The sequence below is a fragment of the Astatotilapia calliptera genome, chromosome 4 (genome assembly GCF_900246225.1).
Source record: "Astatotilapia calliptera chromosome 4, fAstCal1.2, whole genome shotgun sequence".
Taxonomy (NCBI): Eukaryota; Metazoa; Chordata; class Actinopteri; order Cichliformes; family Cichlidae; genus Astatotilapia; species Astatotilapia calliptera.
Window position 1 is genome coordinate 22,286,671 of NC_039305.1, and position 128,382 is coordinate 22,415,052.

General features: G+C 41.5%; 6 protein-coding genes across 14 annotated transcripts in view; 4 read left to right on the top strand and 2 right to left on the bottom strand.

Moving 5' to 3' along the window:
• Window positions 1–18,221: 18,221 nt before the first annotated feature.
• On the top strand, window positions 18,222–39,608 carry LOC113021065 (E3 ubiquitin-protein ligase RBBP6). 2 transcript variants are annotated; one of them, XM_026165487.1, is made up of 19 exons: window positions 18,222–18,845; window positions 20,040–20,127; window positions 22,353–22,401; window positions 25,291–25,335; window positions 25,452–25,540; window positions 25,688–25,784; window positions 26,315–26,457; window positions 28,807–28,976; window positions 29,303–29,406; window positions 29,574–29,741; window positions 31,220–31,371; window positions 31,745–31,847; window positions 31,946–32,018; window positions 32,155–32,197; window positions 32,294–32,623; window positions 32,731–32,862; window positions 33,658–35,730; window positions 36,617–36,707; window positions 37,280–39,608. In XM_026165487.1, the coding sequence occupies exons 1-19, from the start codon at window positions 18,680–18,682 to the stop codon at window positions 38,507–38,509; spliced, it is 5,346 nt and encodes a 1,781-aa protein (XP_026021272.1). In that variant the 5' UTR covers window positions 18,222–18,679; the 3' UTR covers window positions 38,510–39,608. The 2 variants fall into 2 exon arrangements, with proteins under 2 accessions (XP_026021272.1, XP_026021273.1); XM_026165488.1 differs by having other exon boundaries at window positions 26,318–26,457.
• Window positions 39,609–64,553: 24,945 nt separating this feature from the next.
• Window positions 64,554–99,578, top strand: LOC113021066 (trinucleotide repeat containing adaptor 6A). 4 transcript variants are annotated; one of them, XM_026165489.1, is made up of 28 exons: window positions 64,554–64,817; window positions 66,209–66,258; window positions 74,597–74,692; window positions 84,005–84,308; window positions 84,986–85,033; window positions 86,150–88,087; window positions 88,198–88,396; window positions 88,499–88,971; window positions 89,082–89,213; window positions 89,417–89,440; window positions 90,157–90,300; window positions 92,233–92,418; window positions 92,562–92,722; window positions 92,856–92,933; window positions 93,935–94,102; window positions 94,735–94,884; window positions 95,683–95,802; window positions 95,915–96,043; window positions 96,188–96,262; window positions 96,355–96,529; window positions 96,763–96,903; window positions 97,105–97,275; window positions 97,360–97,500; window positions 97,585–97,692; window positions 97,813–98,040; window positions 98,279–98,349; window positions 98,469–98,608; window positions 98,876–99,578. In XM_026165489.1, exons 5-28 carry the CDS (start codon window positions 84,988–84,990, stop codon window positions 99,222–99,224), a joined length of 5,547 nt encoding a protein of 1,848 aa, XP_026021274.1. In that variant the 5' UTR covers window positions 64,554–64,817; window positions 66,209–66,258; window positions 74,597–74,692; window positions 84,005–84,308; window positions 84,986–84,987; the 3' UTR covers window positions 99,225–99,578. The 4 variants fall into 4 exon arrangements, with proteins under 4 accessions (XP_026021274.1, XP_026021275.1, XP_026021277.1 ...); XM_026165490.1 differs by having other exon boundaries at window positions 64,554–64,674; XM_026165492.1 differs by lacking the exon at window positions 94,735–94,884.
• Window positions 99,579–106,131: 6,553 nt separating this feature from the next.
• On the bottom strand, window positions 106,132–108,894 carry LOC113021069 (acyl carrier protein, mitochondrial). Of its 2 annotated transcripts, none has more exons than XM_026165494.1 (5): window positions 108,659–108,894; window positions 107,764–107,883; window positions 107,336–107,423; window positions 106,407–106,520; window positions 106,132–106,323 (listed from the first exon to the last, which is right to left on the bottom strand). In XM_026165494.1, the coding sequence occupies exons 1-4, from the start codon at window positions 108,827–108,829 to the stop codon at window positions 106,429–106,431; spliced, it is 471 nt and encodes a 156-aa protein (XP_026021279.1). In that variant the 5' UTR covers window positions 108,830–108,894; the 3' UTR covers window positions 106,132–106,323; window positions 106,407–106,428. The 2 variants fall into 2 exon arrangements, with proteins under 2 accessions (XP_026021279.1, XP_026021278.1); XM_026165493.1 differs by having other exon boundaries at window positions 106,132–106,327; window positions 108,659–108,893.
• Window positions 108,895–110,169: 1,275 nt separating this feature from the next.
• dctn5 (dynactin 5) lies at window positions 110,170–112,482 on the top strand. Its single transcript, XM_026163716.1, has 6 exons — window positions 110,170–110,336; window positions 110,516–110,584; window positions 110,668–110,786; window positions 110,974–111,085; window positions 111,483–111,585; window positions 111,694–112,482. Exons 1-6 carry the CDS (start codon window positions 110,289–110,291, stop codon window positions 111,789–111,791), a joined length of 549 nt encoding a protein of 182 aa, XP_026019501.1. The 5' UTR covers window positions 110,170–110,288; the 3' UTR covers window positions 111,792–112,482.
• A 1,171-nt stretch (window positions 112,483–113,653) lies between these two features.
• On the bottom strand, window positions 113,654–121,561 carry hapstr1a (HUWE1 associated protein modifying stress responses a). The gene is made up of 5 exons (XM_026165495.1): window positions 120,929–121,561; window positions 119,820–119,900; window positions 119,345–119,412; window positions 118,408–118,618; window positions 113,654–117,213 (listed from the first exon to the last, which is right to left on the bottom strand). Exons 1-5 carry the CDS (start codon window positions 121,122–121,124, stop codon window positions 116,894–116,896), a joined length of 876 nt encoding a protein of 291 aa, XP_026021280.1. The 5' UTR covers window positions 121,125–121,561; the 3' UTR covers window positions 113,654–116,893.
• Window positions 121,562–124,283: 2,722 nt separating this feature from the next.
• The window catches only part of usp7 (ubiquitin specific peptidase 7 (herpes virus-associated)), a 24,718-nt gene continuing 20,619 nt past the window's right edge, over window positions 124,284–128,382 (top strand). For 2 of the 4 annotated variants that reach the window (XM_026165496.1, XM_026165498.1), the window contains exon 1: window positions 124,615–124,775. In XM_026165496.1, coding sequence (XP_026021281.1) covers window positions 124,688–124,775 — 88 coding nt within the window. In that variant the 5' untranslated portion in view covers window positions 124,615–124,687. Of the gene's footprint in view, window positions 124,776–124,999; window positions 125,321–128,382 lie in introns of those variants that run through there. The other 2 variants (XM_026165500.1, XM_026165499.1) reach the window with 2 other exon arrangements.

The following is a 128,382-nucleotide window of genomic DNA, read 5'->3' on the forward strand; positions in this document are numbered from 1 at the left end:
ATGCGTATTTTTTGAGGACGTTTTTTGCAAAAATGCGGAATATACCTAACACGACAAATTCGCATCTGAAAGATCTAGAATTTCATTTTGGGGTTTTTGCCACATGCTCGGTGTGTAATGGCCTTACTTTTCTGCAGGAAAAGCAGCACAAAAAACTACTGTGATAAAGCCCCTGATCTACTACTATATGCCTAATATTTACACAGTCAGTCCACTGGGTTTCCCAACAATCTAATGCTGCATCTGTGCATTTGTAAGCAGTGGCAACTAGTGTAATTCTGAAGTATTCCAGCCTTTTAGTAAAAGGAGGCATATTCTAAAACATTAAGAAAACAAGCTGAATTATTCACTTTACTCAGTAATCTTCTATCTCACGACACGAGGCGACAGAATTTGACACTGTGAGGAAAAAAGGCAACACAGCCATAAAATCTACAGAGAGGAGACAGGGAGGGTTGTGAAACCTGAGCATGAGTATCTAGTCACACCATTTTTCTCAACCTGTTTCTGGGACTGTGAGTAACAAGTAAGTGTGAAACTCAAAAGAGGAAAAAAAATGCTTTTTTTATTTTTTCAGTTATTGTTCTTTTACCTTCCCATAAACAGCCATTGCACTGTTTTGTATAAAGTCGACATGAAACAACACCAACCCGACACTGTCAAGCTACTACTCTGACAGTCATTACTCTGATAATAAAATATGTTTTAAACCTCGCACACACTGTTTAATTTATGATGCTGCTGTTTTATCTCCTGTCTCCGACGCCATAAAGGGAGCTTAAAGGGACAAACGTGCATTGCTACTGTCCTCTACATGTAAATATTAATTTTGCAACTGCAACTAGGGGCATCAGCTTTTGTCATGGGCTGTGAAAGGGGAAAAAAAAACCCTACTTTTCTCCAAGCAAGGGCTTTTAATTTTTAAAGGACAGGAGCACACAAGGGCTTTTTATGCTCAGCACTGCAGCAATTTCATTTTAAGGGTGTAACGTGGGAGGGAGGGGGAGAAAAAGCAAAGTACATTTGCACAGAAACAATCGTTGTTGAACAAGCTAACCGCTAATACAGCACGCTTTGTGTAAAAGAGTAGCTGAAGTAGAGGAAAATCAGACTACGCTTTTCTACTCTGCTACTTTTTTTTGACTTAACTTTAGGTTAGATGAGTAATTTTGTGACGTAATTAGAGATGAAGACTATTGCCTTAAGCAAAGGTAGCATATTTAAGAGTTATTTCAGTTGCTTAAGATTCAAACATAAATTAGCAAAATATGCCTGGTGCCAAATATTACTCCAGATGTTTTCTATGTATCACGACCTCCAGGTTAGCTTTAGGTTTGCAGTTGTAAGTACTCTAATCCGCGTAGGATTTACTGACTCAACAGTAGCGGTAGCTTCGTAGCTCTCATCGGCTCAGACCTCGAGGGGTCTGCTTAGGGTCGAAGTTCAGAACTGCCATCCATGAGCCATGTCAGCGTTGACCATTCAAACCATGCATGCCATATCCATTTGCTTCCAGTGCTTACATTTGCTTTAGTCTCAAATGGCACCCTAATCTCTATACTCTGTAGGGATACTCGACTGCTACACAAAAGACGCCTTACAAGGGCACGCGGGCCCATTAGCCCGCGCTGTAATGATGTTTACTTCAGTAGAGCACAGGGTGCTTTTTGAGACTAGGCCACTGTCTATCTCTTCTTCATAAAGCTTTGATACTCTGATATATTATTAGTAAAAAAAAATTATTCTATTCTATTCTAAAGGTGCCACTGTGCAGAGGATGATAAACTCTGTCACATATTATAGTAATCTATTCATTGGGGCGGGGGCTGGGGAGGGTTGATCGCAGGGGGGCGGAGTTGGGAAGCAGGGGTTGTAGTCTTTCTAATATTCTATTATTCTAGTTTCATTTTCTACTTTGATGTGATTGTGAGGTTGTGTTGTTTTAATCACATCTGAAGTTTCTGACAGGAGGGACATTAGGAGTGGAGCACTCGGACGATCGCTCATGGACATAAACCTCACCTCACCGGTGCCAGAGGTCACTTTACAATTTGCCAGCAGGACACTCAGCACTGCAGCGCACACACACGCACACACACCACACGGACACATGCATTCCAAGTAGCTATACATACAAATTCCTCTACTTTTGAGGACTTTTACCCAAAGCTTCAATGCTAGTTTTTGTTGTTTGCACTTGCACAGGAGAAGACTGCCTCAGATAGCAGGCTACAAGCATCAGTAAACCCTCCAGTTTCACGAGTTTGGAAGACGTAATGACTGTTAATTAAAGAATAAAAACAGGGTTAAGAACTGTCCGATGCATTATTTAAAACCTGAAACAATGATGCATCGACTTCCAGGAAAAATATGGTCGGAAAACCCCCCAGAATGATTGTTATCCAATCGTAGAACTCACGGCTATGTTAATAGCAAAAGTAAGGGTATTTAAACACGCACAAGAGAACTAAACAGCTGTGAAAAGCATGTATTAGTGAGGCTAGTTAGTGAATAAAAGGTTTCAGTTTGCTCAGAAGCATATAGATCAGACTCTGGAGGAATGGAAAAAGGTCATGTGGTCTGATGAGTCCAGATTTACCGTGTTACAGAGTGATTTATGCATCAGGGTAAGATAGATCCAGCCTTTACTTTACATCTGGGGTTTCTTCAGTTGGTCTGATCTAGGTTCAGCAACCTTATGTGCCCCTCCAAGAAATGGGGGTCAGTTGATGACGTGATTAAAATGAATGACCAACAATGATTCCTTTCTTTTCTCACAGCACAAGCATGATGATCCAAGATAATTGACAATCTTTAGGATGTGCTGCAGAATCAAAAACAAAACTGGACAGAAATAAACATCCGCATCATGTAAGCTCATCAAAATAATGCCGCCATCATCATCAAAGGTAATCAGCTGATATCAGTTGTGACCGAACAGCGTAATCAAACTTTTGCACACTTAAACTTTAACTTGAAATAGAATTCGAAGCTTTGGGATTATTGGTCCTCATGAGTATAGGAGCACAAGAACACAGCACACAACGATGTAGTCTCGTTAATGATCACACACACACACACATACATGCTCACAGCTTCAGCTTTGCCCGGTGTGGCGCAGAGAGAAATGTTCTGTTCTGGGTTAAAAAAAACAAAAACAACTATCACTGTGTCATGTTTGGTGTTTCTTTGGAAGAAAATGACAAACTGTTACCACTGCGTCGCTGCTGTGTCGCTCCTTGATGGGACTTCAGTACACTGAGCCAGCTAATCAACCACGGAGGACCAGAAAAAAACTGTTTTGAAGGAATAGTTCAGAGACAAACACTTGCTATAAGCACTCTACACTTTGCACTCGCAACACACACACCAAGACACACTAACGCATTTAAGGTCACTGTGTGAGGAGGGCTTACAGGTGGAGTTATGTGCCTGCATGTTTGTGTGTGTTAATATTTACATTGTGCGTGTTTGTGTGCGTGTGTGCAGTTAGCCTCTCCTCACCCATGCACCCAGTGCCTGCCTGTCCTGCCTTCAGACAGCTCCAAGATCAGCCATGGGGCGTCCAGTATAACCTCCTCTGCATCCTCGCGACCTTTAATGGTTGGACCGGGATCAGTTTTAGAGCTAACTGCCCCGATCATTCCTCAGCAGACGCAGCCATACAAGCTAATAGGACTGTTCTGGATTCAGTCGGCTCTGGCGGAAACATTTTTTATTATACTTTTTAATTTGGATCTTGTTTTTCTTACATTGCCGTCTCTGTCTGTGCAGCTGGTTTAGGATCAGCAGAGGGGGCTTGGGGATAGACTATGATCTATTGAGTCCCTAGTGACACCTGGTCCTGAATCAGCACAAGCTGATTTTGCCTGCTGTTCCTCGTGTTCCCAAATGTCCCATAAATTTGGGAAAACAAACTGTGCTTGCTCTGAAAGACTTACTTGTAAAATTGTTAGGCTTTTTAAAATGTGTCCTTTAGGAAGTTTCACTCACCAGATTCCCTCCCCCAAATGATTTCACTTTAACTTCAAGCATTGTTGACGGCGGTGGCAGTTTATGGATGGTAGTTGTTGTTTTAAGTTTTCTAAACATAATCTATTGATAGATAAAGAATAGCAACCATTATTACAAGAATTATTCCAGTCTTGGTGGCTATTGGGCCTGTTTCCCTGTTTTATTTTTTTTTGGGGGGGGGGGGTTGTGCCAACCTTTAGCCTTTTAGGAAGAGAGATTTTGTACCTGTCCTATATTTCACATGAATTATTTTGACAGGGAATACAGAGCGATTAAAATGTGCTTTTAACGGTTTTGCCTCAAGCCCTGCATTCAGACAGTGCTGTTTACGTAGTTTACAGAATATATTTGTGGCTGGCACGGTTGACTGACCAAGGATGAAAGGCCCAAAACGGTATCGTGTTTTACCAAGCTTGGAGAGTTTCGCTCTGCATCAGGAATATTCAGGCTCCTTCTTGCTTAAATTTCTTTTGAAAGTAGCAACAAAACATGTTTTTTCTCTTCCTGAACAAGTGAAATCAGACTGTGCCCTTAAACGAAAAGATCGTGACTGTTTTTACTGAGATTTACAGAAGACTCGCAGGGAAATATCTACAACACTTAATGTGACATACTTGTATTGGATTACTACACAGGTTTCTCTATGAGAAAGCCACGCACCATAGAGTCTAAATTGCCCTTGAGTTTTTACTGAGCCATGTTGTAATGGGTAGAGTCAGGCTACTCAGTGTATGAAACCAGTGTGACAGTGCACTGGCTGTGGGCTTTTTGCCACGTTTGCTGCATAACTCTGTGATTGGCAAAGCTAGTTAGCACTACTTTATTTCAGACTGTAAAAAACATTAAATCAACAGTTGCTATGATATTTGCTTCATCTTTCAAGATTAAGTAAGTTATTTGTTACACAAGTAAAATACCCAGCAAACCATATACAGGACGTAAAATAGAGGTGAAGTAAAAATAGTATTTCAATGCACATGTCTTCTCCTTGTCCACAGACTAGTATAACCGTAACCTTTTAAAAAGCCATTTGTACATCTAAAATCTGCCTCCTTTGCTGCACCCTGGACTTAATGCGTCAGGTTGTTACAGCCATCACCTCTCTGTCCCTCTCTGTCCCTGTCATTACCCAGAGATCAGACCACTTCAGTGTCACATGAAAGTCTTACAAGAATGTAAAGAAATACTCAAGCAGACATAGTTAGCATCTCCAAGATGTCAACAAAAACCCCGCAGAAAGTGGCTAGCATAGCCGTAAACTGTTGCGCTGTGCCTCAAATTACATATTTCTGTACACCTACAGTTTAAATTAAGCAAAACATTTTTGTGGAAACGTGTCCAGTAGCGGTCGTGATGCTGGTTAGCCTGCTTCACACAAAGACCCATAATTCTTTTAAGCTAATGTGAGAAAGCTATGTCCTGTGTACTTAGCACACACACCAGTATTAATTAACAGATATTGCACTTGTTGTGGCATGTTTTAGTGTTTTGTTAACTTCTTGAATTCTGTAGAAGAATCTGAAGAATTTATTATTACAGAAAGACAGAGACTAAAAAAGCAGCAGCTAGCGATCCAGTATTTTTGATACAACTCTAAAAAGAAGAAGTTACTTTCAGCTGCTCTTTTATTCACAGGGGTCGCCCACAGTGGGTAGATTTTTATTTTTATGCCAGCTCCCTTTCCTAATCAAACCCCATAAGGGACATGTGTCTCCTCCCGGAATCAAACCAGGGATTAAACCACTAGCAACACTAGCATCCTCACATTACGCTGGTAAGCAGATGGAAGTGTCTGAACTGAGATACACCGACAGTTTTTGGTGGTAAATAAATGTAACCTGACTTTATCCATTTCAAACTGACCCGAGGACTGTTAGAAAAAAATGCCAGAGCACAAACTCAGGATTAGAGTCTGATATTTTATTTTATTTCTTATGGATTTGTCAGTTAGTTTATTAATTTCTGAACAGAGCAACAAAATTTGCCACAAAGACAGAGCAAACAATCCAGAAATATTGTCTGTTCATATGTATATTGTGAGTACAGCGGTGGCCAGCATAAAGTTGTTTTCAGGGAGTGTATCTTAGAGGCATTGTAGCATTTTGCTTCAAGATGAAGCAGTTGATAACTATAAGGAGGACTAGTAACAATCAGCTGTTACTCTGTGTGTCTTTAGGGTTAACACTGGAGATTTTGGGTGTTTTCTTGCAGCAGTCATGAAAGTATAAAGTCAAATGTACAGCTGAAACTTCAAGTAGCATAAAAAGTAACACTAAAAGCATGATGGTAATAGGTTTAAGTGTTAAAGATTGTGTAAATCAGTGTCAGCGGGCAGCTTTTTATCTTGCTCCATACCTCTGAGCCCTATCATGAGATAATTAGTCCTCTACAAACAAATATACACACACACATGCATGCAGAAACATGCTGGCACTCACATTTGTCTTTCTATACACAGGAACACTGACTGCATCATTCTCACACACACACACACACACACACACACACACACACACACACACACACACACACACACACATGCCAACAAACACACACACATACACACAGATGCCAGCCATTTTCACTGTATACTTTATAATGTAAACCTCCAACTAACAGCAGTCTGACACGGACACATGCTGTGATTAAAAGCACACTTTTACTTACGTGGTATAAATATGATTACCTATATGAAGGATATTATATACATCATAATATTAGAAAATAAAGAGTCACCTTTTCAAAGTGCCTGTGGTGAGTTCATTTTGTTTTCGACTGTGTACCATGTGACTGTGATTTGCTGCTACATCCTGTTCTTTCTCCCCCACACGGACACTAATGTGGTTTTTACAGAAAGGAAGCCGATAATGTTTAAAACACCAACAAAACAAATTGGATCAGCTTCAAAAACACTGTTTCATGCTGCTTGTCTTTTATTGTGTTATATATGCTGACAGCGTCCTGCATCGTGCAGTCAGCATAGACGTCTTTACGTCTCTCCACTACACCCTGGATAAGGAATTGTGAAACGTTATTACTTTTAGAAACTTGCAGATGTTTAAGGATATACTCTGTTTAATCCACAGTGATTTTAAAAGTCAGATGTTTATAGGCTGGCTATCCTGTGTCATAAACCTTCTACACCCCCACCCAAACAAATAGCTTTTCTATGAGCTCAGAACAACCCAGCTACACCATTTGGTTAGCTAGTTTCTGATACACGCTAATGTGGAGATACTGGTAGAGTCTGCAAACCGCCCATTTTATCAAACACAGAATCATAGGAGTTATGTCCTCAGTCCATCACCTGAATCTCTTTTTAGTCAAATTAGTCAAGTTTTTATGAATAATAAGCTCTGACTCGTCTTGGCTAACACGTGTTGCCCAAAGCACGTGATATCAAACTAGTCTCATGTCCAAGGCAACAGGCTTATCCACAATGCTTGAACCGAGCCACTCAGCTTGGCAAGATCCAACCTGTGTCCATGGGTCACACCCACTAAAATGACAGAAGCTCCAAGTTAAGCTAGCTTCTACTGACAGAAGCTAATTGCAGTCACAAGATGGCAGTAATTTACTGAATGGATGTAAACCGGCAATTCAATTTTCTCATGTGCTACAGTCACTGGTTGCTTGAGAAACAAGTACTGCCCAGGTGGCTGGCAGTAGTTTGTGTAGGTTGCTGGCTCTCACTGGATGAAGAAAGAGCTGTAATTGCTTTGATTGCTAGCACACTGCCATGGTTGCCAGTCATTTTTCATGTTAGTCTGCAAATATCCTCTACATACTAGCCGTAGTACAACTTGATAAAGTGTTACACAAACTGAAACTGGAGGAGATTCACCTACAAAGGTTTTGAAGGAAAACAGTCTCACACTTTACACTGTTTCACTAAAGCTCAGAGAGTAACTGGACGCTGTTGTAGACAAGTCTGTCAGTTCCATTCAAACTAGGACCGCAGCAGTATGCTAGTAATCATAAGAAGGTTTTTGCCTATCAGTTGGGGAATACAGATTTTTCCCTAACAACAGGTATTTGACTGGGGGCCTTATTCACTTATTCTACACTGTCCCCGTGTTTGTCACATGTCCAAAATGACTGACTAGTTAATGCCATGTGGTTAGTGGTCACATGTCTACAAAGGCTCAATAAGAAAACGTTTACTGGGCTGGTATTTTTTAATTGTTGTCTCTTTTTATATTTCAAACTGCCTTAATTGTTAATGTAAGCCAGTTTGATCAGTTCTGTAACACACTCCCCTCTGAACGCGCACACATACACACACAGGACACATGAGATGTGTATCAGATGTGCTGTGTCAACCATTCTGAATTGGCTTTCTGACAGATAAAGTCTCTGCTTATCTCTACAGCCACCCCCACAGATGCCTGAATGATGGTGAGAAAGAGGAAGGGTGGGAGGAAGATGAGAGTTGAGAGGGGAAATGGGAGAGAGAAAGTTAATTAGGTGACTGGAGGATTTTTAGAGTTTGGGGTGACTGAAGGTGAAAAAGAGAGAAATTCCTCTAGGACTGCATGAATACATGTGTGTGTATATCTATGGGAGGATAATAGCCAAGCAAGACCTGAAGGTCCTTGCTGACAGTCCAGTGAGGAAACTGGCTGAGATCCTGGAACCTGAACATCTTGGCAAATCATTTTCTACCTCCAAGTTGAGGAGTGCTCAGTGTGAGGAGATCATCTCCTCACACTGAGCACTGGAAATGCAGTCAGTGTCTTTAGTTAACTGATTGTAGTTTTCTAATTTCACTTATTTTTTAAATGGCTAAAGTTTCAAGAGAAAAGTTTGTCCGTTAGTCCTGTGTGATACTGCAAATTTTAGTATAAATCCAACACCTAGTAAATATGCACTGCACTTGAATGGTTTAGATCTTATTTAACTGACAGAAGTGTTTCTGCCAGGTTTGGTGGCTCTTCATCCACATCCACCCCGCTTGCATGTCCCTCAAGGATCTATCCTTGGCCCAGTACTTTTTTTCCCTTTACATGCTCCCATTAGGTTCTGTTTTCAGAAAATATGGAATCTCATTTCACTGTTATGTCGATGATTCTCAAATCTACTTTCCTCTTAAAAATAATTCTATAGGCTCTTTAAAAGTTTTGCTAGACCGCCTCTATGACATTATTAAATCATGGTTAGCATTAAATTTCTTGTACCTTAATGCTAAACAGAGATTGTACTATATAGACCTTCTGACCCTCGTTTTTCTCTTAAGGGTGATCTGGAATCTGGAAAAGTCCAGAACTCCCTTTGCCAAAAATGATGGCACTTTTTCATTTGAGAATTAAGAACATTTAATCATCCGTTGACTTCGAGGAAGTGATTCATCCATTTATTTCATCCAGGCTTGATTACTGTAATAGTCTTTATTTTGGTATCAGCCAGGCTCCGCTCCTTGTTCAGAATGCTGCAGCCCAACTCTTGACAGGTGACCATCACCCTATTTCCCCATTCTTGGCTCGTTTACACTGGCTTCCAGTACGCTCTAGAATTGATTTTAAGATTTTATTGCTTGTTTTTAAGTCTCTGAATGGATTAGCTCCTTCGTACCTCTCTGATCTTTTAACAAAAAGTACTCCAAGTAGAACTCTTCAGTCAGCTGATAAGTTGCTTCTGATTGTTCCTAGAGGCAGACGAAAACACAGAGGAGACCAGATCTTAAACTAAACTTTAATACAGTCTGCCTCTTCAAACTAGGATCTCTCCAACACTCGACATTTTTAAATCTCGTCTGAAAACACATCTTTACTCCCTAGCTTTTAATTGTGACTGAGTGTTTGTTTTGTTCTCTTTGTCATGGCTGTGTACCGGCAGGCAAGGAGGAAGGACCCAAAATGCAGGATTCAGTGAGGCGAAGTTGAACTCAAAGTAAACAGCTTTATTTGCAGGTTGCAGATGAACAGCAGAGGAGAAATCACTGGGAGAAATCACAGCTGACGATACGGGAAACGTAACCGGAACACACTGACACCAGACACGAACCTCCAAAGTAAAACAGGAAACAAGAAACAATTTACAAGGAGGCAGACAGACACTGAACTTAATCTAGAATAATAATCAATACTGTAGAAATATACCAAAATATAAAAAACTGAAAGAACTGGGTCAAAATGATCCAGAACCGTGACAGTGTTTGTTTTATTTTTTACTTTGTACAGCACTTTGGTCAACCTGTGTTGTTTTTAAATGTGCTTATAAATGACCTATAAAAACCTATGTAGGGTAATTTGCCAAACCCTCAACACATTTTAAAAAATACTGATTTCTACTCTATGGTAAAAACTCATCTTTGGGCTTTTCATGTATTTTGAAACTGGGTTTTATGAGTACTCGGGACATGAATGTGCCCGTGTTTAAAGCACTTTGGGTTATCTTATGTTGTTTAACTGTGCTATAGGCTATAAAAAACAGACGTGACAGTCAACACAAAAAGGTTAAGACATTTGTTTATTGTGCATGTTAAAAGTATGCTTTTTCATTACCCAAAAATGATTATTATTATTATTTATTTAACACTATTCAATGAGCTACATCAGGGGTAGGAAACTCCAGGCCTCAAGGGCCGGGTGTCCTGCAGGTTTTAGATGCGTCCTTGATCCAACACAGTTGATTCAAATGGCTAAATGTCCTCTCTATAGTCCATACTTTTCCTAACCATGTACCTTGTGGGGTCACTGGAGGCCAGGAGCCTCAGCACAAGCAAGACATTAAGAATTAACATTAAGAAGTTCTTATTTACATTGATCGGCTGGTATTTGCGAGTTATTTTGAAGTCAAGTTATACAAAGTGTATTTCTTATAAAATTAAGTAGAGCTCGCTTTTATAGCACTGCACGTTGAAGGGGGCCAGGTTTTTGGTAATTTGTCTGTCATATTTTCTGGTCAAACTCTCAGATTAATAAGTTCAGTGTTTGTGCAAGTAAAAGTGAAAATGCTACTCTGTTTATACCCTCTCCTCCTCTGTGGCACTAGCTAGATTGCGAACAACCACAACTTTACCTCTGCACCATGAACGTATTACACGGAAGAGAAGGAAAGAGGGGAATGCTGAAAGTGGGATCTCATTATCGTCTTATTTTTACTAAGCAAGTGCTTCCTTTTTGTACCACACAAAAAAATAACCTCATTTAGTAATGAAATTCATTACCCTCCCTATCAGATTAATAACTCATTAACTGAGCACACACAAGAGCACAGTTCCAGATATTTCCATCCCTCTTTAACCCTGAATATACCTAAAATAGTTGTCTCAGGCACATTTGCTGAGAACACAGAAGTCCCACCCATCTTCTGTTTAGACCTTCTGTTTGTGAAGAGCAGTCAATCAGAAGATAGCTAGCTTAAACAAAGAAGAGCTAAAACAAAGATTACATAAAGATCATATATGAATTCTGGAAAATGGATTCTACTGTAAAAGAATTCAATTATGGAGCTGGAAATTAACATAAAAGCTCCCTTTTAAGTTTATGTGGCTTATGCTTGTTTCTTCCTTGTGTCTTCAATGTGACTGACAACTGTGAAACGATATAGTGCTTTACTTACAGCGCATGCTGTGTATTTACCCTAGTTTCTGATAGATGTCATATTATATAGCATCTAAATATAACTTGAAAGGAGGGCAGTAAGTATGTATATAATACGTGGAGGAAGGCTTTAGCACAGAGTTTGGATTCACCACATAAATATTCATGACTCTGACGTCAAGAGATGGCGCTGCACGTCTTGGTTTTATCGATTCAAATGGATGACGGGATTACGAGAGTCTCCGTGCCACACTACGATTGAATGCCACTCTGCTTTTGTTCCTCCAAACTGCCTCCATATGAGCCTTTTTGTCAGCCTGTCACGCTGCTCATCTCCTCTGTTTCAAAGAGATTTTATGACCGTCACCTATGTTTCATTATTGCATTTTCTTTTTTCCTGTTTTCATCTTGGCACAGTGTTTTTTTCCTCCTTCGTGATCCTCTCAGCTATTTTACCCCACTGCCACATTGTTCCGTTTTAAAACCCCACCCTCCCACTGAGCACAATGCTACTATCGTAATTGCTTTCTTCAGCTCCAGTAGCCCAATAACAGAAAATGCCCCCGTTATGCTAATAGCCCATAAAGACACTGAGCATTTGCCAGCAGGAGCCCCACATCAGATTATTTCATAGCGCAGTGGCAGTCAGTAGTGTCTTTCCTCCTAAAAATAAAACAGAAATTTGTGACAAATATATATTTTTGTCTGAACACTGAAGGTTTCTGTACCAAGTTTTTGTTTTGTAATGTTCCAGGCAAGTGCCGAACATCACACACAAGTACGAGTGTTTGTGAGTGAATGTTTGTGTCCCACTTGGGCACCCCTATAACAGCTGTTTGTGACTGAATGAGGCTCTGAGGGAGAATAGCTGCCAGCTTTGATGTCCTAATTATTTATCTCTCTGTCTGTTTGGTTGCCTGTTTGTCTGTCTCGATACATGTATCCAGTGACAGAGTGAGTGTTAATTCACTCATGGACGAGTATTTAACTAACCTAACCCACACTGTTAAACTTGTTATTTGAGCTCATATTTTCTATCCTGTGTTTTATACGGCACACCGGGAGCAACACCGGGCCACTTGAGTACAGTGAACTCATTGTCATGTTCAAGAAACCAATTTGAGATGATTTGAGTTTTGTGACATGGTATGTTATCCTATTGACAACCAACATCATAAATTGGGTACACTGGTTATAAAGGGATGGACATGCTCAGTTGGTACTAAGGGCCCAAACTGTGAAGAAGAAACAAAGACACAACCATGTCACATTCAAAGTCACTTAAATCACCTTTCTTCCACATTCTGATGGTTGCTTTGAACGTCAGCAGGTCGCCCTGGCTGACATGCCTGGATACACTGAGTTCCTGCCATGTAATTGGCTGATTAGATATTTGTGCTAACAAGCAGTTGGACAGGTGTAGGTATAGTAATGTGTTCCATGTTCCAAATGTTACTCTGGAACTCAAAAATATCAATTATATGCCCATAATAAGAGTCGGCAAGCAGCTTTGTAGAGGATTTACCTATGACATTATCTTTGTATTTAAAGATTAGCTTTGCAAACACTTGATTTGAAATCAAAAATATTGATTAAATTGACATTTTGACAGTGATTAAGTCAAAAGATTATCTTGAAAGGTTGTTTTACAGTATTTCCCAAATGAAATTACAAGTTTCAGCCTGGTGGCTCGAGGAAATATGTCAGGGGATCATCACAAAGATGCATGCCTGCAACAAAGGTTGTTGTAACTCCTCCAGTAAATGCTGAGATAGTTCAGTTTGGTGTAAAGCATCAGAGTCCTGACACTAGCATCCCAAGAGCCATGTGGCTATAATGGCTACCAATCCACTGAAATGCTTTTCTCAGTCATGTAATGTCAGTCCAGTGTTCGTAGACTGGCATCCAGCTTTAACTCGCGCTCAGCTGCAGACTGAGTGGGTAAATGTTGAGTTCGAGAGAGAGACGATTCAGCTTTCAGAGAAGGTCAAGCTGTGAGTGAGGAGCACTCAGAGTCATTGTCACTGACAAAGAGTGCAGCCTCATATGTTCACGTGTGTGTGTGTGTGTGTGTGTGTGTGTGTGTGTGTGTGTGTGTGTGTGTGTGTGTGTGTGTGTGTGTGTGTGTGTGTGTGTGTGTGTGTGTGTGTGTGTGTGTGTGCTGCTTGAGTGTAGTAACACTATGGCCATCTGAAGCGTGAAAAAAGGCTCAGAGCTGTGAGTTCTGCTCAAGCAGAAAGACAAGAGGGCGAGAGGAGGAGAGGAGGAGGGGAGGAACGCATCAACGGTTGAAGATATCGGTGGAGGGACGATTAGGAGAATCAATGATACCAAGGAACGAAAGAGGATGGCAAAAAAAGAAGAAACTGGTGCTTTTTTTGCACTTTGGTCCAAAGAGTATGCTTTCTCTCCATTTGCAATAAGGCACAAAGCATGGGCCTCTTTTATAGTGAGGATACAGAAAACAGATGAGTAACAAGGGATTCACTCCATGGAAACAATCAGAAATTCACCAATGCAAATAATTGCTGCTTTTTTCCTGATTTAGTAAAGAGAATTAGAAATCTTTAGGTTCTGGACTGTTCACCAGCTAAAGCTGAACAATTTAGAGACTCCTCATTGGGCTTATCCCCCGAAATAAAAAATTACAGATAGCTTAGAAAGACTCATACCTTCCTATGTAAACAAGTAATTTGCAGTTTTTCATCACATCCATTAATTTTAACAATGCAGTGTTTTTGTCATGAAACCCGAGCTTAGTTTAGACTTGTGCGTTGCGTTTATTAGCCCAGGTGAGTGGCCAACTCCATGCAACAGTCGTTGTTGGGTTGAGGTAAAGGCATTTCCAGTTTCAAGACAACTTATACTATCAAAAAAGGATTCTTCATCCTCAGACCCTTTTATTTTATTAAACTCATCAAACCCTCTACACCAATAAACATGGAGCATTAGTTTGAATACAATCCAACTGCAATATATAAGATAAAAGGTTTATTTATTCAAATAATTAACCAATGAGGAAAATACGCTTGGTATAAACTGAATGTGTACTATAAATATACGAATTTCATTTGACCACATTTTATTAAATGTAACATTTTACATTGTACTTTTGCAGCAAAATGACATGGACAGTTTACATGTAATTACATTTATTTGGACTGTAGACAAAAGAGGCAAGTTGGGCATCACAAAAACCAGTGTTATTCATTTTAATACATTTGAACCAAAGAAAATCTAGCCTTCGCTTGGCTTTGATTAGTATCAACAAGGCATTTGATACCCCTACCTGAGGTATCTCCTGTATTTATTGTTTAAGGGGTTTCAGCCAGATATCTCTTTTGGAAATCTACCACAGTTTTCCATAAAGGAAAAGCTGGAAGCAACAACAAACAGCTTTCCTGGCTCAAACCAGTGGGATCTTCTAAGGCAGGGATGTCAAACTCATTTTACATCAGGGGCCACACAGAGCTCACATTGATCTTACGTTGGATGGACCAGTGAAACTTCATTACTTTAGTGTAGTATGGGGGGAAATCATTATTGATAGGAAAAGCTGTAAAGCTTATGAAAGGTTAAAATCTATATGCGCTCATTCACATTTTCCAAAGCTGTCTGGTGGGTCTTTGCAGGGCCGATTCTGACCTTGTGTTTGACACCACTGCTCTAAGGCTTTAACTTAAACAACCAGGCCAGAAAGGAATAATCTGAAATAATACAATGAGATGACGGTACTTTTCAAATTCGCAGAAGTGGTGTTTAAACTGTCAACAAGGGCTGGTGGCACACTCAGTCTCATTAGTGCTCACTTATCCACCAATCAGCTTTTCATCTCAGCCTATAAACAGACCGGCCATATGGTTACTATAGACCAGACGCATAATTATACATGTGACAAGAACCTATATAATGTATGTCAGACAGAAAAATTAGAACCTGCTGGCGTTCCAGCAACAATAAAAGTACTGATTGTGATACTTTGATGATTCACTGTATCTAACTATAATTTTGTGTCGTGGCGCAGATGATTGCATCTAATGCTTCCTTTTCTTCTAGTTGAAATAGATTTCCGTACACAGACACTATAAACAAATTCATATTTAAATAAAACATATGCCTACAATTTAAATATGCATAATCACACACGCACATAAAGCAGAGGATATAATTGTTTCCAAGCAGCTCTTTGATGGCTGAGTCACTGAACATATCCTGTATTATATCACGATAAGAAGAACATCAGTTTAAAGGCAGCAGCTGTTTCCCTTTCATCCTCTCCCCCTCTTTTTTCTTTCTGCATCTCTCCATCCTCCCACTGCTTTCACAATGGTATGCTAAGCCAGGGAAGATAGGGCAAATCCCTCCTCTGAGCAGAGCAGGCTGGAGAGAAAGGAACAGAGCGAGAGGCTGAAGGAAGAAAGAGGACCGAGTGCAGAAGCACTCCTCTCTCATCTCTCCTTTCTCTGCCTTCATTTATCTGAGTCCAACCAATCAGCTTGCATGCAGTCCAGCACTGTGTGTCGGTGCACGGCTGTCCCCTGCCACCAACCTGTGGCGATGATGTCACAGGCCCTGCTTCCTAAGCCATACTTGTTTCCTCAGTTCTTGGTTCCTCACCTCCTTCCTATTTACATCATTGCTGTTAGTGCTGCAGAACTAGTTTCGATTTTTCTTTAAAGATTAGCTGAACCCTAAACATGAAACTGCAGTCACCAGCCAGTGAGCCTGTACATCCACACATTTTCTTAACAGCTTTTCCAATTCAGGAAAAGCTGTCACAGGCCCAGAGGCAGGAAACACCCTGCTCACCGGTATATCACAGAGCTAATACAGGGAATCCTGGCGAACCGAGGACAATGCAAACACAGGGAAAGGAGGGGAAGGACAGGGCAATGGACTTTTTCACCAGAATGGAATTTCTAAGACAATCCTGGGCATTTAGAGGATGTCTGAGGAATGAAGGTGTACTGGTACTCATATTCAAAAAGAAGGGTGACGTGCAGAGTTGTACAGAGGGCTAAAGCTAATGAGCTTCATGGGAAAGAGTTTTTGAAACTAGATTTAGATGATGGGTCACGATCAATGAACAGAAATGTGGCTTCAGGCTGAAAAAGAGCACTACAGATGTGATGCTTTCTGTAACAGTGTTGATAGAGAAGAAGGAGCTGCACTATGGGAGACAGAGGGACATCGCAGGGTGAGCGGTTTGGAGTTAAAGAGTGCAAAGAGGATAGTGGATGCACTGAAGAAGGGATATTGAATATGGAGCTGTCAGGCCAAAAACACCTTAAAATTTACATCTACTAACCATCTACTAAGAACAGCCGGAAACTCAAAAGTCACTAATTACAGAAATTAGACTAACTGAAATAGGAGACTTATACAAATAAAACGGGGCAAAAAAAGAAGCATGTTTTACTTTGACTGTTGCTCCAAATGAGTCAAAATCTGAACCTTTTAGACTGACTTCATACTGCACCATACTAAAATTCAGCCAACAGGAAAGCATCATAAATGGTGCTTTGAGTCCCTCTAGTGGATTATTACTGTACACTAACCCAATGGTGCCTGATGTGTAGTCTTACTTGATATAAATAATGTGATTTTATTCCATCCTCTGTGTTACTTCCTTGTTGTTGTTTTTTGCTGTTTGTTTATTTCTTTGTTTTTCTTTAATGGAGATATTGGTTATGTTGAAAGGGGACCTAGTTTACAGAAAAGAAGAAGAAGACGGAAGAAAGGAAAAAGAACTAAAAAGAAGGAAGGAAAAAAAAGAATTGGACAAGTGATCGTGCAATTTTCAAAGGAATTCGAGTCTGCCTTTGACACTCCCTTAGGCCAAAAACAGGTGAACTACTGTAAGGAAGCAAATGCTGCCTTCAAGTGACAAGGCAAAAACAGCCCTTCAACGCTAAGAAACAACAAGAACACGGACTCACCCTTTAATGTATGGACGCTTGTTCCTGCCACAATTTTATCTCAAATTTCAGAAAAAATAACTAGAAATTAAGAAAATAACTCGAGATTTTAAGTTATCAAATCAAATATTTTGGATGGCAAAACTAGTTGAGAAAGACACGACAGACCCAAATGAATGACAAGTGCTCATAGGAGCGTTTTTTTTTTTAGTTTTTTTTTTTTAAAAGACAAATCTTAAATTCTAACCTCAAGACACTGTCTCACTTAGCCTACTATTATTTTATTAAATTACAACGTTATGGTATAACCAATCTTCATCAGCTACAAAACATAGTTATGATTAGACATGATGTAGCAGGCTTAAATTCTCGCTGTCCTCACTAAGAATTGTGCCAGGATATCTCACGGCAAAGATTTTACAGATAATATTATAATTAAAGAAATGTTTAATTATTTAACAACAAAACATGGCATTGGTGAAATTACATATGCACTGGTTAGAATAACTACATTCGGCAAAGAGTGATTTGATGTTTTTTTTTTCGTTTTTTTAAAAAAAAAATGCCTTTCTTAACGATTTAACGGACGAAACGAAGAGTTTGCTGCACTATTCCTCCCCTCGTTGCTATCTGCGCAATACTCACTTTGGTATTGCGCAATTAGAAGCGTTTTATTTGGATGCGTTGAAAGCGTTAGGAAAATGTGCGATTTGTTAGCTCTATAATCACCACGCACGGCTGAGTGAGCTGGCGTAAAGTTGGAGGCTCGGAAGTTGCGGGGTGTCACGTGAACGCGCCATCAGCTGGAGCGTGCCCTGTGCTGACGAGCCGTTGCTGGTGGAAACAGCTGGTGGTTTCTGTCAGCGAACTCCTCGAGATCGAGAGCAACGTTATTGCGAATAAAAGTTCAAAATAGACTCGAAACCGACTGAAGGCGCTTTTATTTAAATTTCTGTGGCTGTCGGAGCAGACGTCGGGTCATGTCATCCCGTAAAAGCCACTTTTCGTGAGGCACTTGTTAATTGACGCTTCAGCCTGTTAGCACTGAACCGCTATCGCTCGGTGCACCGGCTGCTAACGTCAGCTAGCTAACTTTGTAGTCCCATAGCAACTGGCACAGTGCAGGTTTCCTGGCATCGCAGAAAAGCTGTCAGCTGTCGGATTTTAGTCAACTTTGGACTGAGGGAGGTTTTTTTTCTCATCATGGCTCACATTCATTATAAATTCTCCTCCAGACTCAGCTACGACACGGTGGTTTTTGATGGCGTGCACATCACGCTGAATGAGCTGAAGAGGCAGATCATGGGCAGGGAGAAGCTCCGAGCCGGGGACTGCGACCTGCAGATCACAAACGCGCAGACCAAAGAAGGTAATAAAACATGTGTGCACTGATAACGAGCTTGTTTAAACTGAAGTCAACGTCTTCAACTTTGTCGGAAAGCGCGTGGTCCTGCTATCACAGCTGTTTGGAGACAGAGGTAAGCGTTGCGTCACCTCTTTCAGGTTAAACAGTGCAGGGAGGGGGGGTCCAGAAAAGTCAAGCTAGGACAAAAGGGCCTAATGAATGGGCTACATTCCTGCCGCTTTTACGCCTCGTGCTTTTAATCGTGAGGCCTGACGGTGGTGGTGGGTGAGCCCTGTCAGTGCATGTGCAAGTCTCAGGGGAAGCCTGAGTTAAAAATAGCAAAGGTGGAACAGGAGCACCTCTTTATTCATTACCATATGCTTAAGAGCTCCCAGATGCACATGCACATGAATGAGCTATTAGAGTATTTGCTGTCATATACTGTGGCATGAACAAAAAAGTAAACATGGCCAAAAAATAGATTAAATATGTAATGAACTTTGTAAGAGGATGGGGGTGGATCAAATAAGTGTAATGGAGCAGGTTTGTTGTGAATATTGCACATGAGGGTGATACAAGTTCATTGGGATGTTTGGCTATTGTGGGGCGGCTGTGGCTCAGGTAACAGAGCATGTCATCAAGCAATCAGAAGCTTTTCATGAAGTTATGAGGGCTCAATGCTGGAAAAGAACAGAAAATTAAAATGTGTTTAATAAATTATTTTTAATTTATATCAACGTCTTGGGTGGACTTTGTCTTTGTCACAACACCTCAAGCCAGTTTGTATGGGATACTGACCCAGGACCGTATTCTCCAGTTCACCTGCTCCTGGTGGGTGGAGGCGTTTGGAATTATGGGTAGTTTGTTTAGTTTTGTTTGTCTTTGTTTTTTTTTTTTAAAGGGTATCTTTTGTGGTAGTGTGGTGGTAGTATGATAAATGAAAATCTTTGGATTATGGTGTTTTGGTCAGACAAAATGTCACCTGGGGAAGCTGACTGCTGTGACAGACATTTTTCACAAATGGATAAGTCTATCTTTGTTGCAATCCCAGCACTTTACATTAGACTTTACATTATTACCTATTGGGCTTGTCAGTCAAGTTGAGACCTAATCTTATGCTCTTTATCTTCTTTCATTTTGTAAGATTCCAGTTAAGATTCTTTCTGGTGAGCTAATCATTACCCTTAAAGCCTCGCTATCTTCATCTCTCCCTCTCAGAGTACACTGACAGTGACAGTCTGATCCCCAAAGGTTCATCTGTCATCGTCAGACGGATCCCCAGCTCGAGCAGCAAGACCCACAACAAGTGAGTCTATATTTTTGGAGTTGCCATCTGATTTCCTGCACTGTTATTAGTCCCTGCCATAGCAAAGGCTCCACCCTGCCTCAGCAAGCTACAACCTGGAATCCAAAGCTTTACCTACAGTTTTGAGATTTCACTGCAAGAGGACTTATCAAGAGCCAGGGGTAGCAGTGGATACTAGCTACAGATTCAGTTAAGCTAATAAGAGTCTACCTTGACCCCAAAAAACATAATTTTAATAAGAAAAATTATCTTAATTTGCTGTATTTTGTCATTGACTGTAAAGCTTTTGCTGTGGTTCATGAAAAGCACTGGTTTGCTGGTAGAGGCCATTTCAGTTTTGAGGATTTTGCATGACATGACCATGAGAAAATACTCTGAGGAAACTACATGGTGACAAACTCAGTGGTTACCCAAATCACTGGTCAGGCTTACGCAGTAGAACCAGCAGTGTTGTGGGTTTTATGCTTGGAAAGCAGGACCTCGCTGGAACAGACTGGCGGTCATGTGACTAGCCGTGTCAGCACCCTACAGACTGGTGAGAGGAATTAGGGCTAATTGGTGGCGTAACACTGCCAACAAGATTAAAAGCAGAAAATGAGCTCTCCACCTGCATGAGGGGACTTGTTTATCCTCAAAGCAATAACACACGAACAAAAAACAACAATAAATCACAATCATTCTTAATTATGTTTCTAAAAAGAGCTTGGACACTTTTTAAAATGTAAATAAAAACAGACTGCAGTGATCATTCATACCTTGTTTTTATTCAACATTGTCCAAACAAATATCAAGTGTATCTAATTTAGAAAATATTCTGTAATGAAAGGCGTGCTATGCTTTGGCCAATAGTGTTCTCAACAGTATTTCTCAACATAAGATGTACAAAAAAATTTAGGATTTTGTCACCTTCTGTAATTAATGTAATTAAAAGATTTTTGTAATCTAGCAAAATCTCTAGACGAGGGAGTGGAACTGACTGCATGTGCTCAAGAAAACTATTGTTGAGCATGTGGTTCATTGCTGCGTGTACAAATGCAGGTTAATAGTTCCCAGAGACTTAAAAAATGTCCCAGTTCTAACTTTGTGTAAACATTTTGTTGTTAATTCAATATGAGGATATTTTCAAATGAAATAATTGTCAATGTTGACATCTTTCAATTAAATTTCAATTTGATTTTATTTATATAGCGCCATATCACAACAGTTGCCTCAAGACGCTTATTCATTTCATATAACACTTTCCCAAATCTTGTCATTTCTGTATATTTTACTTCCCAGGAGCCAGACTTTTATTTATTTATTTAATTTAAAGTGGTGTTCAGCAATAATTCAAGGCTTTCTGAAAGTCTTTCACTGCTTTTCCTTGGACATTGGCTGCTTTTTTTTACTCATTTTCAGTCCAGTCCTCATCCTTGATCATTCTTAGAGGCGTGGTTTTGCTTTGGTAAGCCCCTTAATGCTGACCTATGAATCATTCAAGCTCTGACTTGATTCACTGTTTTCTGTTCCATCAGATCTAAACAACACCAGAACTGAACTTCAGCCTCTATGTACCTTTGTATTAGCTCTTCTGATGCACTCTTCTGAGTGTGTTAATGCTCCCAATGTGTCTCTCAGAGACAGAAAATATTCAGCCTTTTCAGTTTTGCTAGTTGTTCACAGGTGCCCATGTGCTTTGCTGGCATTTCAGAAATTGCCCTTTGCGTTGAGTGGACATCAAGAACTGCCTTCCTGGGGTATTTCCAATGTAATCACAGGGGACAAACTCTGCATTCCTGTTCTGTTTGTTTTTAGGCCAATGTGGAGCTTCAGCAGTGTGAGTAGGCAAATCAAGTAGGCAGCTTTCAGGATTGTTGTTCTTGATATATAAAATTATGTCTGTGTGCTACTGTCCCTGCTGTGCACCTCGGCAGGTAATGCTCTGTATGGAAAAACACAGAAATCTTATTTTAAGGTCACTGCAGGAAGATATCTTCTTGATTTGTTTAATGCACACTGCTGTAACCTGATTTGCCTGCTTTGTCTGCACTTTTCTGAACAAAAGAAAGCACTCCGTTGTAGATTTCATTATCCATCACTTTCACTGAAGCAGCTTTTAAAAGTGCTCTTTAATTCACATCAAAGACTGTTTGGATATGGACAACTGACTTCTGTCAGGGGGAAAAAAATCTGTGCCTCACACCGTCGTAGAGGAGGTTTAAAAATGTTTTTTTGTTGTTTTTCAGTGAGCGATCAGAGGTCCAGCTTCACCACGCCTTTGGAGCCAGCAGAGCAGTATGTAGCCAAACCACATCCCACAGCACTTTGCCTTCAGCTCCACAAAACACGCACTTTTTTTTTTTAAGGCTGTGTCTTTTAAAAATGGCATGCTGCATTTTATAACAAAGAATAATAATACATAGAATACATGTGACATGCATCGTTTTCTTTAATTAAGCAGACTAAATGGATCAAAGCTGATGGGAATCATGTATTTTACAATCGCAGTATAACAATTTAAGTGCTTGAAGATAACTGACTAAAAAAAGTTTTTTAAAAAAAACATTTAAAAAGAAAAAAGTTTACAATTAAACAGGTCGTATGTGCTCACTTTTATTAAATAAATATTCTCAACTGTTATGTTATCAAGCTGCTGTGTCACCAGTCAGCGTCTATTGTTGAAGATTGTTCAGTATCTGTCTGTGGGAGGTGGAGCTGCGCGGGTGGGTCAAACATTATCATGCAGGCCAGCTATTCACAGCTGATAAACCCAACTGTTTAATGATGCTGGCACTGCCCAGTTGTGCCTCATCCAGAAGCCACTTTTGCACTTTTTATGGTCTAAATTCTATCAATTCTGGGCAAATACTGCATAACTTTAATTTATCAGGCTGCTGTAAAGTTTCAAATTCTTACTGAGTATTTATAATGTGATTCATTTAGAACCACCATAATTGAAATCACTCCCTTGGTGTAATGGACAGCGTTATTAGAAGACACCCTTTAAGTGAAGAAATATGCAGATTTAGAGTTGTACAGCCATGTCATGTTACACGCCTTTAAGTAATAAATGCCATCGACTGCTAAAGCAACAGCTAAAAAGGCTTAGTCTCTGATCTATAACAAGAACAAAAGAAGCTCATTCCTCAGGGACCAAGCTGTGCATTGTAAGTATTTCATTCTAAAACACTATAGTGCGGTCTTGTGTGTAATTCAGTTAAAGATGGTAAAGTCAAGCTTTCACTTGCTGCAGTCTTAACTGGTGTGCACTGACCTGATTTCTCTCTTTGGTTTCTCAGTAGGAGAAGTGTCTGCCACTCTTCTTAGTCTTTTGAGTCTGTTGGACTGACTTGGACAGACTTTTTAATTTTGTGTTGTTGTTTTTTTTTTTTGTTTGTTTTTTTTCTACCAATAAAGTTATTTATATCAAGCTGTGTTATGTACTGAGTATGTGTTTCTTCACTGTGAAGAGTGACGCTAATACACACTTCTACACAGAGAAAAGACAATGGAATCACTGGCCGTTTAACAAGCTTATAGGGCCACTCCACCCATTTTATACTGGATTCCTCGTGCTGGGCGGCTTGCACAATACTGGTATTGGGAATCAAAGCTGTAGAGACAGAGAGCTGCAGACCAAAAAGACATCACCTGAAATTCACATTAACAATATCATGTAGTTCAGTCAGGAGGTGTTTCTTTTTAACTTGCATGCTGCATTTTAAATGTGTCATTAACTTTAAGGTTTAAGTGGCGGCTTTAGCTATAAATTACATTGTAAGTGGTGTAAGTGTGAATTTGGACTTTTTAGATGTTTACAAAAATGTGTTACATTAACAAAGAATTGTAGCCACAACACTTCTTAATGTGTATGTGTTAGTCCCCATAGGGAAATAGTTCCTCTGCATTTAACCCATTCACCCAGTGAAGCAGTGGGCAGCCAACAATGCAGCGCCCAGGGAGCAGTGTGTAGGGACGGTACCTTGCTCAGGGGTACCTCAGGGTAGCCGTTCAGTTGAGTCGAACCCCCGACCTTCCGATCATGGGGCCACCACTCTACCTACTGAGCTACCCCCCCCCTTCACATCAGCAGCTCCTGTATAACATAACTTGGGTATAAATTATTACAGCTGACGTGCTTAAATGATGATATCAGAGCGAAACGGATGTTTCAGAGTACCATCTTTTGACCTTCATAATGTTGAACATTGAGTCATATGTGTACTGTATGTGCCTTTTTTGGGGGGGGGGAATGTTGCATATCTTTTTGAAGTAATGAGTATACTCCCATGCTGGTGTATTTAATTTCTCTTTATAGTAGGAGCTTCAGCTAAAGGCTCACTTCAGGGATGTTTTATCTTTATCTTAGTTTAATATACCTATTTGGCATGCTTTCTGGCCTATCAGCCAAATATTTGTACAAATCAAACTACTGATCTACATGAGGCTAAAGATTCATTAAAGCAGTTACAGCTCTGAAAGCTGCAAAAAAAACTTTCACAACAGTCCAACAGAGACATTCTGGTCTTAGCAAAAAGTCTCCGTTTCAAGCTGGTAAAGCTCACAGGATTAATCCTCTTGGGGCCATGCGCGTTTCTGCATGCGCGTTTCTACAGTGTTTCCATTTAAAGGCTACTAAACCAGAACCTGTTAAACAGGTTTTTCCTGTCCAACAATTCACGGCCTCTATCACACACACAGTTTGGATTTCTTTCTTTGCTCCTCTGTTCCAGCACAGTAGAGGAGGATAACATAAATAGATGCTTAGACAGAAAAACGCTGGCTGGACAAGTGTACATTCCCAGGATGCTTTGTAAAGTTTTCTTTACATTTTAAATTCAAGAGTTTGGAGAAATGCAGTGTGAGCTGTGTGGACAGTGATCAGTCACACTGAAAATCACAGATGGATGCTGATGCAAATTTTATGTTCATTTAAATGACACTTGTGATTTCGTAAAACAAACTGAAAGTAACAACTAAAACTTTGAATTGTGGTTTAGCCCAGTTTGGGGTAAAGGTTTGTAGCTCAAATGTCTTGTTTTGTGTATGCTTGTATGTCAAACCTCAAACTTTATTTTCAGACATTTTTGGATAAACAATTTTAATGTTTTTCCACAAGCTGGGTAACCGGGGGCGGCCGTCATGATTACTTTTATGAAACTTTTTTGTGTTTAATTCTAACAGATGGATGATCACAGTTCGACAAGAGCCCTGTCCTTTTTCTCCAAGGTAATGCTATTTTCTATTTCTGTTATGCACGTTTATCTTGGTTTACATGCTTCAGTCCAAGCTGAACACTGATCCTCAAACGACGTCTTTGTGTATGCTGCACATCATGCATTTAGATGCAGATGGCTAACCTGGTTGATGTGGATGCATCAGAGGAGGATAAGATCAAAGTTATGATAAATCAGTCCATCTATGACCCCATGAAGTGAGTCATGTATCCTCACACTGTCGAGTTTCCATCTCTTAAACTCCTCTCATGTTCTCATATCTCTCTTTACGTCTTCCTTCTTTATTGGTTGATGTCCTTTTTTACATTACACATTCTCACTCGGCTCTTCCTATTATTCTCCAGTTTAAACACAAAACCCAGCAATGTCCTTTCTGCGAATTACACCTGTTATCGCTGTGGAAATCCAGGACACCACATCAGGAACTGTCCTTCCAGCGGGGTAAGGCCATAATGTATCTGTTAAGTGACTTAGCTACTTGTACAAATCGTGAATTGAAAAATAAACCTGGGTGAGTAAACAATGTAGAAATGTATAATTTCTTTGAGTGCTGATAGTGTTTGTGTATTCACGTGTACTTCAGATATCTGTAATGCTTTTCCTGGATTTCTGTTATATTTATTATTTAGCCAACATATTAAAAACGGCCAAGGTTCCAGATAATGAGATAAGCACATGTGCAGTTTCTTTTTCTATTGGCTCCATATTACGTCAGCGAGTTATCCTAATATGGTCATCTCACTGAGATACCTCTGGCTGTGAGCACAAAAGCTTCACCCATCTGCTTTTCAAACCTTCAGTTTGCAAGGATGAGGCAATCAGAGTATCTTGTTTCAGCTAGAGGATTCATGGCTGAGGATTTATTTAACATATCAATCATGCAAAGATGGTCTACCAGACAAGAAATTATTATTTTTAAATATAAAGCTGGAATGTGTGCCTTTAAATGTAGATGTTTCTGTCTTTGACAGCAGGATAAAAACTCTGAGGCACCTGTGAGGATAAAGAAGAGCACAGGCATCCCACGTTCCTTCATGGTCGAAGTGGATGATCCCAACATTAAAGGCGCCAAGCTGACCAACTGTGGGCGCTATGCAATCCCTGCCATAGATGCGTGAGTGTTAATTAAAGTGTTACTGTGTGTGTTTATTAATGTTTCTTTTGTTTGACCGTTAGGAAATACATTTATTTACACTTTTCTTAGAGTTTGCCTTCAGAAATGCATTTATTATCCGTGGCATAGATTGAACCAGGTACTGGAAACATTCCTCAGAGATTTGTCCACGTTGACATGACAGCATCACATTAGGTTGCAGATCAGTCGACTGCACTTCCATGATGTGAATCTGCTGTTTGACCACATGCCAGAGGTGTTTTACTGGATTGTGTGAGCTCATTGTCATGGCTAAGAAAACTGTTTAAGCTCATTTGAGCTTTGTGGCAAGGTGGATTATCCTACTGGAAGAAGCCATCAAAAAATGGGTTCACTGTGGTCATGACAGACATGGTCAGCAATAATATGGAACAAAGCAACTATACTTAAACAAAGCTCACTTAATACTAAGTGGCCCAAAGTGTGCCAAGAAATATCCCCCACAGCATTACACCACCACCCTGAACTGTTTATACAAGGCAGCTTTCAAGCTGTTAAGTTTAAGGTCTGACCCTGTCATTCAAATATTGCTGCAGAAATCAAGACTCATCAGAACAGGGAACATTTTTCCAGCCTTCCATTTTATTTACAACTGAGGAGTGCAAGAAGGTCCTACTTCTCTGACATCATCACTAAAAACAGCCATAATGCTCGGGTCTTATTTTCTACAGTTGACAGGCTAACAAACCCTCCTGTGCCAGTGGCAGCTGAACTTCATTCAACCATGGCCTGCAATGACTTTGCCAAATTCTTCACAGACAAAATCCAAAAGATTAGACAAGCAGTTGGTACATCAACAGCAGATCCAGGATATGTACTGTGTCCACCGAAAAACTGTTTAAACACCATCAAACAGTTTGACCCTATTAACAGCAAAGACCTGGAGGACATCTTAGGTCAACTGAACTCCTCCTCCTGCTGTTTAGATGTCCTGCCAACAAGTTTTTAAGTAAGATCATTGAAAAAGCAGTTTCTCAACAGCTCAATTACTTCTTAAAACAGAATAATTGCTATGATGCCTTCCAGTCAGGTTTTAGACAGAACCACAGCACTGAAACCGCTCTGACAAAAGTGTTTAATGACATATGTCTGAATACAGACAGTGGAAAAATGTCAGTCCTAGTTTTACTGGATCTCAGTGCAGCATTTGATACAGTTGACCACAACATATTACTCAAACGACTGGAGAACTGGACAGGTCTTTCAGGAACTGTACTAAACTGGTTCAAAACATACTTAGAAAACAGGAAATACTTTGTATCAATAGGTAACTTCACATCCGAGCAGACAAGTATCACATGTGGAGTTCCCCAAGGTTCCATCTTGGGACCCCCTCTGTTTAACATTTACATGCTCCCACTGGCACAGATTATAAAGAACAACAAAATAAACTACCACAGCTATGCAGATGACACACAAATATATACCACAATGTCACCAGGAGACCGAGTTCCTGTACAGGCTCTTGGTAAATGCATTGAGGAAATTAATGACTGGTTGTGCCACAATTTTCTCCAGCTAAACAAAAACAAAACTGAGGTAATAGTCTTTGGCGCCAAAGAAAAACGATTACAGGTCACCAGAGAACTTCAATCTATACACCTAAAAACCACAAACCAGGCGAGAAATTTGGGTGTAGTGATGGATGCAGACCTAAACTTAGAAAAACACATTAAGAACATTTTTCCAGCCTTCCATTTTATAATTTGGGTTAGCTTGTGTGAACTTTGGTCTCAGTTTCATGTTCTCAGCTGACAGGAGTGGCAGGTAGGTTGGATATGTTGTGCATTCAGAGATGCTCTTCTGCATACCACTGTTGTAACGAGTCGTTATTTGAAAGAGAGCTGTATTTTATATAGATAGATAGATAGATAGATATCCTCCTTTTCAGTCCATGCTCTATACTTTTGGCTTATTAGTAGCCATTTTTTAAGTCAAATGTCAAATTAACAGCCTTCTCTTAAAGGTACCCAGTTGAAGTAAATCTAGTTAAAAGCATCCTGTTAATAAATAAAAGTCAAGAGGCTTTATTGTCATTTCAACCATGTGCAGCGGTACAGTACACATTGAAGCGAGACAACATTCCTCCAAGACAATGGTGCTACATATAAAAGACAATCAACACAGGACTACATAAAGTGCAAGTGTGAAAAAAAATTGCAGGAATTGCAAAAAAAACCCAAAACAAAGACAGTGCAACACCAGACAGAACAGAACGATACAAACATAAGACAGCGCAACAGAAAAGTGCAATAATGACAGTGGGTTGGACACAAAAGTAAATGTGCATGTACTTTTTTCTGTCCATAGAGAGGCATATGCTATTGGCAAGAAGGAGAAACCTCCCTTCCTTGCACAGGAGCCCGAGTCTGAAGACCAGGATGATCCCATACCTGGCGAGCTCCTCTGTCTGCTCTGTAATGAACTGCTGGCTGATGCCGTGGTCATACCCTGCTGTGGAAACAGCTACTGTGATGAATGTGAGTGTCTGCTACACACACATAAGATAAATTAATAGTTTAAACATCTAATCACCTGAACCTAATATATCTATATATCCAGTTCTTACTAACTCAAAAATTTAATTACACAAAGTACAAAATTGTAGAAATGTTTAAGTGTATCACAGATTCAGCAAAAATGTGCAAATTTTGCCTACCAAAAGCAGCAGAAACACAAGTGCATGTACAGTCTGTACTCTCGACAGTGAAAGCACGGCACTGCTTCAAACTGTAGGACTGTGTCACATTATTGTACAAATAAACAGTGCTCTGGTTGCTCTTTAATCTCCTTTTCTCTCACTCAGGTATTCGCACTGCCTTGTTGGAATCAGAGTACCATATCTGTCCCACCTGCGAACAATTAGAAGTCTCTCCTGACACCTTGATAGCCAATAAATTTCTCAGACAGGTGAATTGACAGAGTGATAATAATTATATATTATAGATTAAATGTTTGTAATAATGCTTTCTTTTTCAAGGTACAGTTAATGTTGTATTGTTGATCTGTAATGTCACACCAGAAGATTCAGTATTCAGCATTCACTTTGCTCTCCATCCATTTTTCTCCCACCACAGGCTGTCAACAGTTTTAAGAAAGAACAAGGACAAGACAAAAGCTTGAAAAGAAAACCAGCCACATCCCAGTCTCAAAATCTAACTCCAGCCCCCTCTGTCCCTACCCCGCCCCCTCTGCCCATGCAGAGCCAGCCACAGAAACCTCAGCAGTCATCCCAAAGCCAGCAGGTGAGCCTTTTAATAATATGTTTCATCTGGCAGGCAGGAAAAATAAAGAACCTGCAAATAATATAATTACTGTTTTCTTTTCAGGGTAAGACCTTTGGTAGGTCTCTGCAACATTCTGTATTTGCCCAAAGAAGAAACATGCATGTACACATGTCTCATATCCTGATATAAGTCATCTGTTATCCTGATAATGATATAAATCACAGTATAGTGCATTTTCTGTAAATTCAGTGAATATTTTATATAATAACCAAATCAAAAGTACTTTTTAACATATCAATATCAGCCTTATGTTAACCTGTAGCAACACACACTAAATGACCCCACGCAGTCATATAAGAGCTTCTATATATTTTCTATATATTTACAAATATAAGTTGTAATGGTCACTGTTCTTCTTCTGAGATTTATTTTGAGCACCTGATGGCTCTAGCCCCTCGTTTAGGAATGAGAACCCGGATGTTTTTTGGCTGGTCCTTCCTGTGGTGCCGGGGTGACTATTGCAAAGCGTCATCTAAAGGAACAATAGACATTTTAATATCATCACTTGATATATTTTGCCATGTCGCACAGTCCTAATGTACTATATTCCTCTATTGTAAATTATTGGTTTCGTTTATTGGCTTTGATGAAATGTTTCCCAAATTGAGGTGCAGTGATCCAACTTTCTCAGGCCTGATGTTGATACAGACACCTCAGCTTTAGGTATCTACTGAAAAGAAGTTCCAGTACTATTATTAAATTAATAACCTTTCTCACTGTAAAGAAGAGGCAACATTAGACTTGATTTAACATCATCCCTTAACTTTATTTTTTTTAAAGGGACAAATGAAAAGAATATGAAATGCTAAATTCATATTTATGACTAAAATCATTTTTAAAACTCTTGCAGTTTCCTTTAATTTGCAGTCATGATAGTTTCTTCTTACCCGGTTTCTAGTTTTGTGTGTGCACTGTATCGTATAAGGAGTGTAGCACACAAGAAGAAATTGTTGAGAAAACAATGGTAATAAAGTTCACAACAGCATATTAAGTTTTATTGCACTTATGTTAACAAGCAATAAAAAGCTGTCCAAAAGGTATTTAACCTGAGAGACAAAATACAAAGAGAGCGACAGAGCTGATGAGGACTCGATTCAATTAAGATCTATTTGTGGTAAACTTAGAAAGTTACTAAAAACTAAGAAAACTTTGTTTTCTACTGCTGTTGCAAGAGTAAAATACCTCTGTTTTTTCACCATTTGCTGTTAATTTGCTCTATAAGTTAACTCGTCTTATGTGTGGCACAGCAATCGTAAAAAAAACATCTAATTTAATTAAATTCTGTAGATCAGCCCAGTAAATTAGCCATCATTACGAATAATCATTTAAGCTTTGGGATTCTGTTTTACAAAGATCTTCCTTAGCATTCATGCTCCCTTGTTTGTTCCACTGGATTTTGATCTCTGGAATGTTTTCTTGGTATACCCCTTGTTCAGGACTCTCTTCTGGATCATCTAAAGACTGCAAATATACCACCACAGTCTCAAGTCTCTGAGGTTCAACCTGCAACTACAGACCCAGCCTCTGAGAATGACACAGCAGGCACATCCCTCCAGCCTCTAGAAAACCAGCTAGAAATATCTGAGAAGTATGTATAATATTACACTGATTTTTACATGGGTATTTCTACATCCACATTGCGGACGATCTTCATAATATTTGAGGATGTTGAAGATGTCCCACTCCAGCCAGACAGCAGTGAAAACACACTTAAAGCTGTTTGGGAGCTCCTAGTGTTGCCTGACAATGAAGTAACGCTCGTTGTCTAACGATAAACTGTGAATTTAACTACTGTATTTCCAACTTAAAATCAAAGGGTTTTAAAATAGCTGGCGCTGCCATTTATAAAAAAGGAGTAATTTCACTGTAGCTACAGCTTTGCAGTGCTGCTAAAGAGGTAAGAATGAGGAGAATTTAAATGATTGCGATCATGTTGTGCTGACTGTGATGTATTTACTCAGTGAGATTGAAGGAAAGATGTGCAGTGACTCAGCAGGTGCTGCCCTGTCTGGAAAGGTTTCAAACAAAGATCCGACTGATCCACCGTCACAGCCCATAACACCGGTGAGGTCATTCATACAGGAACAGTCATTCTCACTCAATAATAACGTTTTTTTGTTTGTGTTTTTTAATGAAATCTTGTGGCATTTGTGTCTGTTTAGGATGATGACACTCCAGCAGCAGAGCAGCCTCTGACAGGTAGCGTCAGTCAAGAGAATCAACACTCCTGCTCAGGTGAGTGACTAATAAACAGTATCAGTGTGTGATAATCTATTCCCTACTGTTAACCTTGTGTTTAGACACATGCCAGTAATGTCACTAAAATCAGGAAATAATGAGGGAAAAAAACACTTTTTCTTTGAATCAACAGGTGCAACCCCAGTATACCCTGAATCCTCAGTCAGCTTGGAGAGGTCGGTAGTGTGTGTTTCTGAGTTAGGGGTTTGTATTTTCCTTTTTCCACTCTTTAAACACTGACATCTTTTACCTTTCATGTACCTTCCTTATAGCTCTTCTTCATCTTTGGTTTGTCTCACTGGAGGAAAGACTGAATCTAATACCCAGCAGCTTTCTACCATCCCCTCCACATCATCCTCCTCTTCATATTCAAATACTCCACCACCTCTTTTTCCCTCCCCACTTTTTCACACGTACTTATCAGCTCAACAGTCGCACAGCACTTACCCTCCTGGATACCCACCTGCCACACCCATCTGGACCCTTCCAGCCCCCCAGGGTACCCCTATCCCATCCCTTTGCTCCTCTACTACCACCTCCTCCCCCATCCCTCGCCTCATTCCCCAGGAGTGGTACAAGTATCAGAGAAAGAAAAAAGAGAGGTGTGTACCTGCTTACAGCATTATGTTTATACTATCCTATAGATGTACATGATGAACTGAACATAATGTATATTTTATATCTTTACATGTCACTTTTTGTCACTCAGGTCACCTCAAAGAGCATCTGGCTACAGATGCTCCTCTTCACATTCAAAGTCTTCTACAACCAAGGCCTCTTGCTCCTACTCTCACTCTTCAAGCCGCTCTGAGTCTCGCTCTCGCTCCAGAAGCAGATCAAGGTATTTTGTGGCCCTTTTACAGAAATGTTATTTACAGTATTTTGCATTTTGCTGTTTTGCACCATCCTGAATTGAAAATCTTCAGGACTGACAGAAACTGACTTGTATACTAAAAACATGCAGGACAAATACAGAGCAAAAAAAACCCAACAGCATTGTTATGTTTAAAAACCTGAAAATTCACATTACATTTGTGGAGTAAATAAATAATATAAAAACATTTAGTACAAATGTCATTAAAAATAGTATGTACAGTATAAACCTAAGAGAACAGTAGGAATGATTTCCTGAAGCATTCGTTATGGAAGTGGGGTTGAATTAGTTTGAGGGAAGAAGAGCTCCCCTGCTTCAGTAGTGTAGACTGGAGTGGGTGAGATGGGTTGTTTGTGGTGGAGAGCAGAAGACAATAGCAGTACCACTCATGATGATGGAGATCTTCTATCAGTACCACAGGCTGGTAGAAGATCTCCAACATCAGAGCTTTCTCATAAAGTAGAGTCTGCTCATTCCCTTCCTGTTCACAGCATCACTCTTGGTCCTCCAGTCAAGTCTGTCATTCAGGTAAATGCCAGAGTACCTGTAGCTCTCCATTGTTTCCACCTTCTAATAATCACACACACACACTCCAACACATACCTCAGGGGTAACTTGCCCAAGGGTACAGACTGAAGGGGCCTTCTTGTTAGTGAGCGACCCACTCCTCCACAACCACCTAATAACACCCACCAACCAATAACCATGTATTTTCCATACAGTGAAAACTGTCTTGTGTTTTCTTTTTTTCTTCTTCTTTAGACACCGCTCTCCCTACTCTCATCAGAGAGACCTGCACACACGCTCTCGCCAGCCTAGCTCTTATACCTACGGTTATAAACGCTCGCGCTCACCTACACCGTCCTCGTCGTCTTCACCTCGAAGGGCTCGTCATTCCAGGTCCAAGTCTCTATTAGGCAGAAAGGACCGCCATCACAGTCGCCATCTTAGCAAGAAGTCATCTTCAAGCAGCAACCACTCCCGGAAGCGGGGAGAACGCTCAGGGAAGGAAGCGGCACGCTCTGAGGACAGTATTTCCAGAAACACGTGCACAAGTCGAGCAAACAGCCTGGAGCTGGACAGGGAGTGCTACCTGCAGTGGAAGAATGAGTACAAAGAGTGGTATGAGAAATATTTCAGCAGCTATCACCAGCTCCACCAGCTGCCTGTTCCCCTACTCAGTCTTCCTCCTCCTCCTCCTCCCCCTCAGTGGGTGAGCACAGACAGAAGCAGAAATCAATCACAAGCCAGCTTAAACTCTCGCTACCAACCACAAGATAGATGCCCTGTTGAGATGGATGGCTGCTCCCCCTCGTCGGAGTCATCCAGTGACAGTCGCTCTCCCCCATCTCATTCTTCAAGCGAGAGTCGCTCCACGCCATCTCAGTCATGCAGTGACAGCAGTTCCTCTATGTCTTATAAGGCTAATGACAGCCGATCACCTCCATCTCAGTCGTCCAGTGACGGTCGCTCCACGCCATCTGAAGACAGAGCTCAGCCAAGAGCATCTACTGAGAGGTGCAATGAGAAGTCAAGACATAAACAAGTCACGCTTTCAAAGAGTAGCATGGAAATGAAACTGCAAGGACCGAGTACAGACAATAAACCACTGAAAAAACTGGAGGAGTCGAGCCCACTGAAACATGAACAAAAGAAGAAGAAGAAACAACCTGAAGACAGTGGACAGGAGACTTCGCCCCCTCATGCTGAAAGCTCTAGAGATGACAGCAGAAAGGACAAAAGGAGGCACAGCAGTGAACCAAAGGCCTGCAAGCATAGTACGCCAGTACAGAAAGATTCAGACCAAACTGTCCTGAAACAAGACCAACCTGAAAGAAAATTCATAGGAAGCAATTCAGAAGGAGAGGAATGCTGGAAAAGAGGCAAAGATTTAGACTTTAGTGATGGGAAGAGACAGCACAAAGCAAAACCCAACAAAGAGCTAGACAGGACGAGCAAAGAGCGAGAAGAAAACCCTGGAGGCAGCAAAACTCCTGACTCTAGATCAGAGAAGAATAGGAAAAGAAAGAATGAGGATCTGGTGAAGAATGAAAGGGATGGTAGTCTTTCTGGTGAGATGCAAAGTGGCAAACACCTGAAAACGAAAACAGCAGAGAAGCCTGAAAACCGTCTTAGTGAATTCCTGAAACCACTTGACAAAGAGAAGCAAAAAATGGAGAAGAAGTCAGAGAAGAAAACATGGCCTCTGACAGCGAAAGACATCTGGGAGGAAGGGATGAAGGTGAAACCGCAGATGAAGATAAGCATCAACATCAACCTGGATGGCAAAAGGACAGAGGAGAACAATGGAAAACACGAGGTTACAGGGAAGGCGCAGGAAAACATCAATTACCCTGAAAATAGAGAGGAGGCGCAGAGGGTCAACAGAGGTGAACTAAATGAAAAGGAATCCAGTAGAAACCAGGAGGACCGTTCTGAAGACAAACTGATACAAGGTGAGGGAGAAAAAAGACTGACATGGGACAAATTTACCTTCAGAGATGATAAGGGAACGAAGGCAGGAGAGAAGGAAGACACCAGAGAAAGAAAAGACGATGAAGACGAGGGGGAATTAGACTTATGGCACTGTGCGCTCACAGGAGTGGAGGAGAGTGAGACAGGAAAGGGGGAAGAAGAGAGTTTGAGAGAGGACGACAAAGATCAAGAGATGGGAGACTCGCAGAAGGAGCAAGAAAACAGAGAAGCGTGGAGGGACGAGCTAAAGGAAGGTGTCGAGATGATGACGAGGGAGGAAGGTACATTGAGGTTCAGCTCATCAAGGAGCAAAAATGAAGGCCACCAAGATGGACCTAACACCAAGCTGGGTGATGGCAGGTCAGAACATTACTGCTTTCATTTTTTTCTCTTAACTGTCTTCATTTTAATCTTTGTAGCTGCATTTTCCAAGAAATGTTTAGATTAAATAATAATCTTATCTTATCTGATCTGGTAATAAAATATGATTGCGTTTCTCAAAGTCTAGATCAAAGTACATTTTCAGACCTTACCAAGTTGTTACAAGTTGTGGTGACATCGTCATGTCTTTTTTTCTGTCTGAACACAACTGCTGAACCTAAACGTGTGTATTCAGTTTAAACTGTTCCTAAACGAAGAACAACAGTATTTGCTTTCACTGGAAAAAGTGGAAGCAGGTAGAAAACCCGAAATGTATCTGAACAGCCATTTAGATTACTATAGTTTTGGGTTTTTTTACATTAGATAATTAATAAGTAAATTAAGTTCAACACTGTTTTACCTGTAATATAAGAACATAATACCCTGGATTGGTCTTTAACAGTCAGGGAAATATTTTCCTATCAGAGCTGCACAGAATTTGCAGTCTTAATCAATTTATCTTCATTTTTCCCACCAGCTCGGCTGCTATTTGTTTATCACATCTTCACAGCAAGCACCTTGTCTAACATTCACATGCATTCTTGGATCTCAGATTTTCCTCACTGTTAAAACATGCTAGTTTAATTTTCCTCAGGTCTTCAATTGAGTCACTGGCTTGTTACTCGAGTTAGTCTCTGCAGGGTGGCTGCCCACTGCTCCTAACACATAAAACACAGGACGTAATTTTCTCCTCAGGGATCTACAAAGACTAAAGAACAACATCCTAGGATGCAATTAAAGACTAAAGAGATCTAGTGTTGCAGCTGTATATCTTCTTTTATTAGATTACCTGTGATATTTAATCTTGTCTATGTGTGTTGGGCAGCCGTGAAGAAGAGAGTCATCAGAGGAGGACAGTGGTGAAAACGTTGGAGAAATACACCCAAGAAAGATGGACGGAGCTGGTACACGTTCAGGTGTGTATGTCAGCCGAGGTTATATAAGCATCCACCACCTAAGTTCATCCATCCAACCAATGTAGAACCCTACTAACTGCGTGCCTTTGGACTGCGGGGGGAAGCCGGAGAACCGGAATGCAAACTCATCATAGTGAGGCCCCGGCCAGATGGTGGATTCACATATAGGATCTTGGTATCAGGCAACCACTGTGCCACCATTCTGTCACTCAATTCAGTTTTATTTATATAGTGCTGAATGACAACAAGAGTTGCCTCAAGGCACTTCATACTGTAAGGTAAAGACCCTACAATAGTAGAAAGAAAGCCCTAATTAGATAACCCCCTGTGAACAAGCACTCGGTGGCAGTGGAAAAAAAAAAGAAACTCAAAAAGGAAAAACTCCCTTTTAACAGTCACCTGTCACAACCAGTTGTGGGTTAAGGGAAGGAGACAGGACAACTGATTACATGAGGAAGAGTGCCAGAGATTAATATTAACTAATGATGCTTAAGCTACTATAACTTACTCCCTTAAAAAAAAAAAAAGTCATGACATCTGAGTCACATTGTATTTTTACTTTTATTTCCCAGGCACCCCGATCAACATGGGAGAGAGATGATGAGGAGGATGAAGGAAAAGTCAGAGTTCACACTGACCGTGTTTCTTTGACTCTGCCTCAACCGTCAGTGACCAACAAAGCCGAGGGTGACGAGGAACAGCAGGGAGAGAGGGGCAGGGAGAAAGAGAGAGACTCTGCTTGCTCCTGGTCACACAGAAGTGTGGCTCCCTCTAGTGGCAAAGACGGAGCTGTAAGCACCACGTCTGCAGATGCAGGCAGGGAGACGAGGAGAGAGATGGACAGGCAGAGGAACAGAGAGAGGGAGAGGCAACAAGAGAGGAAAAGGTCAAAAGAACAAACAAGAGAGGAAGGAAGCGGGAGAGACGGGGACAAAGAGCAAAAACGCACTGCCTCTCTCCCCACCTCCTCTCAGTTTTACTCCTTCTCAACATCACACAATGCAGATAGGACAGATCTGCAATACGGGGGCAGCCAGGCTAGCAACAAGAGTTCATCCTGTCCCAGCAAGAAATTCACCAGTGCCAGAAACAGGGAAAGCAACACAATAAGCAGGGAACCCAACCTGCCTGAAAAAGATGCACAGAAAACACACAGAGACCCATCATTGAATCTCAGATACAAAGATAAAAACTACAGCCACTACCACAGTAACCACCAAGATTCATCAGGGAGTGATCGAAATAAAGACAGAGCTCCAGGGACACACCACTCCCACAGCCGGGGTAAAGGCAGAGACCTGCTCCCCTTTGAATCTCCTGGATACTCTCAAAGATATTCCCCTCATTTGGGGTTAATGCAGAGCAAAGCTGGAAAAGAAGAGCGTAAACCAAACAAGGCTGAGAAATTCGTCAAAGAAGGCAAAGAGGGGAGAGAAAATCGAGGGATGATGGCTGTGCAGGGAGGAAGTGCCTGGTGGGAGCATGAGGCTGATTATAAAGTGGATGGAGTAGAAAACTGGTTCGGTGGAGGGAAGGATCTGGAGGAAGGGGAGATGCTCAGCAGCCGAAGCAGCAGCGTCGGCTCGTCAGCGAGCCAGGGGAACAGCAAAGACGACAAGAGGACAGAGAAGGAGAGGAAACAAAAAAGGCAGAAAAAAGAGAAAAGGCAGGCGACCCCGGAGCAGCCGCAGGACGGAGAGCTGAAGAAACACAAACACAAGAAGTCCAAGAAAAGAACAGATGGCACAGAAGAGAGCGGAGGAGAGGGGGCCGACAGGTGGAAACGAAAGGAAAACCACTGATCTCCACTCGGATGTGTCACCTCGACTCTAAAAATGAAGTTAAATTTACTTGAATGATGTTTTATTTTCTCTGACCAACAGGTGCCTGGATTTTGTTTGTTGTTGTTGTTGTTGTTACTTTTGTTGAATTTTTGCTCCAGGATACGTTTTGTATCACGTTAAGATCTTCATAATTCATTTATAGCATTCGCAATCCTCGTATAAAATTGTGAAGAAATGGCACTTTATACAAAATCAAAAAAATGAATGTGACTGAAATCACACGGTGAACCTTAACGCTCTTGAATTATTTTGACTTGAAGGATTTTTGCACTTGTTTACAACTTGCTCAGGACTGCCAGCAGTTACGATTCACATGAATCTGCTATGGATGGAAATCTTACATTTTGAATAGTCAGTCAATAATTTGCCTTGCCTCGCACAGGGGTGCGTTTGGATTACTGAGAAAAAGCTTGTGATCATTTAAAATGCACAGCCTACTGTGAATATTTAGGATTTAACCTCTGTGTTGCATTTTGTTTATTTATTATTTCTTTTATGTTTAATCTAAAAACTGCTGGATAGATGAATGATTTAGTAGAGGCAAGTTTAGTTTTTCCTGTTTTGAGGGAAATAAATAATAATTTAAAAAAATCTAAAATCTTGGGTTTCTGTCTGGATGTCTGCTGGTACTACTAGTGAGCACAAGTGGTAACTCCAGGCTTAACATACAGTACATCTACTTCACTGCACTTTGGATTTGACTTTCTATTGCATCTTTACCTTAAAGCTTTATTATTTTTGCAGATAAATTCTATTATAATAGATCAAGCTACCAAGCAACATATAATAAGCAGCAGCTATTTATGTACTATTCTGAAAACACTGCAGGCCAATGTCCCTCAATAATCTTGCTTACGTTTTGGCATTGATCACATACCAATTAAATATAAGGCCAATATTGTTTCTTTTAACCCATAAAGGCAGCTTATGAAGGGAAGAGCAGTGTGTCATGATTTATGAGATGATGAATAGTCATCACTTCTGAACACGTTTTAATGACCATGAAATGATTGTGATTTATACTTTCCACAACAATAAAATTAATAATACAACAAAACACACTTTTCAGCTTTTCGTGTATTTTGAAAATAGATTTGTCGGAGACCTGGAGTGTTATTGTGCACTTTGGGTCAACTTCTGTCGTTTAAATGTGCATAGGCTTTTTTTTTTTTTTTTTTTTAAACCAGACATGCCAATCAACACAATTTAGTACATACTGCACTTCTATATCAATATTTTACGCAAGCGCAGAGCTGCCACCCAGGCAAAAGAAAAATAGAAGTATATCACGTTATAACGTGAAAAGTTTATTGTTCTAACTTTCATACTAACTTTCATATACTTTATATGTTTGTACAATATACTATCATGTTAGTACAATGTACGTAATTATATTGTTCAAACATGAAAAGTATATTGTATTTGTTTAACTATCTGTATTGTATCCCCAGTTCTCTAATATACTCAGTCCTAGTTAACGTTTCCACCCTGCGGCCTTGGCTGCTAACACAAGATGCTAGGCTGTTATCACTGTGAGCACGCTAGCATGCTAAAATAGCCAAACTGATATTACTCGTCCTTACTTTAAAATATTCTAAATAAAGTTTTCTCTTCCATCACAGTCAAACGTGTCTATTTAATATATTATTATTATTCCTTTTATTACCGCTGGCGAGCTGTGTATGTTGAGCATCCATTATTTCAGCCGCTAAAGGCGGTCAGGTGACTTAAGGCTGGAGCACAGGGCAGGTAGGTTGATTTATGGTTTAAATTCTCCGCTTAAACAGTCCCTGTGAATTAACTTAGTGAATCTGTCAAAGTAAAGAATCTGTAAAGAGCTTTGGTGGTCTGTTATTTTTGCTTGGAGATTGTTTAGCTGTTTAAAAGTGAGTCGGTCACATCGGAGCCTTAAGAACAGCTTTATGTAGACAGCCATGTTTCTCTTTAATTATCTACCAGTACAGGAGACTCTGTTTTCTTCCGTTTTTAGTTAAGAGTTTGAGGGAAGTTGGTCTGTCCTATCAGTCATATCAGTCAGTGTAGCACTACCACTGTCAGATCCAGGGCTTAGACTGTTGCAAAACTAGAAACCAGTGGAGCATGGTGGCTCTTTTCAACACAAATGAAATTTAAAGGCTCATATTTATGCAACTCATTAAGTTGTAGAGATATTAAGGTGACTTGTTTGTTTTCTCTAGCTCAGGGGTGGAAAACATTGTTTTAGTTCTTGGGCCACATACAACCTATTTTGTACAAGTAATAATGTTTAAAGGGGGTTGTATCAACTTCTGCAAAATAAAAAAAACACAATCCCGTCTCCTATTACCTTAAAGATTTGCCAGACAAACAAAAGCATTATTTCTTGTTCAGCGATCGAGTAAGAAAACAGGTGGTGGATATATTTCAAGTAAATTTTGAATCAACTTTTTTAAAAAATCTAAATGAATTGAATTAATTGACCATCAAACCACATTTGAAAGGTACAAACATTTCACATGTAGATCTTTTGAAACTAAACATCTGGTATTTCATGTCTTAATGATTCAAACAACTAGTCTCAGTTAGAAATGCTCAGACATTTCCCCTCATGTTGAAATGTTTCATACATTACAATGGGTCACATGGGTCGGGTTAGACAAATCGTTGGGCATGTTCCGGCTCCCACACTCTAAAAACTATTGTTTAAGCTTAACAAAAAAAATTAACGCAACAGTTTCCATTAATCTTTTTGCGTTAAGATAACTTGTGTAGAAATTACGTTGAACCAACAAACTACATTGAGTTAGAGGAATGAACTTTTCCTCTATAAGTAAAGGTAATTTTAATTACCATATACTTAATAATTGGTAACTTAAAAACATGTTTTTGTTTACTCAAAAAATTTATGTTTCTCCAACTTTTTTCCATATTATTCAAAACTGTTTTTTAAGTGTTATGTAATTAATGATAGTAGTTACGAAAACATTTTTTTTAAGTTCATCATTTAAAATATTAAGTAGCTGATTTTCTTCATTATCATCATAATTTTAGCTTTTTCTTGTTTTTATTATTGTACTAGCTTTTAAGAATTGAATGAATTCAACATTTTTAAGCAATTAACTTTTTTTATTGTTTGTACAGTTTGTACAATTTATATTTTACTTTAGGCAATTCAACACCTTATATTTAAACAGTGAAAATAAACCAGAAATCCACTTAGAAAACATTTGTACTAAGTGTTCAGTAAATGTTAACTTTCAGTGTTCAAACTTTCATGCAGTAAACACATTTAGGATTAATTTTACACATACAGGACTCAAAATGGTTAACAATTTTTGAAACAGAGTCAACATGTTTAACATAATGCTGGTTCATTCATCAGCACATCTCTTTGAGGATTAAATGCAGGATAAGTGTTAAGGACAGGGTAGTACAACAACTGTCAAGACACATTTCTTGAATATAACATCTAAAAATAACTAGATAGAAAAAAATTAGTGTCTTCCATTTTTTATCCACACTATCATTTTTTCCCAGTGGACTTCCAAATACAAAGCAACACAATCTGAATAAAATTTCTTAGTGCTCAAAACAAGTGACATCTTTAGAACATACTGTTCTTGAGACTTGTTACTTTTGCACTGGCTCTCAGTCCATCAAGATCAAGCAACAGCTTCTGAAAGACTTCGAAAGTATATTTCAGTTCCTTGCAATAGCTCAGATCGAGAGCATATATTATGCCCATGAGTAACGCACAGCAACTTGGGATATCCGGGCCCTCCAGGATTTTGGAGGGCCCACAGGCTGTATATTTGACACCCCTGAGCTACAGTCTAAGAAAGGTTGGCCAATGTGCATTTAGGTCAGAAAGATTTGTGCTAATTGCTGACCGTTGTGTGGAGCATTATCTGCAATACTTATGCAGAAAATGAAAAGTCACAAGCAAGTTATTAAAACGCAGGAAAAAAAATTGCCCTGCTGGTCTCCGTCCAGGACAGTCTTCTCAAGAGCGACTCCTCCTGGTTAAGTAAAGCATTTGTGCATGTCCTTCAAACAGTTCTGTAAATGTGAGTGTAACATGTTTTCCAGATGTCTTTCTCTTTGGTGTGCAACCTGGCACCTCTGTCCGAATGTTCTAGTGCTTGTAACGTTATCTGAAAATCAAATAGTTGCTCTGCACTTGTGCATTACTGTGCAGAACGCTTCAGCCACCTCTTATTTCCTTATATTTAGTTTCTAAGGAGCCAGACTTTCTTATTTTTTAAGTGCAGTCTTGAGCAATAGTTCTCCAGCTTTCTGAAAGTTTTTCTTTGGACAATGGCTCATTTTTCACTCATTTATTTAACATAAATTCCTGAAGACTACTTTAAAAAATTAGAAGAAGGTTGACTAAGAGAGCTCAGGTTGTGTTGAAGAATAAAAGTGGTCGTACCAAACTCTGTTTTTTTCTTATATACTATATTTAAATGTGATTTCTGCACGTTTTAATAAATCACTAAACCTACTGTTCATTTGAAGCGTGACTCAGGACTTCAGCAGAGTTCTGAAAACATTTATCAAGGCTGTCACAATGAATGATCATTTGCTCTGAAATGTGGATTGAATTATCCCTGGAACAGGACACTCTCTTTGTCTTTGCACCGTTACATGTTGTCTTCTCCCCGCTCCAGTTCCAAGTAGCCAACCTCTCAGCCAGCTGACCAGAGACTCGCTTCCCCTCCACTCATTGGTCTACTTTGCCTACATTACCAGGTAAAGATGCTCACACTGAACACAACAAATACTATTTCCCCCCCCAACTTTACTTCCTAGTTGCACAACAACCCTCCCTTTAAAAAGCACTTGAATCAAAGCAGGAGCCAAACACAGTTTTATGGAGAACAAAGGCATGCTAACGAAGTCGCTGTTTGGACAGGTTGGTGGTTGTCCGCCATGTTGGGTTTTCTTGTTAGAACAAATATGAAAGACATGCTCAATATGCATGATGTCTATGCTGGCGAGGGCTGTTGTGCTCACCGTATGTGTGTGTGTTGATGGTTGAAGTCTATCCAAGCATTTCTTGCTTCATTAGCTCACTACAAGGAAAGACATGGCAGAGATCCAGGCTCTCTGTCTTTCTTTCCATCTCTTCTGTTTTACCGCTGTGAGAGTAATCACCCAGTGTTGTGCCAAGGCATGCTGGGATTGAACAGTGGAGATCGTGTGGGTGTGGGTGGGGGGTGCCCGACTTGGCTTGAGTCCAAGCTTCTGATGGAGGGATGCAAGGACACCGAGGACGGTCGATAATCTGAAATACTTTCATAAGAGAAGACGTCCTCTTCTGTTGGCTTGTTGTGTGCCGCTGCATGACCTCCAAGGTGGCTGCTGTCATGTGTGCAACATCTGCGTTTGCATTTATTAACCGTCAAACTTCACTGCATCTTTTTTTTCAACCGCCAAATATAAAATGTGCACGTTTGTCTGCAAAAATGGGGGGTGTGAGACTGCATCTGTGCATGAAGAAAGCAGACGCACTGACATATGCAGAGAGAGACACATCAGACAGTGAGAAAGACAAAAACAGAGCAGCATGGTGAGAGAGACAAAAAGACAGACGCACAAGGATTCACACAGACGCAGCAAAAAAGTGGGTGGCAGACTAAGATGTAAGGAAAAAAGGAAAGTGACCGGCACATAAAGGCTTATAAAAAATGAGACATCAGACACACAGAGAGGTGCTGATGCCAGGCAGACACACAGACAACGCTCCAGGCAGGCAGAAGGACGGACAGACAGACAGACAGGTGGACCCTGTAGCAATCAAGAGCAATATCCTGCTCCTCCTCTCCCAGCGTGGCGTGGATCAGAGCCGAGGTACTCTTTTTTTTCACATTTATTTCTCAGCAGTCTTGAGTTCTCTGTCGTCCCGCCGTCTGCTGCGCTTCTTTTCTTTTTGTTTTGGCTGTTTTTCTTTGTTTCTTTCTGTCTTTCGTCTGCGCTTCCTGCCCTCCTTTGTGCCCGCGATGAGTGCCGACGTCTCAGGGCGCTGTGCCAGCACTGCCGGATGAAGACCAGGCTGTGCGTACCCGTGTGTGTGTTGGTGTATACAGATTGGCTTGTTTTGGTTCATCGGCAGCTGTAAACACTTGTTTGTGGCGTTACACGGATGTGCCTATTGAGCAGAGGACCCACTGCCAGCCTTCACTTGTAATTAAGACCGAGTCTTTACTAAGCAGAGAAATGCAAATAAATAGTTTTTAGAAACAAAGCGAATCGAAGATGAAGCAAAAAAGTGAAACATTCACTCTTTGCAGTCAGCGTGATGTTATAATTCTTGTAATACTTCATTGCCTCTGCAGTGTGAGGATTTTCCTGGAATTTGCTGTTTTAAATGAACTGCCAAGAAAAATGTTCAGTGTCTTTGTCGAGTTTTATTTTAGTTTTAATATCGTTTTAAGCCTCATAAATAATCTCTATATTTATGGAAGGCAGTAACACAAAATTGCAGCTACTGTGCCAACTAGAAAGGATACATCTCTGAATGTATCCCTGCTAAGTTGTGCTCATTTGCAACTCCATAACTTCCATCATAGGTCCTTTACATGTGGGAAACCAAGCTTTTATAGCCACCCTACCTTTAAAACAGACTTTGGATAAGTCTTCATCTTTGCAGAGAGATTTCGAAGAATCCAAAAAACTAACAGTGTGTAGACCCACAGCGACGACGCTGTGCAGGAAGAATGCTTATTGGTTGAAATGTCAGCTTAAGCAGAAAAGGGAACTTCAGTGGAGTTCAGCGCAAAGAGGAAGACGCACCAAAAAATAATCAAAGATGTAAAAAAAAATTGTTTTTTACGCGTCACTGCAACTTTGAATGCATAACTTCTTTGTTCTCTACAGCAGAGGCTGAACCAAGGGGTCAACAACAGACCAAACACGAGCAAAAGTAGCTTACAACATCATAAGAAACATAAAACAAACCACACTCCTAAACAACAAAACGCCTCCTTTCAGTACAACTTGTGGCCCGATAACACAACATTTATTTAACATAAATTTTGAATTAAACATCATTACTGCAGCACACAGACAGTTAATCAAGCCTACAGACAAAACTGACTCCTTTGCTTCATGCTGTGTGTCTTTGTGGATCATATTAGAAATATAAGTCATTAACTTCAAGGATACCTCCAAGTAGAAAAGACCTGTGGGATTCGTCATTATTTGAAACACTTGCCATGTTTAATTTGAACATTGTCACTGAACTCGTCTATATGTGACTAAAAATGAGGAATAAGGTCAGTTTTAACTTAAAAAAAAGTGACTTTTATTTAATAAATACATGGCATGTATCTTATACAGAAGTGGTACACAGATTATAAATATTTTGTGCACTTTGGTAAGACAACAAGGACATCATGTTGACCTACAGATGGGGTTTTTTTAAGGCGTGAGGAAGCAAGTTTCCTATCTTTCAAGGTTGGATGGGGCAAACACGGAGTAAGAGTGTGGGATATTCCTGATACAGGCAAGCGGCTCATACAAATAAGTGGTTTTTTTTACCTCTCAGCTGTAAATGGATGATGGGCTATTGTTGTCACCCTGTAGGACAATGCATAAACGTATAGGTTTTATAAACTATAATGCCGAAAGTATTTGTTCATCTATCCAAATAATTGAATTCAGGTGTTCAAACCACTTCCATGGCTACAGGTGTATAAACTCATGCACCTAGGCATGCAGACTGCTTCTGCAAACGTCAGTGAATGAATGGGTCGCTCTCAGGAGCTCTATAACAAAGTGGAAGGGCTTTGAAGTGGTAGTGTCATGGACTGAGTCTTTTGACCCAGCATTTTGAGTTTCATGCCTTTTTGTATTATGATGTTCTTTGTGTTGTTTGTATAGTTTAGGCTTCAGTGAGTTCTGTTGATATTGAGTTCTGTTTCCTTATTTAGTTCTTGTCTGTCTAGGTTCCTCCCACGTCTGTGTCTTCCCCATTACGTGGGTTAGGGTGTCGTGTCTTCAGTGTGCGAGTCTGTCAAGTCCCCTGTGTTTAAGTCTCTCTCGCCCTTTGTGTGTCTCAGTGATTTCTTTGTCTCCCTTTCTTTCCCATCGTGTCCCTCTTGTTCTCGCTCCCTCTCTTCCGTGTTCCCGTCTCATCCTCTCCTTAACTATCACCATGTCAAGTCTGTGTGTCTTAGTCCTCGACCTTCCTGTTTTATTTTGACAGTCTCATGTTCCATGTTTATTGTGTTTAATTTTGCTTCCCTGTGGCGTCATCTTCATTTGTATCAGCTATTTCCCTGTGTGTTTACACTTCCCCTGATCACCTCTTGTCTGTATATAGTCTGTGAGTTTTCATTTATTCTTTGTCAGTTTGTCTTTTGAGTTCATGTTATGTTTCCATGCCTCCATGTTTCAAGGTTTTTTATGTTCAGGTTTTATCATGTTCAAGGTTTTATGTTCTTTGTCTCATGTGTTTAGGATTTAGTTTCTCCCAGTTTAGTTCTAGTTAGCTTTGCCTTAGTGTGCATCTGCCTTTTGTTTTGTGCATGTTTCCCAGCCAAAAATAAACGGTTCGCCTTTTGTTAAATTATATTTTTCCTCCTCTTTCCACACAGTCTGCCAGCGCAGACTGTGACAGGTAGGCCATGTAGCGAGGTCATCGGATGCTTAGCACTATGTGCCTCGCCTGAGGCATAGTGCCCTCACACTTCATGTGACCTTCAAATTAGCTCAAGAAAAGTATGTAGAGAGCTTCATGGAATGGGTTTCCATGGTTGAGCAGCTGCATCCAAGCCTTACATCATCAAGGGCAATGCAAAGCATCGGATACTTTGCATTGGATGCAGTGATGTGAAGCATGCTGCCACTGGACTGTAGAGCAGTGGAGACGTGTTCTCTGAATTGAAGAATCGCACTTCTCCATCTGGCAATCTGATGGACGAGTCAGGGTTTGCCAGGAGAACGGTACTCCACCAAGTGTAAGGTTTGGTGGAGGGACGATTATGGTGTTAGAGTTGGATGTCTCGAGAACGGTCTTGGTCTCGAGACCACGTTTACGTGGTCTTGGTCTTGTCTTGGTCTCGACGAACTTTGGTCTTGCCTCAGCCGTGGGGCGATCACGGCTCAAGAGTTGGGAGTTCGCCTTTTAATCAGAAGGTTGCCGGTTCGAGCCCCGGCTTAGACAGTCTCGGTCGTTGTGTCCTTGGGCAAGACACTTCACCCGTTGCCTACTGGTGGTGGTCAGAGGGCCCGGTGGCGCCAGTGTCCGGCAGCCTCGCTTCTGTCAGTGCGCCCCAGGGTGGCTGTGGCTACAATGTAGCTTGCCATCACCAGTGTGTGAATGGGTGGATGACTGGTTGTATAAAGCGCTTTGGGGTCCTTAGGGACTAGTAAAAGCGCTATACAAATACAGGCCATTTACCATTTAGCATACCAAGACATTCTAGACAATTTCATGGTCCCAACTTTGTGTAAACAGTTTGGGGATGGTCCCTTCCTGCACAGTCCATAAAGACATGAATGAGCAAGTTTGGTGTGGAAGAACTTGACTGGCTTGCACAGACTCCTGACCTCAACCCAACAGAACATCTTTGGGATGAATTAGCCTGGAGACCCAGGGTTTCTTATCCAACATCAGTGTCTGACCTCACAAATGTGCTTCTGGTCAAAAATTCCCATAAACACTCTTAAACCTTGTGGAACTCATATCTGCATCCGCTGTGGCGACATCATAATAAACTCTATAGATTAAGAATGTGATCTCACTCAAGGTCATATGTTTGTAAAGGCTGATATTTTTGACAATATAGTGCAGGATCTAATCTGAAAAGTCTGGCAGAGATAAATATGTATGTTGTTTATATCAATCATACAGTCTGTTAGTCCCTTCCAGAGTAAAGGAAAACAACAAAACCAAAGCATTATGGTACTGTGTTTAAAGTAGCAGAAACTCTCAAGCTGCTCTAATCTACTGTGCGTGATCACGTAATCAAGAAGAAAGCACATCATTCATAATCGGTTTGCTGTTAAGTGAACTTTGTACGAGAAAGAAAGGAATAAGTGGAGCATTGTGGAGGAAACACCGATGATATCTGGGGGGTGAGAGGTTGGTCAGCTGCTCCAAAAAACTGTCAGCAATTCTGTGCCTTTGCACAAGGACTCAGGCTCATTATCACACAAACACACACACAGACAGTGAGTGGGCCCTTTGACTCCTCACAGTTTGCCGCTGATCAACTGGCCTCCAGAAGATAGGAGCACAGAGGGTTTCTTTCAGCTATTACAGGACTTTCCTGTCGGTGAAGCTGTGCTTTTTCCAGTCGCTGGCATCATGTTTGACAGCCTCTAGTGGAGAGTTGCAGCTTAAAAACCCCCAAAACAACTATCACTTAGATGACCCTCTTGTCCTTCACGTGGATTTATGGTGGTGAAAGGTTAAGCATAAATCAAAAATACACATGTGGCTGTCAGGGCGGTGCATTAAAAGTTCTCAATTGATGTGTCTGTACTTTCTATTTTTAGCGGTTAGTCGTGCCTTCCTCTGTCTGTTTAATGAAGGCAGATATTTTGCCGTCAGTAGGGGAATGCATTTGTGCGTAACACTGTGTGCAATTATGCGTACATGCACATTTCTGTGAGTAAAGCCTGTATGCTATTTGTCATTTATAATGTGTCCTGTGCCTCGCTGTGCTTGCGCAAGTGTTTGTGTGTGTTTGTGTGTCTGCGTTCCTGCCTGGCCCCATCTGTGACCAGAGCTGTGTGCAGAATAACAATGAGAGTCTCAGGCTACCCAGACTGTGTGTGTGTGTGTGTGTGTGTGTGTGTGTGTGTGTGTGTGTGTGTGTGTGTGTGTGTGTGTGTGTGTGTGTGTGTGTGTGTGTGTGTGTGTTTCTTGGCCGAGAGCTGGTGTTGCCCGGTTGAGTTAAATAAGAGATTTAAATCCCACCTCTTCAGTGCAAAGGTCTCACTTTTGATTCAAGAGTGTGTGATTATGTGAGCAGTGCATGTAGAATACATGTTGTTTTGCATGCTTCATCCCATCAGTAATAAATACCTGCTGAAGTTTTTCAAAGTTGCACAAGTTTGCTTTGTGAAAGAGCTTTTTTATTCATGGTACACTTGCAAACTGGAACTATTTTCCCACCCCTGTTGTGTTAATGCTACTTAACGTCATGTGTTCATGGGCTTTGATATAAACAGAAATGCAGAAAACTGAGCCCAGATATGCAGAGTTACTGAAGCTGCTTTAAAAATGATTGAATATCGTGGTTTAATTAATGAAAATGCTTCTGTTTTGCTCTCAGGATGCCTTCGAATATTCACAGCTCAGTGATGACGAGTGGAAATGCTGAATTTGTTTTATTATAACAAACTAGAACCAGTAGATGCTCAGTGGAGGAATCAAAAAGTTAATGCAAAATGATATCTCCTCATGGTTAAGATATCAGTTGCTTTGGAGCTTTTATTGAATGCTTAAATGTACATTTCTTTTTCCGAGCACACAGGAACAACTTCTTGAGCATATTGACCTAAAAGTTTAGAATAGCCACCGATGTTGATCGCTGCTTGCACTCTTCTAAAGGCAGAATATGATTTGAAAAATGCACGTGAAAGGAAGAGGAAGAGAGTTGAAAATAGTAGGTGACTGTTTAAATACCTTTAGGTGTGTGTGTGTGTGTGTGTGTGTGTGTGTAAGGCCCAGCAAGGCGAGGTAATCGGATGAATCAGTCTTTCCTGAAGGAGTGCACACATCATGCATATGTATTAACCCCCCCGTCTTTTGTCACTTTGTTGATTTGTATGTTCAACACACCAGAGGGCAGACTGACAACTGTGCTGTCTAGACACCTTATTTATGGTTTTGTGTGAGTGTGAGAGAGTGAGAGAGGGGCAGTGTGCGCTCTTACAGAGCACAATTCTTTGCTCAGGCTGCTCTTTCCCACATACACAAGTTTTGAGGTACAACGTGTCCTCCTTCCTGATTTTAGAGAGATAGAAGAGATTCAGGCTAGTCTCTGAAGTTTGTGTTGTGAGTTCTCCCTTGTCATCCATTTTTAGGTGCTAGTTTGTGTCTGTCTGTGTGTGTGTGTGTATGTTTGATGTGTACATTCCTCTGTACTCCTGATTGGGTGAGTGTGCAGCACTCTGTTTAATTTGTATGTCCATGGCAACACCTCATTATCTTGCGGAGGGGATGAAGTAGGGAGGTTGTGGGAATTATGTAAATTGGCGTGCCGTCTTGTCATCAGAATAAAGATGGTCCAAAAACATTATGACACACACAATCATGTGCTTTCTCTCTCTCTCTCACACACACACACACAATCGTGCTTTGTCTCTCTCACACACACACACATGCACAGAGGACATTGTTTTTTTATTAAACATTTTTGGTGTGTTTGTATTCAACAGGAATATTTTCTTTTATAATAAAATATACCAGTTTATACTATTTTCCTGACCTTTTTTGTCCTTGGCTGGAATAACACTGGGAGGCAGCGCATATCTAATGTGCATTAATCTACCTTAAACTAAGCTGTCAGGGCAACTCGGTCAGAGTTGGTGTACAGCATAACCAATGCGCAGACCATAAGCCCAGCACCATGCCACTGTTGACCTTGTATGACCTTGAAGCGAAGATCATACCATGCAAGGAGCAGTTCATGGTTGAGGTTAGTCTTTGCTGACACTATTGGCCTTTTTCACTAGTAGCTACTCGGGTCGGCTCAATTCAACTCAAGTGTGCCTCTCCTCCATAGATCTTCTGCTTTCTGGATGTTGACCTCCGGAGTGACCAAATGTTCGGCTAACAGCTGTATGGGATTCACTTTGTTGGTGCAAAAATGCAATTTTTATGCCTGTCAAACTGTCATCTTTGGGTTTTTAAAAATAATTCAACTACAAATATGGGAACCAATTATATGATTTCACAACAGGCTGCCAGTAACAAAGTGCATAAATTACAATTTTACAATTTAAAATACAATTCAGAATTGTTTCTTTGCCAAGTTATCTGTTATGTGTAAACACAGCACTGGTGCAGCCTCTGAGTTAGGTGCCTTTTTCATGCCCGAATGAGTCATAGGTCCGTGTTGAGCAACCTAAGAAACAAAAGCCTCTGAAAATGGTCAAGTACAAGGAGCAGTCAATGTCCAACGAAAACCTTTAAAAGACCTTCAGAAAGCCTTAAAAACAATCACAAGAATTTCTGGATCCTTGGAAGCAAAATATACAGACGTGAGAAGTGACACATCCAAAGGGACGTGTCCACTTTGCGAATGAGGTTTTCACAAGGATCCAGTGTTCAGGCCACATGCCGTGATTAGTCGATTAGTACATTGATCTGTGTCTGATGTTTTAGTATATACAGATGATGGGCCGCTCTGGGCTGTCACTGTATTTGAGGCCTTTATGTTGTTTACCGTTCCAGCCTTTCCTCGCAGATGATGAGCGAGAGGCACCCTGAACAGGTCGACACTCCTTCACAAAGCGACAGACGACTACAACGGTCACACCCACACCTCTTTTATGCCAGTTCAGGATATTTTGCTCAGAATCATGTAGCACTTGAGTGGGCACCATGGTCAGGGCCATTTCTTTTTTTTCTTTATAGCAAACACAGCCACCTCAAAGCGATGCTGAAATTTAACAGCTCATTAATCTTACATGAATCAGTGTGCTTTTTGTAGCATTTCCAAGCGCAAGTGAAAATGAATAACTCCCTCTTCTTCTCCTCTTTCAGTTCAGCAGCTTAAATTGTAAACTTAACAAACCCTCACCTTCATCTCACCCTCTCTCCTCCGTGTCTTATTTTCTGTCGCTTTCAGTCTCCATTTCTAATCTGCACTCATTTTGTCCTCTGTGCTCACTGAGATGTGAAACCCGCACAGTCCCTTCCCCCTGTTATTCTCCCTTCCTCATGCACTGTTTTTTCTTTTTTGCCTCTGTCTCACTCTCGACTGTCATTTCTGGTCTTTTGTTTCTGGTGAAATTACCAACTGCCGTTTGGCATCAAGCCAGAAAGCTGCCAAGATGGAAAAAGAAACACACATAGACGCACACACGTCAGAAAGCTTTTTATTCAATGTACATATCTGCCAGTCAGGTCTCGGTTTATATCAACATTATTCGTGTAAAGCATGAATACCTTTAATATAATGTCCTATTATAAATTCCGATTCTCACAGCTCAGGGTTCACATTCACAGAAATGTTTACTGAATCATAAATAAACACAAATCTCTGACAGGTCTCAGGTTCAGTGTCACAACACCTCCTACACAGTTTCTTTACCAACCAGTCAGGTGGAGGCCTCAGTCAGCACCTCGGGAACGCTCCATCTTGAGCCTGACTGACAGAAACCTCTCTGTCGTCAACCTGGTGACTAATTTTAGCTTACTGTGGAAGTTCTCATCTTCATGTGCTTTTTATATTTAAAAATAATAATAAACAAGCACACAAATGTGTCAGACCAAAATTCATGGAAGTCATTAAAGCACGCTCTCTGCTCGCTTCGGTTCTTCATCAGCATTACAGTTAATCATAAATTGGGGGGTCGTGACTGTAGATTCTTCGGGCTCAAACTGAGCCCAAGCCTGTGCGTGACCCTGCTAACAGACGACATGAGGTTAAAATTAGTGTTTGTAGTGTTTGCAGAGGTCAGAGGAAAACAAAAGCAACTCAAATAATCACTTATTACAATCAAGGTAGAAGAGCATCTCTGAACACACAACCGACCGGCTACAGCAGCAGAAGACCACACAGAAAGTGAAAACTGTTTGCATGGGGTCATCAAAATTGGACAATAGAAGGTTAGAAAAATTTCACCTGGTCTGATGAGTCTCAATTTCTGCTGTGACGTTAAGACGATATGGTCAGCATGGATCTATCGGTGTAGTGGTGTGGGGAATATTTTCTTGGCACACTTTGGGTCCCTTAGTAGCAAGTGAGTGAGTTCAAATGTATGATTATGACTTTATGACTACAGTGTACCCATCTTCTAATAGCTGCTTCTAACAGGATAGCACAGCACGTCACAAACATGTTAAACATACAGAGTGACGGTAAGTGATCTGTACGAGTGGCCTCGACAGTCGCCAAAACTCAATCCAATAGAGCACCTTTGGGATGTGGAGGAGCAGGAAATTTAAATCATGGATGTGCAGCCAACAAATCTAGCAGTTGTGCGATGCGATCATCAAAATCTCAGAGGAACGCTATGAGACAAAGAATTAATGCAGTTCTGAAGGAAAAAATGGGTTCAGTACTAACGATCTGTACCTAATAAAGTGGGTGCATTTTAGATACTGCTCACCATGTGCTGCGATGTTTCCTTCTTACAGCTAGGGATGGGTATCGTTTAGGTTTTATCTGATACCAGTACCAAACCGGTACTTTTGAAACGGTGCTTAAACGGTGCTCGAACCTGTGCTTAAAGAATCAAGAACACAAACTTTGTCCAAAAACCTCTCATGTTTAGCTGTTTTTTGTAAAAAGATAACAATGTTAGCCTTTTCTGCAGCTATAGGGCATATATGGTATCACTCTTGGCTGGAAGCAGTGCTTAAACAATGGAAAAAACACAAACTTTGTCCAAAAACCTCTCATGTTTAGCTGTTTCCCACTTTTTCTTTGGTCATTTTAGCCTTTTTGGCCAGGGTGAAGGGAGTATCTGCCATCAAACAAGAAGACAGCCGCATGTAACTACGACAGTGTTTGCTAGTTCACCTTACGTGCATTAATGTAATAACGTGGTTAGCATGCTCAACGTAAATTACACACGAGCAACATTAAGCTACTCACGCAGAGAAGAACGGCTGCTGCTGCCATCATCATCCGTCATCATTTCTGCTACACTGGCAGGGCTGGGGGCCAGGACTCTAATCTTTGGGTTCATGTTGCTAACTCCGGGACCGATAACAGGCACCACACCCGCAGTAGATGTGCTCGGTGTGAGGTCACCAGGTGTTTTTAATCAGATTTGAGGTGTTACCTCCTTTGACAGTATCACAGTATCAGCTTAAAGCACTTGTTGCAGGCTGCTGAGTTTGCATCTTTTGCTGTGAAGTACAGCCAGACTTTTGACTGCTTCACCTTGGGCATTTTTAATCTGTAGCTCTGCTCTAAAAGAACGTACGTACCTGGGCCCGCCTACTACGCTTGCAAAGGTAAAATGATTGGCTAGAATCCAATGTGTATGACATCTCAGGAAAAAAAAAAAGCACCGAAATGTGCGCTGCTTTTCGATCTGGTTACTACCGTTTATGTCAGTACCCATCCCTACTTGCAGCAAGACTAAAGAGTAAATTTATGGAGGATGAAACTATTTCAGTGAACTGCTTGCTTGTTTAGGTGATCTTACACGTTTAGAAGATACTGCACTAGTTCAGTGTTGTGCTTCTGGAGCGTTGTTTCAGAACGTGGATACACGTTGTTTGTGCTGAGAATTAATCCATTCTTCATTTCAAAACCTGAGAACGTTAATCATGGTTACATTATTACAATGTAGCCTTTTTTGTCTTTTTTCTTTTTTAAGCCAAATTATTTCAAAATGATTTGTAACAATTATGTTAGATCTGACATTAGATTATAGAAAACCCTGTATATCCACAAGCCTTATGCACAAAGTATATTTGCTGTGTCTGCGTTAGTCTGTTTCCTCTGTCTTTTTCTAATTGCTTAGAATCATGTTTTACCTGTACACTCACAGGGATAATCATTTCAACTGTCAGACCAACAATGATCTAAATATAGATACTAATAAGTCTTTTAATTAGTCATTTTGAGAAGATAAACAACACCCAGAAAAAATGCCTGTAAATCTTCATCAGAGATCTTTCTCACTTTGAGTGTGTGTGTGTGTGTGTAGAGTTTCTGTCTGCATGACTTATTCATAGTGGCATAGAATTACTGTCAGGTCACACACACACACACACACACACACACACACACACACACACACACACACACACACACACACACACACACACACACACACACACACACTCAATGATTCAAACTTCTACATATCCTCCCTCCTCTTCTACACACAAACTTTTATTGTCACACACACACACACACACACACAGGGGCCTTCACAGTGTGGAGGATTAATAATGTGAATAATGAGGTTTTCTTGTAAGGCTACTCAAGATGGAGGAAAGGGGGTAAAATAGGACGAGGTGAACTGACGAAGAATGAAAAGAAAAGGCTGGAATGAAATGGGAGATATTGTTCATTACAACCACACTGTATTTATTTATTTATTTTACTTAATCAAAGCAGTTTCTCATGGATGAGTCATTTCACTTTCAAACCAGTAAACCCACAAGCCTCTTCTCGGTTAAGTTTAAAATAACAATCCTCCATAGAGTGATTCATGAAGGACATTATTTTTTCTGAGAGTTTGAGGAAAAAGGTCAATACCGTGTCGGTACAATAAATAAGAAGCTGTGGCCAGGAGTTGGTAAGGGGAAATAACTGGCCTGCTCTCTCTGGAGTAAAAAGTATATCTAACAGAAGCTCTGAAGTTCAGCTGCTAATACTTTGTTTAATCTTCAGTCCAGTTTAGTTCTTTTTGCTTAGACCGCTGGCAACTTCATGTTTAACAGGCAGCTATAAGCTTTGTCTTTCCTCTCCTCTAACGCTTTGCCAGTAAGCAAATAATAAACAGCTGCCAAACTGCTAAGCTGACATGAAAATACAAACTCAGTTGTGATGGAACACACTGAACAGATCAGATATTTGAACTGAGATATTTTACTATTTCATGAGAAGTATGATCTTTTTTTTAAATGGTCTAAAAAAGTTGGATCGGGGGTAACAAAAGGCTGATACTTAAAGGAAAAGCTGGAGGAGTTCATTGGCAACAGATCAGTAACGTGACTGGGTGTACCAAAGAGCATCTTAGAGAGGTGGAGGTTCACCAATCTGGAAAAAACAGTGTATACAAATTGTGGAATAATTTCTGAATAATGTTCCTCAAGACAAAAAAAGTGAAGACTATGAATATCTCATTATCAACATTACAAGATAAAAGATTCAGAGAATCTGGAGAAATCTCTGTGTGCAAGGGACAAAGCCAAAATCCTCTGTCTTTGAGCCCACAGACAGTACTGCATTAAAAAAACATGGAAATCACTTCCAGAAATCATTGTCTGTGAACACAGTTCACTGTGCCAGACACAAATGCAGTTTACAGCTCTATCATGCAAAGAAGAAGAAGCCATATGTGAACACGATCCGTCATCGTGTGCTCATCGTGGCTCATTTTAAATGAGCCAAAGCTCATTTAAAATGCACTGAGCCAAAGTGGAAAACTGTTCTGTGGTCAGAGGAATAGAAATTAGAAATTATTTTTGGATAAAAAAACATCAATCTGAGTCACTCAGTCTAAAAGCCTTCATCTCTGATGGTTTGGGGGTACATTAGTGCCTTTGGACCAGGCAACCGGCAGATGGACGCTGAAAGGTTTATACAGGTTTTAGAGCAACATATGCTTCCATCAAGATGGCATCTTGCATATTTCAGCAAGATGATGCTAAACTGTAGACGGCAGCTATAACAGCAGCATGGCTTTGCAGTGGAAGAGTCCAGGTGCCGAACTGGCCTGCCAGCACTCCAGACCTTACCAACAGAAAACATTTGGAGCATCATGCAGACAAAGATGGGACAACAATCCTCTGAAAAGTCCAGCAGCTGGTCTCCTCAGTTCCCAGATGTTTACAGGCTATTGTTAAGAGTAGAGGATGCTACACAGTGGAAAACAATTTTTTTAAGACATGCATGTTCCAGCCATCAATTTCAAACTGAGCTGATTTTTTTTTCTTAAAATGTTACAATATCTCAGCTCAATTTACATTTTAAGCAGCATCCCAACTTTTTGGGTGGAATTTGGGTCGTAGAGGATATAAAAACTGGCGTTCCCACAAGACAAGGGTTTCTAAGTAAAAGATCACCTGCACTGTGCGTCTGTGTGGGTCAGTGCTGATCACCGGATCCTGGCGGCCGACCATCCGTCTCAGAGCGAAGAGAATAAAAGGAGGAATGAATATTTAAATGAGTTGGTCCATCACGATAAAACTAATCTGCATGGCTAACCAAAGGTCTGCCAATTTAATGGGAGTGCGCGTGTGCGTATGTTTGTGCACCGTCCTGCAGAAATATGATGCACTGCATCTGGAACCTGCTCTGGTGTTGCCATGGTAATGCCCGTCACGCTGACAGGCTCCCGTTGCACACTTAAACACACACATACGCACTTATACACACACACACATACGCACAGTGGTAATGAGAGACCGAGAGACTGGCAGCGTGCCAGGACAGTGTGCACACAGACCCCTCCCCCTCCCTCCCTCACCATGCGCTGGAATATTCTGAGCCCACACACACACACACACACACACACACACACTTCGGACTGCTTGGACTGGCCCTGAATGGGGGTTGGAGGAGTGTGCGTAGATGCCAATCATCACAGTGAAAACATTTCTTTATTCTGGGGACTTTTAGAGCTTAAAAAATCGTTGTTGAGGGCTTTATGGTTTTGTAGGGTCCACGAGGTTACATTCTCCAACAGAGCAGTGCATAATAAAGAGCAGAGTTGGATTAGCTTTCTCTAACAGTGTTCAAAGAGTTAAAATCATTTACTCTCATAATGAGCTCTTTGCAGCTCTCTTGTCCCCCCCCCTCGCCTTTATCTACTACGTCTGTCACTTCCCCCCCTCCCATCACATCATTCTCCTCTTTGTCATTCACACTTTGAAGTGCAGTTTCACAGACTCGTTTTCTCTCTGTCAGCATTAACAAAAGACCAGCAGTGACTCTATCCGTGACAATGGTTTTCAGCTTAACCTGCATGCCACACACTGAATCGTGCCCTAATAGAGGAACTAAACAATGACTTTACATGACTAGCCAACTCCTTGCATTTAACCCATCCAACTCTTTTTAGCAATTGATTAAAAGTTCCTTTGTTTCCTTTTCTGTAAAAACAAAAATTGTTAAATTTTCAGTGTTAAAGTCGACAACTACAACTACTACAGCAGAGAAGCAAGGGGGTGTTAAAGGAGGAGTTTTGTACTAGGCATGAAAGGAATACTGGCAGTTTCCAGATTAAGACGGAAGTTGGAATTTCTCAATCAGAATTTAAATGTGGAATGTTCCCTCAGCTCGGATTTCCTTGGTTTGTGGGAGCAGCTCTATCAAGTTAAAAATCTAAGATGGTGGCACTGAAGGTAAACAGTAGTAAAACTGTAAACCTTTTAGTCTGTACTGCCACTTTTGGGTATTTGTAACTCACTAAATAAGCCAAATGCAGAGGACTGACCAGGCTGTATCTATGAATGTGCTGTAGCAAACCCACCCCCCAGTTATGCTGTATTGCTAGTCATACAGCAAGCTAATCTTTGCTAAGAAACAAAACAAATCCTGATTTTTCTAGCTTTTCTCACTTACTATTACAACACATCAAACTTGGGAGTGACATTACTCCTCAGTTCCGACATCCAACTTCTGAGGTATCTAAAATGCAGGATAAGCGTTCACCATTGCTGACCAGGAGCACCACACTCATCATTCACATCGAGGTTTCATCAAAGCTGCTCAGCTCTTGACACCAGCCAGTTTCTCCTCTATACAAGGTGTTCACTAGGAGAATTGACTGTTCATTAATAACATAATATATCTCAGCCGTTGACATTCATTTCACTGCACCTTTGTTTTCATGCAGTTGTGGCTCGGGAGTTGGAGCGGGTCATCTACCAATCAATGTCAAAATGCGCTTGGGTGAGATACTGAGCTCAGTGCGTGATAGATGATGGTTAAAGTGAATGTGTTTGTGAATGAGTGAATCTCTACGATCGTCCTTTGATGTTCTGTAAGAGTAGCAGAATGATGGGGTTAGTAGGAACTCATAGGTTTGTATCTGTAGTTTAAATCTATAAGTTCTGTACTTTCAAGAACTCTAATACAAATTTTAGATATTGATCTAAGCATGTATTCTCTGTGAACCTTGTGAGCACATCAGTGGTTTAAGCTGCATGTTCACAACATCGGTGCTATCACATTCCCAATAAGCTTTCTTAAACCTGAAAATAAACCATAATTATCCTAGTTTGGTCTGATTCCATGATACCATGTCATAATTGGCATTAAACATCTAAGACCTCAGTCGCATAAGCTTAGGGACTGGTTGGCAACCCCCTGACAGCTTCCATGTGCATTGGCTGATCAACTGGCAAGAGGTTGCAAGAGGTTGCAGGCTGTCACTCTTTGAACTCTCTCACAAGAGTGACTGGAGCACCAGAAACCTCGTTATGATTGCTTTGCTCAGTATCGGGATGCCGGAGTTCTCTGTAGTCTGCATAGAAGATGACAGCCTGCAACCACTTGGCAACCATTTGGGGAACACTTATTTTTCTCTAGCAACCAGTGGTTGCCTTACAGTCGCTAACCAGGAGTTTTCTACTAGTTCCTGCTGACTGAGCCTGGGCCTGTTGACTGAAGCCTAAGGACAATGGGAACGTCCCTAATTTTAGAAGTAACTGCTAAAGTAAGGAGATTATAGAATTCATTTTAAGAGGAACAAGGCTCTCATAAATTTTGCAAAACATCCAGGTATGTAAAGCACGCACCAGCTTCACTTTCTGCATCAGTTTTACTACAGTGTAAATTTTGTAAAGCATTACTGACTTAATATTGATAGTTAGACATTATGCTGTTTTAAAGTATGCTGAAATTATAAATTAAATATGGGATGCTGGAGTTCTCTGTAGTTTGCATAGAAGATGACAAGCCTGCAACTACTTGGCAACCATTTGGGGAACACTTATTTTTAACGAAATACAAAAATGATTAACCTTTTATTCAGCTCAGCTGTGACATGACTTATAAAATGACACTTAACCTCATTAACAGGTAACTACAGTGTAGTGGTGTCTTTGTCTTTATCTACTTGAGTGGGATTGAGTGATTTATAGACATAGGGCAGGTTGTAAACAGTAAACAGGCCATACAATGCTTTTGTGTTTCCCTTGCTTTCAGTCTGTTTTTTAAGTTTTTTTGTGTGCGTATAAAAGGTCCGCAAAGTTCAAGAGCCCTGGACTTTGTATGTGTGTGCAGATGTATATGGCAAAGTTTACAACAGTGTTTGTATCTCGGTCCTGTGTCCCCTCTCTCTGCACAGGAAGCATGTACACCAGATGAATGACAATAAGACGAGTCAATCACTATTTCCTGTGACCACTGATCTGCATGAGTTCCTGCGGCAGTAAAGGACAGAGGCCAGCTTTGGATCAGTGATATGAATATAAATGAGGGGGAATTTAAATAAATGGGATACATTTGAATGTTTTATGCTGTCATCCAGCACACTTATCAGGACTATCTGCATATTTAGGGCCTGGTGATGGATTGTTGGGAAAAATGGAAAATGGAAAGATCGGCTGGAAATAATGTAGAAGTACCTGCTTTTATATTTTGCACAATAACCTGTGTCTTGTGTGTTGTGGATGCAAAAGTCTGCAAGGGTAAATGAAAGTCATCTGTGTGAAGCGGCAAAACAGTTGATGGATTGTTGTGTTGTGTGTGTGTGTGTGTGTGTGTGTGTGTGTGTGTGTGTGTGTGTGTGTGTGTGTGTGTGTGTGTGTGTGTGTGTGTGTGTGTGTGTGTGTGTGTGTGTGTGTGCGTGAGCGCTCTGAGAGCTTGAAGGGGAGGATGAATGTTCAGGTAATTGGTTGAAGACCAGGTGTAATTTTAGCCTCAACAAATCCATTTCAGAGCTGGTACCCTGCAGGAGAGCCGAGACAGAGAGCGATGAGTAATAGACAGAAAGCCTTACATTGGATGAAGCAAAAATCTGATTTTTTTGAACACTTTGTTCTGGCAGCTCTATGCAATCAGCTCACAGTTCAGAGATCAAGCTAGAAAGAGAGAGGCCTGTAAGGACATGAATCAAAGTATGTATATATAATGTATATATATATAATATTAAAAAAAACAATAAAACAAACACAAGTTTCAGAAACAGGATCGTCAGACTGAAATACAAATGTGATTGTAATAGTGACAGCTAGTTTAGGCTATAGTAATAATCTCCTGCATGTCTACATGCACACACTATAGCACTATGAGCACTGCAGCTTAGCAGTATACACGGCTGTACTCGGGACAAGCCTATTACTACTTGACATGCAAATCTCTTTTCTGACCTTCTTCTGTCTGTCAGTCTGGCTCTCTCGCACGCACTCTCACCCCCACCACATAATCTCTCCCTCCTCTCCTCGCGAACTTTACGTCCCCCTGCTTCTCCCTGCTCACTTTCCCTCTTCCTCCCACACATTCACATTTCAGTCCAATTTTCTTTGCCCCATCCTTTCTCTACAGAACAATGGTCTCCCCGTTTGTGCAAGCTCCCTCACTCCTGCAGCTGCAATTGATCACTCTGACTGGTGTGCGTGTGCGCTCAGTCTGGATGTGGCCGAGTTAAATCCCCTAAAAAGGCAAACTGAGCAACTTAGAATCTGTTATAACCCCCATGCCCCCCCCAAAAACGTATAACGTATCCATGTATATGAGCAGATTTTGAGGATTGCATATAGTTGTACAGAATTGCATAACTTTATCAAAGCTGCCGTTGTTTACCCAAGCCAATAGGGTCTGTTTCCTGCATTTGAACTTGTGTGTGTGAATGATTAAACCTCGGCCTCTCTGTATACACTGCTCTGTCTGTCAAGGTGACTTCAATGCCTCTTTGAAACTGTTCAAACACACAAGCACACCCTTAGCTGCGTGTTAAAATTATAGCGTCATCATTCATTAACACAAAAGCTATTTTTTTTGGCTATTTTAATGCAGTACTTCTTATGATTTGGACATAAAATAAAACCCTTTTCACTGACACATATCTGATCAACATCGAGTTACGTTATTTTATTCAGTCTTTATTTGCTTTTTTTGTTAAATCTCGCTTTGTTCATCTTATGACTCTCCCTGGCTTACCAGCTTAATGTCATGAATGTTTGTCCCAAACATTAGTTTGACCTAGTTTCTTTTAACTGGCTCGGCCACGTTCGGCCTAATTTGAAGATTAGAAACAGAGGCGTTTATGAAGGAAAACAAGAAAGAAGTTTTCCTCACCAAACGCTGACATACAGTTTTAGGCGCAGTTTCACTGTTGCTGTTCACTGCCAAAACTTTCAATATGACTGTATTTGCTTAAAATAAAGAAAAAAAGCATGACATTACAGGGCCTGATAGGCCTGTGATTTCTGTGCTTTGTTTGCATGCATGAGTCAAAATGCCCCAGCTTTAATGTCACTACATCCTGTAGTCTCCCAAATTTCCAGCTACTAAAATAGAAACATGCTATCAAGCTTGCATTCGCTCTGTGAAAACTTGTTAATTCACTTGAATTCAGTTGTGTTTATATAGCATCAAATAGCAGCAGCAGCAGCAATCAAACGACCCTCTCTGAGCAAGCATTTGGCAACAGCAGGAAGGAAAAACTCCCTTTTAACAGGAAGAACCCTCTAGCCAATTTTCTGTGATCAGTTGGAGGTGAGGAGAAGAAGGCAGGACAAAAAACAAAACGAAACACGTGAAGTTTAAAGGAACTCGTGGTTAAAAAATGTTTTCTGAAATCTTCAACTACAAATTAGAGATTAAACAACTGTGAAAGTGAGTGGTATTTTGTAAGATGTTTAATAGTTCTACAGACAGTCAGTAGCAGTAGAATTACAGTAGTACTACAGCATCAGTAGCAGGAATTCATCGAATAGCCCAGGCTTGGGTAGTTCTTTGGCAACAGCCCACAGCCCAGTGTTCAGACCTTACCCAGTGTTTAAATGCAGTATAATCTAATCTTGTTGTCTTTGATAAAATCATTACTTGGCGGTAGGCGAACTCTGCCTCTCACTCTGCCTCGGAGTGAAACACACACAGATAAGGGCAGTAATCTGTGCACAAGGCTGGGGCTTGTTTTTGCCATCGGTGGGTCAATGGTCATTGCTTTGCACGCACGCGCTGCTGGTTTCTCGCGTGCAGCGGCCGCTTTTGTTTCATGGTGAAGCGTTGGCAGATTCCACACTGTATTTGTTTCTCTGCAGTTTGGCCATCTCTCTCCATTCTTTCCGCCCCCCCCCCCCCCCTTTAAAAAAAATTTCTTCCTGTTTCTTTGTTGTTTTCTTGAATACCAAAGAGAAAACACGGAGAGAGAAAGAGATACTGAGATTCTCCACATTCTTTATTTTGTCTGGTCGATAGGTATTTTCACTTTCTATTCTGCTTACAGCTACAAGGAAACACGTAGAGCATTATGTTTCTAAGCTGGCCTATCTTGTGTGAGCTTTCGTGGAATTACAGGTTTTGGTCTGGCGTTACATTAAAACAAAACGCAGCTTGTCGCATATCTTAAAAAGATGATGTTAAGCTAATGCGCATATTAATAATTAAGCCATTTATTATATGAGTGCCAAAGATGCTCCGATTCCAGATGATTATCTACTAAAAGAAATTAAGGGTCAGTGCGAGAAATTAACAAAGAAATAACGTGATAACTTTGGGGCAAAAACAAGCAAAGGTGTCAGAAATCTTCCTCAAAATCTTTAAAACATAATTTGAACCTTTCAAAAGTAGCATTTCGTGACATTTAATAGTTTAAATGTCACGAAATGCAAGCAAGTAGTAGCCAGGAATCTGCTGTGCCTTCCGTATAGTTTCAAAATTTTACTGCTAGACTTTGATTTTTTTCTTCTTTTTTTTGTTCCCTGTCTGGATAATAGTTGGTGTCTTTATAATCACATGTATATCTCCATGAATCCTAAATTTAGAATAAATTAATCAGTCAAGCAAAATAAATCCTACACTTTACACTTTGCATCTGTGGTGCGTGTGCCTAGATTTCTCGCTGGATGTTTTATTTGCGGGGAATTCATCGCTTATCGTGGCCTGGTTACCATTTGCATACTTTTTACACCGGAGTTTCTTTTTGTATCAGCTCAATCTGACTGTGTTTTGGCTTCTCAGTCAGAGGAAGTGGTGAATGGGTTTCCTGCCCCTCCTCCAGAAACACACACACACACACGGTGAGATGTGTGTGTGCGCAGAGAGAGAGAGCGAGTGAGAGAGCGACGGGGAAACCAGAGAGCCGAGCGAAAGAAGGTTAGCCAGCCAGCGGCGAGTGAAGAAAATGGCGATCACGCAGGATGAATGCCTCCCCTCGTAGATGCTGCAAACGCGTTGAATTTCTTTAGCCTTACAGTCGGCTTTCCTTTCCACTCTGTTGCACTTTATACTTCAATGAGGTATGGATGTTTTTGTGCTGTTTTCGTGCTCAGACGACCGTTTGTTTGTGTCGAGCTAGCGTAGGTAGTGAGGAGAGCGACGGCGGCTGGTGGAGATAAGTTGAGCAAACGATGTTGTTTAGTTAGCAATGATTAAGCTGGGGTAGCTTTTCTAACTCCTGGCGTTTGGGACTCGATTTTGCTGAATTTGTAAAAACGTCGACGGAAAAAAATAAATGCTGATGTTTGCCTGTAGATGGCTAAAACATTTCGTAGAGTCTTTCAGGAAAAAAATTGCCTTTGTAGGCGGCTTAACCTTGTGCTAACGCTAACTACTAGTAGCACTTATTAACCCTAGTTTGCCAGCTGTGCGTAAGCATTTGGTTCTGTGGTATTGCTTCTGAACTATTTCTGTTTGTTACAAAATCTTTTCCATAATTGCTGCATGTGAAATACGACCGTGTAAGTTAACTAGCCGCTTCGTAGCGTTAGCTTTAGCACCTGAGCTAATCTGACGACGCAGGTTACTCGTCGGTAACCGGGACGGGTTGTTTTACATTTTAGGAACTTGCATATTCTGTACAGGTTTCTCCGTGACCTAAATTAACCGAAACGGGATGGTTAGAAATAATTTTGATTTGACATTGTGGGGGGGAATGGTAAACCTGCAAAGTTGTGCTACAATCGGAACCTTTAACCCCCTCTGTCGGTGGACAGACAAAAGCAGCTGGTTAGCTAATCCAGTGTAGACCTGAGCTCTGCTGGTTTTGCAGTCGTATTCCCCTTGCTTTACAACTGCGACGACGAGACTGCAAACAGCACAGTAGCATTTTATGATTTAACTGAATCGACTGTGATCTGATGCCCTGCCGGGGATGTTGTTTTGAGTTGCACTGGAAAAATACCAGGCTCGAGAGAAGCCATGTTGGTTAAGCTGCAAGTCGGGCAACAGCTGAGATAATGGCCGATCAGGACCCGAGGTGCAACTTTGACCTACAGGCGCGCGCACACCCACACACAATTTGTGTGTTTGTCTTTTTTCACACGTTCTCCAGTGGGGCCACAGCTTCGCGGAGGGAGGGGGGCTGGCCATGCATCGCCTTGTTATGCAGCTCGACCTGCATTTCCACATCAGCTAGTTGAAATGCTTTTCATATGATTAGTGCCAAATAGTCGTTTGAAGTTTGTGGCTTTAATTGAATAATGCTTGCATTTTCAGGGATGACGCAGACCTGTTGTGGTAGCGTCCTAATGTTGTCTTTACAAGCTGTTGCTTTACTGATAATAAACAAATTGTAACACACACAGCACACAAATCCAGGTTAGATTTTTATCAGTCGCTGGGGGTTTTATTTTATGGCTATGGCGTGCAAGTGATTAGGCTTTTCTTATCTCTCCTCTCTCTTTCATAGATTCGGAATTGGAAGCTGTTGCCACCAAAGAAACTGAAGCATCTTAACAGGTCAGTGTGGCACCTTTAGACACACATTTCATATTCAATTGCAGTAAAGTATATTATAATAGCCCTGCAATAAATACTACATCAGCAAGATCTTTGGATTTTGAAAGCATGGAAAATAAACGGGTGTTCTTTGAATGTGTTTTCTCAGTTTATGGTGCTGTTGAATGGTTTTATGTTGTGTGTAATACCGTTTATACCCTATATAAACACATTAATGGGTGTCTCGAAACAGGGCCTGAAAATGAGGACAGTTCAAAAGCTTAACAGGAGAATTTTTGATCCTGTTCAGGTCTGCCATTTATTTGCCCATTAAACATGTGGAGTGCTCAAGGTTAACTCATGAAAGAAGCTGAAGTAGAAATGCCCATTTATGGTTGTTGTGTTGGTCGCATTTGCACACAAACTGCGACATTGCCACAGCTTCGTACCTTTTACACCAATGTAGATGGGGTGACTACCTGCAGCAGTATTTTGCTGAACTGTAGGTGTCACCACTCAGGCGAAATCTTCACACCAGCACTGGTATAGCAGGCGAAGTGGTGAAATTTGAAAGCAAGAAATTCTTATTTATTTATTTTCCCCCTGAAAACCTCATCTTACCAAAATCTGTAAATCAGCAGTAAAATAACTGTGAAAACAGACACAGTGTAAACTTATGCCGTCTCCCCGACAACAATGAGAGACAACATTTGAGTGGTCTTCTCTGTTATGTTAGTTAAAGTCCACTGTCTGAGTGCATGTGCAGTTGCTGTATTGTCATGTATACTTCAAGAACAACTCTATGTGGTCTGTTTAAAAATAAAATAAATAATAGTAATAAAAATCTTCAGGCATACTCACAGACCCTCATAGTTGCCGTCTGATGACAAAATTGACATCTGTCAGTGTGAACTTGCAAATGGGAACCATAATCAGTGCCTTACTATCCAAAACCTCTTTTTAGGGAACATGAGACATGACATGTTCCCTAAAGGTCGAATGTAGTTTTATAGCCAACTCATCAATATACAGTGGGACGAAATATCGTCCTCCTGGATCAAAGGTGCAAAACTGAAGCAGTTGTGCTAGGCCCAAGCACCAGATTACAAATGCTACAGCCATAGCTAATGTATCCTATTAGTCTACCTTTACCATTAGATGTACACACAAAATGCCAAAAAAATCCCTCAAAAACATAATCTCAAACTAGATTTGGTGGCAGCTTTAAATGCTACTTTCATGAAGGTTGTACCCTGTATAACGATATATATCGGATGACGATATAAAAACGTCTATCGTTTCATTTTACGCTATCGTTTGTTTCGTGGTGTCGCAAAATAAACTGTTTACGGCAATATTTTTTTTCATGGTTTTGATGGTCGCTGTAGTGACTATATTCATTTCTTAAAGTTCTCTCTTTCTCTTATATTTAATATAACCACACTACGGACGGACAAGCGCCTGTTTTTATGGGTTGTCGTTAGCAACAACAACGGTAAAACCATCGCATGTCCGCTTGTTTATTTTCCACATAAACCTTTCACAATAAAGCTCAAGATCCTGTTGAGACTTTTCAAAATAAACGGAATCGCATGGGAAAAGTATTATTGACGAACGAGAAGCAAAAAAAAAAAGAGCCGTCAGGTGCTTAAAAATAAACCTTAGACTCAAACGTTAGGCTTTTCCCCGCAGCACGCTGTGTAATAAATACTCACAAAGAAAATGGCGATCGTTACAACTTATGTCTAAAAATGCGTAGTGTCATGCATCTGTTAAAACACTCGACTCCAGGTACACGGCGCCCAGCTGGAAACACTTCACCTACCTGAGATTCACAGAATTTACAGAAAATATAAAATTACTTGTGATTTATATCGTTATCGGACGATAGATGTTTTTTATCGGGAAATGAGATTTTGGTCATATCGCACAGCCCTAGCTAGGTGCGTGATTTTTATGTGCCTGTTGAAATGAGACTGAAACATCTGGATTCCAAGATTTATTTATTTATTTATTTATTTATTTAGGACAGTGCATGTTAATGAACATAAATGTAAAAAAAAAAAAATTACATGAATGTAAACATGCCAGATTATAGCCAAAGGCTAATTTCCATCTGTTGTCCTTAAACATAAAAAAATAGACATAATTCATAAAAATTCATCATTCATTCATAATAAAAACTCCATCACCAAACTTACACATACACACCATTCTGTTCCCAAATAAAACATTAAAACTATACAACTCATACATGATCACACACTTGATTTGTCCATAACCAGTTTTTAACCTTTGCCTTAAACAAATTGAATGTCGAGCATTCTCTAATGGGTTGAGGAAGACTACTCCACAGATGGCCTCCCTTAACAGAGAGGACGTTCTGCCCAAATGCTGTCCGTCTGTGGGGTATAAACAAGTCTCCTCGGATTGTAGCTCGACTGGTCCTGCCTGAGCTTTCTTTATGCCTAATGAACTGCTTTAGTGGTGGTGGAGCAAGGGAGTGTAAGACTTTATATATTAAACTCACTCTTTTAAGTTTCACTAAGTTATTGAAGTTCAGTAATTTATAATTTTTTAACACATGACAGTGGTGGTGGGAAGTCGGTTTTTTGTCAAGTAGTTTTAAACTTCTTTTATAAATGTTTTCAATAGTTTTAAGTGTTGTTGGATAAGCAAGTGACCAGGACGTCAAACAATAGTCCATATGAGAGATGATCATTGAGTAAAAATAAGTTTTTGCAACATTCATATTAAAATTATTACGTATATGATTAAAATTTCGATTATTAAATTTAAGTACCTGGGACACTTTATTCTTCAAGAGTCACATAAATAATGTTGGGTCTAGAATGACCCCAAGATATTTAAGTTCTGGAGCTAATTCAAGCTCTACTCCATCCAGGAATATGTTTGACTGCTTCAAGTTTAAGGGGCGTTTTGGAAAAATACATACAGTTTTTGAGGTGTTCAACATTAGGCATGAGTCCTCCAGCCAGCTATGCATTAATGCTAAAGCAGCTGTAAGATCTTTTGCCACCTGCTGGACACTAGATTAGGAGGTGTGGCCTCTTAAGTGTACTTATTGCGGGAATTGGGCTGTTTTCACGGTTGCAGTGCATCCGTGCATCCCTGCATGTTTCTTGACACTAAATAAAGGACCTGTATATCTAAACAGACATTGTCTGTTCAGACTGCTGGCCCGAAGTCTTGTATAATGTCAACAGAATCACAGCAAGTGAGTGTAAATGCCTCTCTGTTCACTGACCATCACACAAGTGCTTTTAGCTTTTTCATTATTTTTTTTCCTTTTTAGAAAGCAGCGTTTCAGTGTACAAATGCAAGAGTGACGGTTAGTCGGCTTTCTAGGCACTTCTCTTTGGATGACACAGGTCCTACCTCTGTGTGGTGGGATATTAGCGGGTTGTGCATGGGTGGGTGGGTCAGGGGGACACTGGATTGGCAGCTCCTGCTTATGCAAGCACATGCAGTTCCGTTTGAATTGAATTGGTGGGTCTGGGTTGGTCTAGGCCACATTGTGCTGAGTAAGCTTTGCTGTTTTAAAATCACTAAACGAGAAGCCAGAGTCCCGATGTTTTGTGTGTGGAGAGGTGTTTGTGCAGCTCATTGTGCTGGTCTACATGCAGACACACAATAGAGCTGTGGACCACAACTGGTTTATCAATGCGTCCCAGTGGCCGTGCTTCATGTTTTCTGTTTTTTTTAGGTTGAAGTCTTGATTGGGTGCATCTTGTTTTACATTTACACTGTAAATTCTCCACCCTCCACAATGGTCTCATAGCTTTGTTAGGTGGATTGTTTGGAGATGGTTGCTAAAGCTCGTTGATGATGTTTCACATTTTCCCAGCAGTGAAGCATATTTTCCAGCTGTGTATGTGGGAGTGACTCCTACTGAAGGCATGGAAGTGGAAATAATTCATCCACTTAAATATAAACTCATTTGAATGAATCTACATGGACCGAAGATCCTGTTAAGCGTCTTTAAAATGGTGTCAACTTTTAACTTGACAACTGAGGTTTGTCAAGGCAGTTTTGCTTCGATGTCCTGAACGATAGCATCAAGTTTACAGCTGGTGTTGGATTTTTCTTTCTAGAAAGGAAAGGAGGAGTATGAACAGTTGATAGTTTTGAGGCTCCGGTGGGGATTACATCCCTCAAGGAAGGACTGAATAAAGACTGTGAAGCACTTTCACTTTAGAGCCCCTTAGTTATGTATGAGCATAACTTGACTGAGAGAGTTTGTATACATGGACATCCCATACAAGTCTGGGATATTTATAAGTCCACCTCACTGCATTTATCCTTTTTTGTATTTGTAATCTTAACACAATGTGTAATTGGTTGTGAGCAGTGTTATTTCCTTTGGATCTGCTGTCTCGCTTCTCTTTATTTTTGACTGTCTGGGTCCCTTATCCAAATTATTCTATAAATATGTTTCACTGTTGTCTAAAAGAGTTTCACAAGCGGTTTAAGAAGTGTTAAAGCGGGAGCGCTCAAAATGAGTCACTGCTGAAATGGCCAAGTTTAGACTGTCATGTTTGGAATTTAATATGGCAGAGCTATGAAGTCCCATGAGGTTGCGACATTGCTACATTGTTGCTGTAGTGGTGGAAGCTCAGGTAGTTGACCATTGGACCTCTGAGCAATAAAGCCACACCTGTAAATGGTCATGAGCGAAAGGACCGAAACGGAGCATTTCATGAATTTGACGCGTGCAGGCTCAGACAGGGTGGCAAAGCCAGTTTTACATAAACAAGCTGTTGAGCTGCATCAGTGAAGTTTGAGTCACACTAGTATAACTTGCATTGTAGGTTATTAGAAACGAGACAGTGTTTTTATAAAACCGCAGGTCTCGTTTTATTTTTAGACTCACTTTGAGCTTTTAAAACTTCCTAACCAAATTCCTTAACTTAATATGTTAGTTAGAAATGATCAGTTTTACTGATTTCACCTATTTCCAAAAAAGGCAATAATTCAATTTTTCTCATTTTAAACTTAAATATTTGCCTGATTACAATGAAAAACAACCCTTAAATTGAAACTCGCCCTCCCGTTACCAGCAGCTTGATTTAATATCATATTCCTCTCAAGTTACCGTGACCTGAAATGAACCCGGCCTCATTTTGACTGCATGAAACTACAGATTTAAATCAGCTCGGCTGGAAGTGCCACACCGTCCCCCCTCACAAAGCCTCTGCAGTTGGTCTGTTTGTGATGGAGACTTGCTCATTTTCATTCCCTAATTGAGTGATGGTTTTCCTGCAGGGAGCCTCCAGTGTCGAGCCTCTGTGAGAACATACTAATGCAAATTGATGCAAATGATGTCCATGTAAATTAGCCACGCGACCACCTTTTGTTCTTAAGGGACAGAGAAGTGGGTGTGGGTGTGTGCTCGTATTCATCTCTGTTGTTTTAAGGCTACACATGCACTCAATACTGTCTACTCCAGCTTCACTGCATGACGACTACCATATATTAGGATGCAGTAGTCTAAAGCTAAAATCCAATTTTTGATCTCTTCCTCCTCAAAAACCCAGATATAGTTTGATTATTTTTAGTGTTACAGCTTTATTTGATAGCAGGCGTGAAGGAGTTCACTGTGAGGGCAAGTGGGTGGCAGCAAAATTTGTGCTTTACTGTGAAGCTCACAGGAGTAAAAGTGGCTTTCATCCTTTGAAAACAACTCAATGTAGCACTTCCTCTTATGGTTAACAGAGAAATTCATGAAATGGAGGTTGAATAAGGACATGTAGTAAAAAAAACAAAAAAAACAAAACACTTCCACTGTCTTGTGTACATTTCCGTAGTTAAATAAAACGTGTATCTGTTTTAGTTACTGAATTACAGCTATTGCACTTTGGTACATATTTTCATCTGACTGCTACTTTTTAATCTCTTGGCTTCCTCCCTTTGTTTTTCTCAATATGGAAAAAATGAAGTGTGTGCTTATTAATGGAATGAGCTCTCCAGCTTATCTTATCCACTTGAAGGGAAAAAAACCAAAAAAAGACCATATTTAGAGGTCAGATATTTTGGGAGAGCAGTCCTGCTTCAGCAGTCGGCTGACGTGTACGTTACAGTAAAAATTACAGCTTTTTCTGTCTGAAATTGTTTGTGGCACAGAATGAAAATAGCTCTAAAGTGTATCTTGTGGACAAAACAAAGTAAATGTTGATCTTTTCAGACTCAAAAGAATCCTGACATTGTGGTTTTATTATAGCGTATGAAGTCCTTCAAGTCAGAACGAGTCGGACTGGCTTATTCACAGCCTTCCAGTAATTTCTTTATTAAACAAAGTTAATAAATTCTTCAAACACCTAAAATCATTCCAGTTGTAGTTTGCATATGCTTAACTTTATAAAGATGGAGCAATGACAAAAACAACACGTGACTTTCTGACTAACACGGGAGGATGGTTCTCCTGTAACTGTCCTGATTTATTACAGTTTTACATTAACAGACTCATTAAAGGAAACTGAAAGCACGTGGTCAGTGTGCTGAAGTAAGGAAGAGGTGCAATTTATGACACATTAGGGTATTTTCTCAGCAGTTGTTGTGGAAGACTGATCTAACTGAAGAATGCTGCAGTTTTAAAGTCAGAAATAAGATGTTTGTTTGTTTTTCTTTTTTTGTTAAATCCTCACTTGGCTCGTGTGTTTCAAATAAAATGAACAACATTTAGGAAATGTTTCTGTGGTAATGTGTCAGTCTTTGAATGCAGTCTGTGTTGTCTTTGCTATGTTAATAAAACATCTTGTTCAAACTTTTTGCCTTTTTCTTTCCCTCTTCTTCTGACTGCCTGTTCTTCTTTATCTCCTTCTGATTCGGTGACTTGTCGCGCCTCCTCCCTCTGTCAGCTGTAGCCGTCGGGGGGGATGGGCAATTGTTGGCCCATTCATAAACAGATGCTGTCTGTAGGGTCTATGTGTGCTCTCCAGGAGGGCCCCCACCATGCCCCGCCGCTGCTGCTGTTGTTATTGAACCTAGAGCCATCTGCTGAAGCACTTGATGGTTAGAAATAAGTGAAGGAAGGAGGGGGGGAAGTGTGGGAGCAGAGAGGAAGGGGTTGTGGGTGAAGATGGGAGCAAACACAAAACCCCCCTCAAAATCCATAAGTCAGTTAACTTGATTAGAAAAGGTTAGAGTAGACAATTGATTTCATTTAAATGTGCTGAAAAGAAAAGTTCAGGAGAAGTCTCACATTTAGGATTTGAAGTTGTCATGTACAAGAGCAATACATGCCGTTCAGACTAGTGTAATTCCACACCAGCCTCTAAAACACTCAACACTGTGTGCATGTCATGAAGATGTTATACAGATCAGATTCTGCTCCCAGCAGTAGCAGTGTTTGCCACAGAATCGGTCTCAGTAGTAGCGCGGCTGGGTGCATGTGCGCCCACACTTTCATACATTAAATAACACCATATAGCCTATACGTGGCAAGAGTAAATAAAGGAGAAGGAACCAGTCACATCTCCAATGAGTGTGTCGTCGTATGGAAAAGCTCCAGCGCCAACGTGTTGGACCGCATCTGGGGAAGGTAGACAGTTTGGTTTGCAGTCTCAGAAAGCTACAGCAGAGCAGTACCAGTTTCTGCTGCAGCTTCTGGTTAGAGCGGCCCAGGCTCCCAGTAGGACGCTACAGTCAGCAACTGCAGTGTAAGACCATGGCATTGGAATACGTCCAACCATGGGACACAAGACTGGAAGGTGGTGGTGGCTGGTTAGCAGTCACTGAACTATCATATCTATCGATCTATCTTATCTATCGGCTTGGCTTCACTGTAAATGTGACATACTTTAACTGAAAATCTACCATTTTAAATGTTTGTTTGTTTTTTAGTAAACCTGGTGATTTAATGCTTTTTTAATTATTTTACAGATTTCACTTTTTTTTTTAAATTTGCGATTAAATCGGAAACGAGGTGCCAAACTATATTGTATATCAATGCATCTGTCTTGTTTGTGTGTGCCCGTCTGTGTAAAGCGGAGGTAAGTGCTGTGTGCTAATCTCATTATTGGATTAGACTGAAGCCTGTAGCTTTCTCCTGCGGCCTAAATGGCACACCCACCAGGGCCAGTGCTGCTTAACTTAACACTCTCTGAGCAGGAAACCAGGATGACTACAAAACTACAACACAAACTATACTAATTAAAAGATGTCCCAACATCAGGGTTTCTATTTTTGATGATTCTTTTGAAGTGATATAAAACTAAGGATGACAGTTTTGTTATTTGTACATTTGGGAACCTGGGATTATAGGTTTTTGTGTAATAAAATAACCCTTTTTTGTGTTAAATAAATCATTGACAGAAACAATGTCTTTTGTTGTCCACAGGGAACACACCCACAGAGGGAAGAACAGTGGATGGAAGAGAGAGAGAGACGGAGAGTGTGAAAAGGAAGGAGGATAAGGTACAGGACTGGACAAAAGGTGAGGCGTGGTGTCAGGAATTCTTTCCTTTTTAAAAAAAATTGATTTCAAAATAAAAATAACCAAAACCAGCTTATAATTTATTTACATTCATTTGTATAAAGGATATCTGTAAAATTACGAGACACTTCCACTGAAAGTATTGCAGTTTCCCACTGCCGGGCCAATTTGTGTTGATTTGATATTGCAGAAGTACGTTCTCTGTTAGGAGCCCATGTGTGATTTATCAGTGCCTGCTTCTTCTGAAAGCTCGCATAGAGCCATTTCTCTGTATTGAGCAATGTGCCATTAAAAAGAAGCAAGCTCTCTGTGCTCAATAGGCAAATTTTTCCTAAGCACCCAATGCAATTATGCGTAGTATGATTGATATTGCATATCAACAGAATTCTACTTCAGGTAGTAGAAAAGGTTCACCATAAACTTAATAGTTTCACAACCCCGAGTGCTGCAGTTCTGTGTGGTTGTCTCCTGTCAGGAGATAATAGAAATAAGCAAATATCAGCTTAGACAAGATCTAACCCACTTGTTGTTCATTTCTAAAATTGTTTCAAAGTTAATAATTAAATTTCAGCCTTATTTCCCCTACATTTCCCTGCCTGCTTTGGGTTCTAAAGGTTTTTCTGTCCTTGCTGTGTAGTGCTTTACTCCAGTGACAGTGCTGGTGTACTTTGACTTGTGACGTCGGTGTGTTTTCCATTTGAATTGCTTTTAGTTTCCACTGACTCCTGTTAGCACGGTTCTACTACTGTTACAAGTAAAACTACTGTCATGGCTACTGTAGGCAGGAAGTTTGATAGTGTCAGTCTCTGACCTTGACTATGTCTTTCAGTGCGTCTCTCTCTATTAGTTTTCACTCCCCTCTGCCATCCTGGATATGTAGTTCCCTCTGTTTCTTGGTATAGTAGATGCAGTACTAAATAATCTAGTTCAGAATTTAAGCTCTGTAATGACATGCTCTGTAAAAGTGCCGCCACTTGTTGTTCCTAAATAAAGGCCATGCGTTGATGACACAGAGAGGGGGGACATTGCCTTGCTGTAACTGGAGTCTGTAGGAGGACTGGCCCTGACTCGCCAGGTTAATCACCAAATATCAGGGGTGTAACTTCGCTGAAATGACAATATAAATGACAAGGTCTTGTGTTATAGTTCTGTGTATGTGTGTTGTGAAGCTAAATATAGATTGTACTATTTTGTAATGGTTAGGGGAAAATAGCTTGGGTAGTGCCTTTATGTAATGTTATGCTAATTAGCCATGTGCTCATGTTGCTTGGGCTAATTGTGTGTAACCCTGTGTTTAGTGGTTTGACTGCGTACCTTAAGCACTTTCCAGTTCTCATGGCAGGCTTTTTACTGCATATATAGATTTTCTTTCTTTCTTTTTTTTTTTAAGTATGCCACCCACAACAGTGGTTTTTGGTCCCCCCCCCCCCCCCCCCCCCCCCCCCAAACAGGCTAACAGTTTTTTGTTTTTAAATTAACTAAATATGAACTAGTCGTGTTTGCATGTCTGGTGGCTCCCAAAGGCCCGTTTTAACTCTGGAAAAACCCTGTGTAGTAATCGACATGAAAATGTAACCAGATGCTAGTGCAGTATTGTAATTGGTATGATTAAGCCCATGATTGCTCTTTGGTATATCACAATGGCTGCTGTTGCACCAGATGGACAAAGATCCTACAGTTTCAGAACACTGCAGGAGTTTAGTTTTGAGACACAACTTGGCACAAGATGACAAAGCAAATCATGCCGAGCTTCCAGAAGACTGAAGAAAGTCTCCTCGCTGCCGAGGTTCAAACACAAGCTTGAAAGGGAAAATCAAACACTGTTGACTAATTTTATGCTGTTTGTAGTGTAGATAAAACCTGGGTGTGGGTGGATATGTTAGAGTAAAATCAATTGGATGACTAAATTATGGACAAAATGACTGAGTCATATGCAAAACCTGAAGCTGTTGCTTTTAGTTGGCTGTTGGTCTGACCTTGATGAGAGTGGGTGCCCCTCCAAACTCCTCCCAAAGTTGAAGTACTAGTGGTGGATTGTGACGACTGTCCTTATCTGCTTCTGCACACACTCCTGCTGCACATGGCAATCTCACACACATGTTGTTTTGAAAAAGAGATGGACGAACACGACTCAGTCACATCTGCACTTATTTGCTCAGTCCTTCTCATGCTCACCTCACATCTGTCATGCTTACCTTACGCCAAATGGGAGAATTGAAGCAGGAAAGATGCAGATCGCTCGCTTGCATTTGCTGGGTCTCTAGGCTATTTATTAACAAAGGGCTGTTGGGAGTTGAGCGACAAGGGCATGTGCTCCCAGCACTGGCGTCATCTTGCTTGGACAAGCCCAGAGGAATTGGGAGTGTTTTGAAGAATGTTGCTACGACAACAGGGTCTTCCCTAACAGAAGAGTTTTGAGCTCCAGGAAATTTGGGAGGATTTCACCTGAAAATAATCCTTGAACACAGATTTCAAATGGAAAATAATTTTCCAGGCTGTAATAATGCACTTTGTAGTGTTTATGTTACATCTGCTGTTAAACAAGAAGATGAATGAAATTATCGTTCTGTAATCAAATCTCAGCTCGTTGTATCTGATAATGCAGAGCATGCCTGGGACACTGAACACCACTCAAAGCTCAGGAGTAATGATCTCTATCGACCCTTTTCAGCCATACTAATTCTAAAGAGTGAAAGAGACTTGTGCTCATATCTTAACCTCTCGTGACCCGAGCACTTGTTTGGTTTGCATTTTCATCTCTATTGCATATTTGTGATTGGTTGGACCGCAAATATATAAACTACTATATCTTTAAGTAGGTAGTCTTTGTTTTGGTATGTAGTTGTTGGACACTTAAAAGTATGTCCTCGTATGGGGGGACAATTGCTTTATTTTAGAAGAAAACAATAAGGTCAGCATTGCTTAATAATGTATAAGATGCAGAAAATCCAGAATGTCATGTCCCCACATGAGGATGCACGGTCTCAAGGGGTTGTTGCTTCCAAAGAAAAAGATGCATGCCCATCAGCGAGGTCACAGATGATGTCACAGCTCAGATAGCTGCTAGTCTGTCATGTTTGATAAAAGCAAATATCAAATGAGCTATAGGGCTGCCACAAACGATTATTTTGATAGTCGACTAGTCACCGATTATTTTTGCGATTAGTCGACTAATCAGATCATCATCCATTGGACGTACAGCGTACAGCTTATTGCACCAGCAGCATCTGGTCTTATATAACTATCATTAGCTTACAGCTTGAAGTGTTTGTGCTAACTAAAAATAAAGACAAGATGGTAGTTTATTAATTTTTAATGAAATTTGCAGATTGTTTCGGTGAAGTTTAATAAACTCCTTGCTTTCTAAAATATAACAGGACACCGGAGTATATTCTCCAGCGTCTCACACTTCTGATAATCAGCTGTCTGCTTGACAGTTTTAGCTGTGCAAAAACTATAACTTTAATCTCAGCCAAACCGATTTACTCAGGAACAAATAAAATACTAAAGAAAGCCAAACAATAACATTTTTAAGTTATCTAAGTGACTTATATATATGTTTAACCTGACTAGCGAAAGACGGCGGTGGGTTTGAAAACGATTTGCCGGGAGTCCGGTGTTCTCACGGCTCTAGTGACCTAGCCCCCGCCTAGCTAACGAGCTAGTGGGTAACAGACGTCTCCGAAAACGTCGGAGCGCTTTTGAAAATATGTGGTGTCTTGATAAACTGAGCAGATATTTGAGGTTTACACAGCTACATTCTCGCCTGAAAATATGTTAAACGTTTATTTTGTGACCCAGAAAGAATAATAAGAGTAAAGTTAAAACTACTAGCTGCCGCCATTGTTGACAACTGCGCTGGGCTGCGCTATGAATTCTGGGACACAGCTTCTTCTTCTTCGGGGTTTAACGGCAGTTGGCATCCTTGTACATGCAGTGCTGCCATCTTCTGTTTCAGTCCGTTATTACACTCTTAAATCCTGCTACTCATTCCTGCGTCCTTTGTGATCTTACAAAGCTTCAAACGATGCGTCGACTATTAAATTAGTCGTCGACGATTTTAATAGTCGACATAATCGTGACTAGTCGACTAATCGTGGCAGCCCTAATGAGCTAATGATATACACTGGCAGAATTGCTTAAGTAAAGCCTTTAGTGCATCTCAAGTTATTAACACTAGACAAAGCTATATAGTTGAATCCATCCTGCAATGTATATCTACCTGTGTGTATCTCTCCCGCCACCCTCTTAGTGGAACTATTAATATCTTTATTTCTGAGGGCCTGTTGTGCTTTACTGGGATACAGATGATGTTTAAAAAATGTGTCCGCTTTTGGCAGCAAAGCACCATGCTTCAAATAGATTTGCAGTTGCATAGCAACAGCAGGACACATGAAGAGGGCCTTTAGTTAAAAGAAATGTTGAGCTGACAGTCGCTCAAGAGTCAAATTAAACGCAGAGCAGTCATCTAAAAAAACTATGCGTTCAGGCTAATAAACGTCTCTAACATGTCAGAAAATGCAGAACTTTGGCGGTGACTTAACGTTTAGGTCTTCCAGAATTTCACAACCAGTTAAACGTTTTACATGTTACAGGAAAACTTTTTTTATTAGTTTTAGATTTATACTATCCCATCTGCAGTTTAACAATTTGGGATTAAACAGAAGACTTTCGAATAGCATCAGATTCATTACCATGTGTTGCTTTTTTTTTTTTTTTTTTTTTTTTTTAAAGGGAAAAAAAAAAGAACAAAAGCAGGCTTTTAAATATTCAGATGTCCCTTGGCTTTAATCCCCTTCTCCTTCATGTTTTAAATGTATTTGCATTAATTGGTAAATTTTGCTGATCTTCTCCATTCAAGGCCTCATTGTCTCTTTCACATTGTTTAATTTGACTCTGTCTGTGAAGCAGCAAATGTGTTCACTGTGCTCGATTCATGTGCCGCTGAATTGAGGAAGTTACTTATACATGTTAGAAGCTGCAGCTGCATTCCTGGCCCATCAGCCTCAGTGACAGGTCTCTGCCTCTCAAATTTCACTTCTCTTGTCTTTTGTTTTCTCCTCCTTACCGTTGAGGGGAAAAAAAGGTTTTCATTGTATTATTCAGTTCCTTCTAATCCTGTATCTTGTCCCTAAACTCTCCTCCCCTCTTAACTTTCTGTCTGTAAGGTGATAGCAGCACTTAAGTTGATGCCAACTCCAGGGGCCCCTACAAAAGCCTTACTCAAATGGAAGCAAATAGGAACAAACTGTACTTGATGTTCTGAGCAGCAGCAGTAACAAAGCTTATACACCTTGGTGATGCTGACGTTTTGTTTTTTCCAGTAAAAATAAAACTGGGTACATTGGGAAAAGGCCATTTTAATAAGTGAAAACTGCAAGTTTAGAAAATTACTTGGCATTAAAGGGTTTGGATTTAGAGGCATGCATATATTCATCTACAGATCTTTTAGATGTAAAGTCAGAAAGTATTACACAATAGTAAAGGCGCCTCACCAGTTTCTCCCAGTAATTATTTGTAACTGGAACCAACTAAGTTTAACTGCTAAATTAGCAGGTCAGCGTGCGGATTCACAAACATACACCAGGTAATCCTCCTTCCTGTAAAAATACTATAGAACAGTTTTTATATAGGTAGAGTTATGCCTGAATTATGCTTTAGTAGGAAATCGACGCTGTGATATATGATGTATCTGGACACCCCTCTCAATCTTAAGCTGTAAATTTCCACACCAATCGGTCGTTGCGAACTGCGCTGACCTGAAGTACAGTTGCATTTCTCGGGAAGTCCTTATGATTTTATGTGGAGGGTTAAGATGCTTCCGGTTAAATTCCGGATTATGAAGTAGATTTTCCGCTGAAGGATAATTCAGGCATTAGAAACCTTGTTTCTTCTATAAACTTCTATAGCGCTGGGAGTTATTTTGCAATCTCTGGCATCGCCCCCTGGTGACCTTAAAAAAGAATGAAAGGTTGAGCCGCTTTTCACATGTGGAAGCTTCGGGCGTCTTTTATACATTCATCTGGTTACATTATGTTATCTTGAGAATTTATACAACATTAGTCATTGCAGCTATTCGCCTCAACAATGTAGCTGATTTCAAAACTGTGTGAGCTGTCTCAAAGAAAATGGCGAGGTGCATTTCAGAAAAACACAAAGTGCTTTCATACCTTACACAGATAAGTAGGTAGGCTTTGTCAGAGTATATCTAAGCGTGTGTGGACACCAAAAGCTGGGCACATGTTGGCACACATGAACAACACTGTGGATAATCTGATGAAAAGTTGAGTAATTTATATATAAATATATTTATAAATGGATAAATAGATAAAATATTGTTCTAGTAGCTCAGTTAGTGATGTTCAATGTCATTAATTTGGATTTCACTGCCTTATAAGGATATAAGCGGTTTTCCCTGCATACCTGCTTTGAAGCAGATGCTTCGGAGTTGACAGAGGTCTTTCCATGTAGGAAGGTTGAGCCAAGACTCTGGGAAGTAAACAGCTCAGTTTGCTGGAAGGATCTTGCACTTTGAGTGCCGTGGCTGCCGGAGGGAGCAGGTCTATTCCACAGTAAAGGCTCTGTATTTCTGCTCTGTCTTGTTTTGTTTAACTTTGTTCTCTCTTTTGGATAGCGCTCTCTCTTTAAAATATTTTTGTGTCACTTTCCTGGGAAAGGAGAAGGGAAAGAGTTTTAGTAATCATGATATCATTGTTGTATGTGTTTTTGATTGGTTCCAGAGGGTGCTTAAGCAGCTTCTGGCAGGGTGTATGTCTAGATGCTGGCTGTGTGCCCAGTTTAAACTAGTGAGCTGAGAGTTAATAAAGGTGGGATTAAGCCTCTAAGTGTTTCTGGTCAGCGTGTTGTCTCAGAACACTGGTTGCTGGTCTGGTTGAATCTTTTTCCTGGTGTGAATTGCTGTAGGATGCATCTTATTTGAAGTTATTCTCGCCACAAAAAGCACCCCAGCTGCCAGTGAATACTTAAATTGTAAAAACGTATTTCCATTGCTTCAATTTTGCCAGCGCATTTGCTCGTGTGCACACATGGGTTTGTTTGTTCTTTTATCATGTTGGCTTGTGAACAGACTGGTTGCTATTTGAACTGGAGATTTATAAATAGACCTGTATACTGCTTGCAGCAGGCAGAAAGCTAACGCACTCTATCCTGCACCAAGAAAAAGGTCAGGAGACTCGCACAAACACTTTACTTATTCCTGTCAAATGCACTGGGCCTTTTTCAATGAAGGTTGCCTATGTCACTCTCCCCTTTGTTGATTTGTGGCTTTATTTGTATCCCCATATCTCAATGTATAGTGTTGCATTTGTCCCTTTACTCGTCCTTTTGCTTTGCTCGAGGTAAGAGGTTTTCCTTGCCTTGGTGTCCTAGTGCAGAGCTGCTTTAAGCTCGTTGTATAACCCTAATCTAGTCTTCCCTGTAGATGTTCACCCTACCCCGCCCTTCACCAAGAGAAGGTGTGTGTGTGTGTCTGTGTCTGCTTATTGCTAGTGGATTTCTGACTAACCTGGCTGACTCCACCTGCTCCATAGTCTCTCGACAGGAGAAAGGATAATGCCATCTTCATATGTTAGTGACACAGAATCCAAACAAAGTAGTCTTCATTCAATCCCTTAAGTAAATACAGTGGCTCAGGGAAAGTGGTAGCCACCATGTTTCCTTTACAGCTGTGCTTGACCAAAACGATACCTCTTGAGGCTTTGACTGTAGGAGCAGTGGATTTCTGGTAGTTATCATGTGCCTTAAGCATGTTGTGGTTTAGTGGTTGGTAGGCATGGGAATCGAGAACAGGTTCTTGTAGAAAACCGGTTCCCAGAAAATAGCGATGCAGTCTAGAGATACGGACACTTATTTTTATTGCACAACAGGACAAGATAAATGATGGAGTGGAAAACTGCATCCCGGACAGAAACGACCGCATTATGCTGCTAACACAAGTTTAGTTCTTTGTAAGCATCTGCCAAGCATGCTAACACTAAGCTAGCCAAAAACCCAGAGAAAGGTCTTAGGCTACGTTCACACTGCAGGTCTTAATGCTCAATTCCGATTTTTTGATCAAATCCGATTTTTTTGTCTCCTCGTTCACACTACAAATAAAATGCGACAGCAAACGCGCTCTAGTGTGAACGCTCAAAGCGGCCCGCATGCGCAAAAGAAGATGTCACACACAGCGCGCTCTGTTTAGACCAAGAACAAACAGTATTGTTTGACTGATGGCCGTTAATATAAAGACTTCGGACTTTACGTTTCCCAATTATTGCTTTAAGTTATTTTGTTATTTACATAATAATGTAAATAACCTAATAATGATCCTTATTGCTGTTTAAGAGAGGAGCGGTGCTTCAAAGGATAGCTGCAGATTTCTGTCAGAATCTGCAGATTATACAGTACAAATAAAATGTTCACGTTGTCTTCCCAACAGTTTCACTGACATCTACACTGGATGGCTAGGAAGCGTTCGCAATGTCTTCTCGGGCGCTGATAATTGGCTTCAGTCTTGTGTCGGTGACGTAAAAGGCGGATTTAATGCGACTTGACCGTTCAAACAGCAGTCGCTTTCTAAAACATCGGATATGTATCGGATTCAGTACCACATACGAAAGTGACCCAGATCGGATTTGAAAATATCGGATTTGCGCCGTTCACACTGTCATAGCATGATCGGATATGGGTCGCATAGGGTCAAAAAAATCGGATTTGATGTGCTTTCACCTGCAGTGTGAACGTAGCCTTAGAGATGTGTCTTCAAGGATTTTTGTTGGTGTATGTGGGGGGTTGGAGCCTCAGGTTTATATTGTTAAATGGTGAATATGAGATGATGTGTTTCAGTAATTTTACAGAGTAACGTGAAAGTAATGTAACGAGTAGTGTAACTAATTGCTTTTGTCTGGGAGTAAATAAATAAAAAAAACTTTTTACTTTCAAGAAAAGTGTTCTGTGTAATATGTGTAAAAATTACTTTTGAGTAATGACTCCATCACTGATCACAAAAAGAAGTAGCTCAACAAACATGCACAAACATTTGACCCACAACATGCAAATAACGTGCATGAATTTCTTTATTGCTGCTTTGCAATGGTGGTTACTCTCAAAAAGAGCCAATGAGAATCCAATGGCAATCAAAAATAGATATCGATATAAAATCTGAATGACTAATTTATCATATCAATATATTGATAATCGGTTCCCATCCCTACCAGTTGCTGACAGTCTTTTTGAAATGATTTAAAATGGATATATCCTGTAGCATTCACACATTTTTCTCTCTCCTCTTCTCTCTTTCTATTCCTGCAGTGCCAGAGCATACCAAGTCAAGACAGAGTCCTTATTCTACTCAACCTCCCCCCTTTTCCCCTCCCCACACATAGCATACACGCACACGTACAGTCCTCAGCGATGCCAAGGGGGGCTGATCAGCCTGCTGCCCGCTCTGACAAGCCCTGCCTCTTCACCTCAGACCCTTGAGGCTGTGCTCTCTGAGCTCTGACGTTTGACCTCCCCTGTTTCGACCTGGGATCCAGAGGTCACCTGTTCTCCAGTCAGCCCGGGGACGCCCTCCTGCCCAGCCAGGTGTCACAGCCACCAGCGGCACTTATAGGTAACCTGTGAAGAGAAGGAAAAGGGAACAGATGTCACTTGCTTAACACACAAGAACATTGTCTTTTAAATAAAGCAAGAAAACGATTATGCTGTTATATTTAAATGGCACTGAACATTAACATGTAGGTATGTTCTCGCTCATAGCTCCTGATGTCTTAGCTCTTGTTCTGCCAAAGTGAGGATTTGTGAAATTTGTATGAGGCTATAATTGATTCACAGTGGCAGCTGTCCTCATCTGCATCCAAAATGATGGTTCATTTCTAAAAAATGGTTATAATCCAACAAAAATGTATGTTATAAGATTATTTGTTGCTACTTAGAGGTCGGCAGTCATTCTGTTACCAGCGCTAAAAGGAAAAGATCCTGAGTATTATTTTATAAAAAAAAATTGCTTATCTTTGTTAAGATGCCGAATGGGGAGTTTTAATTGGGTTTTTAATTCCTTTGAGCTGGATAACCACCTTTACCTGCTAACTTAGATTCAGAAAACAGCATCTCACCACTAAACCCTCTGCACTTGTCTTACTTTAAGCTCTTACTTTCACGCTCTCGTTTTCTTTTGTCTTTGCTTGTCTCTTTTCTTTTTTTCCTTTTTTTGCCATGACTGTTTCTAACATTTTCTCTGCTCTGTTTTCTGCCCCTCAGCCTTTTTGACAGTCTTTCCTCTGTTTCCAGGCATGGCTCCCATTCGGGATTCCGTCAGCCACTCCCCTAATCAAACAGGTGACTACACATGGTCTTCTTTGATACTCTGTCTTCTGCAATTCAGTCCTCCTTCAAGTACCTTCTTTAGTCTCTGAGCAGTCATCAGATGAGTTAGACTCAGTCTGACTTGACCTTGGCTGATAATTTTATTTCTGACATACGAGAGACAGAGAGAGATGAATGAGAGAGAAAGTGGGTGTCAAAGGGTGGAAAAGAAGACTTGGCAAGCAAATGCGATAAGCAGCGAGAGCTGGCAACCATTTTATGTGTGAGAGACTTTTAAGTTGGGACCAAGTGGGCAGCCGTTTGGTTAAAGAGACTCGCACGTTACCAGGTTAGGTTCAGGCATCTGGTGAAGAAACATGGCTAGAAAAGGGCAGCTGCTGTTTTAAATGAAGAATGTTGTAAGCTCTGATTCAGATTGTAAAACGGTGCCTTGTTGAGCCGATGCCGTAGCCTGGTACGTAGCCGTAGTCTGTGGTAGCCTGGTTGTGGCTGTCTAAATAAAATTTTCCTTTGATACTTCTTTGCACAGTAAAGTTACTTTCTGTTGCTTTTCCACTCACATCTGAGACTCAATGGGTGTTTGTACAGAAACCTGTATCGCATTGTTCTATGCAGTCTAATTTTAGAAACATGCCAGGTCTAATTTTATTTTTTTATTATATTTTGGGTGAGAAAAGGGTTTAAAAGTCTGAATAATTTAAGTTGCCACCACTTCATTTCCTTTGCCAACTGCTCCCCTCTTTCTTCCTCCGTATTTCCTTTTTTCACACTTTGTTGCCGTCTCCCCTATTCCCTCCATCACTTCTCTCCTGCTGATGCTCATCCTCCACCTCACTGAATCCAAGTTTTATTGCTTTGGCACGCTTTTGGGTCCTGCTGTGGTTACAAAATGGTGGCAGCTGTGTCCAAGCTCAGCCCTGGCAGTGAGCACATCCAGAACAGTAGGGCAGCTGAAGCTTGGAGGGAAATTAAAATAAATAAAATATATATATATATATATATATAGGCAACTTTGAGGGATTTAATTATCCTCAGTTTTTTAAATTTGGTAAATGTTACTAATGTTGTGTTTTTAACTTTATTTTTTCCGTGTTCAAACAATATCTTCTGTTTCCAATCTCTCACCAGGTCTGGATCATCCTGGCTTGGATTCGCAGTATGAGCCTCCCCCCTGGTCGTCTGGCTCTCCCTGCAGCAGTGACGGCAACAGCAACTGGGGCAAAGCCCTAGTAGACGGAAGCACCGACACCCCCAATAACCCTTCTTCAACCAGCTCTTCCGTCTGGCCTCCCTCATCTTTTTCTTGCTCATCCTCTTCTTCCTCTTCTGGCTGTGGATCAGGATCAGACCCTGAGTCGGCATCAGAATGCATGGACGCAGACTCTAGTTCCTCAATCGGCTCAGAGAGGAATCTTGCTGCTACAACAGTGATGATGATGTCAGCAAATGCTTCTTCGTCATCTGCAACTTCTTCCCCCACCTCTTCTTTGGGGAATGCTGCCATGATGGTCAGCGTTTCAATGAACGGAGATGGCAATGGCAACAGTCATCAGGTGGTTGGCGCAGGTATGGAAACCATCAGCAGTGCAAATAATGGAAATAACATGTCTGAGCCCTCACACTACTCCATGGCTGGGTCCAACAGTATTGGCAGCAATAACATGAGCAACCACAACAACAAGCTTGTCAATAACGGTGGTGTATGGGGCACCCCTTCAGGCAGCAATGTGATCCCCACTGGCGGAAGCACCCCCTGCATCAATGGAGGGTTAAACCCAAACACTTTAAACCCAAATGCCAACCATGGTGCCTGGCCACAAAATTCAATCCCAAATCCAGCATCCCAGGGCCAACGGCCTCCACAGGCTCAGGGGATAGGTTCCAAACTAGGTATGGCTCCCCAGCAGGCCCCCTTGCTGGGCTGGGGCGGCATGGCAGCTCCAGACAACAGCAGTATGATGCAAGACACCGAGGTGAATAATGGTACATTAAGCAGCAACAGTGGAAATGGTGGCCTAAAGCCTACCAACCTTAACACTGAATCCAATGGACCAAATAACACTATCACAATGAATACTACTACTACTACTACTAATGCCACAATGACCTCTAGTCCACCAAACTCTACCGCCTCACCCCAACTCAGCGGGGATTGTTCTTGGGGTTCCATTGGAGGAGGGACCGGGGGTCCGCTGGCCAATGGAAACCCCTCGTCAGCACCCCAGCACCCCCAAGGAGAACTGGGGGGCAGTGGGGCATTCGGTACGCCTTGGGGCGCAGCTACCTACCCTGTAGACAAGGGCCCCCCAAATGCAGACACTGTGAACCCCCAAATCCCCTCTACTGCTGCTTATAAGAGTAATAATAACCACAATAACACTGGGGCCCCACGCTGGGACCAGGGGCCCTCCAACACCCCAAACCAGCCTCAGAGCAACTTGTCCTGTGGCATTGGCTCAAATCAAATCCTTGGCTCTACAGGCCAAACAGCAGGAAATGGAAACCAAACGACGATGGGGCCCCCAGCAGCAATACCTCGCCCCTGGGGGAGCAGTGCGTCCTTGTCCTCATCGTCGTCTTCCACAACGCCTAGTAACAACCCTTCAGATGCTGGAAGTCACAAAGGAAGCTCTTCTAACAATGGCTGGAAAAGCCTGGAGGATGACGCCATGGGAATGGGAGGAGCAGTGGGAGGCAGTGGAAGCCATGGCTTGGGGAGTGTCACAGGAGGCTGGGGTCGCTCTGGGGGAAGCGAGGGAAGCGGTGAGAGCTCCGGAGGCCGTTCTAGCTCAGACAGAGAGAGCATCCAGACAAAGGGGGGAAGGAGCAGAAAAAGTCCCAATCCTGCATCAGTACTATCACTTCTGGTCCGGGCTGAAGTGGACCCGAGGGTCCTGTCCAACACTGGATGGGGACAGACGCCCATACGGCAGAACACTGCCTGGGATGTCAATTCTCCAAATAACAATCAGAACCAGGGCACCAGGGGAGATGAAAGAAAGCTTAGCAGTGGAAGCTCCGGCTGGGGCAAAACGACACCGGCAGCTCCCTCCCAGACATCTGGAGGTAATTTGCATGAATTTTTTAAATAAAAATAAATAAATAAATAAATCTTATTAAGAATAAAATTAGATAGTACAAGGACAGAAAGTGATGCATCTTTCCTGTATTTGCAGGCTGGGGTGGTGGGCCAGGCAGCTCAGGCATAGATACAGGAAGTTCTGGCTGGGGAGAGCAGAAACCAACTTCTGGCTGGGACAGCAAAAGCCCACTGAATGGAGGAGCTGGGCATAGCGGCTGGGATGATGGAGCCAGCTGCAAGGGTAATAACAGCAGCAGCAACACCTGGAGCAACAACATTAACAAAGATGACAGGTAATTGATCAAATTAAATAAATATACAAGAAAGAGAGCGAGGGAGCTTCAAAGCTTGGCATATTTTTAAAGGCTTCAGGTAAACCCATGTTTTTGTTTTAGATCCAGTACCTGGAGTAATACCTCCAAACCACAGCAGGGCTGGGGTTCCAGCAGTGCAAATGTAAGTGACACCTGGGGTGCCAGTGGAGAAACCACCAGACCAAGCTCCAACAGCCACTGGGGAGAGCCCCAAAAAGGCGCAGGCTCAGTAGGTTGGGATAGCGACAGTGACCGGTCTGGTTCTGGATGTTGGAGCGAGCCGAGCCGTACCAACACCAGCAGCAGTAACACCTGGGTGGGGAGCGGTGGATCAAATACTCCAGACGGGAGCACTCCAAATCCAGGCTCCACCTGGGGAGAGCCAGTCCTCAAACCCAAACCTCAGAGTACCACTCAGGGCTGGGCTGAGCCATCGAAGAACAACACTGGAGCCCAGAACTGGGGTGAGCCCAATCCTAAGCCCTCTAACGAGTGGGGAAAAGGTCCTGAATCCAACATGTCCAGAGGCAGTCAAGGTCAAAACAAGCCCACAGGTAGTTATCGCATCTAATGCTAACTTTGGAAGAGACTTGACGCTGTTTAGAAAAGACTTTTCAGTGGGAGGACCAGAAGTTGATTACTCACTCATTTATTCGTATCACAGGCTGGCTGGGAGGCCCCATGCCCACAGTAGGTCAGAAGGAGGAAGTGTCGACTGGGTGGGAAGAGCCTTCTCCAGAGTCCATCCGCCGAAAAATGGAGATCGATGATGGAACTGCAGCTTGGGGAGACCCAGGTAGACACTCACTTTACAGCAAGTTTGCCCAACCCGCTGGGTTCAAGGCTATAATTGATGACTAATTACTTTTGATTTTTAGATTTATATTTCACCTTTTAAAAGTGTTTAACTTCTCTTGTTTGTGATCAGTCTTTTCATCAAACCTCACATCTAACTGTAGTTTTTCTGTTTTTGACACTATCCTAACCTGGACCTAAAAGCTCAAGTAAAAACACAAAATCCAAGTAAGAAAGTTGTTTGTTTGTTTTTTACTGTAATAACCATAAGCATGTTTATCTGTTTTTATGACTTGAAATTCAAATATAAACAGTAAATTTCAACAACTTGTGTACAAATTTTGCAAATAACAAAATTCAATGCAACTATTTGCATTAAATTGCAGGCAGTGTCTCAGGCATTTGTTGTTGTGTACAACTATTTACAAAACAACCAGGTGTCAAAAAAAAACATGCCACACAAGTTATTTGTGCCACTCCAAAAGAAACATTTCCCATCCAGTTCCAGGGTGTGTCTTATCTTCAATCTGCCTTTGGTGGCTTTTTGGCAAGCATCTGTGACATTTAGTAGTCGCCTCATTGTTTTGACGCACAACAAAATCAAACAAGTAGACTACACACCAAGCACAGAACATGCACACTAACTGTACACTCCAAACACTCAAAATGTCACAAATCTCACATTTCAACACTCGAAATCGATATGGCTCTTTTGCTCCCACACCTTTCTCTTCTTCCTAAACAACCAAATGCCATGTTGTTGCCATGGGAATTATTTGCCGCAAGTCTGGTTTTACTTGGTCTGTCAGCACAATTTAAACTGATTTATAGTTTCAAGTCTGCACTTTTGACACAAGTTGAAACGGAGACTTTAGCTTTGTTTCCACTTAAAAAAATAAAATAATAAATGCAGCTGATAAAATTGTATTTATTTTCCCTCCTAGGCAAATACAGCGGTGGGTCTGTCAACATGTGGAACAGGACTGGTCAACCAGACCAGGAAGCTGTGGGCCCCTCCCCTCAGCACCAGTCCCACCCAACCCACATGTCAATGCAGCATGTTAACCAGGACAAAAGCTCCGGTTCTGGTAGGTTGGATAATGTTTGCACACCATATGAATACTCACGCACAGTTGTGGCTTTTACATTCCTGACTGTGAGAACAGGAAAGGACTGTGCATAGAAGAATGCATGCACGTGCCCAGACAACATTAAAACAGGTGGAAACATCGGTACACCACAGACTCGCACTTTTTCATTGTGTCGTCTATTCACACAAAAATGTGGTTTGCCAGGTTACAGCATATATTATTAATCACATATTCCACTTTATTTTAGCCAGAGTGGAAACTTATCATCAAAATGTGCAAATTCTTGCACAGATTGTCTTTGAGTTTTTAAAAAAATATATTAATGTGATTTAACACCTACGTCAGGAGCCTGGGGCAGTATTTAAAATGGTAGAAGTGCAAACCTCGTCATGGAGTCTGTAAGAGAGGAACAAGGCTAACCCAGACTCTCATTAAGATGGATAGAAGAAGTCCTAAAAGGGTTGAGAAAGTGCAAGCAAAACCAGTGTAAATACACGCGCTCACAAATATATACAAAGGCATACACCAATTTACACAGAAGCATGGCTGGAGACCAAACACGTACAGTCATTCCCTCCCATTTTCCCTACAGTGTTGTCTGTGTTGAAGGCTTTTTGAAAAGCCAGTTGAGTCATCCCTTTGGAATGCTAAGAGCATCGATTTTTCTCTTCTCTCATTCGCCTTTTTTTTTCCCTTCCCTCCCCCCTCCTCCTCTTCTTGTTCACCCGCCAATTGTGCTTGCTATAGAAACGCAGGCTTTTGATGGGTTTCAGGAAAAGAGAGTTAGAGAGACCGTGAGTAGCACAGGAGATGGTCTGCTGACTTGGAAATAGGACAGGTTCCAATGTGAGATGGGAAAACTAAAACGAGTAGGAGAGCTATTCTATGGAAGGGGCCGGAGGAGGAGAAAAGGAGGGGGCTGTTTAGGGTTATTCAAGGTTTCTGGTTTAGTGAGCTAACTGGAGGCGCTAAGTGGATGTCTGGAAAGGGTGGGACCCTCTCCCTAGCTACTGCATTGAGAAAATTAATTTATGGGTCTTGATTCATCTTAATTTCAGTTATTACCTAGTGAAGTAAAAAGTCTGGGTCACTTAAAGGAAATGATCAATAAATGTAGCTAAATTAGACTTTCATGGTGTTGCAAAATGTACGTGTAATCAAACAAAAACAGATGCTCAGGCTTATTCATACACACTTGCAAACACACACTGGTTAAAATTTCCTCTGAGTCCTTGTATCAGCTGATGCACTCAAGTGGACAGGGATGGAGTGATAGATTGGGGGTTATTGATTGGCAGTTTGTGTGTATTTGTGTGATGTGCTTGTTTGTGGCTACATGTATCTACCTGTTTGTGTCAGTCTGTCCTCTTGTGTGTGTATACGTGCATATGTGATGAACAAGCCAAGTCAGATGCAGGACATCAGTGCCAGAGGCCACCCCATGATCTGTCCTATTTTTACAGGGAGGTATCCCTGGCATCTCCCCAAACGTCTCCTGTGCAGGGAGAAAGTAACGGGCCTGGGTGGTCGGCTGTAACAAGAGCCTTTTGAACTCATACGTGCCCTTTCTTGAGCATGCATTCTGTTACATTTCAAAGGGTATAATGTCCTGCAATGACACGTGCATATCCACAAGCGTGGAAGAAAAACACTGCTTACATAAGTGAGTGGATATAGGGTTCCCCAGGGAGTGTTGCTCTAAGCTCTGGTCTCCAGTTTCAGCTAAGTGGGGAGAAATCTATATGAATTGCAACATTATCGTACATTTGGAAAACAGGTTGGGTCTTGCCACCTTTAATGTGATGCAGCCCACTTTCCCACTGGCCTAACATTGGAATTGTACAAATGTTAAATAGTGTTTAAGTACATCAAGTAGATTGAACCACAGAAACTGTACCGTCATAGTGATCATCTCATTTGTTCCTTCAGGTTGGGGTGAGCCATACCCCCAACAGAAGGAATCCGCATCATGGGGGGAGCCTAGTGCTGCTCCGCCTGTGACTGTGGACAACGGGACGTCTGCCTGGGGAAAGCCCAATGACAAGAGCTACAGTTGGGGTGACGGCAGGGATAGCAGGGAGTCTGGGTCAGGATGGGGCAGTCAGCATAAGTCTGGTATGTGCACAAAGCAAACCCTACAAACATCTGATTGCAACATCTGTAGATAATAAGCAGTCTGGTGTGACTAAAGTGTGGCAGAAAAGAGGTGAATTTACTTGCTAGTAATCTATTTCTACATCTCCCTCCCTTCATGATAGCTCCAGGTCCCAAGCGCATGGACACATGGTGTAGTGACGAGATGGGAAATAGCTGGGACCAGGAAGAGGAAGTGGAGATCGGCATGTGGAGCAACAATCAACAGGACAGCAGATCCCATGACCAAGTCACCTGGAACTACAAGCATAAAAGCTCTACTAAGGTACATTTATCTCATCTTTGCACTTTTTTCTATTTGAAATGAGGCCATTTAATAAAGGGATGGAGTCTTCTTTATTTATTAGAAGTTTTTAAAGCCGTCCTAACAGTGCTCCCCTCTGTCCACTCTGTTTCAGATGAACAAACCAGTCAACAAACAGGATGATCCCTGGATGAAACCCTTCATCGGCCAGTTCAGCAGCATGAACTTCTCTGTAAATATTATTAATCATTCAGTTAAATATTCCCTGTGTTTGTGTCCCTCTAGCACACACGGAGCTATTGATAACTTTCTTAATGAAAGTAGTGTTTCGGAAGCAAAAACAGAAGCTGTAAGTACAGAGGAAAGCTTTCTATTCACTATGAGACACTCGTTAAGTTAGTTTTCCACCAGATGACTAGGGCTGTGCGATATGACCAAAATCTCATATCCCGATATAAGAATTCTATCGTCCCGATAACGATATAAATCACAAAAATGTAACATTTTCTGTAAATTCTGTGAATCTCGGGCAGCTCGACTTGTGGGAAGTGTTTCCAGCTGGGCGTCATGTAGCTGGAGTCGAGTGTTTTAACCGATGCATGAAACTATACATTTTTAGACATAAGTTGTAAAGGCCGCTGTTTTCTTTGTGATTATTTATTACACAGCCTGTTCTAACGTTTGAGTTTAAGGTTTATTTTTTAGCACCTGGCGGCTCTTTTTTTTAATTCTCATCCATAAATAATCTGCTCTTTCACATGATTCAGTTTATTTTGAAAAGTCTCAACAGGATCTTGAGCTTTATTGTGAAAGATTTATGTGGAACATAAACAAGCGGACACGCGATGCTGTTACCGTTGTTGTTGCTAACCACAACGCATAAAAACAGGCGCTTGTCCGTCCGTAGTGTGGTTATATAAAATACAGAGAAAGAGAGAACTTAAATGAATAGAGCCACTACAGTGACCATCAAAACGATGAAAAAATATTGCCGTAAACAGTTTATTTTGCGACACCACGAAACAAACGATAGCGTAAAATGAAACAATAGACGCTTTTATATCGTCATCCGATATATATCGTTACATCGAACAGCCCTACAGATGACTCATGTCTACGTTAAAGCATGCTGAAGTGTTTGGTTTTTCAAATGTAATAAGCCCTGATTCAAAGAATGCAAGATTTATGCTGTTCCGTCTCCGTAATCACATTTTCTTGGCTTCGTTCTTGCAGAGGGACTCCCCTGATGACTCCATTAAGACTGGAGCCGGGATGGTGCAGGACAAGCGTATGGACATGGGCAGTATTGGGGACTTCAATGGAGTTATGGGGAAGAATTCTGGGTCTCGGCACCACCTCCACAAGGACTCCACCATGGATCGCAGTTCTTACTATGACAAGGTATGGAGAAGCATGAGCGGAGTTACATGTACAAGGTGTATTCTTTCCGGAGCTGTGCTGTATATGCAGGCTTGAGGTAAATAACTGGTTCTCATAAAGGGCAATGTCTTAGTCTGCTGTTATGGTGGGGTAGGTGTAGAATGAAGTGTGCCTCTGGCTGTACAGTGCCTCACAGTGGGGGTTTTAATGCAGTGCAGCTTGCTGGTCTAAAACTAGTGTTTTATTTCACTCTTTCCTCATCATGTTGTATCATTATCACTAGAAGCAAGCACATGTCAGTACAAACTGTTCCGGCTCAGTTTGGCTTGCTGCGTTTCCTTTAGCACAGTGTGCTCCTTCTTATTAACTCTTATTTCATCCTGCTATCTCGTTTCTACCATCACGTCCTTATTTTTAGCTTCTCATTCTTCTCGTACCTCTTTTGCTCCCCACACTGTCCACTCCCTGCAATTATTTCCTTCATTTCCACACATTTGATTCTTTCCTCGACCTTCAACTTGTCTTTGGTTTTGAAAAAAAAAAATTAACTTTCTTCTTTTTCTTCCCTCTCTGTGCTTCTTTTGCTGCTGGTGTGCTTCCTGTCCCTGTGTGCTTACCGTCCATCTGCTGTGCACCTGGCCTTGCTTCTGCAGCTTTCACCCTCTGCTTACGATATCCCAGCTTCTGATGAACTCTCCTCCAATCAAAGCATGAGCCTTTCCCCCTCCAATTCTGCTCAGTCTGTCTCTTGTCTCAATTCTGGGCCGTCTGCTTCCCACTCTAGTTCTGGGGCTGCTGGGCAGGTGAGTGGAGAAGAATGAAGAGAGAGTTGTCTTGAGACGTTAGAAATTCCCTGTTTGATATGAAGATTTTTCACTTGATGCGAAGAAAGAATTAAATCAGTGATTTTTCCCCTGCTCACATGGGTAATACCAAAGCTTTGCCATTATTTTTAGGTTGGGGCAAGACTACCGGTGGCAGTCTTCCCTTTGAGCAGCAAAGAATACAAAGCTGTGTTTCCACCAGAAAAGTGTACACAGAGCACTGCTGGGGGGTTAATGATGCTCTGTTCTCCCGCAGTACTGCTTATGGTGTGGGACAGCTGTGTGATGAAGTCCTAACCTAAGACATCAGAGAGAGAGAGATGATTGGGGGGTGATCAAACTTTTTCAGGCAGTTATGGTTAAGAAAATGCCGACAGCAGGCTGCTTTATTAGTAACTTTAACGATATTAGCCTGTTTAGAAATTATGTTTATCCACAGCATGGGCTCTATTTATGCCTGGAATAATTCAACAACCGTGGTAATAGTGGTGGAGAATTCCCACTTTAACTCTGCTCCAGAGAAACTGATGTTGGCTCTGAGCCTCATCCATAAAAATAGCTCTCTTTTTGTAATGGTGTGCCCTCTAGTGGACGTCATGGGATATTCAAATGGTGGGGGAGGTTTTTTGTTTGTTTTTCTTTCTTATGGCAAGTTTTGACTGCACACAAGCGTCTAACCTTGTGTGGTTCATTCTCATTGTTTGTCAGGGTTGTTTCTACACTGTTTTACATTTTTCTTCTTTGTTGTTTTGTCTCCCCCCCCCCCCCCCCGATTAGAATGTAAACCCAATGTTGGGCGGCAACACCGTAGCACAGGGCCGAGGTGGCCCCCAGTCCCAGCCCCCTCCTCAACCCAGTCTTCGTAATCAAGTGCCTCCACCCATCCTGCCCGCTCAGGTACCCCACATAAAAATAAAACGCACAAAAGGTCACACTCAGAGTGAGTTCTTGTCTCTGTTACTCCTGATTGTTTTCCAACACTCAGTCCCAAATTGTTGTTGTTGTTCAGGTTCCTTCATCCCTGTTGAAGTACCCGGGAGGCAATGGCGGTCTGAACCCTCTGTTTGGCCCTCAGCAGATGGCTGTTCTCAACCAGCTGTCACAGCTAAACCAGATCAACCAGATCAACCAATTACAGGTGAATACCGGCGGAAAAGAAGTGTATAGCTTTAGATTTTTATTTCTAGTTTTTACATGAAAACAACATGACAGAAATGGAGCCATAATTCCTAACTGTAACATTAACAACACGATGGGTTTACATTATTCTATTTCTCTGCAGCGTCTTCTCCTCCAGCAGCAACAGCAGAAGGTTCAAAGCCAGAGACCCATGCCTATGGGACGTCAGACTGAACAGGTGTGTGTCTGGGTGCTACTAAATTGCACTCGTTGTCCCAGTGGTCTTAGCTCCTTGGTTGCTTTCTCTAACCGTGCACCTTGTGTCCTTAGACACGTCCAATTGGTTCCTCTCCATCACCGATGCAGCCACCACGACACATGGACCCCTCGCTGCTGAAGCCGGCCGCGCCCCTCAAGCCGTACCTGGATAACTACATGTCCCACAGCACCCCTGAGATGCTGAAGGATGCTGCCACTCTTGGATCCTTCAGCAACTTCCCTTTAAGTAAGTCAACTGCTACTGCTGTTATTACAGATTAGGCACCCTAATCATAAACTAGTTTGACTGGGTGGAGAAGTGAGGTGATACTTTTTATTTGACACTTAAGACCTCAGATTTGTAAGAAGATGATCATGAGCAGGATAGATCTTGGGGATTACATTTTAGTTTTACCTTTTAAAATATGCAGAGAGTTCTTGATTATCTGTTGACATGTACTCTTCTGTCCTGTTTCTCAGACTTGAATTCTAACCTGAATGTACCCCTGGACATGGGTGTTGGTGGTGGTAGTGGTGGTGGAGTGAGCTATAAAGAGCCACCCCAGTCCAGACTGAAGAAACTTTGGGCTACCGACCCTCCGGAGCAGACCAGCAAACCTGGTACAGACAAAGCATTTAGTTTGTCACACTGCATGCTGTGGTATTGTTTGGCTTTCTGGGGGAGGTATCCATGAGGTGTTTACTATGTAAACAGTGAAAAAATATTGGTCTTTAAAGTGACTAAAGCATCCCCACACTTTTTCTCACTGCATACTTTAAACTCTGGCTTTAATGGTTTATATGTTTGTGTTTGTCCCACAGGTGCTATGTCGTCTGGGCTGCGTCTGGAGGACTCCTCCTTCTATGACTTAATTTCTCCTGGCCCCTCTCCCCTGAGTCCTCCCGGCCAATCAATGGGCTCGGTGGGCGATGGCTGGCCACCTCGTGCCAACTCCCCCCCGCCCCATGGAAACACTGTCACCTGGCCCCCAGGTACAGACGCCTTTAAATCCACCAGAATCCCCGAAGTGTTTGCGTTGAACCCTGCTGATGTCTGCCTGTGTTTTTTGTTCTCAGAGTTCCGGCCCGGGGAGCCTTGGAAAGGTTACCCCAACATTGACCCTGAGACTGACCCATATGTGACCCCCGGCAGTGTCATCAACAACCTCTCCATCAACACCGTCCGCGACACAGACCACCTCAGGGACAGGAACAACGGTAGGCCACGCACATGCCAGATCCCTCCCAATAACTGTAATGGTAGCACAGACCCACACTGACCCCTCCTGCTGATGTTTCCAGGGCCATCCTCATCACTGAACACCACGATGCCTTCTAACAGTGCCTGGTCATCCATTCGTGCCTCCAGCCACAGCGGTTCCCTCACCAGTACAGCACAAAGCACTTCAGGTGTGTAGTTTGGCTCTGCTTTAGTGAAGTTTAAATGTTTTCTTTACCTTATTTATTTATTTATTGTAAACTTGAAAATCTTTGTTAAACGGGTTTTGTTTTTCTGCTCTCGCCTTGCAGCCAGACCCAGTGAGTCAAAGTGGTCTCCCGGCAGCAGTGTGTCAAACTCCTCCCTAGCTCATGAGCTTTGGAAGGTCCCCCTGCCTCCCAAGGCGCTGTCTGTGGCGGCCCCCTCCAGACCACCGCCTGGCCTCACCAGCCAGAAGCCCAGCCCTGCCTCCTCTGGCTGGGATGGCTCTGCCCTGAGGCTGGGGGGCTGGAGCACCGCTGAGTCCAGATACACACCTGGTAAGAGAAGCACACCCTTTAACCTTAATTCCATGCTGCAAAATGAGCAGAACAGACTTTGGGGTTGTTGTTTTTTTTGTTTGTTTTGTTTTCAAAAGATTTCAAGACTGTATAGAGAAGCTTGCGATAAATTTTAAAATGCACGGCTCCTCTCCTGTGCAGCCTCAACTTGACCACAAAACCAGCTTTAGCATCCTATCCCAGCTGATGATTGACTCTATGGTGTATGTATTGACAGGTTCCAGTTGGGGTGACAGCAGCAGCTCAGGGAGAACCCAGTGGCTCGTTCTGAAAAATCTCACACCTCAGGTAGTTGTACTTTCATTCTGTTAACGTTATCACAATCATTACTTCCATGTTTTTTCACATATTTTTCACCTCTTATCACTTCCCGTGTTTAACTCAACTTTTCTTTCCCCTTCTTCCAGATTGACGGCTCTACATTGAGGACTCTGTGTATGCAGCACGGCCCTCTGATCACATTCCACCTCAACCTGCCACATGGTAACGCTGTGGTATGCTACAGCTCCAAGGATGAGGCCACTAAGGCCCAGAAGAGCCTGCACATGTAAGACCATCACACGCAAATATGGGCACTTCTTACTTTTATTTATTCAGCTTCTCTTAGAGCAGATGACCTTGAATAAAAACAGGCTGTTGATGCCAAATTAACTTGTCATAGACAGATTAATCACAGATTTGTTTGACACTCAGCCAGATGTCCCCTTTACAGATAACACATGCATTCTTCCAGGCATATAACCCCCCCCCCCCCCCCCCCCCCCCCCCCCAAAAAAAAAGTCTCACTCTTGTCTAACCTGCTCTGTTTCTACAGGTGTGTTTTGGGGAACACTACTATTCTGGCTGAGTTTGCCAGCGAGGAGGAAATCAGCCGTTTCTTTGCACAAGGGCAGTCAATGGCCACTCCCTCCTCTGGCTGGCAGACCCTCGGCTCCTCTCAGAGCAGAATGGATCAGTCTCACCCCTTTCCAAGCCGCGCTTCTGAACCCAACCAGTGGAACAGCAGCGACCTTCACAGCTCCTCCCTCTGGGGTGGGCCCAACTATTCCAGTAGCCTGTGGGGGACTCCCAGTGGCACCGAGGCAGGGAGGATCAGCAGCCCTTCTCCAATCACCTCCTTCCTCCCAGTGGATCACCTGACAGGGGGCGGGGACTCCATGTGAGCTGCCCGCCAGTGAAACGGGCTCGGGGAAGGGTCAGTAGAGAATTATCAATAATCAGCAGAATAGAGACACAAATGTAGTTCTATAAATGCAATGGCACTAGTTGGACTCCTTCTCATTTACAAGATATTCAACAAAACGGGGTCTCCCCTGTGGAAAACAAGTTACGTTTCTCTCTCTGCACATATGTCCACTTTGTTTTAGCCCAAAAACATATCAGTCGGAATACTTGAATCATGCAGGCCAATTCTATAATGTGAACGGATGGATATTTGCCTCCAGGTAGTGCTCTTTCAGACCGAAAAAAAGCTTCAATCGAGCTCATTATTATTATTATATGTATTTTTTGTTTCTTTCGTCATGTTTATTTGAATTCCAATTCTTTTTAACATTTTATTTTTTTGTTTTACTTTTTTTTTTTTTTTTGCATTTGTTTGCTGACAATGTTGGAGTATGAGCTTTTTTTTAACTTTGCACTGAATGTGTTGTTTTTTTCTCAGTATAATCTGCAATATAGAGGGAGCAGCCAGTTTTTTCCAGTGTAGCTGTTTACTCATTGAGGTCCTTACTGTGTGTGTTTGTGAGAATTACTGTGTGTGTGCGCGCGAGCTGTGAATGAGTACGTGTGCGCTCCTCTCTGCCTTGGCACGCCTACCTTACTGCGTTGTCGTGGAGTTCAAGATCAACAGATAGTTAAAGAATTAAACCTGACTTAGGATGATTATCTGGTGATAGTTCAAGTGACATTAAAAGTATTGCACCAATTTTGTTTTAAAACTAAAGAAAGTTGAGCTCTGCAGTGCAAAGGACTGTAGCCGCAGCTGGGACTAGTAAGCCCCGCCCATCCTAATATAGGGAGGCGGGGGCTATCTAGCAAGCCCCTCCCCCCCCTTTCTCATTAGCCCCCTGGCAGGCAGGTTTTAGTGGGGGGGAGGGGGGGAACAGCACTTTCAGAATAGGCTTTCAATGTTTTGGAGGTGCCACACTGCAACCTCTTGTTTACAAGACTTGGGAGGCAGAAAGTGTGTTCATTCTTCATTTTAAAGAGAAGATGGAATAAAATTTTTAAAAAAAAATGCACAAAAAAAATTTCAAAACGCTTTAAAAAAAAAAAAAGATAAAAAATTTTAAAAACAGAAAAAGTTAAAAAAACAAACAAAAACAACTCTTACTGAGGATGAAGACGATGCTTTGTAACTCTGGGAATTCGGATCAGTGTTTTTTGGCCATGGCGTTGGTTATTTTGAACTATTCCTCTTTTTGTCTGCTAAATAACCAGCAATGGTTCTCAGGAAATCAAGCCAGTTTTCCCCCCTTGTAGTTTGAATTAAAGAAAAAAACTACTACTCCTTGTAGGAAAGGAAAATACAACTTCTAGCACTGAAAACTATGTAAAGGTCTGTAAGTTTTCGTTTTTGTTCTCTCTCTCTCTGCCAAATAACTGCTTTAAGCTGGAGAAGCTCAACACACTGCTTTCAATATGCTGTCTTTTGAGGGAGGGAGGTGAGGTGTGCGGGGAGGGGGAGGTCGAGGACACTCCCGGCATTCCTTCTCCTCCTACTCTTCCTCCTCCTCCACTCCACTGATGTTTAAAAAAAAAAAAAAAAAAATCAAGAGTGGGGATCGTTTAATGCGTGAGCGCGTGACTGTGAGCGGGGAAATCGTCGTGTCTCGTCAGACTTATAAACCAAGAGAAAGGCGACTCTGTATCTATGCATACTGTAGCCTCTCGCATTCACATGGCCTACTGAGAGGCGTTTATTTTTTTTCTCCCTCTTCGACCATGTGTCACAATGTTTTAGCTGTTTAACAAACATTACTCGCTTTTCCTTTTTTTTTTTTTTTTTTTAAATTTCTCTCATTGCCACAAATGGTGTTTTGAAAAAAAAAAAATGGAACGAAGAGAAAAACAAAAATCAGAAAAAAAAAAAAAAACTCTCGTTTTGGTTGAAGAAAATATTTTAACAGTAAAAAAAGTCGTCCACATTTCATTGCCTTGATCCTAATTGTGTCCGAAGATGCAACAACAAGTCAAGTGGCTTCTACCTGTTTACAAAATGAATATGATTGTATTGTACTCTTTTATTTTCTTTCCTTTGGGGCAAAGGGGGGGAAGGTGGGGTACTCATCTGAAGTTCCTGACGTACGTGTGTGTGTGTGAGTGTGAGTGAATGTGAATTGTGGAGGTTTTATGTGAGAACAGCGTGAATGTAAAATCCACCAGTGGCGTTTTTCTTCACAACAAGAGAATAACAGATTTATCTACCAGTGATTGTTTAGTTACTTTGATGCACAATTTGTTTGTTAGGGTCATGGGGGGAGAGAAGTGTCAGAGGGGTGCATGAACGACGAGTCAGCATTAGCGAAGCCATGGACCTTAATTATCTTTTCTTCATCGTGTTTGTGCGTGTCGTCCCCCCCCCCCCCCCCCCCCCCCCCCTCCCCCAGTTCTCCTCTCTCATGTAGGTTTTTATTTCAGAAGTACTAGAAGCTTTAGGTTTTTATTTTTTAAGCTTAGCCCGTGAATATTTAACAACTTCAAAGCAAACGCAGTGAGACAGAACCTTGAGTATTAGCCAGACTTGACAGTGATGTGTGCCAGTATTGAACCGCTCTCTACCAAATAATTCAATCATACAAAAAAATTAGTTTACTTAATTCCAGATCTCTTTGCTTATAAATATATATAAATACATACTTACATATATCTCTTATTTGTATTTGTTGTCGTTGTGTTGAACAGTTGTTATCAAGTGGAACATCTGAGCTTTTTTTTGTTGTTGTTGTTAGTTTTAGTCTGACACGTTGAACTGAGGAGACTTGGATTTTGCACTTGGGTGGATTCTAGAGGAAAAAGGCCGAAAGCAAAGCTGAGACAGATTTTTAGATTTTCAGGTCTCTCTGATGGAGAAGGTGCGCCTGTGAGTATTCGACAGGGTAGAGTGTGTGCGTGCGCACGCACGCGCGTGTGTGTGTGTGTGTGTGTGTGTACTGTGATTTGAGAAGATGGTGCTTTATTGGTCTCCCTTGGTTGGTGCACCTCCGGCTCTGAGCTGGGCCTGAATGTAGCTGAAACGGTTTGTAAAAGTATAAAAGACAGCGCAGCCTCAAACGTGCATGAGGGGCAACAAAAAAAATTTGTAAATTTTTTTTTTTTTTTTGAGAAATTGAGCAGCAGTCACTGTTGCCGTGGTGTCGCTTGACTGAAACGAGGCTAGGAGGGGACGGGACTCGCGATTGGCTGCTTCTTCCTGGCTTTTCAGGGATAAAGGGTTGCACTTTTGCCTCCTCGCCGGCTTATCCAGGATCAGCTCCTCCTCTCCAACTCCTAAGCTTAACTACAGGGAGAGGAGACTCATAACTGACAGGAGGTCTGAGGCGGGGGGGAGGGGAGGGTGGGCTCTCAACTGTCTATATTCCCTTACTGCTCAATGACATTACTTTACACTTTGTTCATTCTGATTTTTGGCAGCGCTGTCGTTCCTGGCGCTGATTTGAGAGCAGCTTTGTCCATCCTCAGTATCCTTTTTTCTTTTAACTATTACCGGGACAAAGGCTGACCCCAGATCAGCAGCTCAGGTGGCAGCATTGCTGTGCTGTTAGAGAAGGGACAAGCAACGTCTGGAAAACGCCTCTCAATAATGTCGTTACTGTTTTGGTTCCATAATCGTGTTTGTATCTACTGTCAGCCTGCGTGAGACTGTTTGTGTGTGTGTGAGTGAGTGAATACATCATCATGCCAAATCGAGGGAGGGAAGGAAAGGGATAAATCCTTTTTTGTTGTTGTTTGGTTGTAGTTGTGTACGTGTGCATACGTGTACTTAAAAAGCTGGACAATATTAAATGCTTGAAGATTATAAAAAATAAAAAATTTAAAAAGTCATTTGCAAAAGGATGATGTGAGGAAAACCTTTTTAGTAAAGTGAAAACCACCACGAGCAATGTACAATCCCCAGGGCTGCCAAGCAGCTTCCCGACAGGGCCAGACGAGGGGAAGGAAAGGAAAAGGAAGTAGCGGGCAGGAGGGAAGCTGGCTGGTGATACTCTACTACTTTTTAATGTTTAAGAAAAAAAAATGTGACTTTTTTTGTGTTTCTCTTGACTTAAATATCCTGTGAGTAAATGCTATATTATATCATAACACACCTGACGGCTCCTACAGTCGATCAAAAAGCGCTAAGGCTTATTTTTTTGACAGGAAAAACAGAAAAAAAACAAACAAAAAAACAAACAAAAAAGAAAAAATACAAAAACTGTGAGAATCTGCTGTCTTTTTTTTTTTTTGTCGTTTTACATTTAGTATGAACACATAAACAAACCCTGAAAAGCTTTAGTCTAACCAGCACAAAGATGTGGGCGGGTGGGGAGGGAAGGGTGGGTTTATCGGGGAAAGGGTGGGTGTCGCTCAGAGAGACTATGCAGTGGAGTGTTTGAACCCAGGCTTACATGTCCACCTTGGGTTTTTCTTCTTCTTTTTTTCCCCTGTCTTTAAATAAAACAAAAACAAAAAAAATTCCCAAAAAAATGAGTAAAAACCGCTGAAATGGGATTCCCACTAATATTCCTCAAACGTGTCGTGCCATCGTTAAATTGTACAGCTAGTACAGCTACTAATAATAACAATACAAACTGAAAAACCTTTATTACCTAGCAAACGGCGGGCCAGTTGTAGCAGGAGGAGGACAGGTTAAGATTTGCAAAAGTCCATTTTTGTCGATTTTTCTCGCAGCTCGAGCGAGGCCGGTGAAACTGCAAATTTTACACGACTACAGTGCTTTTTTTTCTTTTTATAGAGATTCTATCAATCCAGTGTGTAGTTGGATCACCTGTAAACCTATTATGCACATCGCTTTGGGAGACTGTTGAAACTATATATAAAATATATATATGAGAATATAATCGTACAGTGTCTATAATCAACGAGGGGGGCGTCTTCCTCTCTTGCAAACAAAAACAGGAAGTACCTTTTTATTTTCAAATGTCTTCCTCGGGTCATCAAAGGATTTTATCTTTAAACTTCGGTGGAATCTGCACTTTTTGAAGGACAATCTTTATTTGTATGGGTATAAAAATTGACAAAATAAACGAAGTCGCCTGATATTAATGGTATAAAAAACCAACTCCAGTGTGCTCTAATAATGAATGTCTCCTCTGATGCTGTCTACTTGTTTGGTTTCATTTTAATCCTTTTATTCTCCTTCCTTTTGTTGCTTGGTTTGTTCTGTATTTTTTTCCTCTTTATTTCTTTCTGGATTTTACTGCTCTTAAGAGAATCTGTACTAAGGTGTAGAGTAGTGAGTAGTAGGTCTTCTGTTGGCTGTACTCGTATACTGAATTACTGTTTGTAACCCGCTGGCTTCTGCAGCCAGCATACAAAGCTGTATAACTTGGGTACAACCCTCAATAAAAGACTAATACACAGCGGCCGCCTCCCAGAGTCTTTATTTCTCTCCGTGTGACTGAAAACTTCTGCTTCGTGCTCCCAACAGCATCTCTGGCTTCAGAAGACGCAGGCATGCTGCTGTAAATGAGGGAGCAGCTGAAAGTAGCTGCTGCTTTTGTTTGCTTGGACAATCTCTCAAGACAAGGTGATGTTTCCTGTGACATCAGGATTTTAAAGCCCTCTGAATGCTTTGGTTACTCAAAGAAAAGCTTTTAATTTGGTCTGGTTTATAGAAATCTGTCTTAAATTGAAAGAACTCAGTTTCGGTAAACTCCCACGCTGGGTTTGCTAATTTTATTATTGTGTAAATGTGTTAGTTGTGAGTTTATTTTTGACCCTTTAAACCAAAGTATCATATTTTATACGCAAGTTTTTGAGACTTCTACATTTATTTTTTTCCCTTTAAAAAAAAAAAGTTGCACCACAAAAACATACCTGATGTAACAAATATGATAAAATTGCATATTTTTTTTACTTCATATTTTATTAATTTTTCATCGGGAGGTTCACAAAGCACACAATAGAATTTTCTCGCAATTATTTAATTGGCCAGGTTTTAAAGGGTTACATTTTATTTTTTTTGTAAAGGTGCATTTAGGTCGGGTACTGAAATAAAAACACTTCAGTCCCAGCTGTGTGAACATCCTGCAACAATGGCACCTGATTCTTCATGTGTGGACACAAGATTAAAACTCAAGAACGGTCTTTATTGTAGTTTTGTCCTCATCTTACGAGGTAAAGAGTGAGGGAACATGAAGCTTACCTTTAAATCAGTGCACTAACAGGGTTATTGCATAGAACAGGGGTCTCCAACTCCAGTCCTCAACAGCTACTGTCCTGCAGTTTTTAAATGCATCCGTACTCCAATGCAGCTGAATCAAATGGTTGATTAACATTTTCAGCATGTCATCGGGTTTGATAACAAGCCAGTTATTTTATTCAGGTGTGCAGACAGTAGCTCTCGAGGACTGGAGTTGGAGACCCCTGGCCTGGAGAAAACAGATTTATCTGAGCTGCTGGTGGATGGAGCTGAAGTTAATCTTCTGGTTCTGCAGATGAAAGCTCTTTGTATGTTTAAAGTATTTACTGATTAATGATGTGGAGCTAGTTTAGCTTTATATACAGTCTAGAAACCACAGGCTTATATGCTTAAGCTGTATTTTTGGGAGCTTTTTTCCTTTGACAGGTCAGTAGTGGATGCAGGTGGTGTGTGAACCTCCCAGCATCAAGCTTCGGTCTACCTCCAACCCAAAGTAGATGAGAAATGAAAATAGATGGATAGTTATAGCAAATCCCAGCCAGTGGAAACAAACTAAAAGAAGTGCAGCTGAATCTGGGTCCTTTTTACTGGACCCAAAGCGGAGTAACAGCAGACACGAAAGTGTACAATGTGTCTTTATTGATCTATTAATGACAAATTGTACATGGGACCACAGGGCGGAGCTGAAATGAGAACAAAGCAAACCAGTGATATAATCTTGTTTAATATTAATTTTTTTTTATCTCCAAGCTCTCCTGAACATGTTCATTTAAATACAGTCAAACACGAGACAGCTGAAGCCAACGTCGCCATAATGGACACAAGAGTTGAAGTAGGAAACTGTTTGGTGCTCATCTGCTTCACGAGAACTTCCTGTTGGGTGGGTGGAGGTGACCCTATCTGGGCACAAAGGAATATAAATTGAGCACCGACACAACGTGTGACCAAAGACAGAAAACGGGGCCTGATGGTGACTTGCCTCTGGCGTGCTACAGAGCATATTACTCATAAACGTCTTTCTTGTCTGCGATGTACTGTACGATCTCCTCAGGAGTCATCAACTTCTCTGCTTCTGCATCTGGGATCTCAAAGCCTGCGGCACAAACAAGTTACTGGTTACGGCGTGTGCTAAAGAAGCCATGTGACATGCATCGATAATGCTGGACGAATAAGCAGCTTTCTGCACAGATGGTCACAAACATCTCGCTGGTACTACGTCCTCAACTGTAGGTCACACATATTAAAAGCTGTTAGTCTATTATCTTCACTGATCAAAATAAGAAAAAGTCCTGATTCTGATTTAATTCTTCTCTCTCAAAGCACTAACAGCACGCCTCATTCACACTCCAACAAACACACTGAAGTTTCGGGTTCAGTATCGTGCCCAAAGATGCTTCGGATCAAACCACCAACCTACTAATTAGCAGAATGCCTGCTCCATCTCCTGATCCACAGCCACCCCTGTTTAAAATTTACCTCCCAAACAGATTATATAAATCAGCTGAATTATTACAAGTCAAAAAGTAAAAAGCAACAAACTGCAACCTTCATTAACCTTCTCAATCAATTTTCAAGATAAATCCAATAAATACTGTAGAATGAGGTGTACTACAGTGTTTCTACCACAGGATATAATCGGAGCATATCCTGCTTTATGTGGGACGTCCACACAGAGTGTCGCATTTACCCTCTGAAGACAAACTTGACAGCACTTTGACACTGCAGACACTCAACAGGCAGGAAGACTGCAAGACTGATGTTTCATATCCACATACTCCCACTGTGGCTGTACAACAGCATCTGCACTTTAGGCATCGTAGGAGTCAGAAACATCTCTTTTGCTGACTTAATGCCTAAAGCCACAGTTTGGAATAGTTTTCTATGCAGTATAAAGAGGTTTGCTCTCACCAAACTCATCTTCCATGGCCATGATGATCTCCACCTGGTCCAAGCTGTCCAAACCCAAATCTTTCATGAAGTGAGAGCTCGTCTGCAGCTGTGGAACAGAAACCAACCCGAGCGTTAGAAATCCAAGCTTACTTATACAGAAACTTACAAACACTACAGGCATTTCAGGGTGCTTTAAAATAAAAACAAAACCAAATCTACATGAGGAATGATAGTATTAATTTTAGATTGTTTTTCCAAGTTAAAAATCTAATTGTTATTAAATTCAATACATTAAAATCAGTAAACTTTTCAAAAACAATTTCCATGAGCCATTCTGGACAGGGATGAGTCACGATTGCCTAATTTCACCTCACAGATGCCTGCGAATGTATTCTATTCATACATGTTTCAGCTAGAATTCACTGAAGGTCTCTTGTTGTTCTCACCTTCTCTGGGTTGATCTTGTCGTAGAGCTTGAGTACATACATGACTCGTTCTTTGATGGTTTCTAGAGTGAGGGGGGGCAGGTCTCCGTACTGTCGGCACAGCACACCCACCGAGGGGATCTAAGGAAGAAGAAGGAAGAGTTTTAGTGCAGAAGGGAGTGGGGGGTTGTGATCATGCAGCCTGTACATTAGCTTGCCTTAAGTGAGTGTGTATTACATACAGTGTGAAAAGATGCAATATCTTCCAGTACACTGCAACAGTACAGATGTAAAGGCTGGAAAAGGTTTATCCAAGTTTCAAAATAAAACTTAAATCTTACGGAACTTTGACCAAGAAGAAATCTGTGCTGGTCCTGAAGCTTTTAATGTGTGGCTGATTTTATTATCTCGTCTGTAATTACTGCGTTATGGTTTCATTTGACTAAATTTGCAATTAAACGCATTTATCAGCGCATTAGTGTTCACTTACAACTCTGCACACAGCTCGCTAAAACACCTGTAACATTTTTTCTGTGTTATACAAACACACTTATCGTAATACACAATAACATCCGCACTACAACAGTCTTTTACCTTTCTGCACATTAGTACCCGATGTTTAGCCAGAATCAGCCGTGCAATGCCAAGATAAAGAATGAAGTCTGTCAATGAAATCACCGACTTTGCTAACTAGCTAGCTAACCAACAGGGCAAACATGGCTGTCCCGTTTTTAAAATCAAACGCCTCCGTGTTTCGTGTTTCTCTGCCACAACAACACAGAGTCGTTCAAAGCGAAGTAAGCTGCTCGTGTGACACCGTGAACTCTCAGCGGGCTAGGCTGGCTCCGCAGGTCTGAAAGACATCGGTAGGTCACAGCGGCTAGGCCGCGATGGTTCAATGTTACCGGAGACTCACCCGGCTCTGGACGAGCCACCGCGTCCCCCGGCTGTCTGCTGCGAAGGAGAGAGGTCGGTGGACGGCCACCGCCTGGACGGCAGTGACTCTTAATGCGAGGTTACTGGAGCAAAGCCTCAACGAGGGCCGAGCAAAGGAGCGGACACACTGCTGCAGGACACGAGCCGCCATGACGGAAAGCAGTTACTGAAAGCTACCAGCGTGCGAGGCGAAGAAGAAGAAAAGCGGGTCAAGGGCTCCGTGTTGCGCATGCGCACAGTGCAAACCTTGTGTTTATTTCTAATTTGTCGCTTTATCTGCGCTTTTTTAAAACTGTTTAAACATTTCTCACCACGAGCACATGGGCATTGAGAAACTGCCAATGACTTTGATTTAACTGGAAAGTAAAAATGAACTTTCACATTCATAAAACAAGACGTTGATTGTGCATATGAAACAAAAACAAGTATAGAAGATGTTGCTTTCAGCTCTTTAGGTGTACAATAAGAGCTCCTGTTAAAATGAAGTTATAAAGTCTACACAAATTAGACAATAAAAATGGACAAAGACAAACTTTTATTCTCAGTTTCTCTGGATTAAGCTGTGTTTTTCCCTTTTTCTCTGCCTCCTCTGGTAGCTTTGACTGCTTGATTGCTAGATCCAGGTAGCAGTAATGTCTGCAGGGTTTCAGGCAGATTACACTTCAGTTAGTAAGAGCGACAGTCTTTTTCATCCTCCTGTTTCTTCTGCATCCGTCCCACCTGCCTGAATAACATATCCTCTGAAAAAACCCTCGAGTGTCCACAATCACACCAAAGTGCTCTTCCTCTCTCTAAAGGTTCCAGCTGCTTAAAAAAACTCTTGTTTTTAACTTTGCCCATCAGTGCTGCACAGCGCAGGTAGCTTTTCATGCGACCACTTCAGTTAAACCCAGCTCAACCCTCTCAGTGTCTTTAGTCTCATTGGAGATACTCCAGAGTCTTTATCACAATCCTCCACGGCGTGGAGCTGTTTCACAGAGGAGCCGTCTTACTGTTTGTCTCAGGGTTCATTAAACAAAAAACACAACAAAACTTACATATGGATATGTATATCTATGATAAAATAATAATACATTTTGTAAGTTTTTTTTTTTTTGACAAAGAACCAATATGTGGCTCCCTATTTTTAAAAATGTCAGACAAGATTAGTCCATATCATTAAAAAAAGAAGAATAACAGCAAAAAAAAAAAGAAAATCCCTGACACTATCACAAAATATACAGACAATTATTCCAGGGTTTATAAAAGCTTTACTTATTATTATTATTATTATTATTATTATTATTATTATTATTATTATTATTATTATTATTATTATTATTATTATTATTATTAATAATAATAATTATTATTATTATTAATAATAATAATAATTTCTTTTTTCTTTTTTCTTTTTTATTGTTTTAGCTTTACACGCGCACATTTATTATGTCTGTTTTTTGTTCGATATCTGATATTTTAAATAAAGTTATTTGATGGCGTCACGTCCGGGCTTGCGCAGAAGACAAGAAGAAGGAGAAGGAGCTTCCCATAGAGAAAATCCGTATCGATGCTTTAGATCGTATCGCAGAATAATAAACGCCGTTTGATAGTTCAGCGGGTTTCCAGCCATGGAGTTGTCTGAAATACTGTACAACAAAGCGGAGTACATTGAGACGGTACTGTGTGGAATTTTAATCACCGCTGCTTAAGCTAACGTAGCCTGCTATCTGTCCAAGCAGAAAGTGAACGGGGCGTTGGGCGGATAGCAGAGACGGTTGTTTGTACTCATTTATGTGGACAGACACAGACACGATCGTTCACACGATTATAAACAGTGGTTGTTGTTTTATTTCAGGCTTCTGGCAACAAAGTGAGCAGACAGTCGGTACTATGTGGGAGTCAAAACATAGTCTTGAACGGCAAAGTAAGGAAAACACACACCTGGAAACGACACTGTGAATAGAAAGTGTCCAGCTGTGCTAAAGCTTTGGATGTTCTCTCTTGCAGACTATTGTTATGAATGACTGCATCATCAGGGGGGACCTGGCTAACGTCAGGGTGGGCAGACACTGCGTGGTGAAAAGCCGGAGTGTTATTCGACCACCTTTCAAAAAGTTCAGCAAAGGGTAAAGTATCTTTGACACACGTTCAGGCCAGCCATGTGCTTTTGTGTTCTAGATAAAGATGCTTTGAGATTGTTTTTAGTTATTGTCACTCAAAATATATTTAAAGTCACTGTACAAATGAATAAAGGAGAGAATATGCTAAGTAGAAAAGCATATTGTCTCATCACTGCCCTGTCCCCCTCTGCAGGGTGGCTTTCTTCCCGCTGCACATTGGAGACCACGTCTTCATTGAGGAAGACTGCGTGGTCAATGCAGCACAGATTGGTTCCTACGTCCACATTGGGAAGAACTGTGTCATAGTGAGTGAAATAAAATCTCACACACGCACACAGCTAGCTCCTCGGCAGTGAAAGGACATTGCTGTGAAGGGGTGGGGCGGGGGGTATAGACAGAAAGCATGTCTTTATTGCCTGTGGTGAACCAGTCACATGGCAGTCATGCAACCTTCTGCTGGCAGTCGAGGGCTGAATTAATAAACAAAAAAACACAAGCTGGCATTTTTTTTTCCAAACTGTTGATTTGGATCACAGAAATGGGGACTTCACTTAATCACAAATTAGTCATTATGTGTATATATATGTATGTGTGTGTGTGTGTGTATATATACACACATATACATATATGTATATATATGAAAGTGCATGACTTTGTGATGTTTGATGATGTTTCAATTTCTTTTTCCCATTATGTGTGCAGGGTCGCCGTTGTGTGCTAAAGGATTGCTGCAAGATCTTAGACAACACCGTGCTTCCTCCTGAGACAGTGGTGCCACCTTTCACCGTTTTCTCTGGATGCCCAGGTGAGCAAAACGCACACAACTAATCAATAGACCAGCATCTTTCTACTTTTCTGTCTTCGTTCTCCTCAATGTCTGGTCTTTACCTGCGTTTGTCTCGCTCTCTCTCAGGTCTGTTTTCAGGAGAGCTCCCAGAGTGTACACAGGACCTCATGATTGATGTAACCAAGAGTTACTACCAGAAGTTCATGCCCCTCAGCCAGATATGAGTCGCACTCTTAAACTCTCAGCCAGGACCTCTTCCTTTGTTCAGCCAGCCGCACGTTGGGGGCTCTCATCAGACTCTTAAGAGCTCACCTTTTATCTGTCATCGACCCGAGGCCTTGAGTTTAATTTCCCAAGAAAAAAAACATCACGTGTTAAAGTCAGATTCAGTTGCACAAAGCTACCATGTGTTGGCATCTCCAAATTTCTGAGAAATAAAATGAAATCCCGTTAGATGTCATTCTGATGCTTTGCCCTGTCCACTGCATCACGGAGAAAAACTCGTGGACCCCCTGTGTGGCCTCTGATCGTTGCCGTCTTTACCCGATGGCTCTCTGAAAGCAGCTGCAGATGAGGATGAAGAGGTGGAGGAGCTACGAAGGATGCAAGAACATGGCTTTTAATATTGAACACCCACGGACCAAACCGTAGCAACACTAGTCCTTTGAGGATGTAGGCTGAATGTGCGTATCACTCATATCAGCAGAAGACACATTAATTTTACTATGGCTGTAATTTTCTTCATTGTTTGCTTTTTTTTGTCCCTTGCTGGACATTGTAAACTGTTCAAGTATTTAATATTGTTTTTATGTTTGGGGGATGGCCCTCATTGCTCCGCTTCTGCCGTTTTCTGTGAGACAAAGTCAGAAATAGTGAAGCATATGAATAAATGTAAATGACTGAAAACCCTACAAACGTCTCAAAGGTGTTAACTTTATCTGGGATCATTTACTTTGGATTATATGATGATAGTTTTTTACCACAGTAATGTTATTTATTTACTGATGTTCCTGAGAATGTGCAATCTGCTGATTTAGAATCTGCAAAGGTTTCCTGCTGATCATCTATTAACAGGGGTGTCAAACTTAAGGCCTGGGTGCCAGGATTGGCCCAGCAAACACTCTAATCTGGCCCACTTGACTGCTTTGGAAATGCAAAGGAGAGCATACATTTTACACTGTATTTTTTTTTATCAGTTTTACAGCTTTCTTTCATATTACAACAACATAATTAAGTAATAAATGGTTACATTACAGACAAGTTCCTCTTTTTCAGTTTATAATATAAAAACTTTTTTTTTTAGTTTTACATTTAAAAAAGGCCTTTTTTGTCATGTATGAAAACTGAGACACACTGTTGAATATTGCCTTATTTTTCTTATATTAAGATATCTCACAAATTAAATGTGAAGTTTTTAGGTTTTCACTAGTTTAGCTCACTCAGGATCAAAGTTGTCTCTATATGACGTAATCATTTATTTGATGTCACTGATCTAGTAGAAATGTTTGTTCTACCGCTGTCCTCTGGCTGCCCGTAGTGGTTTGCATCCAGTGGCTTTTTAGGTGTGAAGTTTCAGGGACGCCTCTGGTCATTATTGCTTTATTAAAACAAGAAAGCAGGAAGAGAATCAGGAAATGACCCAGCGTGGACTTTAACCCTGGTAGCTGCATATTTCTCACAACATGCAAGTCATCTGCTCAACCTGGTGAGCTAAATGACAAGTTAACAAAGCTGCTGACATTTGACTAACAGAAACATTTCTAAGTCTCCAAACTGTTAATACTGTTAACCTGCTCCTCATTTATGCTTGAGAAGAAAAAAACAGTTTCGATACTTTGCTTATTTACTGACGAAGTTAAAGAACTGCAAACTGACAGGGAAATGTAGACGTGAAGATCATCTGAAGCAGAAGAGCTGTGCTGCTGTGAAACGTGACTAAAACAGAACACACTGTTTAGAACAGGAAATAGCACCAAGAGGCCTTACTGCCTGTTTTTAACGGTTATATTTTGTCTTTATTCCCATTTTACAGCATCTTCTTTCTGAAAACGCTGTCCTTATTTTTAAAATGAAACAGCCGATCCGATTGCGATTCAATGGTTTTATTTCCTTTACAATGTGAACCACATATATCATACCAACAATTAAATGTTCAGTATATAGATTAGCCATTTATTACCTTTTTAAACAAATAAGAAACAGCTGATGATAGTGTTGGCTCCAGAGACTTTGTGGCATGAGTCACCCTGATGAAACAATGCGGATGAAGGCTGCGACTGACTCAGGGAAGAAACAGAAAACAGGGTGACCCCAAGCTGATCTGAGGAGGGGGAGCGGGGGTCAACTCCGCAGGTTTAACAGTGGGACTGCAAAGACGGCACAATCCTGCTCTTATCAAACTCTTCAATCAAACCTTTGGGAAGAAGACATCCTTTGATAGGCTCAATCTTTAAGTGCTTTTCCTGTCAGCACACACACTTCCCTGTAACTGACATGACGTGGAACAGAAACAGCAGGCGGGTGAAGCTACTAGTTTGTAGCCGAACACCTCGTTTCGTTTCAGAAACAATACTGCCGAAGTGTTAGACACAGAACAGCGAGCCAAAGCGTCTAAGAGAAGAAAACTAGAACATTTTGAAATGCATTCCTCTGCTTTAATGAAGAGCGTGTGGGCAAGCAGACCAGTCAGTCCTCAGGAGCTACACCACCTAAAACAAAATAAATTTAAATACTTTTTTTTGTTTGCCAAAGTTGAAACTCAGAGGTTTAACTGCACACGACCTGAAATGTGACTTTACGGCACATTTGTCTGTTTAAGAATCAAGGTTGGGTCCTATGTTAAGATTATTCACTGAATCAGTGATGGCTGAAGCAGCTCAGCTTACCAGACACTTAAACCCCACCTCCCCTCCGCCCTCTGCAGGCAAAGCTGAGGTGTTCAATACCAAGCTTACATTTTGAGTCTCAGCGGTTTCACAGATCCAGGACTTTGACAGATCGCCAAACATCACCCGGGTTCTTTTTCCTACTGAAAAGCCTGAAATCATAGGAACATAAAAGGCAACCTAGAGCACAAAAAAGAAAACGCAAAATGAAATCGGTGACCAGAATTTAAGTTAAAAAAAACAAAATAAAAAACCAAACTGGCATGCTTTATACAACTAAATAAAGGCCACTTCACAGGCCATAAAATGTGAAAGGGAGAGAACTGGAGTCAACATGAGGAACAAACAGAGAAGAAAGCAGGAAACATTAACACCACACTGGTCACTTCCTGTGCGTAATACAGGTAGAACAGCGCGCTGTAATACTGAGACAACTCAAGATTTCTTTAATCATTTACACCCACAAACATGCTCAGGTTTAGCTCTGATAACATCACGTTAACATCCTAAAACAAACCGATTCCTATTGCTTTGTTTTACCCCGTTTATTGACTCATGTGCCATTAATGTCTCCTGCTCTGCTCCCTCACTGAATGTTGGAAGTAAACAACCATTGTAGGAATGAAACTCAACCCCATGTTACTTCGTTCTGTACCAAGTTTAAAAAAACAAAACAAAAAAACGAACCCATCCACATTTTATTAATGCACACACCCCTTTCACAAAATACAGACAGCATCCATCTTCCCATCCGACACGCTGGCCCAGTTACCTCGTGTGCGCCGGGTGGCATGTTTGGTGGTTGTTTTTGAGCGTGCCACCACTTCTAAAGCCTAAAAAATTAAGTTCGGCTTTTTCTTCCAATATCTTACACCATATGTCAAACAGTCTCTGCGACGTGTTCAAATAATTTTGAAGAAGTGACAAAAATCAAGTGAGTGCGAGAGCTCCTGTTTTATTTCTAAGCATCCCCACACTTAAACCTCTATTCCACAAAAGCGGCGCCGAGCCAGTTTTTCCTGGGAAACTGCCCACGTTTTTAATCAAGTTAGAGGGCTAAATGTTATCGAGCATCTTGAAAAGCACGGTGGACACTGAATCTGACGACTGCCATCAGCATGAGTGGTTCTAATTTTGATGAGCGGTGCTGTGGCGCCTGGCTGAAATGCATGATTACATCAGCGCCGCTATTTGTAGAAAAGAGGTGAATGTAGTGTGTGGACAACTCATAAGTGTGCACGTTTAGGGCCGGACAAAGGTACAGCTGGAATAAAAATGGAAGAGCCGATTTATTTGCATGAGTCAGAAGTGAAAACTAAGTGCAAAAAAATCCTTATTGCAACTCATCAGAATCATCCCACGACGACGGGAAAACAGCAGCTGCTTTCATAATAAGACCAGAGCAGAGGGGGTAAGGGGCTGTTGGAGAAGCTGCATAAACAAAGAGAATACAATTCCTTTTCCATTATCCTCAACAGCAACAACAACAGGAAAAAAAGTGGAAAAAGAACGGAAAATTAACTTGGCTATAGCTGCTGCAAACAGTGGCAACAAACCTAGAATTTTAACACTGGTGGTTGAAAAACTACAAACAAAGAAAAGGTGACGGCCTGAAGTACAAATCGAGCCACCGTAGAAGCAGAGCACTTAGCAGAGAATAAAGTCTGAATGGATGTCCAAACACTGACAGCCTGCTGCTGTTGTAGTTAGACGCCGTCAACCTAGTAGCCAGACAAACTGAACTGCTTACAAAGTGGCAGATGAGGCAGCATGATGCCACAAACACACACCCGTACTCCTACTAGGCGATTTAGCTCCACCACTGACAGGCTACGCCAACTAAGAGCTGCAATGATGAAGTAACAAAAAGGGGGGTGGGGTTAACGCAGGGGTGACTCGGGTCCAACGTTTGGCGAGCGACACAATCCACTGAGTGAAGCGATTTGATCATGGCCCTCACTTCCTTATTAAGGTGGCGGGTGAGGATGAGTGAGGTTAAGGGAGGGAAGGGCACAAATGTGTCAAAGATCAAAGTGGCTTTTACTTGTCGAGCAGCACGGAGCGTTATTGCCCCTCTCAAAAACTGTGTGGATCCCAGGATAAGTCGGGAACTTTCTTCGTTGTCTCCTTTCCAGGGCGGTGTTTGAGGAATGTGCGAAGTGGCTTCCTGGTCACGTGCACACACTCACGCCCACTCGTTAAGTGTTCTTGATTGTAGATCGATGATTTGTAGTATACGAGCTGGGAAAGGAGACAAGGACTAGAATTCGAGAGCTTTCAGTCCTCGTTTTCATCTTCAGCCGAAGCATCCGAGTGCGCGTGACTGTACATCTGCACATGTCCCACACGAGCCCATCCATCCCCCCGCCCCCTCTCCTAGCCTTGGCTTTGAAGGCTAACCCACCCACCATCCCCTCGCCTCGCATGTAGGCAGGGGCAGATCAAATCATCCTGTTGCGTTTGTGCGTTGGGGAGTCTGTGATGACATCACTACATTGGGTGGAGTTTCGTTTCCTGGTTCCTCCCCCCCCTCCGGCAGAGGCGGCGCCAGTAGAGTCCAGATGCAGCGCCATCTCCTCTGAGATGAAAGTGTTTAGGTCGACGTCTTGGAGCCCGTTACGCCTGCTGCGGCACACCGGCCCAGAGCCGGAAGAAGCACCTCCGCTCGCACCACCTCCGTTGCTGCTACTCCCACTGACATGCGTAGGAGAACCCGGAGCACCGGAGCGGACGCTGATGCTCGCCATGGCACCACTCAGACCTGAAGAAGGAGACGAAAGAACAGGAAGTTTAGCAGCAGGTAGACGTCTACATCTCATTTACAGCCTCTGATAAGAAGAAAGCTTCCATTAGGCCATTAAAAAAAATGATAATAATATATTTTTTTTAAAAATTCAACTTTGTTTATCTTTTAAATGGTTGATGGACAAACTCATTTTTCATAAAAGCCAAAAAAAACCAAAAAACCATCAGCATCTGTTCCCGTCAAAAGAAAGCTCTAACTATCAGCTCCTGATTACGCAGCTATTTCAGGAGAAAGTGACAGCACTGAGTAATATTGCCATTTTCTCATTTCCAATGCAACAAATGAAATAATTTCAGGCTGAATTCATCTATTTAAAAAGGAATGAAACACTCAGCACATTGTTCATGTTAAAAAAAAACCCACCAATAGCGCATGATCCAATCTGACAGAGATATACAAAAAGAGAAGGCTTGCAGTTAATCACCATTTCCCTAATTTCAACCAAGTTAAAGTTAATCTATCAGGCCTGATGATCACAGCAAAATACAAACAGGTGACAAACTGTGATGAACTGAAATGTCAGACTTCTGTTTCTGTAATCTGACCCAGTCTGACCTCAGATGCACCCACAATGTGACGCTCGTCAAGTTCTGAGTATTTATTTGTGGTACAGCACAGCAAAAACTACCAGCATATTCAAATGGAACTTAATTATAGAAAGGTGAGTAATAGGAAACAATCTGTCTTTCGATTAGTCAAATAGTGTCTTGCAAACACAAATGACAGGAATTGACCTGGAAAAAAAAAAAAAAAAAAAAAAAAAAAAAAAAGAAGAGTGCTTTCACAAAAATACCCTTATCTCTGAGCCACATGTAGCAGAAGGACAAGCCTCCAATCTCTCACAGGCGTAAACACAGAAGGCCTCTCATGAACACATGAGAGGCCTTAAACACAGCACTGTAATGCTCAGACATGACAGACCTGTTTAAAAGGTCTCCTATGAAAGTCCTCATCTCACAGTCACTGTGGAACATTAACCATTTATCTATCAAACTTAGGAACCAGGAGGTCACACACATACGTTTACGAGCATAAATAACACACACAAGTTATTTAACATTGTAGCTACCACTGAGGGGGTGTAAGTCAATTGTGATTCTTTGGTATGGAGTTGGCATTCGAGTCAGCCTTGCACTTAAATGTCCTCACCATGCAGTGCTATGGCCTCCCTGAAGGGCTGGAGGTCCGCTTCTACAGATGAGCCAGTCTCTGCTGGTGAGTTAGCGCGGCTGGGGGCCACCATGGCCAGCCGAGGGTTGGCCCTGCTACTTCTGTGCGGTGGTGCTTTGCCGCATAAAAAGCTGATCAGATCCTCCCTGCGGATGGTTCTCCGGCGCTTTTTCACCCAGGCCAACATGTCCTGTAATCCAATGCACATTATAAAAATCTGAGAATTTATGCTTCAAAAGGAAGCATATACTGAAACCCTACAGCACAACCTGACGCACATCTCCCGAGAAATTTAACTACACGGCAGGTTGAAGCAGGCGGCGACTGTTGAGATTGTTCAGTACGGTTACATTTCCAGCTACTTTTTCCATTGCGTTTTTGAACTTATCAGTAAGAATAACACTCATCTCAACATAAGGAATATTAATCACAGCATCAATATAAGGACTCACAAATGTCTGTAAATTCCTGGAGGGAGATAATCAATTCCCTCAGGTCTACTCCAACAGTTTCAACAAAGAAGTGGAAAAAATACAGGGACAAATGTTTATTTACTCTTTGTTTAACAATGAAAAGGGACCCAGGAGGGTTAAAGTCCCAACATTTTAATTTCTCTCTATCATGTGTGCCACTGCAAAAACACTGGCAGTAAACCGCATGGTAATTAACACATAATGCACCAGTAAAAGCATAAATGTCAGCAAAGACGTTGGTCACTCAGAGTAGGGAAGGCTGCGTCACAGGCTCTACAGTCAGGCATCTGTTATCAACAAACACCGATCCAGTCTTTTTTTTTTTTTTGGTAATATCCTTCATTGACCCTGTCGTGCATAGCTAATTTTTGTTTCCTAAACGACAGTCTATGACAGGAAACTGTAAAGTCACAATTAGTCACAAGCAGAGGAACAAGACCCACCTTATTACGACGTTGGTGTCCTATCTGGATGCCCCGATCGAAGCTTCTCTGATGGGCCTCGACACTCTCTGTGAGAGTGAAAGACAACAACAGCTGTTCACGATTATATATATAACAAAGCCAACCAAATATGGACCTCTATTTAACATTTCTCATGTTGTACGCTATTTATTACGTATTTAGAAGTGGAGATGCTCTACTAAGAGACAGGCTTTGTTTCACTAGTGAATATCTGACATTGTGCTGTGTGTTTTTGGTCCCTTAAACCATGTGACAAGCTGATTAACACGGAGTTGATCAGCGATAATAACCACTTCTGTTTACCTTTTCATGTGGGGGGACAGATCAAAAACTTTTCCCAAAACTAACAAAGTTACAGCCAGAGTCTACACCGCTGGTTTAACGCACAGACACAACAGGAAGTGTAGAACCTGGTAGTCAAGGAACAAGGATGGAGGAGGATGTGGTTGGTTACCTTTGTAAAGGTTGGTGACTGCTGTAGCAGCGTTCTGAAATGGCACCCACAATGACAGGCCCTGCTGATGGCATACTCTGTCTGAAGGTGAGAGAGGAATAATAAAAATGAAAAAAACACTTGTAATTTAAAGCAAATACCATGGTGCCATACTAGTGGTGGTCAAATGACAGCAAAGGGGTTGAAGTTGAGGATCATTTTCATTCGCCATTTTGTCTTGCATCTACAACTGCAAGGGGGACAGGGTTTGGCATAAAAATAACTGGCAGTCAGCGCTAGATGGCCAGCTTGGCAGCAGCTTGTTTAGCAGGAGAGTGCCGACACACGAACTTAACTGCCCTCTCAGCAGTTAAGTTGCAGAGCCCAGTCAAACACACACACTGGTAAAGACTTAAGCCAAACTCCTGTTTCTACGTGCCGGGGATTTATCCCGACCGATAAGAGCCAAGCTACAGCAGATTGTAGACAAACCAATATTATCCTCGCCATCTTGTGATTATAACGTTTCGCATCGGCTCAACTCGCCAGCTAGTCGGCTGTTTAAAAAACAAAACAAAGCCAGTGGACACGTATGTGCGGGCTCTTATTTCAACGCGTTTGGGGGGGACAACGTCTGCAACCAATCGATACCGGTGTAGCAGATGTTAACACTGACAGCACACAGCAGACTGTCATCTGGGAATGTCGCGTAGCTACGATTGTTGTTGCCATCGCCATTTTGTAACTAGCCTGGCTAACCTGACGATAGCGGCTGTCAAACTTTAGTGTCAAAGTATTCGCGTTAACTCGAACTACCTCATCGCTTCGTCGATGTGGCCACTGCTATTTGGTGCTCGGCGTAACTACACAACGCCAGGTTATATCTCACAATTCTTTGTCACCAGCTAGCCCGGACTAGCTAGAAAAAAAATGTAGCATTGCAAAATTCACCTGTAAACGATAGTTTCCCCAGTACCCGGCTAGACGAGGAGTTTCCTAAAGAGCTAGCTACACTGCCGTTAATGTTAGTTTATAGGGCTCGGTGTACAGTCAGGCTGCTAACAAACAAGCCAAGGGGGGATGCAGGCACCGTTAGACGGACAAGCAAAAAGGAGAGCGCTGGGCTGGACCTTTGTATAACTGTGCCACGGCAGTGGCGGAGTTCTGGAAGAGATGCCACAGTTTATCCTGCTCGTTGTCGACGTCCTCCTCGCTCGGCTCCCTCTGCTCCGCTTCGGCCAAACACTGTCGCTCCCATTTTGAGAACCAGTGCTCGGGTCCGTGTTCCTGTATCTCCGAGTCGCCGTCTTCCTTCTTCTCCTCCATTTAATACGCCAAAAACTCGAGGGAAATTCGATTTTTAGCTTGAAAAGATGGCCGTTTCGACGCCGTCTAAAGAGTTATATGAGGGGAAATCATGGGTACTTTTATGTTTTTGTTATTTTTTTCTTCTTTTCTATTTCGTACTACGATACTGCGTCGCCACCTACTCCTGCCATCATAAACCTAGCTAACTATTTTTCCTAGTTGCCGACGTCGGGATATATGCACCACAGACTATCCTGTTATGCACTTCCTCCCGCCCCATTACTCTACATGTCAGCGACAAATGGCCACATGAACGCTGCAGGGTGGGCTCTGGGTCTGTGCACGCAGTTTAATTGGCTTTCAGACACGTCCCTCACACCGCTGACACAAAAGAAGCTCAGTGAAAATTCACTTTAAGTGCTCGCTGGCAAATTTATTAAGCTAGCAAGAGACACGGAGCTCAGAGAGCAAACACATTATATTATATTATATTATATTATATTATATTATATTATATTATATTATATTATATTATATTTCATCATTTCTATAGCATTAGATATAGCGAATTATCACCTATTAATCTAGGCATAACTTACAGACTTATAATATATGAACTGCTGCATTGTAAGTATATTAAAAATATATACGTCAACAACAAAAAATAGACTTTTCTAAACCCATGAGCGTTCAAGTTCATTAGACGAAGCCGAGTGTAGGACTGACATATGTCCACTAGATGGCGCCATGTCATGAAACTCTTCTTCAGACCTGCTGCTCTGAGAAGAACCAGCTACATGAAAAAAAAAGAATGTACGATTAGTGGAACCCGTATTGTCCCACACAGTTATATATGCATTAAAAGTATTGTTGCTTTTTGACAATGTTCTTGACAATGTAATAGTTTGTAATATATGTTGGTTGAGTACATCAGGAGGACACGATTGACGACAGAAGACAAAGTTAAAGAGCCAAGGCTGAGGGGGTTTGGGATGCCTTGGATAGAAGATGTTGGAGGAAAAGAGAAAAAACCTCAGAGAAGATTTGTGGATGTTGTGAAGGATGATATGCAGAAGGTTGGTGCATATCATATCTGTCACAACGGAAGATGGGTGGAGGAGAATGATGGGGGTTACAGGTGAGATGGAGCCCCCTAAAGCAAGCAGCCAAAAGAAGAAGAAGAAAAAGATACTTGTTAATAGTAAAATCTGGAAATTAATCCAAAATGTGCATTTAAAATGCACAAAAAACAACCACAAAATGTGGTTGTTTTTAAAGTGCTTTATAAATAAAGTTGATGATGATGATGATGATGATTTACTTTATTAACGCGTTCCTGACCAGGCAGGCGATCAGCTCTTAAGTAAATAACATGGTCTTAGAGCAGGAGGGCAGCAGTTTTACTATAGTATTGTATTTTCCAATTAGTTTTTGACTTTTCTTTTAAATTCAATTTAGTTCACGTCGGCTGATTTTCCTGTTTCAGTTAATTTTTTATTGTTTGAAAATGTTACGTTGTAGTTTAGTTTTTACTAGTTTCAGTGTTAGTTTTAGTCTTTTTTCATTACTATTGCATGAAGGGCAACTGCCAGGCACAACCTAGGAAAATCTGACTCATTTGACCCACTGTTGCAGGCATCAAGAGTCTGAATAAACAAAGAGTCTTTATTATTAGTAGTAGTAGTATTGTTGTTGTTGTTATAATCAAACTATAAATTAAACCTCATTTTTTAAAATTTGATTTTAGTTACTTTTTTTCAAAAGTTTATTTTATACTTTTAGTTAACTGTCACTGGAATCGAGTTTACTTTGGACTTCTTATTATAATAACCTTTGAAGGCAGTAGATTTTATTTGGTGGATATGATATTATATTCTAAATACATTGCGCAGTTGTTGTTTTTCCATTTCAGTTTTTTTTAATTGTCCTGTTTTAGTTAAATCTCGAGTAATATAGTGCATCCAAGCATGAAAGTGCACGCAAGTTCTCGAAAACCCAAGTCCATAAAGTTAACACACATGTTGAATGAAACTGATAACCAGGTAAACACACATTAAAATACAAAATTGAATAAATAAAATAACTGGCAATGACTCGAGCTGTCCATGGTGTGATATTAAAAGTTAATTTAACACAGCTGTGCAGGCACAATAGTTGGAAAATAAATATTCGTGTTCACTGTAAAATAAAAGTCCCGCTTGTGTAAATGGGTTCCTGTCTTTAATGCCAGTGGAAACCACGTGGTTTTACAGTTTTATTGGCTGAATCATGTTGTGTTTCCATACAATGTTTCTGAAAGCACGGGTTTTTTTTTTAAGTAAATCTGTTCAGAACTGCTCAATGAAAACTTTTGGTTTTGTCACCTTGTTGGGTAAAACGTCACACACGCGCTATTACCACGTATTTACACAGTTTAGCCCCACAGCTCAGCGATTTCTCCCATTCAAATCAATGTCACGCCACGTACAGCCATTAAACCAATCCCACTCGTGTAATAATTGTCGTTAGCTCTTATATTTCCTCTCCCTTTAATACACACACGACCCGGCCTGTGTGATTTCGCGTGGATGGAGAAGCTGGCTCGGGGATGGGCCCGTGTTTGGATCTCCATGCGGATGTGACATTTCAGAGAAAAGCGCGACCGCCATTTTGAGATTTACCTCAGACATCACAAACCAAACGGGAGGAGCGGGTTGAGGGAGCCGCACAGCTCAGGCTAGCGTTGTATGACCGGGCACATTCTTCACGAGAAGCGAGGGGAATAGCTAGAAATGCAACGAGCTGCTGCAGCGTTTCGTCGTCTGTCGTGTTAGGGCGGTTTGGAGGATTTTGGTTTATGTCGGGCCGCGCAAACTCTCGTCTCCGTGAACTTCTAAATTAACGTTAACATCAGTGCTATTCCGTATTGGGAAGCTGGTTTGAATGGATAGCTTTTTCCTCCGCTCTCCCCCAGACGAGGGACAATCGGAGGAGCACACAGACTGGGGATATCGCAGGCAAAGTTGTTGAATGTGTGTGTGTATAGCAAATGAGCCTTTGTTTTCATTGTCGTACCTTTAATACCATTTGGCTGCCTAGTGTCAGGTAGCTTAGCGCTAGCTTGAAACAGGGTATTTGTACCTGACGGTGCAGGTCGTGCTCAGAGTTCTCTTATTGCCCCACATTTCCCGGGGTAGACCCGGATTGATTTAGCTAATTTCAGCGGGCCTCCGATTTCGGAGTCCCCCCGCCCTCCCCTAATTACATCCATCGCAACCCCTGCCGTCAACCAGCGACTCGCACCCACCAAAGGCGCCGAGATTGGGCGAATAGCGAGCAAATACGTCCGCGTTTCTCTACCCGCTCCCCCGCCGACCTCCCCTCCTCACTCCCCGGCGCTGACAGCGGACAAGGCCGAGTTTGCAACAGAGCAGGCCCGGCCGCCAAGGCTCGACCTGTCCCCACCTCCGCATCCCACTACACCTCACCAGCAGTCCAGAACCCGGTTCCCCACCGAGTCGACCCTGGACAAGGTCGAGGGCAACAGAGAAAACAGGGAACACCGCATCACACCTACAACAACAACACCGCCACCTGCCAACATGAACCACCATCACCACACGCAGCAGCAGCAGCAACAGAAAGCCGGCGAGCAGCAGCTCAGTGAACCGGAGGACATGGAGATGGAAGGTAAGTAATGGCCCCGAGTAAAGTGAACGGACTTTTTATTAATCTTTTTTTTTAACCAGGTTTGTGCCATACGTTAACATTTGCACGAGAAATGCACGGAATTTTATCCGCATTAACTGAGCCCAACATCTCGGTAAACACGGAGGCCTGCAGCTAGCAGAGATAGCCGGTTGGTTTTTTTTTTTTGCTGATTGTGCGTCCGATGCAGCATACTTGTATTCAGCTGACCTCATTTTGCGTTACAAGCAAACCGAGTCCTTAACGATCTTCGTTTGCTTGCGATATTCAGCTGTTTGCAGGTTTATCCAGAACCGGTGGCATTTTCCCCGCACATTGTCGCAGATTAGCCGCATAAATCATTCATTCTGATCGGCAACCGTATCTCCAAATAAACAGTTCATCGGCTTGTTGCTTCGAGATTGCCAAATCACCGCCGTCTAGAATCCGCTTGCACTCACAGAATTCCGGGCCCGATGCTTGTTGGTGGCCCAAGTGTTTGTAAACAGTCTGCTTAGTGTTGAAATTAACACGGATCCAACGCTAAGGTAAATTAATCTCTCTGCTCTGACTTGGCTGTGTGGGCTTTTGGGGTGATTTTGACAGCTATCGCTAGCTGCGTTCATCACTTCTCCCGCGAATAAAGTAGTGATATATATGTTTTTATTTTTTTACTGATAACGTTAAACTTTAGTCTGTTAGTTGTTGTTCGACAAGTGACGTTGGTTCAGCCTCTAACAGTGAGAACGTGTGCGTTAGCATCGTGTGATTGCTCGTACATTAAATGCTGGTTTCTAAATGGCTAAAGAGATCGGTTGACCATTTGGGTAAAAATATGTTAGGTGTGTCTCCAAAGTTTGACATGTTACCATATTGTAACAGAGTATCTGCTTCACTAACATCCACTTTGCGCGTTACGCCTTGTAAAACGCGAAGAACGGTGCTAGCGCGGCTGCTAATATTGAGCTAGTCAATTAGCTCCAAGGCGCACCTCGTTACGTTCTTTCTCTAGCTAGCATGCTAGCTAGCTAGCCAACTAGTGCACGGAGGGGGTGTGTGGCGTTCCAAAATGGTGGCTTGTATTTTGCATCGTTAAGATTTTGCCTTTTGCCCGAGAGCCGGGCCTTGCATTTTTTTCTCCGAGCTTTTAGCTTGTGTCTAAATTTTATCTCACGGTTATAATTTAGCAGCTGAGGGTAAAACGATTCCTCTAACAGTAAATCTACATCAATAGCTGGTACTTCTTGACTCCAGCTAATGTTGGCTAATAAAGGCCTTGAGGTGAATCTGTGGCTAGTGTTTGCTAAGGTGGCTAACGGGAACGCAGATGCGTCAATCCTGTGTTAGCTAACACACTACATTTTTAGCTATCCCTGCTGAAATTATAACAATGTGGAACACCAAGCGTACATTATCCCGTTTTATGTTAATTTATATCCTGGTATTTAGTGTCGTTACGTGAAACGTGGAGCAACGCTGGCAAGTAACGGTAGTTGCCGCTGCGGTAAGCCAGGCCCGCACAGAGGCAGCGCGGGGATTTGCTGCTTCATTGTATGGAAGACCAAAAGGCATGGAGCTCGCCATTTTTAATGATCTGTTTTTTTTTTCTTGTTCTTTTTTTTTCGTTTTTGGGGTTCAGTTTGGAGTCCGAGGCGGTCATTTAAGCAGTCTGCACACACAACACCAGCACTACCAGCATTTTTATTAAGTTTACAATGATGTCAACTTGGGGCTGAGTATGGACCAGTGGGCACTTTCACTGCGTCATTCATACCTTTTAGTTTTACTATGTTTTCACACGCTTTTGCTTGTTATTTGACCTTAAGCAGTTACATGCATGCTGTGGAGTAAATAAAGAAATGACCAGGCACAACATTTGCATTGTTTGATGATTCATTGTAACACTAATCACTAGTAGCAGGTGCATTTAGCGGACTTCCCCACCCCCTCTCCTATCATACCTTATCCTTAGGTGCACTGAAGCCTTACAAGGACAGTGAAGACAAGTTGACATAACAAACTGCTCACTTTTTCTGGTGCTTCTGACTTCTCTCAGAAGCAACACACACACACACACACTCCCACACTCCATTTCCGATATGGTATGAGGCGCCATGCAGTTGCAGCCCCACCATCACTCATTTGGCAAAGCTAAATCATTTTGCCTCTTTTTGTGTTTTTGTTTTTTTGTGTGTCTCCGCACTCTAATTTAAAAGCAGGGCTGTTGCTGTCACATAGCTGGCCAAGCTTTTATATGGGTCCCTCTAAAAATTAATATTGAACAATCTTAATGCCTTTATATTCAAAAGGTTCTAAGAAATACAAGACTAAGGGGTACAATTGGCACCTTGGTGAGGACTTAGTATTGTTTATGGGCATTTAGGGCCAGTTTGCTCAAAGTACAGGAACACAGCTTAGTGTGGCCTGATGCAGCAAACTGCATTGTAGCCTCCTAGTGCCAAGTCACTGTAACAAGATCAACCATGCAGTTATAACCTTTTTGGTGTGGGTTAACCACACATCTGGAGTGTTTTTTCCATTTGCTCAGCATAAAGTTTGTATATTAGAGGAGAAGATTGAGTGTGATTATTGACAAACTTTCATTTGCTGCTTTTAGTCCAAAGGATTTCAGCTTCATAAGATTAGAAAAGATTAGCATTTTTTTTTCTCTAAAAACTTTTCACTTGAGGGTTACTGCAGCTATAGTGAGACTTAAGCTAAATCACAGGGGTTCATTTTTATTCTCTTTATAGTTTAAGCCAGTCGGGGTAAGCTCTGCAGTCTTGCTCTTTGTGGATTTTTGTCCCATAAGTAAAACACCCAGCTCTTACTGTTGCAGTTTTTGGTGACAGATCCGTTAATAAATACATTTCAGCATAGGTTGACACAGTGGGCGGGACAAAAGGTTGTCATGGAGCTGACTGACGGAGCCCAATAGCATGGTGTAATCTGCTTGGGTAAATGAGGTCAGTCTCCTGGAGGATTCGGTCAGCAGCGTTACCTGTAGACCGACACAGAGGAGTGCCACACGCAAAACTTTGCGCGAGAGACGAGGTGACAAAGCAACCCATTTTGGGACATCACAGGATCCGGCCAGATTTCACTCACTCCTTGAAGTCGATTCAGCGCGCATCTGATTCCCTCATCGGCGTGTTTTGGTAAATTAGACTGTGCGTCGAGCTGCCGAGCTGGGATAATTATTGTCCCCTGTACGCGTGTGTTTTGTCTGAATGATGACTTGCTGCTTAATCCTGCATTGTATCCGTAATTACCCAGCCTACTGTTGGTGTTGCTGGGCCTTTGTTATGCTCATACACACGTATACACACTCACACATTCGCTCTCTGTTGCTCTCACTCTGTCATACACAGACTGAGAAAGGAGGCTTAAAATCCCGTGTCAGCGGGGTTTTCCCATTAAAGTGAAGAAAAAAGTAAAAGAAGGATCCCCCACTACATATATATATATATATATATATATATATATTAGGGGTGCAACGATACACAAAATTCACGGTTCGGTTCGATACTTTGGTGTCACGGTTCGATATTTTTTCGATACAAAAAAAATGTTCATGCCTTTTTAATTTGTCATTTATTAAAATTATAAA

Coding starts and splice junctions, on each gene's coding strand:
- LOC113021069 (XM_026165494.1), bottom strand. CDS start 108,829: ATGGCGGCTCGTGTCCTGCAGCAGTGTGTCCGCTCCTTTGCTCGGCCC. Junction 107,884..108,658: donor GGTGGCTCGTCCAGAGCCGG/GTGAGTCTCCGG, acceptor CTTCTTCCTTAG/ATCCCCTCGGTGGGTGTGCT. Junction 106,521..107,335: donor GGCCATGGAAGATGAGTTTG/GTGAGAGCAAAC, acceptor TTTGTGCCGCAG/GCTTTGAGATCCCAGATGCA.
- LOC113021066 (XM_026165489.1), top strand. CDS start 84,988: ATGGCTCCCATTCGGGATTCCGTCAGCCACTCCCCTAATCAAACAG. Junction 92,934..93,934: donor TCAGCAGCATGAACTTCTCT/GTAAATATTATT, acceptor TCGTTCTTGCAG/AGGGACTCCCCTGATGACTC. Junction 98,041..98,278: donor TGAGTCCAGATACACACCTG/GTAAGAGAAGCA, acceptor ATGTATTGACAG/GTTCCAGTTGGGGTGACAGC.
- LOC113021065 (XM_026165487.1), top strand. CDS start 18,680: ATGGCTCACATTCATTATAAATTCTCCTCCAGACTCAGCTACGACACG. Junction 32,019..32,154: donor GAATCAACACTCCTGCTCAG/GTGAGTGACTAA, acceptor TTGAATCAACAG/GTGCAACCCCAGTATACCCT. Junction 36,708..37,279: donor CGGAGCTGGTACACGTTCAG/GTGTGTATGTCA, acceptor TTTATTTCCCAG/GCACCCCGATCAACATGGGA.
- dctn5 (XM_026163716.1), top strand. CDS start 110,289: ATGGAGTTGTCTGAAATACTGTACAACAAAGCGGAGTACATTGAGACG. Junction 110,787..110,973: donor TTCAAAAAGTTCAGCAAAGG/GTAAAGTATCTT, acceptor CCCCCTCTGCAG/GGTGGCTTTCTTCCCGCTGC. Junction 111,586..111,693: donor CGTTTTCTCTGGATGCCCAG/GTGAGCAAAACG, acceptor GCTCTCTCTCAG/GTCTGTTTTCAGGAGAGCTC.
- hapstr1a (XM_026165495.1), bottom strand. CDS start 121,124: ATGGAGGAGAAGAAGGAAGACGGCGACTCGGAGATACAGGAACACGGA. Junction 118,619..119,344: donor GACACCAACGTCGTAATAAG/GTGGGTCTTGTT, acceptor ATTGGATTACAG/GACATGTTGGCCTGGGTGAA. Junction 117,214..118,407: donor GGAGGCCATAGCACTGCATG/GTGAGGACATTT, acceptor CTCCTTCTTCAG/GTCTGAGTGGTGCCATGGCG.